This window comes from Conger conger, chromosome 15, assembly GCF_963514075.1.
Source record: "Conger conger chromosome 15, fConCon1.1, whole genome shotgun sequence".
Taxonomy (NCBI): domain Eukaryota; kingdom Metazoa; phylum Chordata; class Actinopteri; order Anguilliformes; family Congridae; genus Conger; species Conger conger.
This window is the reverse complement of record NC_083774.1, coordinates 22,449,667-22,593,845: the sequence shown is the minus strand read 5'-3', so window position 1 is coordinate 22,593,845 and position 144,179 is coordinate 22,449,667. Positions and strand designations below refer to the sequence as shown.

The 144,179-nt window shown below is 42.2% G+C and overlaps 3 protein-coding genes across 4 annotated transcripts in view; 1 reads left to right on the top strand and 2 right to left on the bottom strand.

Annotated features, from left to right (window-relative positions):
- LOC133111077 (tropomyosin) overlaps positions 1-3,692 on the top strand; it is a 6,930-nt gene extending 3,238 nt beyond the window's left edge. Inside the window, exons 5-8 of the mRNA XM_061221236.1 lie at positions 1,364-1,577; positions 2,218-2,316; positions 2,880-2,947; positions 3,433-3,692. Of these exons, the coding sequence (XP_061077220.1) occupies positions 1,364-1,577; positions 2,218-2,316; positions 2,880-2,947; positions 3,433-3,592 (541 nt within the window). The 3' untranslated portion in view covers positions 3,593-3,692. The remainder of the gene's footprint in view (positions 1-1,363; positions 1,578-2,217; positions 2,317-2,879; positions 2,948-3,432) is intronic.
- Positions 3,693-5,107: 1,415 nt separating this feature from the next.
- LOC133111076 (eukaryotic translation initiation factor 4 gamma 2-like) lies at positions 5,108-15,556 on the bottom strand. Its single transcript, XM_061221235.1, has 21 exons — positions 15,528-15,556; positions 12,776-12,880; positions 12,454-12,519; positions 12,044-12,169; positions 11,689-11,791; positions 11,091-11,222; positions 10,511-10,577; positions 9,822-9,973; positions 9,587-9,697; positions 9,302-9,484; positions 9,058-9,193; positions 8,801-8,967; positions 8,509-8,616; positions 8,274-8,402; positions 7,949-8,053; positions 7,630-7,845; positions 7,217-7,475; positions 6,862-7,066; positions 6,527-6,735; positions 6,288-6,409; positions 5,108-6,118 (listed from the first exon to the last, which is right to left on the bottom strand). The coding sequence occupies exons 1-21, from the start codon at positions 15,554-15,556 to the stop codon at positions 6,053-6,055; spliced, it is 2,796 nt and encodes a 931-aa protein (XP_061077219.1). The 3' UTR covers positions 5,108-6,052.
- Positions 15,557-42,983: 27,427 nt separating this feature from the next.
- Positions 42,984-119,577, bottom strand: LOC133111459 (polypeptide N-acetylgalactosaminyltransferase 18-like). Of its 2 annotated transcripts, XM_061221835.1 has the most exons (11): positions 119,062-119,577; positions 82,839-83,034; positions 79,945-80,111; positions 70,998-71,181; positions 69,468-69,665; positions 67,132-67,246; positions 63,873-64,058; positions 62,498-62,635; positions 60,402-60,497; positions 50,177-50,341; positions 42,984-44,204 (listed from the first exon to the last, which is right to left on the bottom strand). In XM_061221835.1, the coding sequence occupies exons 1-11, from the start codon at positions 119,297-119,299 to the stop codon at positions 44,058-44,060; spliced, it is 1,830 nt and encodes a 609-aa protein (XP_061077819.1). In that variant the 5' UTR covers positions 119,300-119,577; the 3' UTR covers positions 42,984-44,057. The 2 variants fall into 2 exon arrangements, with proteins under 2 accessions (XP_061077819.1, XP_061077820.1); XM_061221836.1 differs by lacking the exons at positions 42,984-44,204; positions 50,177-50,341 and adding an exon at positions 59,514-59,647.
- Between the last annotated feature and the right edge of the window lie 24,602 nt (positions 119,578-144,179).

Below are 144,179 nucleotides of genomic sequence, written 5' to 3'. Positions count from 1 at the left end.
TTTACCTTGTGTTATTGTGTATTACTGTACAACTCCACTACAACTCACAGTCTGCTCTGCACTAATACAAGCACCCATTTGCAGCAATGTACCTGTACAATCACCCATATGCAGTACAACAGCAATAAAAAGCCCCCAGAAGCTGCAATGCAGCAGCATCATTCATATGTCACCTCTGTTGGGTCTGTTAATAGATCTGTACATTATTACATGCTACATTATATATTTTTCCATCTTCATCCACCCATGTCTGCTTGTTGTAATAATGTAAGGGCTTCAGCAAAAACATACTGGCAGTTTCTCAGGCTCACCGTAGTCACTAGCAGTTGCATATTAATCACAGTACAATGAGACATTAGTGTGAAAATATAAGAACATAACTCGAAAAACAGATGTTTGGCGACAGCTCCACTTCATCTCGCTGTTATTAGAGGCTTAAAATACGCTGGGTAAATTGTTTTGTTGATTGCATTGGCAAGATTAATTGAACATACTTAATTTCATCCTGGCCTGTAAAGTCATTCAGTGCTTCGCTGTAATTAATGAATCCATCCCTACAGAGTCTGAAGTCGGATGAAGCTTATACTCACATCACTAGTGATTCTCTGTGGTCTACAATGCTTCACTCAATCACTCTGAAAAGAATGAGCATTCCTGGTGCTGAAGCTTAGAATATGTTATTGGGGTGTGTCTTAAAACCAAAATACCCAAGCAAGAAATGTAGGCCAACATTTGTGTTTTCTTGGCCAGTGATATTTGGAAGATATACAGGAGATGAGATTTGTGGAAAAAGTTTACATTAAACCTAAATTGTAGTGGAGTCTAAGTTACATAGGTACTGGATATGAATATGTACAAAAATAAGTAGTAAGCAAACATGGCTTCGTATGGACAACAACTGTGCATACTCACTTCAACCTCAGGCCAAATTGTATGATTGGCCTGCTGTACTGTATGTGCATGGGCAGGAAAGACTGACGTCAGGGTGCTCACCTGACATAAAGGGTATGAGGAAATGACGGTTGGCAGGGGAAAACGCCTCTTAGTTCAACACAAAGAGCTGTGTAAAAAAGTGCTACAGGCATGGAAAACAAGGCACCATGTTAAAAAGATCAATGACAAAATTCTGCTTCAGCTCTAAAAACATGGTCAATAAAAGGGTAAAGACATACTGTCTGAACAGAATGATCGGTGAGATTTTTGGCTATAGGCACCTGCGGAAAGTCAATTTACTGTATGCAAACAATGGTATCTTCCATCCAAAACCCAGGGTAAAAACATGGGTAGAAGTAGGGTAAATTGAGCTCGAAATCAGGGCCATTGTGGGGTAAAGGCGGGTCCCCGGTCTGGGCGCGGCCCACAGGGAGGCGAGTGCCCGGCACAGGGCGGTGGAAGCGGAGCAGCAGGCTGAGCAGGCCGGCGATGCGCAGCGCGAGGCGGAGCGTGACGGCAGGCTGGCTGAGGCGGAGAGACAGGACAGCGCCACAGAGTGCCAGAGCTGGAAACAGAAGCATCAGGCCCTGGCCGACATCTTCAGAGCCCAGGAGGACCTGAAGGCCCAGAGACAGAATAAAGCAGTGAGTGCTCCCCATCGCCTCCCATAGAGCATCACGGGCCAGGTGAGTCCCACACATGCTCTCCAAGAGCGTCATGGGCCAGGTGAGTGCAACACACTCTCTCCTAGAGCATCACGGGCCAGGTGAGTCCCACACATGCTCCCCTAGAGCATCATGGGCCAGGTAAGTGCAACACACTCTCTCCTAGAGCGTGATGGGCCAGGTGAGTCCCACACATGCTCTCCTAGAGCGTCATGGGACAGGTAAGTGCAACACACTCTCTCCTAGAGCGTCATGGGCCAGGTGAGTCCCACACACTCTCTCCTAGAGCCTCATGGGACAGGTAAGTGCAACACACTCTCTCCTAGAGCGTCATGGGACAGGTAAGTGCCACACTGTTCAAAGTTACTATGGTAGTACCGGTACCACTGGTTCTCACTGATGAAGCCAGCAGAAGGTATTTAGGTATTCAAGTCAATAAACCTTAATATCCCAATAAATAGACATATGGAGTTTGATTTAGCATATATGATGTGTAGATGTAAGGGGTAAAGCCGGAATGACTATGTGCAGATGGTCTTTCATTTCCTCTACACATGCTCATACACTACCACACATGGCCTGCAGTAAAACCAAATTGGCCTGTGCGATCCTCTCTTAGAGTCAAGCCAACATCAAGAGCTACTTCCTGTGCATGACCGAAAGCGACCAGAGGGTGAAGATCTTGAAGAACCAGGACGGAAGCCCCCGGAACTTTACGGTACCATTTCTGGAAAAAAATGTTTCTTGATTTTTCCCATTTTCCCCCTGAATTTGGTGGCCAATTGTACCCGTTTATTTCAATCCCCCATGCACTGCTGAGGATTCCCCACTACAGCCCTGCCCCCCAGCAGCCGGAAGGAGAGCGACACGCCTTTTCCAAACCGTGCCATCTCGAGCTCCGGACCGTGATTCCGGAGCATTCAGGGTGTGTGTATATGGGGATCCTCCCCGCAGAGTAACGCCCCCCTAGCCTCGGAGTGGCGGTCCAATTTGCTGCTCCCTCAGGTGCAGGCCATACTCGGATCTGGCAGGACCCGGGAGAGAACCAGGGTGCCCGGTGTGATGCCACATTGAACAAAAGTCTGATGCTGTGCCACAGGTTTATACATCACCAGGATGGGCAGCGAACTTGTTTGGAAACACTAAACAACAGAACAGAAGTTTTCCACCACTTCTCCATAAAATGCAATGTTAAGTGGTGGGTCAGTAAGGAACAGAATGTTAAAGAGGTTACTATGGTGATCAGTCGATGATATAGAGGACTGACCGGTCTCTCCGCAGGAAGGTGACCCCGTGTACATTTCCTCGCCGGACTCTGGGAGCGAGGAGGTGGGAAGGAGCCCAGAGAGGTAAGGATGGTGCGGATGATTTGTGCCGAGTATGAAAGCTGCTAGAGTGTGTGGGCAGTTAAGCTGCTGTCCCTGAGATACTCATCGAATGGCCATGATGACTCATACTAATAGTGCTGTTGCTACTGAGGCACTGTGCAAAGGTGACCTCTTGGATGTACCCGTCAAATTCCAAATATAGATTATGAAGTTGAAAATACTTTTAAAACCTCGAAAGGTGACAGGCTGAAACTTTGTTTCAAGTTGTCCTATACAGATTAAAATAATTAGGCAGAAATTACATTATACAATTACAATTATACAGTGGCAGATAAGTGACTTATTTTCTTAAAGAAAAAAAAAAAAAAAAGAATTGAAAAAAAAAAAAAATTAAGCATTAAAGCTCTCTCATGGTGCGAGGACATACTGAGCAAAATCTGTTACCAGTCTGCCCAGCTTGTTTATCAAAAGCTGCCTGTTCAGTGTGACGTGTTCTTCTGGTCCAGGACCATGTACAGGGTGGTGGCCCCCGGCACAGGGAAAGGATCAGGCCCTGCCCACTTCAGCGAGCTGTCCCCCATTGCAGCAGAGTCACCAGACATCACCCTGCCAAGGAGGAGCAAGAAGGTGGTGGAGTACTTCTGGCTCCCTACAGATGACGAATGAGGTCACAGCTCTATGGTTACTCAAGGTCTGTGGAAAGGTTCCAGTCTACCGGTTAAATATCCAACCTTGTTTGTAGTGCAGCTTATTGTACATGTTTGTTTTTGTCCCTGTTGTGAAACATTAAAATGTGTTTTTGACGTCAGCCTTCTGGCTATTGGTTTCATTAATCCATCTTAAACAGGACAAATTAATTGGGCCAGTTCTAAAACAACCAAAGTCTGGGATCACACCCATACAGGGTTGCCAAGTGAGGCTTTGATGAGCTGAAATAGGAGTTGGGTGGTTGCAGGATAACAATTTTTATTTTTATTTTACATCCGTGTATCAGTGCATGTTGATCAAATGTGTGTTCCTTTTCCGTTCCCCCCTCAAATCAATATCCTTTTCACGCAGCTGCACACTCATTCGACATTGGTCAAATTGACTATCACCTCAGTTTCAGCTTATCTTTCAGTTTATGGATTTCACATCTGCACCCAATTGGTCAGTTACCAATCATGACAATTAATTCAACCCAGTGGTTCCCATACTTGGTCCTGGGGCCACACTATGCATGCTGGTTTTTATTCAAGCCACAATTGCAATACCAGAACTTTAACAAGCGGTTAACTTCTCTTATGTGCCATTGAGGTTCCAAAGGATTATTTGCCCTCTTAAACCACACTAAAAACAAAGCAAATAAAGAGCCAAACGTGTTGATTAATTTTTCAGATTTTCCTTGAACGCATGGGTCCAGCAACTTAACGAGTCATTTGAGTAACCTCAGTTGAACATTTGGTCCGAAAGACATTTTTTTGCGATTGTTTGCAATATAGCACAATAAAAACATGGGAGTTCTAGCCTTCTTGCATGCATAGTCTGACAGAATGTGGCTTAAGAGGTTAACAGTCAGCCTGAAAATAGAACTCAAATAAGACATTTCCAGCTGATTATGTGGTGGGAATGAAAACCAGCATTCACAGGGGCAGCCCCAGGCTGGAATGGAGGAAATTTAACACGTGCAACAGCTCGATGTTTAAATACAAGCTATTTCACGTTTCTAAAAATTGTAATTACATTTGTTTTGGAAATTTGATATACATGAATGGAAACGATCACTGTTAAATTCAGTGAAGTCATAACATGTGAATAAGACTAATACGGAATGGGAGCAACAGCAAAACGGCCAATACTGAAATTAAAGAACAGACCAAACCTTAACCTTCTAGTACTCGGTTTACTTAATATCACAGCGACAAACTCCAAACAGGGCATCATTGATCTTAAGCGCATAACTTCACTGGCACATGGAAAGAATCTCCAGGTCTACAACCTAAAGGCCCTTATAGGAAGAATTCAATTTCTCAGGTGATAAACTGAAGACCCCAAAGTGTTTGTGATGAAGGCACAGCCAATTATATTACCAGCAGATTCACCGAGGTAGAACCCAAATGCAGCACAGCCGAAGACGGCACACCCCAGGCAGGGATTTCATTTCACACGAAAGACCTCAACAATACAAGGCAAAAACACCAGTTCAGTTTCATGTGTTAACTTTTATTACCCAATTAAAACAGGTTAAAAATTCACTTGTCTTACATGTTCTTGTTCAATCAAAAGAGGTTTCATCCAAACAGGCCAAGTTTAGTCCCTGAACATGGTGGAAGGGAAAATAAATTCAAGTATCACAAAATGGGTGAAAGAGGGGGGGAGAGGGAGGGGGGAGAGGGCACATGACAGGAGGCCATAAATTAAAAGGCTTAATTTCCATTTTCTTACGATCCACACATCCACAAGAAGCACTTATAAAGGTCTTAATCTGAAATCTCACAATCAGGTCATTTTGTGCAAGTAAACCAGGTATTTTTTTATTCATTTTTTTATTAATGACTTGTGCACTTGCCCAGGCTAATATAGGGCTTTCATTTAACGGGACTCCCAAGTCCATGACAAGTCCCAGCACTAGGAGGTAGAAACACAGGCAAGAACTATTCAAAAGTTACGGCAGCGAACCAATGATTACAGTTTAGGATTCTTTGTAACAATCAAAGGATGAATGAATATTGCAACGACTCGAGTGTGGCGCCAGGCAAAGTGCATTCTTACAGTGTTGCGATTGGTTAACTCAAAAGCGTACACAATGCAGCGTTTCGGGACGGGTTCTCTGTCCATCACCAATTGGCAAACTGGGGCGACCTCATGCTGGCAATCTCATCTACACGTGGTACACCAGGATGCCTTTAAGACCGTATGTTTAAAAAAAAGAGAAAAAAAAGAAAAAAAAAAAGGAATGAAAAAAAGGAAAAAAAAAAAGCTGGAAAACATGCCTCTGCTTCACATTGCCAAAACTACAGTGGAATGAATTTTCGCAGTGGTTGAATATAAATGCGTAACAAAGGAGAAAGGGAGGAGGAGGAGGAGTGGAACAGGAGGAAGAAAAACGAACAGATCCATGGTTTCTCCGCATCGTAAGGCTTTGGCTCAGTCGGCTTCTTCCTCAGACTCCTCTTCCTCAGCGGTTTCCAGCCAGGTAAGCCATTGGTTCACCTGGGAGACAGATAGCCAATCACAGCACTGATGTATAATGGACTAAGCCAACACTAAATGTATGCAAAAGCACAAACTGAAGGAAGATCTACTAGCTCGGTATTGCCGGGCAAGGACACAAATCAAACTCAGTGAATGCAGAAATCACTCGTATGGACTCTCAACTTACCTGGAATAACGCTTTTCCCTTTCCAGGAAACTCTTGGGTAATGTCCTCTTTCCATGCAAGGAAGGCTTCTTCTTCGATAATTTCCATGTCATAGAAGCTGACAAAGTAACGCAGTAACATGCCTGGGGAAACCAACATGTACAGATCTGCATTAGCTACACACCTTAAACCACAGCCACACTTACCAGAAACATAAAAAACCGAGCCTCAACCGAACATTCTCTCTGCGCAGTCCTCACCTTTGGGGAAGCCGTTGGTGTTGCAGTGGACCTGCAGGGCGTACAGAGCGCCGACCTGCAGCTCCACGTGCTCGTGCAGAAACTTCTGCATCACCGGCTTGAAGGACAGCAGCAGCTGCTTCTCCTGGTCCAGCAGCTCTTTGGAGGGAGCGGAGAGCTGCTCGTCCCCCTCGGTCATGCACAGCTCATGGGAAATGTACTGCAGGAAGCTGGGGAAAGGACAGTCAACACGTCAGGATGGAGGCGGCAGGATCATTCCCACAAAGCTATGCTTCTCAGGGCAGCAGGCCCACAGGAGGGGTCACCTCCAGCGGAGAACCGCAGTCTCAGATTACCTGGTCATCAAGATGTTGACGAAACCCTTGTCGGTGTGCAGCTTGGGCGAGATGTTGTCCTTGATCCACTTGTAGATGGCCTGCGGGGACGGGTCCACCTTGATCTGCTTCAGCAGCTCCTTCTCCAGCTTCAGCAGGGGGAAGAGGAAGCTCAGCCCCTTGCCCTCCAGCAGCTCCAGCATGCGGTCCTTATTCTGGTCCATCTCTGGAGGGAGAGGGAGAGATTAAGACCAAAAACAAAACCTAAACAGGGCTGTCCAAGTGTCTGAGCCTGAGGGGAGGGTAGCAGCAGAGACTGAGGCAATGGGCCATGCTCAATGAGCCGGGTCACAGGGTCAGAACTGAGCGTGCTCACCAGGCAGCATCTTGAGCATGTTGACTTTGCTCTGCTGGAAGAGGTCGGTCAGCCAGTCGCGGTCACGCAGCTTGGCGGTCTGCTGCAGGCAGAGCAGGAACAGGGGGAAGTGGGCGCCGTTCTCCAGCGGGTGGGCCAGCTCGGCAACGCTCACCAGCTCGGCCATGATGGCCCGAGCCGCAAACTGCGCCAGGTAGGACTTCACCAGGGGAACGTCCACCTCGATCTTAGCACACTGGTCCAGCACCTTCTGGAAGGCCTGTTCAAGGAAACCAAGCAGCCGGTCTAATTACAGTGTTCATAGGAGCACATCAGTGGCGTGGCATTCAAAAGAACAGCAAGAGCTGAGAGAGGGCAGGGGGGGTACAGAAGAGGGGGAGGGAGGAAGCTTGAAGGTGCTAAATTTTGAGTACCTGCATGAAGTTCTCGCCAGTGACCAGGGCCTCAGTACGCAGGGTGTGGATCAGCGTGCTGGCCTGCTCCCGGTCTTGGTCCGAGCGGTCCAAGGAGCACACCACCATCTTGCTCAGCATCTCAGGCAAGAAGTGTTTGGGAGCCTTCATCTCTCGCACGGCATTCACCGCCACCCCCAGGTCCCCGTTGTTCAGGTACTCCGTCACTAAGGTCTCCTAGGATACAGCAGCAGTGCAAGGGTTAGCACCACATAAGTTCCAATATGGCACAGTTTAGTTGTACAGCCAGAGGCAGAGAATAGTGCATAAAAGCACGTACAGTCATCTTGAGAAGCTCCTCCTTGGAAGGTGGTGGTTTCTTTGTGGTCTTTGGTGGCTTCTCTTGGATTGGGGGAGGATTGGTTTTGAGGCCAAGCTGAGGAGGCTGGTGGGAAAAACAAACAAGTTACCACCCAATTCAGTCAATCAGGATCAACCCACCAGACCTGGCTCACCAAATCAGGGCAGCTTCACCAGGGGAAATCACCCCCATATAAAAAAACCTTCAAATCCCTCACTCTACAGCCCAACCAGTGTAAAAGGCTACAGTGGAACCGCTGCCCCAGGGCTGGAGTGGGTACAAAGGCAGAGGGGATCATGCTTACCTGTCCCAGGGGTGGAGTCTGTGTCCGAGGAGGCTGGGCGCTGGGAGGGATCATGGTGGGGATCTGAGGCTGCAGTTTTGGCACTTGGTTTTTACTGAGCAGAAAAGACTGCGCCGGCCTCAGACTGATCTATGGAACAGGAAGGAGCCATTAATGCACACCCCTCACTCAAATGAAGACCATCTTAAAGTGGACAGCAGCAGGCTGTTGGGATGTGCTACTGAACAGCAGTTACCTCATCCATGTTGAGCTGGCTTTTCTTAATGAAGCGTGGGGGCGTGTCCTTAGCCTGCTGTTGTTGCTGGGACGAATGGTTCTGGTTCTGGAAATGCAGGTTCTGTCCCTGTGAGGGAGAAGCAGAATTCTCAGGGAAGAGCCCAACATAAGTCATACCAGGAATGCGTGCCTTTCCCCAACGACAAAAAAGTACAACGGATGCCTGCCCTAAAGGCTAGATGGAATCTAGCCCGTGCTAGGTTAGCTGGGTTGACAAATCCAACAGAACAGAGAGCAGGAAAGGGTCTTGCCTGGTTGGACTTCATAAAAGGCTTGCTCCCCATGTCGAACTGGGTTGGCGGTACAGGGGCGATGTTGTGCCCACTGTGGCCATTGAAGAGCGGGCTGGAGCGGTGCCGTCCCATGGTGGGTGAATATCGGTCCTGAATGACCCCCGGCCCTGTGCCAATCCCGCTGCCTGGGAGGGGGCAGAGCAGCACAAACGGTTATAAAACAGGCGACTCAGACACATTGATCCCCAAACACAGACACGCCAAACACAACATACCTGGCATCTGCCCAAACATATCGGCCAACCCCCCTAGAGTTTCCCTGTCCATTTTAATCCTGGCCGGCATGAAGGGTCCTTCCAGAAAGAAGTCTGTCCTTCCCTGGTTCATTCCTGGAATAAAAACACCCAAATCCTGGAAGAAAAGGAAGGAAATTATAACTGGCTTCCTAGTGAATGCACAGTGGCAACTTCAACCAATTTCTATTTCACTCCAAACAGCTAAACTCATCTGCACACTCACTTTCACTGCATCCTGGCGGATCTGGTGAATGGTCTTTGGTCCGTTGTCGAGGAAAGCTTTGCGAGGAACCCAGTTGTTCTCTCGCAGCTCCACAGTGTCCTGCAGCAGGAAACGGATTCTGGCAGGCAGCTCCTTGTTGTTCATTAAGGATCGCATTCGGCCAAAGTACTGATCCATCAAAGACTGGGAAAGAGAAGACAGAAATTACATTTAGACAAAAGGACATTTCTTTTTTAGGGGGGAGTTGGGAAAGAAGACATCCTTCAAAAGCTGGTCAAAACTTACCCTGGCCTTTTCATGATCCAGTCTAGGCCCCACTGTTCTCATTATCTGACAGAGGCACTCCAAATCCTCCCCCACATCCTTAAGTTTGACCCTCTTCTTCTTTTCCAAAAGCTAAGACAAAACAATGGAATGGCATTAGCATTCCCAAAGAAACAGCCACAATCATGAGCATATTCCAGGCAACAAGAACTTTTTTTCTAAATTGATGAATAAGCAACCCAAAAAGTGGACCTACTGTTTTGATGCACTTATGAAGGATAGATTCATGGATGAGGTCCAGTTTGCCAAGTTCACCAATGAATTTGATGTTGCCCAGCATCTTGATCTTGGCAATGGCACGCTGCTCCTCCTCCTCAGAAGTAAGAGGGTTGTCATGCTTGTCATAGACTAGGAGGAAGAAATTAGACATAGGATTAGAAACATGATGCAGAGCCACTGAACTACAGAGTACCAATTAGGTATATTTCCACCCGAGGAACATTTTCTGGAACTCAGAAGCTATTGGCCTTTCTGACTCCAGGCCAATTTTGGATCCTGGGCCACTTTTGGGTCACTGCTCATGAGGTAACACTTTTCCAAGGTCCAGTAATTGTTGGGGAGGCATGTGCAGGACTGAACAATGCCAAATGGTGAAACGTGATATTAGGAAGGATTGCTACAAGCAAAACAAGCATCCAATACTGCAAACAAAACATTCAACAGGAACTTCAGGGCAGACGAGCCTTTAAACAATGAACAAAACCAGTCAAAATCCCATTATAAAAATTATTTGCATAATCTTCACAGTCCTCTAGGTGACATGGGAAAGCAAACATGAACACACTCCAGGAACTGTGTAGCCCCTGTTGTGGATAGTTCCTCTTCGTTCCCAAAACCCAGTGGAAAACTGACATCACATCCTTTCAAAAAAGGAACCAGACTAACCTTCAACATTTCTGGTACGGTTTTCAAATTCATCTTGAAGCTTTGATATCAGAAGTCTTCTGAAAGTCTGGAAAACCAAATAATGAAATAAAAACTTCCAAAGTAAACACAGGGCTTTGGGCAAAAATATGAATTGAACATTTAATTTCACATTTTGCACTAGAATAATCAAAATTACACTAGAAGAATTGTGGTAAATCCATAATTTCCCCACAATTCTCAGCAGTCTGATGACAATGGATGCATTCAAATTATGTAAAAGGTTTCCTCATTTCCCTCCCTTGCTGCCTGTACTTGAGTTCCTCTCTAAGTAACAGGCAGATAAAAGGAAGAACGAAGAAATTTCACAATTCAGAAAATTCTTCGTTTTTCACTATTTTCTGGAGACCATGTTCATAAGTAATAGCTTACGCAAATGATAACTACTTCCCTTGAGTTGTTTAACAATTTGAACGTTTCCCATCATACGAGGCAGTTAGCCCCTTCTGGTTCACAAGGAATCAAATTAAATTAAAGCACTGAAATGCAAAACCAAAGGAGTTCTGATCCTGGGCTGATCTACTGCCAAACCCATGCCTACCGTGCTCTGCTTGTGCTTGGGTTGGATCTCAGGGGAGGGGCCATCAAAGTTTGGTGCATCTTCTGCCAAGCGCAGACACAGCTGAGCATATAGCGAACTATACTTGGGCTCTTCCAGGGCTTTGTCTACAATCTTGTTAGAAAAGAAAATGTGTCAACAGACCAGGTCACAAAACAACAGTTCAGTGGATTTCATTTCTGTAGTATTGTTAAGTACAGATCCAGTTTTGTCCAATTCAAAACAGCTGCGAGCCGTTTAAGACTGAAAACGGCACATCACGAGGGATGAGCCGTTTGATTTCTCATGACCTACAGCAAATTCACAAGGATGTGTCTAGCGGTCAAACACTGCAGCTCATGTGAAGTTAAATAAACAGTGTTACACTGGCGAGCACTGCACCGCTGCCTGTGCATAGTGGGTTAAGTTTAAGTAAAGTCAACTTCTATTATGCCAATGTGTACAGCACTTTGACAGCCAACCACATTATAACCCCAGGAGGAGAGAGGAGAGAAGAAAAAGAAAAGAAAGTGCTTAATTGCCAGCCAGCAATGTACAATCGACAGATTCAGCAGAAGTAAATATCAGAATGCACGCTTACCAGCAGGATGATTCCCTTTAGGATGAGTTTTGACTCTACACCCACATTCAGGAGCTCAAGGCATAGCTTGTCAAACTTTTCAGGGGTGAGTTTATTAAGTATGCTGGAGAAGGAAGCAGGGGGTGGGGGGGGGAAGCATTATCACACTATCACCACCAGACAGAGTAATGTTGTTTACAGTATATATTTTTATGGTCCTCAGTGAGGAAATCTTATATAAACAGCTCTAGGTTATAGAGAGCAGCTGATAAGGTAACAAAATGGCAGCATTTCCCAGCAAATCCAAGAGCCATTATGCACACAGGCTGCAATAAAATATTGCTCATCTAAAGAGGAATAAAACAGCAATACATACCCTCTTACTTTCCTAAAGATTGCATCGTGTCGCTCTTTTTCATTGGAGGAGTTGACATCTCGTCTAGTGCTTCGTGAAGGAACCCATTTCTGAACGCTAGGACCTGGGGCTTTCCCCAGGCACTCGCTAAAACACAGGAGAATGAATGAGTGAACAAGTATCTACAAGGTGCAGACTCTTGCTAAAAATACAGGTGAAGTAATATGGGCAAGTCTGGTGATTGAACAGATGCCTCTAAAAAGACAGATACATTAAAATGGGCACCTGTACAAGACAAAAGCAGCTGCATACATAACTAATTTACACAAGGGATTACTGGAGATAATAGTTGATGCGCTGCCTTTCTAAAAATTACTCGGTACAGACAAAAGACCAAGTTTCTCCACACTAAGAGTAAGGCTTTTGTGTACCTGTTGCCGACAGTCTTGGGACAGTGCTGAGGTGCAGCCCGACCTCCTCCTCCACCCGAAGAAGCACTGAAAAAGCCCCAAATCTGTTAACACAGCTATGTCCACAGCACAAACAAGACCACATGTGCATTTTAGTGGATTAGTGTCTTTAAACGGCCATTTCTTTTCAAAACAAATTACAATTTGGCCTAAATAAAACTAGTGTGTAGTGAAACGTTTGGCAAGTAATTTTTACAACAATACAGCTGCCAAAGGCAATCAAGCTTGGTTGGAGTAGACGGTCACTTTAGCATGAAAACATCTGGGCTACATTGCCACACACCTGAAACGAGAAGCGCCCCCTTCTGCAATCACACTCTCCACTTTGGCGGCTTGACAACGAATCTTCAAAAGAATAATTTTCAAAGGGTGGGGTGGGGAGAACGTACTGAAATAAAGGAAAATGACAATTAGAACATTCGAAGGACGTAAAAATATCCGTTTATGTAACATTAGCAACCTGGCTAACGTTAAAAACGATAGTTCAGAAAAGTGTGTTATGTGCCGGCTTGGTTAACTGGTAAAACCCCATTTTAATCGACATCTCGTTCACGATTAAAACTTGATCGTTAGCTAACACTGGGCTAACGTTAACTAACTGGCTATGTCACGTGTAAGGCGGTCTGTAGCGTAGTGGTTAAGGTACGTGACTGGAACACGCAATGTCGGTGGTTCGAGCCCCGGTGTGGCCACAATAAGATCCGCACAGCCGTTGGGCCCTTGAGCAAGGCCCTTAATCCTGCATTGCTCCAGGGGAGGCTCCTGCTTAGTCTAATCAACTGTACGTCGCTCTGGATAAGAGCGTCTGCCAAATGCCGTTAATGTAATAATGTAATGTGTATGAAACTTAAGTGAATGTTCTTGGGTCAGTTTAACAAACCAACTTTCGCTGATCGCCATGCAACTGGCCTAGTTCGCTAGCTACACATTAGCGAAGTAACAGGCTTTAGCGTGCCAGTGTTAGCAAGCCAATGCTCGTCGGCATCAAATTCCTCGCAACGCTAGCTAACAGTTAGCCAAGTAAAACGAGTTGCAACCGACATAATTATAAAACCAGTCTAACGTTAGCTAGCGTTACGTATGATCAAATATACATTTCCATTCCCATAACGTCAGTCAATATATCAGTACACATATAACATAGCTAGCTAATAGCTAACCAACAATACATGCTGGCCTAGTGAACAATTAGCTAGCTACCAAGCCTAGCCAACTTAACGTTCTCAAATTATGTTATAGCAAGCCAGTAGTCACATTTTAAAGAATGAAGAGGGCCAACTACGCAAAGGGAATGTGTGCTTGGAAACGAGATAATTAGCCACTTAAATCCAAACACAAATCGGACAAAAACGAACACAATGATGTTGCGATCGAATAAAAACACGACTATCGTCGATATCGGCATCGTCGACGGCTAGCAAGCTATACAGATAGCTAACGTCAACTAAACAAGCTAATGCTAACGTTACAACGGTACATTAAATTAAACTTAGCATAAAATTTAGTAACTTATTTCACATAGTGCATTCCACAACAGATGTAAATTAGCCACGTTGACTCATATTGGCAAAGTTAACAATCTAACTAGCTAGAGCCAACAACGTCGAATAAAGGCTGCTGATAAATATATCGAAATGCTAGTCAAGTTACCGAGAAGCTAACTAATTAGCCACATACGATATATGGCTACTTCGTTTTAAACGCCCGTGTCGATTTTCTACGACGCCATTTTATACGATGGCCGTAACTGGGTTGGAGAGCAAGCTAGCCAAATAGCCAGACAACCGATTGTTACGCTCCCATGGTAAATACAACAGCCATTTTGGAGAGATCAAGAGCCGGGTGAGTCGGTTCTTACCTTAGCTACCGTAACAACTTCAGCTTTTCAGGATTTAGCTCCTTTCAAAAAAGAAAATGAAAAGAATGAAAAGGGCAGAGATTGGACGTGTTTGAAGTCAAACGCCAAAAACAGTCAACGAGCCAAGCTTCTCTAGCTAGCTACCACAGGTCCAGAAGCGAGATTATACCTGGAGTCGGGCTACGTCGTTCGCGAACCCAAATTTTATTAGTTGGAACAGTTTGCGTAAAGCCTACTGGATGTCTTCTGGCGTATTGGAAGACCGATATGTTGCTAAGGCGTTATCTTAAAATCCCACGGCCCAATCATAAGTGAAAATTACAGGGTAAGTCAAACCCCTTTCTGTAGGAGTGGTTGACGCGTAGCACAGTCGCAGTGCAGGAGAATTGCGAAAGTCACATCCGGTCGTACATTGCGGTAAATGAAGCAAGCAAATAGCAAAACGGTATCAAGAATGGGTAGGAGTGGTCACAACATTATTGTAGGTAGTTAGCTATGATGAGTAATACGTAGGTGTGAGAGAATGACGTGCGGAAACGTTTGAATATGTTATGATTCACCATCTCACTTTTCCATTCCTTCATCAGAGCCGGCTGACTTTACAACTAGCAACTTATCAATGTAGCATACGGAAAAACCTGGCTACACGTTAGGTTCAATGCACATTTTGAGGTGGCACTAGTTTAGACTAATTTACATGTCAATACATTAGAAACAGTTGCGCCTGAGTGATCGATGTAGGCTAATCCAGCAGCTTCACAGACTAAAATTATTCAGGTAGCTGTGGTCCTATAGTACGTACATGATACGGGATCGAGTGACTTTAACGTGGCTTGCTCGATTAAAGAGCTATGCGTGCTGAACATAGAGGGCAGATAAACTTGTTTGGACATGAGTGGCAAAATTTCCAGTCCTTACATTAAAAGTGTCAACTCCTAAATGCTTTTAGGTCGTTTGCACTGATGGCACCCAAGGGGCAGACTTTGCAGCATTGCCTCCCTGAAATGAATTTAGTAAAATAGGAGCTATTGGGTTATTGTAGATATACTTTGTACATAATGCAAACACTTTCACAATATTTTTTGGTATGGTATAATATTATAAGCATCATACTGTGACTTTTCTGATAATATTCATGTTTTACAAACTTCTCACAAACTTAAAATGTGCACATTGCCTTCTGTTGGGGCTGTCTGTGATGTCCATGTTTGGTGGTCTGCCTTTCTTTATAAAGAAGATTGACAAAATGTATCCATGAACAAAGTGTATAAAACAAATAAAAACATTCTGTAAAAAGTTAAAAGAATCTGTATTATGTGGATGGAACATTTTTATGAGATGTAAAAATGCTTCAAGAACTCTGATATCAAAACTGAGGTCAAAGCGGTACTGTCAGACAAATATTCATCTGTAGTATCGGGTGTCTGGCAGATGGCTGCCCATCTGCTGTAAGTTTCTAATAATTTAGCCATTTAAATGGTGTAACATTTAAGGAAGTGGATCATTCCTCAATGGTCTGAGGGGGGTAATGGCATTAACAGAGAAAGGGTAGGACTGACGGTGGCCCATGCAAGGCACACAAAGACAATGACACCATCTGCCCTTAAGTTTAGAAATCATTTAAGGAGCCCCTACCCCCAGCAGAAATGTGTGTGTGTGTGTATGTTTGTGTGTGTGTGTGTGTGTGTGTGTGTGAATGTGTGCGTGGGTAGGTAACAGCAGACAGCAGAAGCTAAATTGTTGAACAAAGGCCATAGAAGAGAAGATGGCTATCTATTCCATCATCAAAATTGACTCTATTTTTAATAGACTTTCATTTTCCACTTATATTTCTTGTATGTAAAAGACCTGTGCCTGTTCTGGTTGGATTTGCAGCCAGAAACTGGGGTTTCAGCCAAAGCAAAGATGTTCATTTGAAGTAAGTCAAAACAATAGCTGCTATCAGAAGCTTGAGTCTCTTGGCAGGTTTTATGCTGATGAGCGATGTCAAAACTACAAACTCCATCATACCAAGATCATTTTGTTTGTTCTTGAATTGAAAATAGAATTTTTGAAACGGTGACTTGGATCATTACCCCTGCTTCTTTCTCCTTCAAATTTATAGTCAGGGGATAATGCTGTGCAATGGTGTGCAAGCAAATGTGTAGCATTGGTATAATGGATACAGTTTTAATTTTATGTTTGAATAATATGTATGAAGAATACCTGCTGTGTAGGGGAGATCAGGGAGATTTCTTTATCCTTTGTGTGAAAACAAAGACTGTCATTCAAAGTTAAACAAAGAGATCTGCAACTGAAAGCATTAATTGGTAATAAGAAAAGGGAGGAACGAGACATGTCTCTTTGTAGTGAGAATGGGGAAAAAATGTTTTGCATTTCAATGATGACACTGAAATTCACAGTGTCCACCACACCACCTGGAGCAAGCAAGTGTGTTGGTACTCACGATTAATGATGGAATGATTAAAAATATCTCAAACCAGCATCCTTGGTTGTTATGGTCATGATTATTAGTAACATTAGTTGTGTTTGTTTCAATGGTGGTAAAACTGTACCAGTGATTGAATTTCCTGGGAGGAGAATAGCAAAGTTCTTGAATCTTGTAAATACGATTTCCCTCCACAAGAGGGCGCTATCAATCAAATATGGACAGCTACATAGCAAGATGATCAGCACATTTGAATTCAGAGACTGTTGGTGAAAAGAATTGGTACAGGAATATTGGACAGAAACCATTTAATGAAATGTAAATGTATTTATGTAAGCAAAGCAAAGTAAAAGTGTCAAAAATATTTTTCAGACACAAAGAGGGGCCTGCTGTTAATCCACCTCATTGTATACCTAAAACCAGCAATATTCATCTTTAATGGTCATACAATTACCCATTTGCCATTTAATAGATTGTAATATTTTTTGATTAAAAACATATCTGGAGCTGGAAAATATCACCAGCTCAAATTAATTTGGCTGTGATTCTAATTCTTTACAGCAGATTAAAGAGCCACAAGTCATACTGATAGATTTTTCTTTTTTTAATTTATGTAATTATGAGATTGATTTTGCATTTAAAATAAAGCACTTGCCTATGCACATTCTGGTTCATTGTTTTGATAAGGATGACCACTGCTACCAAATTTAATTTTGTGGTCCAGCTGTGTGAACAATGGATAACGCTCTTCTCTTTGAAATTTGGCACAGCAATCGAATTGAACCCTCCTTCTTACACACCAGTGCCTTCTAACATTATTAAAATGGAACATAATGCAATGAGGACACCCTGTAAACTGCCTCTGCTTTGTGTCATTGGCTCCCTCTTTTGGGTGAATACAGGGCTATATATTAAGTTCAATGATCCTAGAGTATTTTATCATGCTAATTTCTGCATATTCAAGCCAGCAGGAAGACGGGAGTTTTCTTGCAGAGGTGCTTGCTGTGTCTTTAGGAAGACATCCAATGTAATTTACATAAGAACAGAAGAAGCGGGGTGAGTGAGAGCTTTAGTAAATGCTAGGATATGAGATGGATGGAAAATCAATATATGGGCTTAAAATATAGACAGCCTTTAAACAGCCTTTCCCCCTCATCTTAATTATGTGGGATAATTGGGGCTATGCCAATGATTCTGAACACAATGTCCCGCTCTCTCTCTTCCTCTTTCTCTCCCTGTATATACTATATACCCCTCTTCCTGATGGCTTGATGAATCACCGTCCAATCTATCTATAAATAGACAGGCAGTCAGATAGTGAGTTAGGCCAGGACCAATTTGCCCTAGATCATGGTCAACTACTGTTGCTCTGGTGCTATGCAGTGTTTTCCATACTAAGTAAGAGTATGGAAGAAGAATCTTCAGGCTCATCATATGCTACTGAATTGAATTATTGGTGATTATACATCTTCCCTTGAAAACCATCCTTAGCACAATAACTCCACACTGTTCCCACAACAGATGGCATCAACCACGCAGATCTGCCTTATTTTCATACTGCAGGGTTTTGTGTCAGATTTATTTCCATAAAAATTAAATGGCCTTTCTTTATTCTGTGTATTAAAAAAGCAACACGCACCTGTAGTAGTATTAGTAGAAAGGGAAAACAGTTTGGTCATTAAGGCCTGCCATCCTGCCACTGCAGCTGTGCAGCAAACTGTTAAACATATTAAATATTCATGTCTACATTCCCTATGACGCTCTCAGCCATGTTTACAACTACTAATGGTTCTCTTTATCCTCATATTTTTCCCCATGAGGTCCCAAAAGGTTACATTAATGGTCTGATCTTGAAAATACAGCATATCTCCAACCGTTATGGGTGGGGAGGGACTCTGCTACCACAAAAAGTCACAGGCAATTCTCACTGTAGATGTAAAGCCATTTGGCAGGCCGGGAAAGCAGGACTGCGCACAGGTGTGGGAGAGTTTGCCCTAGTTTCTGTGTTTTACTGATTTCTCTGGCCCACTGACACTTTACGGTGCTTTAAAAATGTATGTTTTTTTTACTGCAGGGCCACGCCATTCTGCCTCAGAGCAAGCACCATTGAGGTACTGTAAATAAAACACATCACTATATCTCAGGGAGCAGCAGGCTGCCAAACCACTGCTGTTACTGGATATCACAGAGCTTCCCTGGGACAAATAAACACCAACTGTGTAAAACAGGGTCAGCTTTCCATTTGCTGTGAGGATCCAGGCTTTCTGCTAGGCCTGGAAATGGAAGGAGTCCTACATATATACCTGTCCCTCAACTTTTGCTGTGTTAGGACATTATCTCACAACTGGAATAGGAATCTATTATACAAACCACATTATCATTAAAATAACGTTCACTTTCAGGTGGCAGTTTAATAGAACAATTAAAGATCATTCAATGGGTGTTATGATATACTAAAGAAAACAATATTGAGTCTACAAAGGGAATGTGTAAAATATGAAGATATAACACTCACGTTACAAATTAGTGTAATCAGAAATTAATTTAACTGGATCACTCATTCAGCTAAGGAATCACACTGTGGTGCAAGGGTGAGTTCCTTTGTTTCGGATCAAATCCAACCAGTGCCGACTCTGGCCTGTAGACCAATAGGGCACTGCACAATGCTGATTGTGTTGCCCAGGGTATGGGAGGTATCAATTTGTTAAGGGTCTGTGTTTCAGCACTCATTAGCGACCCCTGCTGGTCAATTGGGCATGAGTGGACTGCATGTCAAAGCAGCAAATTAATATGAAAGGGTGGGAACTGGCAACAAATGTATTTTTCAAAAAATGCATTTAATTATGTTACTCAAACTCAGCAACATATTCTTTTGGAAGCTTTTGGAGGATGTTCCAAAAGTTTGTAGCAGAGAATATCCCAAACAAGTAGTTATCCATTGAACCACTAGCAGCAGGACCATTCACCAACAATTTTATATTCTTTAAACAGCTGATCCTCATCTCACTGGCTTACCACTGTAGAGCCAATTTGGAAAATGCTAGCAGGCTGACAGCTGTGCCACTGGTGGGCCACTAGTAGGCAGCTTGTTGACACTGTAAATCTGCTGGCAGGGAAATCACCATAACTTGTTCTAAACTGGTAACCATGGAAACCTAAAACACAGGATCGACACAAAACAGCACAATGCTTCTGGGTTAACTGCAGGCTAAACACATATTGAAGCACATATTGGCAATAAAAAGAGGTGTGCCCTATGTGGCATTAATTTTATAGTTATTTGGTTTTGAATCACTCACTACAAAAGGATTGTGCTGTTTTTAGATTAGGCAAGCCATTTCAAGTACCAGAAAAAATAAATTTACAATCCATAAAGCCCTGCAGTGGGTGGTACACACAACTGTCCTACCAGGGAAATTGTGACACACTGCACAGTGTGCGTCATGCACATATAAATTATGTTGTCTATGTAAGTTGCATCTCCAAATAGTCATTTTACACAAGTGGGGCATGTCCGGGTCACATAGATGAGTGGAAATGATCAGTTGTAATAGGCATGGACTTTTATAGATCATCTAAAACCTGGCAGTGGTAAGGCACAATCTATTTAACAGCCGTACAATGTGTAAACTTGTTACTGATCATAGCAGCTGTCATAGTTGCAAGAGGACGTCACCATTATCGGTTATAACTTAAGCAGATGGCATCAGATAGGACTGTTTTGACTCAAATAATCATGTTATTTTAATAAAAAACTTTCAGTTCAAATAATTGTCAAGTTTTGTGAATTGAGAGAGAAAGTTATTCCCAGAAATATTAAAGAGGGACATTTTCTATTCATTCAACCATGCTGGTCTGTGGCTTGATGGTTACATTTTCTTTCATTATTTCTGCACTATTACTGCCGTATTATATGTGTGCCAAATTAAAATTAATCCCTTGTAAAATGACAAACAATTTCCAATTAATGTTATAAAAATAACTTAACTAATTAACTAAAATAGGTGTGACTACTCTGTTTCTGGATTTAGAGGTTTTGACAACTGAATAGCTGGATATCCGACATCTTTGATTCAATCTCAAAACCTCTGCTGCAACTGATTATTACATAGTACTATAGTATTCATGATGACTGTTCATTTTTCTTTATTGATGTTATTATCTTTCATCATGAAGTGTTAGTATACAGTAAAGTGCTACCGCAGTCCCGGGTCAGAGCTGGCCAGCACGGGCATGTCAAAACCTGTTGAGCAGAGCTGGAGTAGCTGTGTCCGTTACAGGGGTACAGAGTGTTAACACAACACCGCATTCCCCAAAAACAATCCATTACCAGTCCAGAATTTAAGGGCTTTCATTCCCAGCATTCATAAGTGGTGAGAGGGCACATGATTTATCCCGTTTATCTGCTGTAATGGAATTACCCTCTGTGCTAATGCTGTTTAAAAGCGTGATTTGTTCCAGGTAATTACAAGGGCTAATAAAAGAGCGTTCTGAAACAGCTGTAGAATATAGCTGTATGATAAGACCTGATGCCCTCATCTGAGGCACTATAAAATGCAAATCTACTCAATCTGAGATATGTAGATTACTGTCTCTCTACACACTGCAGGCCCAGCGTACAGTCAGCGTCCTCCTTAGAAGCTCTTATTTCCCATAAGAATAACAATCACACAGTCTAGTGGTGCTACTGTCTCCAGGAGGATGTCGAGAGCCAAGGCTATAAGTGTTTCATAGATGACTGACAGGTAAGATTTCAGAGAAAGTTACTATGAGGTCATCACTTCAACCACATGTAACTGCTTTGGCTCAGTGGCATGGGTATATAATATGCACACTGTCACCTCTCTGATCAGTGGCTAGTATGGTACTCGGATCACATTTTTTTCCATTCCGTCTACTGCCTTTTCAGTGGCTTTGTAGACAGAACAAAAATCTGTGGCATTCTGCAGATGTAGTATATCCAAGAGAACTTCCCACACAGCAAAACCTCAAAGTATTTATTGCAGAGGAAAAAGCTAAAGCTATTACAATGACCCTGTATTGAATATTGCTTATTTGTGTGTGTGTGTGTGTGTGTGTGTGTGTGTGTGTCTGTGTGTGTTAGTGTGAGAGGGTATCTGGTGTTTGAATGATTGTGCCACACACCTCCTCTGCAGGGAATCTGAGATGAGAGTAGAGTTTAGCCAGCATGAGGCCAGTTTATGTGATGAGTTTAGAGAGATCCTGTTTCCTTTAATGAAGAACAGAGAGGAATAGAGCCTCAGCTCTGCCACAAAACGGGCCGTGTGTGATGGGGAATACAGAACACACAGATGAGGTCTAAGTAACGGTGGTCTCTCAGCTTACCTGGATACTATTACACAGTAATAATAAAGTGGCAGGTCTAAGTCTTATGAGATGATAATAATCTGCTGAGTTATTAAAGGTGCCGATGTGCTGTATTAATGTACCAAAATTGCATTTGTGTGCAGGTGTGTACGGGTGTATGTAGAAGTGCTGGAGTCTGTTGCCAAGCCCCCTCTGGGTCCCATTCATCACTGCTGTTTAGGGCAGCTGCGCTTTACTAGCTCTTTGTTCTCAGATATATAATTCTCTTCTCAGAATGATGTTGTTTTTGTCGTGCACCATCCCTTCTCACCATTTTGGAATGGCCAACATTCCTTAAAGCCCCGGTTTCAGGAGTGTAAACCTAATTTTATGCTGCCCTGTGAAAGGCGTGGTGCTGGCTGCTGTTTGGTATCACCCTGCAGTGTGTCAGGCTCGTACAGACAGGAGGAGGAGGAGGAGAGAACTTTGTGTACAGCTCCCATACTCCGGAGATGCTGGAGGCAGCTATAAGCTTCTCTGCTGCCCTGCTGAGCATAAATACTTCATGCATCCTTTTAAAGCATGAAACCCTTTTTCATGCTAATCACACAAAAGGGGATTTTAAAGTGGCAGTTTTATCCGCATTTTTCATTGCCAATTGTCATTTTAATTGGTAGTTGTAACCTTAATTGACTGTTATATCTCTATGGATTTTAATGTGTGAAAGTGGGGATTAGGGGATTCTGTGGGAAGGGTGCCATTGATCTGCCTTAACCTAGACTGTATCCGTCAGGAATTCAGTGTGAAACCAGTGTGTACCTGTATGCTCCAACTATCAGGGACTAAGCAAGAAAAACAGGTGAGTATCAGAGTCAAGACCTAGTTCTACGTCAATGTCAGTATACGTCGCAATAGAATGACCACACAGAACCTTCCACTTGTGTTTTATAAGTCTTTTTTACCACTGTCTGAGGAGGCATGTGGAAAAACAGTGAGAGGACTGTGTGGGTTGAATTTAAATGCTTATTTTTGATGGGTTTGGACCTGCATATCCATAAGAGTACCTTAAATTCTACTGCAGATATTTATTTTTGCTATGTTGGGAATACTACAGCAAGCATAATTTCATACACAATTAGTCTTATTCACCGGCACTGGAAAGATATTTTGCAACTAACTTGTAACTACTGTAAGAGCCAAGCATGTGACTAAGGCTGTATTCATGGCCAGCAAGTGGCGTTGTTGTCTCTTTTGAGAAATGAGAGCCATGAACCAGTACCTCAGTGCACAAACTTGTATGCTCAATTACATTTACATGAGTGATGTTAATGCAAATTAGGACGCTGCAAGACAAGCTGGGTATCATTTATAATCTTAAATATTTTACAAGCACATAAATGGTTGTCTCCTGAAGCATTTGTGTTCACATGAGCAGTCATAACAAATGGCTCTTAGCAGTGTCCCGTGGGATTCTTTGTTAAAATGAAAAAGAGAGATTAGTTATATTCCCTAGGTGTCTCTGTGCTTCAAGATGTGAAAATAAACGGAAGAAGGGAATTAAAAAATGCATTTTGTTAAATATGTTATATGCCAAACCTATACTGCCATTTTCTATCTTGTTTCTGGTGGTCTCCTGGTAGATTTCTATGACGATGCAATGATAGGACACCGGGTTTGTACTCTGCTGTTTAGCCTTGATGAAAAGTGCTTTGAACTGATTCCTAAACATAGCTGGCAGGGCTCAGTGGGAGGGGGGTCAGGGCTCAGTGAGCAAGGTGCGGTTCAAGGCTCGGTGAGGGAGGCCGGCTGGAGTGGAGGTGAGGTATAAATTATATGGGGATGCTGGGACAATCCTATTAGGGTCCGAGGGGTGGGGGGGTCTTTCTATATCATTCTACACAGAGTGAAGAGTGTGGAACCTGTCCTAGAACACATTACATTGAAGCATTTCCAACATCTGAGAAGAATAATGCACTTTAATGATCCTCAACAAATAATTAAGTTTACACTTGTAAAAAGGTAACTGAAGAAACATCTGAAATATTTTCCTTCATGAAGCCCCCAAATATGCTTAGTACTTGCGCCTGCATATGCGCCAGCCACAAGAGCATGCAGCACGCAGGAAAGCCAAAGGCAATTTTACACCCCACAGATTACACAGTGCAACTGGAGAGCCAGAGGCTATTGTATACCCTACAGTCCACACAGCATGCAGGCAGTAGTACAGAAGTCTGAGCCACAGTACTAGAAAAGCGGTGTATCTCTCAGACTCTCACTGATCTGAACTCTCATTGTTATCTTGTGCATGCTGGCAGCAAGGCTCGGCAAGTCATTCGGGTAAGTTTTGGGGCCTCTCTTTACAAAAAAAGTTTACGATTTGAAAAACAGGAAATGTGTTGATGCGTCCTGGGGCTGCTTGCGCTTTGAAGCAGTGATGGAGAGCTTGGCAAGTACAGGTCAGAAAGCTGACACAAGTTTGTTTCATCACTGCCTTCAGTCGATGAGTCCGCGCACATCTCTCCTTCCTGCCTGCGCAAGGTTATCCGCGGGACTTGGCTGCTTTAATCATGCGCCCCCCATTAGCCCGCAGACGCGTTTTTGTTCTTTCGGAGGCTGTGTGTGTCGCTGCTATAACCAAAGGCATGTCTCCTCCGGAGCTTGGCCATGTTATTTCTAAATAGAAGAAAGCAAAAATAGAGAGACTCTGCAGACCTGCACAGCGTGATGAGACCATGGAGGACACTTCAGAGCCTACACAGATAGAGCAGAGTTAATCACACAGTCCAGTGCACACACACTGTAAATGCAGCACATAAAGCCACAGAACCTTGAAACCAATGATCTCACATTGTTCTTCTGTAATCAAAAGAATTTGTCGCCACTGTTTGCTTTCACCGTGGCTCGCGAAGACACAAGCGTTTACAGGAAACTATCTAATACCCTCTCTTTTGCCCAGAGAAGCTTGTTGTATGGAGAACAGGTCTTATTAGTTTGTCAATTTAGCATGTTTCACACCAGCACACTGTACTTTTGTGGTTTCTTGTGCGGTATGTATTGTACCAGATAACCCTTGTTTTACACATTCTTATTTAGAGATAAATATGTTGTTCACACTTTACAATAAGGCTCACGAATTGGCATTAACTATTGTAGTTGTTAACATTACTTAATGGTGTACAAATACATGAATTAAGCATGAAATTTATTTTCATTAGTTTCATTAGTTGTTGTTAACGTATTTGTACATGAATATTTATACATTAGCAAACCATAGGATGAAGTTATAATTAATTAACCATTAACAAATACACTAACAGACTTTTTCATTCCAAAATAAATTGGAGGGCACTGGCCCTGGAAAGTTGTTAGCTCGGTCTAGCACTATAGTATAATTAGTATAAATATAGTATAATTATAACATTATAAGTTTCTCTGGATAAGCACTTGTAGAGCAATCTTATACATAGAGTAATCATTGGAGCAGCTTCATCTGTAGGAGACCAGATTGAAATCAAATGCTTCTGCATGATGGCAGTAGCCTCCCTATGAGGTAAGAAGCAGCCCTGTGGTGTCTCTCTGGTGTCAAATGAAGTTAACATGGCTAAAAAAAAACTATTTCAGGCATGGAATGTGAACTATTTTCCCTTTTCTGTACAAGACTGCTTTTATTGCAAGAGAAAATAACTTGTCAGTTCTCCTGGCCTTCACCGTGGACTCACTGTGCACATTAGTGTGATTCAGAAACAATGTTGATGGGCTCTCAATGAAAACCATGAGTGAGAGAGAGTTTGCCATGACTTGCCGATTCTGCGAGCAGATCAAGGTATGGGGCTGTATTGTTAGTTCAGAATGATGGATGGTGATTTTGTTTTTCATTTTTTGTTTGGAAGATTTTCATGTTTCAGACCAGTGAGAAATATGAGTGATTAACACCTGTATTTATCCTGAGTCCTGGCATAACAACAAACCACACATTGAGACTTTTATCAACCCCCCTGCACTACTGCGGCATGAATGGAGTTTCACAGGGACCTGTCAGGTCTACTCCTGAAAGCTGCACTGAGACACACTTGCTCTGTTCCAATAGTAATTGCAGTCTGATTCCCTTTTATAGACAAAATCTCGATACTTATCTAAACAAATTGATTGGTCAAAACTAAACAAATGGACAGTGTTACAGTTAACTGACAAATAGCCAAGCTCTGTTGAAGCTGAGAATGTGACCTACTTTCAGAGGGAAGGCTGGAAGCTCCAGTGAGACAGAGAGAAAGTGTCTTGATAAATATCTATTGTGTGACTGAAAGCTGGAAGTTATTGCTGCTTACATGTTTTTTAGGCCTCATAAGTGGAAATGGATTTCAGATGGAGAGTAGGGTACCCTGTCTGGAAAAGGTGAGTCAGTGTGGAAGTAGATTGTTATAGTTGTCACTGCAATGCTGCTGCAAATACTGACATTAATCTCATACCTTGTGAAGCTTGGATTACTAATGCATTTAGATGGAAATCTTTGGGAGAAAGACACTTCATGTGCAGCCCAACAGGCAGATTTGCGGGTACCTGATCATCCAGTGGGGGATGCTAGTGAGTGATCAGATGTCTTAAGCCTTGGGCAATGCTAGAGCCATTTGTGTGTTGCCCTGTATGGCTTCTGTTGGCACTGGCGTGGTCCATTTTCCACACCAGATCTTGAAGATGTAATGTGCATTTTAATATATATGTAATATAGCACGGTATGCTGCATATTCAACAATACAGCATATCCCAATGTTTTTTTACTTCTGCAATCACCTCAGGTGTTGTAAATTAGCATTTTGCTACAAACACTAAATACACTGTATCTGGTGATTGTGCATAATTGTACATTACATTTCGAACGTTACCGTGATGTCCATATCAAATAAATACAATCTGATCTAATCTGAATTATTCAGAGCAGAATTTCTTTAATGAGATGACTTTGCTGATGCTGTATGTCCCAGTGTAAATGGTACATCAGCTGACCAAGGAAGACAAGGTAGAGTGATGTTTATTTTTAAGTCACTGGAGTCAGTTTTCCTGCTCCACATTTAAGTCCAACACAGGCATCAGACTGTGCGAGTGTGTGAGATGAAAAAAAAGGGCCTAAAATGTCCATTCCCATTACAACAAATCACACAACACCTCTCATGATTAAACTTTCACTAAGCCTTTCAGATATTTTCACATACCTGAAAATGAACTCAATTCAATGCATTAAAAAAAGGGAGAGATGATTTGAACACACCAAAAGACACAGGACTACATGATAGAATTACAAATGCCTGGGTCATTAGTTTAAATTCCCTCCAGGATGTTATTGTATCAACTGATGCCCTTGAAGTGCCTAGCTGAATAGTACTTTCTGATGAATGTGTTTTTCTGGGCTACAGGTTTATGGCACTTTAACTCAAATCCAAACAGCATTATCCCTTTGTATACCTCTCCAGCTCCAATGAATCTTCTGCCGTGAAGAGCAAACCATAAATGGATCTGTGCCAGAATCAGTTTTCTCAAAGAAATCTTTGAGGTGCTCTGCAATTGCAAAAGCTGTTTGTGTATTCAGTGAATGCCTTTCTGAAACTGAAAAATGTTTAATTACAAATTAGTTCATGCCATGGCAATTAGTGCCCATGCGTCAGAATCACAATGACACATCAGGTGATATAATGAAAAATTGCCTGGAATTTTATTGAAGTTTAACCTTTGTAGCTGACCTGGAGGAAAGCAAGTTGCCCTCCAACTTGCTTTCCTCCAGGTCTGTGGGTTTAAAAGTTTCTGTGTGAAATGCCTGTCCTGGCAGCTATCTAAAATCAGAACTCTAACAAGAATTGCATGAGTATAAATGCAGCCCACACCATTACAGCTCATGACAATGAGCGTGTACAATCTAATGCAATGAATTAGAAATTTCCTTGGGACTGCTTCCCGCACATATCCGTGGCCGGTCTGCTGAAGGAGAGAGAGGATTAAGGCCTGATGATTTGAAGTGGAAAGCTGAAATTGTCCCTGACCTTAGTGTCAAGGCAATGCCGTGGAAATCAGAGGATGCTGCATGAACAAACAGGCTGAATTAGCTCTATCGCAGGACACGCCGGGCTGTTAATTCCCGTCATCTGTCAGATCGCATGCCAGTGACCTCAGTGTATATTCTCTAAACATTTCTTAATGATTCATTTGGACTTCGGAGACAGGAAGCAAAAACAAGAAGAAAAAGGCCCATCTCATTATACATAAAGGCCTACATTACATACGTCAAGCTGTGAATCCTGCAGTAATTCCTAAAACTGTGATATTTTGTCCTTTTAAAGTTGAGTGGCTATTTAACAAACTACATTTTAAAACCATTCAGAAATGTAACTGACCATATACTCAATATTGACACATTCAGAACTGACACACTCAGCATTTAAACACCCAGAACTAATACAACCGGAACAGACAACATAGTACTGACACACTTAAAAATATAGCCATTACTGAAACACTGTGAAATTCACAGCATTGACACATACAGTTAAGTGATTTTAAAGAGGGCTTCATGCTGACAGAAATAATAAAGCAATGTCTAATTGCTTTACATACATATTTCACAAAGCCTCTCCATCACAGACTTACACAACTGCAAGAAGCTTCAAGCTTTACAATATTCAAGTTCCTTATCACTGTCACATAGCCAACATGGCTCAGTCTACCTGAATCAACCATTGAGGTGAAAGGGACCGGGCGCAGGTTGGGATTGGATGCGCCAAATGCGGTGAAAGATTTTGGGCAGGTAGGGATCAGTGACCCAATAAGGTAAAGGAGAGTGGTCAGGTTGATATGGATACACTGATAAAGTGTTGAGATGGATGAGCCAATGAGGTGAAAGAGACTTTAGGCAGGTTGGAATGGATGGGTCAATAAAAACTGGGGGCTGTGTAGAATTTCACTCTATAGGAGCTGGACAATATATCGTCTTATGCTGGGGCTGAAGATTTATGCTTTTTATACTGTGACTGCTTCTCCAGGGAATTTTTCTGGGGTTCACTCTTCTCAAAATCATATATGCAGGTCTACCTTCTCACTTGTTAAGTTTCCTCTTTGTTTGTCTTCCCTTTGAGAATACAGATACACTAATGTGTTTTCATAAAGAAAAGATCTGAATCAGTATCAATGTATTTGCTAGGCATGTCAGGGGCTTTTGAAATCACGTAATAAATGCCACAGATAAACTATTTTATCCACAATGTCAAGAAGTAATAATCTGTGCTCATTATTTGAATACAGTCACTGTTTGCTCCCTCACAATGACACAACTCTATCTTTTTCTGTTCTAAATTTCAGGCTGAGGTGGAACAATGTGTCCGTGGGAACTCCTGTGTGGCCGTGGCTGATGAATGTGTGAAAAAGCAGCGTAGTGCATAAAGCAGCTCTCCAGGGTCCTTTCACTGAATTATCCACCCCTGTGCAATGCCTTACACAGCCGATTACCATCTCAAGGACAAAGAGCTCAATACACAATATCACTTTTGCAGGGATGTTATATTTCAACTCCCATCTTACCTGGGTTCTTTTCCAATTCAGAGTGTTAGAAAGTCTCAGTTTCACTCTAAAATGCTGCAACTGACCCATTCATTCCTATGAACTGGAGGCAGCTTTCAAATGTTCCATAAGATCATTCATATATGGATCTTGGTCTGATAGAGCTGGGAACTTTTATAACTTTTATAAGGAAAATCTACTTTTTATTTTTGAAAGAAACTTTTCAAAGTTGAACTGGTTACCAAAACATAATGTAAAATGGAAAGAGTTTTTTGACTAGGAGGTTGTTTATAGCCATTTGATGATAATCTGCAGTCAAAGGTGTCTGATGAGGGGATTCCAACAGACTGTGAGCCCCAGGGTGGTACAGCTGTTGTAACCCATTTGACAAACTGTCTCTCTTCATCTGCCACACGCATTATCTCCCCTTTCCTCCTCAGGTGTACGGAGCTAAATACCCGCAGGCTGCCTCTGGTACCCGAGACGGGCTGTAACAGACAGAAGTGCAGTCATCCTGTGTAGCTATCAAGCGTCTATTACAGCACAGCTGCGCACAGCCTTTGTTTCTCAGTGGGACATGCCTCAGCTGCCTCCAGTCATTTGTCACTCATTAGCTGCTTGAGGAATCGAGGCCTGACGCAGGTACGGCGGTGTTTGATCAAAGGGTTGAAATACTGTCAGTCAAGCCTGCTTCGCACATTCAGCGCTTGTTTACCGCCCCCTGGGGCTGAAGGAGGCTCCTCTAATGTTGCCTGCATTGGATCAACTGCGGGAGAAACAGAATCTAGGAGAGACGTGGGTTGGGAATGTTTGAGATCCCTGCTCAATATCGCCCGGAACTTTGAAACTGAGACACATTTGCCCTCTGCATCTCACAACTCCTTCCCACAGCTGGGAGCCAGGAGGGAGAGGGAAGGAGGGAGTATTTTTATTTTGTATGAAATAAAAATAACTTTTCTCATAATTTTGTGCAATGCATCACCACTGAAAAGCCAAGTAAAGAGAGGAAACTGCAGAAGGTGTTATATTATGTCATATTTTTCATCCCTCATAATTCACCATGAATAACAAATTAGCAATTAACCTTGGCTATCTGATTTCCCCTGATATTTTTGTGTTTCTCATCAAAAGGAACCGTTTCTTGTTAAAAAAACATATCTGCAAAATATGTAGGCTATATGTTCACAATACCTGACAAAATAAACTTAGCCAAATACTCCAGGTGCTCATCATACTAGTATAGTCCATTAGTAGTTTTTTAAAGCAGCAAAGTTGTTTTCATTTTTAATGAATAGATACATTTACAACTTTAGAAAAAAAGGACTTTTACAAAACGTGTGAAAAGCAAACTCGTTTGTGGGATGCAACATGGCTTTATCTTTGATATGCATATAGTTTGGTTCTTATGGTTTTATAAAGACAGCTGCAGCACACAGGGCTCAAACCTGAAGAAATATATTGGGGTTCAAGCCAAGATTATATCTCTGTTTTATTCCATTTTCAATGGTTGCCTAGGTGGAAAAAAAGGGGCTACTATGACCAAGCATATGTCAGCTCCTAAGGAAATCTAAGGAAATATTCCTCATAAATGTAGGCAATAAATGGGCATAGCTGGCCTTTTAAGGAAATGGGAACAGCATTTACTGGAAATGGCTTTGAGTTTTATTACAGAACAGTACTGATGAAATGGTAGAATTAGCGCTGACTTGAACCCATAGTTTCTTCAGTTTATTTTAAAAGGGCAACAGATTGAGAGGCTGCAGGGAGGCTTTCCTGGGTTTTCTCCATCTATTGAGAATCCCCAGGAGACTTGCAGCCTGGCCCGTGCTTAGACACAGCACTGGCGCTTCAGTCTGGAGCAGACCGTTATAGGCTACGGCTGAGCCCTCTTCGGTCTGGCTGCTCAGACACAAGACTTCATTCAGAAACACTTGTTATAATGTCTACTCTAACTCTGTATTTAATATTAATTATGTATGACATTTACTGCCATACAACTATTATTTGGGAACACATTTATCATAATTGATTGAATAATCAGTTAATCATGGGCAGTCCTCTGGCAGGCAGACTCAGAGTACCCAGCAATTGCAAAAACGATTTTCATGTAATAAAGAAAGGATCTTCACCACAAATGCCCTTAATCCTAATTTAATTTGGATTACGGTGGCTCAGGTGATCATGAGCTCTGTGAAATGTCTTCAGTTATCTGTAATAAGGATGCGCACGGCTCACTGATTGGTTCTTCACCACCACAGCCTTAGTATCTGTGCCATCTCCATCACCCTAGAAAAACAGCCACAAAAAAACACTGTCAGAACCACTGATCATGATGATCTACCAACGGGAACCCAGTGCCAGAGGAGGAAGATACAGCAGAGATACGTAGTCGGTGCTGGTGAAGGGATTCAGCTCTATAGCATTAAAAAATGTCACAGCAAATTACAGAAAATTAAAGTACTATTTGATGGATCTGACTCTAAAAAGTCTCAAGTGAATGTCAAATATGAATTCTTTGTAACATGGATACCCATTTAATGTTAATGTGCAAATAATAGGGCTAATGATCCCTTATAAGCCATTAAAAGTGTTTTAAAAAACTATGGATTGTTTCAGTTATGGTCGGAGTAAAGCTGGTGTATCCCCGCAAGAAATGGTATGTGAATGAATAGACATAACTGACACATTAATTAATTAATTAATTAATTCATTCATTCATTATCCCAACCCGCTCATCCTGAACAGGGTCGCGGGGGGGCTGGAGCCTATCCCAGCATACATTGGGCGAAAGGCAGGAATACACCCTGGACAGGTCGCCAGTCCATCGCAGGGCACACACACCATTCACTCACACATTCGATTCGATTCACGGATTCGAACCCAGGACCTCCTGTGAGGTGGCAGTGCTACCCACTGCACCATCCGTGCCGCCCAAAACAGACACAAACTACAGTTAATCCGTGCTTTGCACTGGGCATGAGGCACCACTGCACACTGAGTGGAGTGAGCAGTGATTCACAGCTGACTCGCTGCAGCTGAAAAATGAGTGAAGAGGTGCAGAGCTGTGGGTCAAAAGGTCAAACCCGCGCACGTTTTCAGGCGTGTGAGGGAAGTCGTGAGAGTGACCTAACGTATAACGTATAAACCTGCAACTACAAGACATTCTCCAATCAAAGCTGTACTGTGGCTTATTAGCGCGGAGTCTCTGCCCGTTTCGCTGCAGGAGGGGGTGGGGCACAGGCCTCTTTAATAATGCAGAAGAGAAGCTCTATAACATCAGCAAAAAAATGAGGACAAGGTTAGTGGTGTATTAAAGCATTACCCGGGTAAGGGCTCATTAGTGGAGTGATGGTTACTCTGAGAGACGGGGCTCTACCCAGAAATGTGCCATTAACAAGTGCACTATGGGAAAGCGCCACTGGCTATTGAGGTAAACGCCAGGCCAGCCTTCAGTTGTCTGAAGCGGTGAAGGTGAAATATACTTGCTGCACTCTGGAACCAAAAAAGAAGAAGAAAAAAAGGCAGAGTTGGGGAAAACTCAGGGAGACTGAACGTGTTGGGGAGGGCCCGACATGGATGTTCAAATGAAATTGAATTTTGTTTGGAAGTTTCTAGACTCCCCAGAATTAATACCTTTACTGTTCCGCTTGCCTCCAGTGTGCGCCATGATTGCACAATTATTTTTCCTCAGCCTGTTTGCCTTTAGAAAACAATTCTAGAAAGAACTCTCAGTAGATTATTTTTAATAATCTTTTGAAAAATGCCACTGCTTACACTAGTTTAACGGGATATTAACAAAAACAAATCCCAAAAGACAACATAGCTGTCAGAATTGGAATGATCTAAGCTTTACCATGACATTTGGCTTTTAGCAAAATGGCAGAACTGTGCCCTTATCTGAAATGTGTGAGCCTCTGCCCTGCCCTGCCCTGAGCCAAAGGCACAATCCCTTTCACACATAAGATTTACTCTCCTCAATGCGGGTGAGACATGACCGTAAAAATGTCAAATTATGTCAAAAGGTTTCCTGCACTGAATGCAGGAAAAGGTGTGGTGTAAGCCTGTAATATAGACACATTCATAGCAACCACAACAGCTTATAAATGCAAGCAAATGTCTGTATTCACCATTGAATGACTAAAATGGTAAATGGTTGGCATTTATATAGCACCTTTATTCAAAGCGCTGTAGAAGTGATGCTTCTCATTCACCCATTCACACATGCACTCACACTCCAATGGCGATTGGCTGCCATGCAAGGCACCAATCAGTTCGTCAGGAGCATTTGGGGTTAGGTATTTTGCTCAGGGACACTTTTACACAGCCGGGGCAGGATCAAACCGGCAACCCTACAACTGCCAGATGACTGCTCTTACCTAAGACTAAACTAAAAGTCTTATACATTTACTATATATCACATTGCGTTGGCATATTGCTTTGACAACCAGCCATTTTAAGTAATTTAAGCCATTTTACCATTCTGGTAATTTTCAATCAGGATTATTCTTCATAATGTCCTGGCAGTCTTAAACAGCAGGTATTTCAGATCCTTAAGAAGTCAGCATTCGTATGCAAAGGAGAAACTGCCTATTAGACCATGCAGGGACCAGACCAGAGTACATCTGTTAATGTGATAACGACATGAATGCAGAATGGGACAGGAAGAGTTACTTGGCAAAAATCGAGTTATTTTCTTTATTTGCAGAGAATGCAGAGAGCAGAGCATGAGAGCTGCAGGGATCCAGGGGGTGCCAGAATGTAAACAGCTGGTGGGGTACAGTGACCGCAGGTGTAGTATGTGTGGTTTCCTTTTAAACCAGAGCAAGGCCAGCAGATGCTTTAGCCAAGCAACAGCTTGATGAGTCACTGGTGCTGAACAACAGCAGGCGCTGTGGTGCTGGATTCTGACATCCATTCTCAACATGCACTCCTCCATTTTGTGATCATATCTCATGCTCTAGCCCCTGGGCATGCTGGCTTTTGTTTAAATGTTAATTGGAATTTCTGAACAATCAAGAGCTGCTAATTGATTTTAATATGACTTAATGTCCAATAAGGGATAAATTACCCTCCTAATCACATATATCAGAAACAGATATAACGCAGAATGAATGATTTCTTTTTTTTTTAACTGTTTTTCTGTAATGTGCTGTGGCAAATTACTACTTTGACTGAGATTACATTTTGTTTTGATGACTTCATGCTGAAACCAGTCCCAAATGGTAAAGGGACATTGAAAGTAATAATGAAATGAATATGGGTAAATTGCAAATGCAGCCTCATTGTCATGGTGTGATTCGTGAAACACAAATTTGATTAGTACAGAGGACAAACAACCAATCCCACTGTCCAAATACATTTGTATTTAACAGTATAAGTATGAGACTATTATTGGATAAAAATGGAACACAGAACATTGTCTTTGATGATTGACATTAATGGTTCCAATGAGCAGTAGCCTGGAACTGTCACAGCAGGCTCTGCTTATGCATTAGTACAAGTACATTACATTTTATGAATTTAAAATGGCACCTGATCACATCAAGAATCTTGTCAAAATGCTTTTTATTTTATGAAATGAAAGGTGTCCTCAGAGGGTTCTCTTGTCAAACACAAGACATTATTTTAATTCTTTGGGTGTCTGACAACCTGTTACCTGAAATGAGACTTCATTTTCTTTCCCAGGGCCAGTAACATAGAAGGTTTTCATTTGATAGCTGCCAATCCCTGCTGACAGGCCCTGAAATGCACTACAGAAAAAAAAAGAAAGAAAAAAAGATGTGAACCTGGAGCTCAGGACACAGGACATTTCTACAGGCTCCACCGAGTGGCTTTGTGATCATCACAGTAATGGACAGACCAGGCTACCCTTTCCCCCCAACATAAGTCATATATTGTCAAGTGAAATAGTATAAGATAGAATTTCAGACAGCCTGGATCTGGGAACAGGACCAATGCCAAGCACCATGGCTTATGGGTAGCTAATAGAGGAAGCGCATTGCTTATTCTACCTGCAGATGAAAGAATCAGTGAGTTAATGGATGCTTAAGGAGCAAAGGAACCCGCACAGTCTGTAGCATACTGGGAAATAGGACTGCAGTAAAGCAGGGTTTAACATCACACTCACAGCCTTTTCTTCTCTCTCATACGAGTCGCTGCAAGTTTCACAATACTTTTAATCTCCCACAGAGTATCAGACTAAATCTCATTTTTAAATATCAGCTTCTTATTAGTGAATCAGTGCATCCGGTATGTTATTAGTACAAAAAACAAATGAAATATTGCAAATAGTACATAAAATGAACACTGCAACTTACATAAAATACAAAGACATGCCCAATGACGACCACAACCAAAACCAAAACTGAAGCCATTGTCCAAAGCTGTCGCAAGACAGAAAGAGCAGCATGTGAGAAGGGATGGGCTATATCCCCTGGAATGCAATTACACAGGTGCATTTCAATCATTCATTAGCCTTCTCCAGCTCCACCTACAGGCAGACAAGCAGACAAGCAGACAGACAGGCACACAGGCACACAAGCAGACAGGCAGACAGACACACAAGCAGACAGGCAGACCGACAGACAGACAGGCACACAAGCAGGCAGGCAGACATACAGACATACAGACAGACAGGCAGACAGGCACACAAGCAGACAGGTAGACAGGCACACAGACACACAAGCAGACAGGCAGACAGACAGGCAGACAGGCAGACAGACACACAAGCAGACAGGCAGACAGGCACACAAGCAGACAGGCAGGCAGACAGAGAGACAGATAGGCAGACAGACACACAAGCAGACAGGCAGACAGGCACACAAGCAGACAGGCAGGCAGACAGAGAGACAGATAGGCAGACAGACACACAAGCAGACAGGCAGACAGGCACACAAGCAGACACAGCATTCAAAAGAATCAAAGTACTTGGGGAGCTACGAGAGAGGAGAGTGACAGTGCCATCTGCTCAACTCTCAGGTCCCCAGAGCAAATCACCTTAAAATGGCAACACACCCAGTCCATAAACGGTTCATCAGCAATGACTGGATATTAAACATTTCTCAGAGGATCTGATGAATCAATATTCCACTGATGGAGATCAAAGCAGGCCTGCTGCAGCTGCTCCTTCAGTGCGCGGGGACACAGCCAGAGTCCAGAGTTCAGCCCAGGTCAGCGTTTGTCAGGTCTCACTGTGGTGACATCACTCATCACCGTTAAAGGCCTGGTGTTAGATGCAATTTAGAAAATTACTGTCAGTATGGGGAGGCGATGAATATTAAGTGTTGGATGCCCATCTGAAGAGTGTTAGTGAGTCATTGTCCTCGTTGCTATCTGCCAGCCTTGCAAAGTCGGCATCTCTGCCAATAACAGCAATTTGCCAAAAAGGGACCATTTTATGAGCAGTAATATCTGAGACCAGAATGATGCCACCAGGGAGAAATTCACCTAGTGTCTGGAGTCTGGTGCTAAAATGTGATGGCCTTGTGTCCTTGAGGTAAAAGAATGGCTATTATTCTCCAGGCCCGAGACACATAAACAGCCATCATACCATGGAACATGAAACATGATTGATAATTAAATTTGAAGCTGTTGAAAGCCAGTTTGAATTAAATCACATGAAAACTTTCTTAATAGCTTTTTATAGAGGAGAATCCACAGCAACCTCAGCACACACACCTACACACTCACTCTCTCCCTCTCACATACATACTCAACACATGCACACACACACGCATACACTCTCTCTGTATCTCACATCCTCTGTCACATATGTTAGACTGTCACACTGTCTGAGACACACACACACACACACACACATACATACGCACACACACTTACGCGTGTGCGCACACTCACTCACACACACACACACACACACACACACACACTCAGAACTATGAATACTATGAGACAAGAACAGAATGTACCAGACATGCAAGAAGCAGTTACTGTACTGTTGTTTGCCAGCTTTGACAAATTGACCCAATATCTTTTGAAAATCAGAAAAAGAATATTGAAAAATGGAGGTGTCTTTTGTCTCCACTGGGTCCTTTATGCTGAGACATTGAGGGATTATGGAATATCTCTGAAGAACAGAACTGCTGTCTCATTCTTCCTGTGTGATGGAATTATGGATGGAGTTGCACAGAATCAAACTTGCTGAGATCAGTAGTATCTCATGGGGGGCATGGTGGTAAATTCACACACCATCAATGCTGCAACACTGATACTCTCCACATTATACACTGCTAATAATCATTTTCCATCATTCAGTAAAACTGCTATTATCATGAGAAAGGCTTCCATTACTTTCATAGTTCACAATGAGCCAACTGTACAATCATGTTTGAGGTACCGTTTTTTTCTCTAACAAATCTACCGTGCAATCTGTTATGACTGTGACATATTCCTCATATTCATTGTTTCATTTCAAATCCAATGTGCTGGAGTGCAGAGGCAAAACAACAAAAATCTGTCAAAATACTTCAGACTGCACTGTGTGTCCCCAGAGACTGAACGAATAACTGAATGAAGGCTTTACTGTGTTGTCCTCAGGTAAATAATCCATTTGTGCACACTGTTGAATAATGGTAGAACTGAGAAACAATTTGCTTGCTTCTGCAACAATGTGTCTTTTTAACAGGACCAATGGGGCAAAAAGCAAATCTAGGTACATGCAGAGTGTCAAAGAAGTGCAGTATATGCTTTATAATCTACCCCATCTCCCAAATGATCATTAATATGCCAGATACCTGTTGTTTTTGTCAGTAGGTAGATGTTCTGCTTTTTTGCTAAAGGCTTTTTGGACGATAATGAAGCCTGATTACACTGGAGACCTCAAACTAAGTTTAACCTGAGGCAAATATTCCAACTGATGGCTGACCATGTTACATGCTTTCATGAATGCAAAAATATGATATCATGAAGAAGGCACAGAGGCCCATTAAAAATCAATACGCGCAATATTAACCAAACAAACAACACTTTTTCTACTAGACAGATAACCTATCTCTACACAGATAAAACTAGAATATTACTCAAAGGGAATTCTGTCATTATTCAGTCATGTCCGGAAGAAATACAATTGTAATTAAACAAGAATAAATTCTTATTTGCCAATTAAAGAGGATCAAGTATTGTTAGTACAGTGTTGGCTTAATGCATTGTAATTCTCTTTAGTTGTAAGGACAGATATGAGATGTAGTGTATGTGGAGTTTATAAAGTAGCACTATAATTTGCAATAAGAGTTGAATATTTAATCAAAGCCGGCCTGGCTGGTCAACCTGGCACTTTGAACACGAACAGAAACGAGTGCAGAGCAAAGCGCAGTCAGAGGGTGAGGTGGGCGGGACTGCAGGGCTTGCGAGTGAGAGCCGCAGATCTGTGCTGCGCAGAATCGTAATGAGAAACTAATACTGCCACTGATGACTGACCATATCCTGAAGAAAAAACTAAGCAAAACAGGACAGAATATAATGTACAATGTGAAGCATGAATCGTCTACTGCTATTGGCTCCACGAGTAAAAATATGTCATATTGATTCAAGAGAATTATGTCTTGTGGAATGACATACCACGTATGTTATTTCTACTCTATATGTGCTTGTTTACTGTATATTTATGTATTGCACATATGAATGTATGGCTCACACTGTATTTGTACTGCCATCAGTCACAGTGTGAGGGTTCCAGCACATGGCTCTAAACTCCAGACCCATACCATTCCAGTAGGGAATATAACCTGGGACATGAGGGTCATGATTTATCTCAGTTCTGTGTGTCTGTCAGTGCTGATACAGGAATATGACAACTACAGAAAGTTATAATATTCCATCTTTTTGCTCCTTCTATGTGTGATAAACTGCCAGTGACTGCTTCTATAACCTGCGGTATCAATCTGGGCCTGACACAATCCCCCAGCACCCTGACATCACCATGCTAAGTGTATGCTGGGTTTGTGTGTTGAGTGTGAGCTGAGTGTGTTACACATGTGCTGAGTGTGTGCTGAGTGTGTGTTGAGTGTGTTGGATGTGTGCTGAGTGCGTGTGTGGCATGTGTGCTGTGTGTTGAGTGTGTGCTGTTTGGTATCTCTCCTTATGTGCTCAGGAGAAGATGAGAAAAAAACTGCAATGAAAGCATTAGACTTCTGGAGAGATTTAGTAAGTGATAGATTTAGGAGCCATTTTCATGTTGACTGAACTCACTGACAAAATAACCTGAAAAAATAAATTACCCCTCAAAATATCTATGGTTAGATGCAGTGTTTTGCAATGGGAGCAGGTAGCTTTGACTGCCCACACATTGCAAACTGAATAAAACATGTGCATGCACGATAACACAGAACCTCATTTAACCCTGACACAAGGCTAAACTACGTCTTACCTTGTGCAAATGTGCAACTTAGTCCTAGATCTGGGATAATTACGTGGTCAAATACCACTCAGGGTGCTGCCACAACAGTATCAAAGTCCAAACATAAGGTGGGTGTTCTTTTGTCTGTACCTCTGTAGTGCTGGGAATCCTCCCGTGTGAGTGTGTGCTCCCAGGAGAAACAGCAGGACCCCCTGAAGGCTTGAGCACAGTAATGAGGAGGCAAGGCTTAAGAGCTAAAGCAAGCAGCACACAGAGCGATCCTGTGCACACCATCAAGAATGACTGAGAGGACCAGACACCAAACAGGCTCTGAAAAATAACAACAGCATCTACACATTAACTACACACGATCGATCCATCTACTGAATGAAGATCCTTTAACCACTCAGCAAATCAGTGATGACCCTTCAACAACTGAGCCAATCAACATAACTGCTGAGCCAATCAGTGATGACCCTTCAGCTTTGGATCCTGGAGCATTTATAGTGCAGTTTAGTTTAGGTAGCAGTGCACACTTAGGGTGTATTCAAACTTGAATACTGTACATGGAAATGCACAGATGGATTGTAGGCTACTTAGATCTTTTCTCCCCAACTCATGATCTTTGAAACCAATGATATTTGCACTTGAAATGTAGCTCAGCAGGTTAGTAGACTTGCCTTTTTTGTATAGTACTGAGAGGATGAGGATTGTACTTATGTGCTTCCCCTTGCAGGCCATCAACAAATCAATCCCTGCACCTTTTAGCAGAATTCGGTTGTCTTTTTAAAACAAATTGGAAAGTGATGACAGCAGAGAAATGAAATATCTGGCCATCTGGAGCATTTCTCAGTCTGTAGGAGTTATATGTGTGAAGTTTCTACTGGTCTGAGTGTGATATAAAAACAAGTTGGTGTGAAAAATGAAATGCGCCCTCGAGTGTGATGGAGAATTACAGCAAAGGTGTTAGATGGCATGCCTGCAGTGCTGTGTCTTTGGGCCTAAACATGGCATCGGATGTGTGTTATCACCTTCACTAGCTTTCCCTGCTATTCCTGGTGGACCTTGCCAATACTGCAATTACAAATCATCGATTGTACAGAAAACTGTAGATTACAAAGTCATTCTCTGTTGCCAATATCAGGCAGGGGTCTTTTCTGTTTGTTTATCTACAAGCAATTTGTGGGCTTTGTCTGTAAGCTCATGTTCACATTGACACATGGTGCTGTAATCACTGATGGCTTTTCTCTGGAATTGTATCAATGATAAATAAGACATTCAGACCAATGTGACACGCCAAAGCCTGATAATCCTGCTCTCACACGACCACACCGAATACAAACGGAGTCTGGGACGCCAAACGTGTTTATCCGGGGGATCATTCCCCTGTGCCATTGATCTTGTCTTGCAAACAAAGGAGAGGAATATGTAAATTACTAATTAAATTGGACTACCACTGTTTAAGAACCAGGAATGACTTACATAAACATAAACATTAATTAAAGTAATCTTTAGTTGCTTGCCATCTATTAGGAGAAGAAAGAATTGACCACTCCATCGTGTAGCGTCTCGACATAATGCGTTCTCTGTCACTTCTGTAATTATTACTACAGTGACCGACTGGTTTTCGTGCCTCTCACACTGAGTATTTTATTGTGTGTTGTTATGGCAATGGTAAACTTGTAGCAGGGTGTCTCACAGTGTTTTAGCAGGAGACCGGACAGGAGGTGGGACGCGTGTCAGTGCTGGTCAGACCATCTGTGTCTGAATGCTACTTTGGAGAGCGCTGACATGGATCTGCAAGACCTGCTAAAACACCCCTGACGGCTCTAGCACTGCGTTACCAGTGTCTGTGAAGAACAGCTAAAGAAAGTAGTGTATTCAGATTGCTCTGTCCGTGTAATGCAGTCAATTTCTAGGCAATATAAATATACATCGCTGGTGCACGTTACACAATCAATGTCCAGCAATTCACATGCTGTAGCTTTGGAATTAAACTGTCAGATAAAATACATATCAGATAATTGAATAAGCATCTTTACTGTGCATAGATCTGTTGGGTCACATGAAAGCACTTTTTTTTCAAGAACTCGGGGGACAGAAAAAAATAAATGAAATAATGAATTAAAGGCAGATGAGACTGCTCTATTAAAATCTTTTTAAATCAGCTCTTGACTTTGGCAGTTAAGGGATTTTCAGTATTCAGTATTCAGGCTTTTCAGGTTATATCCTCAAGCTTTAGAGAGGGGGTATTATTGGTTTCATGACATTCACACCTCTCTAATGAAGTCTGAGCTAAAACAGCAATTCCACTGCTCTAAGTGTGCAGAGATTTATAGCGAGATAAGATTTCCACTTCTGTGCAGCAGTTTTTTTATGTGAAATAAATAAAACCATATTTGCATTTGGACTGTGTGTATGTGTGTGTGTGCGCACAGGCAGGGCAAAGTCACTTCATATTGAAAACCCCCACAGTGCTGATAACTCCGAGCTCAGCAGACAGCTCTGATTCACACAGCCCCATGGCGCTGCTGTCCATGCTGTGTGGCTGTTTGCCCACGGTCGTCATGGTGACTGCAGTATGTCCTGTCTCATGCTGAAATGGCTCTCCTCCTGTTCCACAGTGGTTGATGGCTTCAGGTCCCCTGATCCCCCTGAGGTGGAAGGACAAAGGCTCCATAGTATCAGGCATTATGGGACATGGTGATGACTGCGAACTGGTCATGTTAATAGGCCAGGGTAGCAGAAAAGATATGTGATGAGCAGATATTAGTGGCTGGTATACACGAAGTGTGAGCACCACATGATGAAATATAGATGGGAAATAGAACCAGCAATAACAGCGCTATGCTCAGGTGTGCTCTCTTTGCACAGGTGGTCCCTTTACACAGTGGTGTAACACGGATTCATTGAGATTTCAGTGCGAAAGTGTTATACTACCAACAGTTTTAAAAGCTTCTGTATGCAGGTAATTAAAAAAAAAAAAAACAAAACAACCAAAAAAAAAACAGGAAACCCAATGGATTTTTAATGAAGAAAACAAAATGCATTAAAAAAAACAGAAAACAGAACGTGTTCTCCATGCTTGGTCACTCACTTATTAACTGCACTTAAAAGACCCTGGCTTCACATGAATTTTGAGTCCCTTATTGCAGTGAAAGAGGTAAAATAATCACTTCTGTGCTGAAGCTCAGCTGAAGCTACGAAGTTAATCAACAAATAACAAATGGAGTGCCAACCCCCCTTGAATACTCATTTATACACTTCTGTTTCACATCTCTCCTCTTTAAAAAATAAATTAGAGCTCGAGAGAGAAATGGAACATTCTCTAATAAAAAACACCACCACACTGAGCTATTATCCCTCTCATCAAGTGCCTTGTTTCACCTCATTAAATTAAGCAAGGTCCTTTCTTAAAAGCCATTTCTGCAATTTGTTCACTGGCTTCAGAGGACAAAAAAAACAAAAAAACAAGCAAAAACATCAATTTTGCCAACAGCACTTTTTACTGTCTGATATTATAAATATTTTGATTATTTACATTTAGAAAATAGCTTAAAATCTTCAGTATGAGACATGTCAACATAAGAGCTTTTCCTCAAAACTGTACAGCTTGATTTCTTAATAAACATAACCAACAAACCTGAGACACTAGAAGGGACCAAATACAGCAGGGAACTTAGTAAACTCTTGCTACACAGTAGCAAAGCTATAATCATATGTATCAGAGATTAATGATTGTACTGGATCCAGTCAACACAGAACCAAGGAACTTGCAAAATGTGTACTCTGATGTTTCAGCCTCCAGACTGCAGAGCGGAGAAATCAACGAATCGTGGCCGACTTGTGAGGACATAAATATGGTAAAAATGTCCGACATTTATCTTAATACTTCTTCAGGTGAAACAGAGAGATGTCAAAGAGCTCAAAGTATCACCATACAGTAGATGTGACTTTGGCTCCATTTCCTTGATAAAGAGCAAAAGGAGTTTGAAAGGCCAAAGCATTGCGGTCTCTGATAGTCCTCTCAGGATCAGTGTGGGATGTGGACGGGTCACGACAGGCTGGTCTTAACACGGTCATAGTGAGCCTCCCACCAGCAGGTGCGTGACGGTCCAGCTCTGTCCACTGCACTTCTGCAGGGCCAGCTGGTACCCAAACTCATTATTGCCACTCTCCACCAGCTCCAGGCACCGCCTCGACTTCCTGTTCTGGATGGAGCCTCCCTGGAAAGGCAGAAATGAACACCAGCGTCAGGTTACACCCCAGCCTGGGAAAATGGCCAACAGTGGAGACGGTCCCACACATTTACCTTATGCAGCTGCTCTTTTTTCCTCCAAACCACACCCGTAAATGGTGAAAATGACATGCACGTGTGTTTTAATTATCAATATAAATTACAATTACAATTGCCTAAAAGGGCAGGGAACTGGGTTGTGAGTACACTTTTCAGGTTAGGCACTGCTGTTGTACCCTTGAGCAAAGTACTTAACCTGAATTACTTCAGTAAAAATACCCAGCTGCAATACTGGATCGCACGCAGGTTTTGTAAGTCTCTCTGGATAAGAACATACTGGAACATGTAAGTACAGGCTTACAAACACGGAAGTAATGAAGCTGAAGTGAAGGCTGATGGGAGAGAGCTGTCCCCTCTCAGAAAGAAAGGGACAGTGGATGTTTTTGTTCAGCAAGGTTACAAATATCCCAAATGTACCCTGAAAGTCAGTAATGTTCTCCTTGGGTAAAAATGAGTATGTTTTCCAAGCACAAAAGGTAGAAATGACTCATGTATTTCCGGCTGGGGTGGGGTGGGGGGGTATAATTTTATGTACCTACTGCGATGGGTACTGTCCCTGCGACAAGAATATGTTCCTTTTTAGGCACTTTATTTCTGAGAGTGTACTGATGTTACTGCACAACAGGACAGCTAGGAATTAGGTTCCATTATCTCTCACCCCAGTGCTCCTCTCCAATGCTAACGGCTTAAGAAGGTCCTTTTATCTCCAGCAGGTTTCTGCCCAGGTACCTCAGCATGCTGAGAGCAACCTTAAAGCTTTATTAGCATCAACACACCATTAAGCTTAATGAAGTCACAGTAGAAAAGCAGGAGTCCACAATAAAGATGAAACTTGTCCTCTGGTAACCACGGGGAGAGAAACAGATCGTGGTCTTCTAAACATACCGTGGATGTCTACAAGCTACAAGCTACTGCATTAGGAAGGCTAAAAGGACAGCCCTATTAAGCTGTGTTTCTTATATAGACTGATCAATGTGCTGTGTGTCTCTCTGTACTGATCCATCATGAAAAGAAGTCTGTCATTTTAATTTCTTGACCCACGATGTTATCGAATTTAAAGATATAATAATAATAATAATAATAATAATAATAATAATAATAATCATAATAATATACTGATCCATTCAGTGCAGTCTCTCTGCACCTCCTGTGGCTGCAGTCTGACTCATGGTGAGGGGGCAGGGCTGCAGTGGTCAGATTCTGCACTGTACCCATCGCCCCATTAGGTCCAATACAGGGCCAGCTGTGATGGATGTGACAGATTACTTGTTTTTATCCTCCTGCTTCTTCCTCTGATGTGGTTCTGCGGCTTGGCCATGTAAACCCGCCTTCATTAGGCTGACAGGGAGACTATCAGGGAAGGACAGTGAGTGTCTGGCACAGAGATCGCAATCAATAAGGCACCCAGGCCATCGATCATTCAGCCACACTTTCATCAAGAGAAGCTCAAATTTAATTTCGTTTTATTTTAGGGTTCCATTTGGTCAGCAGACAGTCCCCTTTCATCTACTGTAGTATCAGTCTGAGAGATGCCTTTGAGTGTCTCAAGCTTTAGTTTGCATTAGATAAGAACCGAAAAAGGATTTCCCAGCTAACTTTAATATTGTAGCAATGTTAAAAGTATATAGTTTTGAGAGCATTATGAGGTACATTTCCTGTATATGTGCACACACACAGCCAGAGAAATTGTGAGCTTGGTCTAATCTGTGTAAGGAGGACGAGCGGATTGGGAATCATACCATCAGAGGTTAAAGGGAACATATTTCTCCAGCCAAATTCGCTCCTCGTCCCTCCCTCCTGGTTCTCTTTCATGTCCCAAATGGCAGTTGAGAGCCTGTGCTTTTGCTTTTAATGAGCTAGAAATGAAGGAAGCTTCAAAGTTCAAACTCTCATCAAAGATTCCAATTAGAAACCAAAGTAGCATCCATTTTGCTGTTTATTACATACAGTAAGAGCTAGGCATGGAACTTCTCCGTTCACGAACCAGCCGAGCTCAATTATAGATAAACATGTCAGAGATAAAATCGAAGGCCAGATGTTTGGTTGATGATTTTCGACAGAGTGGCTTTCATAACAGATTCATTTAACTTCTGTCAGAAGCAAGAAGTTGTTTAGTTGTTTTTTAATAATTAAAAATGGTTTTAGCTTGAGTACAATTTAGCTGGTTGGTTTACTGACTGATCGGGTATGTTTAAGCAGTGGTGCATAATGTGATCAGATCAGTAATGTTTAGTTTTCTTAATGAAAGACTCCATTGTAGTCTGTCTTGCTGTCCTTTGCATATGTGTCCAGTAATGCCGTTCAGATAATGTTCTGAAGAATCCAGTACAAAGTACATTATCAACCACAAGCCATCCCTCATGCACAAATGCTAGCAGAGACAGAGAAATTGAAGGTTCCCTTCAGTAAATACATGTGTAAAAGCAACCTTGTACCAGGATAATTACCCCGACCGTGCTCCACTAAACTGGCTCATTTATTCAAACAGGCCAGGTCCAATCAATATGAGTTTATCCCATTCTTAAACAAAATCAATTTTCCATCACTTAAATGGTGAGCAATTCATTCTGCTCAGGAGAAGCCGGTTCTCAACAGCGTATCAGAAACTGTGCTGTACAAAAGAATCAGACAGTTTCCAGGTCCCTGGGTTTGCCTCTTTCTGTAAGTTAATACCACACAGTGGCAGAGGCACTGGGCATGCCAGGAGCTCTCACATCATTTGTGACACAGAGTAATTTCAAACCAAGAAGTATGCGAGTAATAGACATGTAGGCCAAATGTATGTGTATCCAGTACACTATGACATTTATCTGAGATCTTTTTACTTTGCACACTCCTCTACGAGCAAGTGTTCCTGTGTGACGGAGACACTCGACTACGCTGTTCTCAGTACAGTGTGCTGGCCTCTTGTCTGAGATGCATTCCAATAAGGACAGCAAACCAATCTTCTTTGATTTTCAAGTGTGACACCGACCCAGACCTAGGAGTGTGCCAGGGCATTCAGATTTCCTATTGAGCTGGAGTCTCCAGGGGCTGCGATATAAACTCACCAAGGATCAGAGTCGTGAACTTAAGTCCTAACACTGGAGCATAATGTACGAAGAAAAGCAGATAAAGATAAAGACATTTAAAAAATGAATCAGTTAGTGACTGATGTGGACATGCATTAGAGCCAGAGAAGAACATGATGAGTTATTATTAATGAAATCGCCTCAGTCGCATGTCACGCAATGACAGCGAGCGGGATGTGCGTGCAGGCATTATAAATTGCAGAGTGCTGCTCTGTAGGCTCTGAACGATGAGTACAGGGTGCATGCGGTGGATCTGGTGTATCCTGGCACAAAACCAAGCCGGTGGATCTGGTGTGGCGCTCAGAATGAAATTATGTAGGACAGAAAACATGGCAGTAGCTGCCGGAAGGAGACGGGGCCATCATAGCGGGTAAAATAATTAGGGTAAGTGTCTGTTATGGGAGAAGTCATGAGGCTGCGGTGCAGTGGTGAGGGGGACAAACTGTACACGGAGGATTTACACCAAACTTATCCCCCACAGTCCTCTGAACACACGGTAAAAAAAGGTGGCCATATTAAAGGAAAACACCCCTCCTGTGTGTCACTGCATTAAGAGCTGGGAAGTGGCTGCTGTGATGCACTGTGAGCGGTTGCCATGTCCGCACCTCCCTGGGATGTGATAGATGGTGGCAGCGGAGGTTTACATGATGTGCTGGCCCCAGTCCCCTGTCGGGGCTCTCGTGTTAGCGACTGTGCCCCCCACCTTCTGACTCCACTTACAGGGGGAGAAAATATGTATTCAAGGCACGACCGCACTTTGCACGACTCTCCCGGGCTGACTCGAAGGCGTGTGAACATTAATTTCATCGCCGAATGAATTAATTACATTCTCTGCTCTTCACTTGAAATCATCCCAACCATAGAGAACCTGCAGTAATGTACATACACAAATAAAAGTGAAGAGGATGCAGCCACGGTCGCTAACGCTGAAGTATGCTAAAGTGTGTAAGGAAACGAACCTCCTGCCGAGGAAGATTAATTTAATTATGCCCCCAATTTCACAGGCCTGTGCTCTCCGCTATAGCTCAGAGTTATCAGGGTATTTTCCCACTGCTCCGCCAACCAGTAATAAGTTTGATATGATCCTTCGTACCTGAGCATAATGTTGAAGAGCTGAAGTTAAAGTGGAACTGAGGATACGTGGTATTACTCGTTGTTGCAACATACTTTTCCAAATGAAGACATGGTGCAGCTTTATGTAAAGAGTTTTTTTTTTGTCTCATGATTTACTGTTTTATTCACCAAAACTTATAGCTCCTTGAATGCCTGGAACAGGTCAAGGATCTGGTCGCCCTACCCAGTCAGTGCCAAAAAACCACAAAAGAATATATGAATTCTTTAGTAATATACTGCTGTAGCACCCTTATGGATTATAAAGCACTGTACTGAGAGAAGCCTTGAGCTCAGTGCTCACCCAGCGCTTTCCACCCAACCTTCAGTCAGAAAGAAAGACTATTTTTTAGTTGGATCTATTACACAAAACAATGCAATTATTGATTATGTTACAGAGAATATATACAATTTTTTAACAAGGCTATGCCTGCCTACATGTTGCTCTTGATAAAGGTGCCTGTTGGCTCCAACATATTATTAAATCTGCAGCAATACCCTAAAGACTAACTAAGCCACTGACAAAATCGGCCTTAACAATCATATCGTGCAAAATCAGATGAAACACATGCTAAATAAGACAAGTACTAACTTTGGGCTACAAATTCTTTGAGTTCTTTGAGTATAGTACCAAATTCTTTAAATACATCTTATATCTTGTGGGTATATATATTGTTTGGCTATATTGAATATTTTCCATATTCTACAGACTATGCCCTGTTCCTTGTGGGCCTGTACATTGATTATTCTTTCTTGTAGACCTGAAGCTATTTTAGGGAGAAAGAAGGATACATCTGCAGAGTGTTATTTCTAGGATCTTCTGACTGTCCAGGTTCTAAAATGGACCCATAAACCCCCACAATGACCTTTCAGTTATTTAAATAATGGCATCTGTTATGGAGACTCCTCTGCTCTTATTGACACAGAGCATGCATGGAGACCGGTGGTAGAGCTATGGGGGAAGCAAAGTGGGATACATGTGGTTGGTTGGGTCAGACCCCAAACCCCCAACTCCCCATAAATTCCCTTTAATGTATTAAATGCTTGGGTTTAAGAATTCTACGAAAACTTCACTCTTTCTCACTGCTGCCTGTTACTTCAGCACACAGAGAGAGAAGTTTTTCAAGGCTGAACAGATTTAAGGGAAACTTTGCGATCAAAGCATAAGGGAGTTGACAGTTGAGGGGGTACTGGACGTCTTCTGTGCAAATACAAGATGGCTAGTTAACTACGCTAGTTCTGTAGCAAAATAGCTTTTTAATGATTTTAATTGACCTCAATATTAAGATTGATGGAGAGCGCTGACATGTTATGTTGTGTGTATGTGTGGGAGGGGGAATTGTGCTCAGAAAACTGGGAAAGCAGCACATTTCTGCATTGCCCAAAACTGGGGGTTTGGGGAATGCTTAAGCAGAGTCCAGCGGACTGTGCTGTTTCTCATACACGGGTGACATCCCAGGAGGAGCTCTGTAATGAGAATGGAGCTGGTGGTGCAGAGCGCTGAACCATACGGCTTCCTGCACCGGACTCCTCCCTCTCAGTCACAGGCGGGTGGGCCTTCAGTCCGTGTCAGAAGACGGATAGGAGTTTCTGCTGTCCTGAGCACAGTGGGGGAGATCATTCAACCAGAATAGGGGCCAGAACAGACAGGTGTTTGGGAAGTCCAGGCACGCCCGAGGTGTTTTTTTTTCCGGCAGAAGTGTGAGATGGAGAGGTTTACCTGAGTAAAGAGCCAGTACAGCTTCATTCGCTTGGCTTTGGCATAGCTGCACTCAATGAGGCGGGGCCTGCTGTTCACATCCACCAGGCACTTGTTGTCATCGTCGTCGATGGTGGGGCTCAAGACCCCTATGTGTAACTGCTGAGTGCTGGTGTAGTACACATTCTGGAAAGACACAACATACGACCGTTTACTGCTCCATTGTGGAACATTCTAGAAAATCTCAGCAGGAAATGAAACCCTATTTACACTATAGATGAATTAATAAGTAATTATACTATACATTTTATCTTTAGCTGTAAACATGTGTATGCTGACTTTATAGTGAAGCATTTTAATCCATGACATTATTTAAACATTTATGAAATTTTGGTATAAAAAAATTGGTAAGAAACTAGCCCTGCCCCAATCATGATGTCAGTGTGCCCTTTCCTGGGTACCTCTACATCATACTGATATCAATCAAGATAGAGTTGGACAATTGTTAACACCATAAATTTTTGTTTACGTTTAGCAGGTATTTTCACAGTTGGAAAGCCAGCTGTTACAGATGCAAATGAGATAAACACACCTGCACAATTGCGTAGAAGGCAGAGATGTTATTATTTCTGAAAAATAATAGATATCTACAAAAACATTGCTAAAAATAAATAAATAAATAAAACACTGTCTGACAACTCATGGTGAATATGTAATTTTGAAATGTGCTGGAGTTTGAAACAAATAATCTTTTTGCCATTGTGGGAGCTGGAATTTGTAAGAATGTTGTGCCTTTGGGGATACGGCTTTAAGCACTCAACGGTCGAAGCAGTCAAGGTGTTACTACACACAGGAACACATTACCCAGGCAGACACTGGAGAATAGCCCTTTATGTGCAGAGTGGCATGATGCATTTACTGAAAAAAAAAACACAATTGCCCTTGTATAATAGCTTTTTCTAATCACCACAAGAAGGTAACTTTTAAGGGCATTCAAGGACAAGTATGAATCTGTACGAATCCATTTAAACAGCAGACTCATGTAAACAGCACCCTCTTGCATGTTTCTAGTGTCATATAGTACCAGTGTTTACCAAAAGTGTATAACAAACTGTCAACGTTAAGCCCAGTACACCTGCACCAGTGTATACTGAATGGTAAAGATTAACTGCAACGTATCAGCGTATAATGAATGGTCAACATTAAGCACAGTTTTAGCGTCCTCCTCTTTACCTTTTAAAGAGCCATGTTTAAAAGGGGTGTTTTTGTTTTGGGTGATCCCTCATCAATCACTATTTTCTTGTTCTATACTCTGTAATATGGGCAATTATGTATTTATATAAAAGATTCACATCCAAAGGACATTGGACCTTTTTCAGAAGGTAAAAGGGCATAGTAACCCGGGCCTCTGGTAGGTTTTTCACATTTCCAGGCTGTAAACTCACATCCCCCACAAGTCTCTGCACTCACACACTTTTGATTCTGTCTTTTGTATCTGTGGGTATTTTTTCCCAAATGCACTAGGGCTTCAGACCCAGTGCTGATACCATGGTGCTTGCTTATGAGCATTCATGTAATCCAATAAAGATATCACAGATGGCTAAGATGGCAAATACAAATGGACAGTGATGTTACACAATTCTTTACATTGTTGGATGAGCATGAAGTAAGCCTGATTGACACTAGGAAGGTCGGAACTTTTTATTACCCATAACCGCCAACCCTGACACCCAGCTGCATAAGGCTGGTCCAGCATTACAGCATTGCGTTTTTTAGCCCACCTGCTTCAAGGTTCGACACACTGTGCCTTCAGGGGTGCCCTTCTGCACATAACTTATAAACAGCGGTTAGCTGTTGAGCATTCGTGGTTTTGGTTAGCTTGAAAGAGTCTGTCCATTATCCTCTGACCTCTCTCAATCAGATTACTGACTGCAATGCGAGAATGGAGCACTTAAAATCATAGAAGAAGAGCCATTGTTAATTTGAATGAGAACTGATGTTCCAGATCCCAGACGTCTATATAATGGAATACTCAGTCAAGGCTGCTCACAGCACCATTAAAAACCCTTACTGAATAACGGAATGCTGTTAAAATGCTGTTAAAAAGCTGCAAAAACTGTCAGCATATTATGTTAAAATTCTACGAGGAAATTTTTTGCCCAGTTTGTCTACTTTTATGATTTGCGGAAATAACATTTTCAGTTACCCTGCCTAATGAAAATAAATACGAATATGAATGTTTCTAGTCTGAAATGATATCAGGGTTCATGCTGTATCTTGTTCGCTTAATCACCTTGTTAATACATATTTGCATATTTTCACATTTTCATTATAATTACTGGATGTTTTATTTAATAGATACATATATTACAGTCTATCTACAATTTTCTTCATATGAACCAAGGACAATGACCAGCAGAGAATTCCTTGTTTATACCGTAAGTCCCTGCTTGGAAATGAAATGGTTTAATATCTAATTTTCTATAAATTAATGAATTTATATGAAGGCTTTAAAGCAGAAACAAGGATTTTCAAAGTGCCCACAGTATCTGTCCAATTTCAAAACTGGTCCAAACCTAACATCCCGAGATCCAAATATATTTCGTTTACCAAAGCTGCGTCTTGTTTATTGCTATCTCCAAGTGCAGACCGCATCCCTGGGCTATGTTTTTGCATTTCCAATAAAAAAAACAAAGTTGTTCAATCACAGGGCAGAATCCCTTCGGCCCTCGTTTTTAAAGGCAGTTGACTTATTTAGAGACACAGCGGAAACGTCGGGGGCTGGAGGGGCACTTGTCTCAGCTGTGCGTGCAGTCCTGCTGAGACAGAACCGCTGTGTGGCAACGGGACCACGTCAAGGAGCGGCAGGAGACATTACCCCGCTCCTACTCTTCGTCCCAGAGCCTCTGTCTGTAAGGGGACGGGCAAGCAGGGAGTGTCTGCGGCGACTCTGCTCCCAGTGCAATTGGGGTCACGGCGCGCTGGTTTCATTCAAGAAAAAAATCATTCCAGTACCAACATTAAAGCACATCGTTTGATGGTGTGTGCAATATCTCTGTCCTTTGAAGTCCCTAAGTATATTAAAAAAACATTGTTTCAAACCATAATTTTGTCTGCAGTGATTGTATTTGAGTGACGCAGTTGAAGTTTCTCTTTTAGGGCAGAACACTTTCTATAAAGTGATAAAAACCACTTGAGAGATGCTGTGCCATTTCTTTGTACCATTGAGAGAGCATTCTTCAGTTAGCCTTGTTGGACAGATGGAATTTCCTTTCAATTTATATATTATCAGTTTAAGTATGGAGGGCACACTGGGACACCAAATGTTTGGTCAACTTCTCCCGGTGAATGACCAAAGGGGAAAATCAGATCCCACGGCAGTGTTCACAGCTATGCAGGGCTTCAGCAATGCACTTTTAGCAGGGTAAAAGCTGATGGTACAGGCAACATCAGGTACCTGTACGTCACAACCCACCCCCCTGCTTCACTGCCCTCCTTTGGCTACACATAACCACGAGCATCAAATTTAGCCTACTGGACTGCTAAGGGAACTGTCCCTTCATACCTTCAGAAGGTCATCTGACCATACACCCCAGCCAGACCTCTCTGTTCGGAACGTCTGCCCCTCTCTGACCCCACACTTCCCGGTCCTGTCTGTTTGTTCAGGCCCTTCGGTGGGGGAATGAGCTTCCCACAGTGATCAGATCAGAGATGTTAGCCATCTTCTGAGAGACTGAGCATCCATCTTTTCAGACTGGGCCTCGACTCCTCCATCCCAAATCTGTCCCCAACTCTACTTAGGCCTGATTAGGTGTAATATTATTTTAATATAATTTTTTTGTTTTCAGAGAGATATATATATATATATATATATATATATATATATATATATATATATATATATATTTTTTTTTTTTTGTCTTATTCAAACATAATGTAGTTTAATGCTCTTTCAGCTAGTTTTGCTCCTATTTTGTATAACTTAGTTTAATGTTCCATATGGTAACTGACAAGGTTATTTGCTTCCTGTCAGCTTTGATCAGTCTGGCCCCTCTCCTCTGACCTCACTCATTAATAAGGCTGAACTGCTGCTCAATGGATGTTTTTTGTTTTTCACACCATTCTCTGCAAACTCTAGAGACTGTTGTGCATGAAAATCCCAGGAGATCAGCAGTTTCTGAGATACTCAAACCACCCTGTCTGCCACCAAAGATCATTCAAGTCACTTAGATCAATTTTTTCCCCCATTCTGATGGTTGATGTGAACATTAACTAAAGCTCCTGACCCGTATCTGCATGCTTTTATGCATTGCACTGCTGCCACAAATTGGCTGATTAGATAATTGCATTAATAAGTAGGTGTACATAGGTGTTCCTAATAAAGTGTGCAGAGTGAGAGTATATATGCAATATTGTTGAACATGAAATAGAACTCTCCTTACAGTCTGTGGAGTTTATAATGCTATAGCAGAAAAACTTCAGTGAAATGTACTTTACGGTCACTGTTAAGATTGTATTTTATGTTCTGAAGAGCCCATCACCTTTACCAATATACAGAAATGCTGCTTTCAGACAGGCTCCAGTTATCGACTGGAGGGATCACTGCTGTTGCACTTATGAAAACACCAATGGCCTGCTGGAGCTCAGTTAATTAAAGTTTCTCAGAAAAGAATAATTCCCAAAAGCAGACATTTTGTCCAGTCTTTCATTAAATTAATCAATACATTCCAGGCTCACTGGAAATCGCCCAGACCTAAATCAATGTTTTATTTTCTGTAGAGGTGTGCCAGCAAATTAAAAGCTTCAGCTCATGCTTGTGTGATTCAGCGTGTGCCTGTGCAATTCTCTTCATGGAAGCACCGGAGTGTGAATTCTGCACTCTGCAAATGGAGCACTTCAATCAAAGGTACACAAAGCTGATCTTCCATTCCGGCAGAACCCACCAATCGAGGAAATTCTGATTCACTTTTCCTGCCTTTATACAGCTCTCCCCACCGCAAGGTTTCTTCTGACTGCAATGGAGCTATTTTCAGGGATTAAAGGAAAGAATTTCAAGCATGTCCAAATGAAAATGTATTTCCCGAAAATTGATCGCAATGTCAAACTGACTATTTTTGGAGGACATTGAATTGACTGTGGATTTGGTTGCTGGTCTGCAATTTTTTTTGCTGTCCACAGTGATGAAAGAAGGATAGCAAAGACTTTTATGAGATCGTTACTGTGGTTGTAATGTCAGAGAACCGAGAGAGAATATTAATGACATAGGCATGAGGTGCAGAGCCAAAACAACTATTGTGGGTCAACAACATCTTTTGATCTGACAGTTCTGTAGCTCTTCCCATTGTGATGGATGACAAGGGGACCAAGTTTTTCAATCCTAGTGAAACAGGAGGTGTGGGAAGACCACAATACAGTTCCTTAAGACTGAGATGAACTTATGTAATAAGCAGAATTTAACCACATGTTTAAGGGATAATCATATTCGAATAAAAGTATGTATTTTTCCAGTATGCTTGACCAAATAACAGCTTACTATCGGTGTTATTTATACAGTTCTTTCAGGGCACTTTGATCCACTTTAGAGGCTCAGCTAATGCAAGCTTTGATCTGAATCTCTCCACTCAGGTAACAAAAAGATAACTTTACTACAGATTGATTTTTGGAATGTGTGGAAGTGTGCGAGAAGCACTGTTCCATGTTCTGAGGCAGAAGGTTCATGCTGAGCAGTTTAGGTTAACAGAAAGCCCCAATGTTCCTCACAAAATGCAATCCAGTCAGACAACAGAGTTGACCGCTCTCATCTTGTACCCTCCAATCAGACAGCAATCTTCATCCATATCCACACTGAGCATCACCAATTACAGAGCATCATTCTTCACCATCAATCAGTTATTACACAATCCTAGTCTCAGCCTGTGGCGGGATCTTAAAAGCAACTGAATCTTAAACAGAATGTAAATCCAGATGTCAAAGCTACTATTTTAGACAAAGCACGCATCCACAAGTTGGTGCAATTTGTAAGTGTTTTACTCTGCCTCTGGGATACTTTCACTCAATAAAAAATAATTAAGCTCAACTTTTCTGAAGAACCAGGTAAGAACAAAAAGTTTCCAAAGTGCTAAAGCTATAAAAGGACTATACTCTCCAATCATGCAACTGAAACTCAAAAAATGTCTTGAAGTGGAATAACGGGGAGATGATTATACACCATAGAAACCTTACAGTGGAATAACGGGGAGATGATTCTACACCATAGAAACCTTACAGTGGAATAATGGGGAGATGATTCTACACCACAGAAACCTTACAGTGGAATAATTTGGAGATGATTCTGCACCAAAGAAACCTTACAGTGGAATAATGGGGGGATGATTTGAGTGCAGCATTAAGAACAATAAGGTCCCCAGTCACTATGGAGAAATATAATTGGGTTCTCCATTTTTGTGGAGGATAACATTTACTGCACAAGAGCTCCACATTTGTATTATCCGAACATAATGCATCATTGAGCAAATGACTGCACAGGGTACATCCATTGAAAGCCATGGTTGATGAATTGCACACTGCTCCCAATCACAGAATAATCCCAGTGCAATTAAGGCAGTAAGTACAGTGTACTGTATAGCTAATAGTCTCTCTCTTTCTCTCTCTCTCTCATATACACACACAAACACACACACACACACACAAACTCAAACTACAGTGCAGTAATATGCATGTGCCTCAGATGCTGAGAGCAGTGAACACAACGACAGGACTGGGAGATTGCTGATGCATCAGGAGCGCAATCCCTCACCTTCTGGTCTAACAAGGTACCTCAGCACCTTCCTCCCTAACAATGGGCTAATCTAACGAGGCAATTTATCGCCCATCTCCCTAACAATCGGCTAATCTAACAAACTCATCGCATCCACTTCCCCCATCTGGCACTGAGAGTTTCAGCCTGTCCACTCTGATCACTCTCCACAATGGCTGAGGATAAATCAGGAAGAGTAGCCCATAAGCAGAACAGGCCCATCCGCACTGGCAGCAGAACCGCAGTACTTAACCCTGAAGTCACACAACGCCTTTGAGCCAATTACTCAGTGATGCACAGTAATGGCCATTCTGCAGGATGTGCAGATAAAACTGTTCTGTGTCTCAGCCTCTGCCCTTTTCCCCATGTGTTTATGAAGATAGCAAATTTCATCTGAAATCTATATCCCCAGTCCTGTGAAAGTGCGCTGGCAGGGACAGCAGAAGAGCAATTTTGAATGGCTGCCTTTCCCACTGCATTTGCCACAGATAGAGCCCAGAGTTCACCAGGTTAAACAGCCTGCAATTCAGCCCTCCAGTGGCAAGATGGCAATAGAGCCCCCAGGTGACGCTGTCTTCCAGGGGATTCGTTAACAATCATCCGAGTGTGGTTCCTGTTTAAACTCAACAGGGAGCCACTACAGTTCACTATTGATCCATGGAGCAGTGCTCACAATTATTGCCAATAATTTAAAACATTTTGCTCAGTAGTATTCATGATGGAAGCAATTATATAATAATGTTAAGCAATAGCAAAATATGAGTTGCTGACTGGTAATTTCAGGATTTGACTCCATCTCAAGAGGAGTATGGAAATGTTCAATGTGAAATATTAAACCATTCCGATGATTGTCAAAATAATGACAAAAGTAATGCAAAAAGTATTTAAATGTGTGCCTAATTACAATGACCATGCTTTCCTGTCATTTATAATGCTTCATTATGGTTCCCAATAAACAATTTTTATACAGTACTCAGGGATTAACATTGTGTTGAGAAAGCTTTCAGTTTAAGCAGATAAATGACCCATCTTACACAGTGAGCCAAAAGCCTATTAACTGTCATTTTCTTTTCCACTGTCAGAGTGTTTACATCCATTCTCTTAATGTGATGGGTTGTTACACTGTAGCACACTCATTAAGATTGTCTTCTTATCTGATCAATGACTGCTTCATCAGCACTAATTACATTGTTGTGTGTCCAACTGGAGCAGCCATGGACATGACAGAACTGCATTACTGGCTGCAAATCCAGAGCAGTTATATAAACCAGTCAAAGAAAATTGACAAGAAAATTGAAATGCCTGAAATTCTGCACTTTTGGAGCAATGTTCTGTTTCATGACAATTACTGTGCTTGAAATAATCCACATTGAGGAAGAAGATGTGGAGATTTACTGTGATACTGAAATACACCAAACAGAGCACATCCGTTTTCCCTGAGATATGGGCTGCATCTGTCTGGCCCTTTGACCCAAATAGAACAGCTGCGTACCGAACGGTCCCAGGTTACATTAAATTATAATGTCTCCTCGCACCCGGGGCCAGAGTGCAGAGCTGCTCCTCTCATGGTATTAACTGCTAACATCTGTCAGTAAGACACAGTGGCCACTGTGCAGTCATACGTACATTTTTAAACCTAGTAAAGTCAGCTTACCAGAATAAGTCACATTGACACTTTTTTAATGAGCCAGTAAATGAAGCAATCAGTAGATTTTCTATGGTAATTGATATTTTTTAATATACGACTACAGAAAGATTCTTAAAAAATGACTAAATATTTAAATGCATAGATTGATAATATTCATAAAATATATACATGGCATATGAAAAGCACAAACTGACCTGCCCTACACCTGTCAGGTATTGTTCCTGCTTATTCCTCATTCTCTCAATGCTCTGGGGTTTCCCAAAACATGTCGTAGCAGTAAGAATGTCTTGAAGTACCTCTTCAAGACATTTGCTAATTTCACAAGTGTTTCCCAAAACACTGCTCAAGTAGTATATGAAATTGTTATTTTTAGTATAGCATGTGCCATGTTAAATACCTTTCAGCCTTCGTACTGATAGAGGACAAATACATTGCCTATACATTTTTGTTGATTAAAAAGGCTATTCAAACCACCTCAGTAAATTGGGTAGCCAATTGTCAAATTTAAATTATTGTAACTCTATTTTACTCTATTTTACTCCTGAAAAATTGTCATGTTTTGGGAAAACGCACGTTAAGACTTTAAAAACTTTCTGTCTTTTCTGTCTTTAAATTGTGTAGATATTATCTTGTGCATTTTCAAGACACGACGCTATCGGGAAAGTCACTCCTGACTGAGAAAGCAGCTCTGACTTCTGCATATACTATAGTCCCTGCAACACTATTGTATGTAAACTATAATCCTTGTATCTCTGTCTAATGACTGCTTGTCAAAGAACTTTAAAATGCTTTTTCCTGCTTTATGGACTTGATTAAAGGAAGTATCTTTTGTTGTTAGTCTCAATGCATATGAAGATGAGATTCCGTCAGACCACTCTAAATCTGGTTAGCAATGCCTCTAAACTTTCTGAAAAGCTAAGCCGGCAGTAAGAACATCATATTGTCATGGATTTATTAACAACTTCCTGATGCAGCAGCGAGTCCCAGGACATCTCTTAATCCTATATAACCCTGCTCAGGATACTCTGCTACGACGGGCAAACAGGACCTATAAACAAATAAAAGCAATTTAAAAGCCTCTATTTGTGAAAGAATATGACACTAAATGTATCTGAAACCCAAAATCAATCTTTCTTTAGCCTTCCTTTATTACTTTTGTCGGTACTGATATTGTATGTGGATGGAGCTGTCGGTTGGTATTTGATACTAGGCAAATTAAGTGCCTAGCAGGGCTGAATTCTTTTCATAATGTTGTAACCTGGAGTGATCTAGGCTTATCCTTATTAACTAGATTAGTAGATTATAAGATTATATTAGTATCCTTATGAAGTAGATTAGACTATAATAACACATCTTTAATAAATTAATAAATTGCACATTTAATAAATTATAACATTTAAATATTATGCTGATATACCTGATACAAAATATGACTGATGAGCTCTGGGTAGATTTGACCTAATTTAGACATTTCCATAAGAAATTACACATAATTGCCTTTTAAGCATCAGGCCACCAAGAGTAGAATCACTCAAAATCACTAAAGGTGTTTGGAAAAAGATTAGCAATTTGACCCTTCAGTTCATGAGGCAACACAGCAGGTTGTGAGTTCACATGTATACTCCAGGTAGCTGGATGAAGTCAGCCTTCATACACCGGGTTCAACCCTGTGGACATCTGGCTGAGTAACAGTGGGCCCTGTGGCACAGACTGAGGCCCTGTGTTGGGGGGGTTGTGGAGATGGTAATGTGGGGGTTCAGCAGTGTGGGGATTAGGGGATTAAGGGGTACTGAGGTACTGACCTGAGGGGTCATCCCGTGACAGATGTAGAGGATGGGGACGTTGTCAGTGTCAGGCCCCTGGTCCAAACACAAGTCACTCTTCAGCGAGTTCTTCAGCTGCATGAGACAGTCACGGGAGAAGAGCAGCAGTATGAGACATAAAGGAACACGCCTACGGAAAACCATCTACTGCTTACACGTCTCCTGGTGTGACCCTTACACATGTCTCCTGGTGTGACCATTATACACCTCTCCTGGTGACTATCTGACCCTTCCACAGTTCTCCTGGTGACTGTGTGACCCTTCTACACACCTCCTGGTGAGTGTGTGACCAAAATAAAGGTACATTCCAATGAGAAGCGATAGGTCCAAGAAAATAAATGCTCTGTGTAGTTACTGTGCATCTTGACTGTGTCTAAGAAAAAGAATTAAAAGCTCACTCACAGCAGCTGGCCATGGGAGAGGAAAACAATTGTTCAGCAAACATAACTTCACTTTGATTTAGGAAAGACGGGCATAGCATGGACTGTAAATTCAGATATTCAGAGCGCATATTTCCGCCACACCAGATGCCTGCATTTGCATGAAGCAGGAAAACATCCTGTGACAGTGAATGCAGGGATAATGATTTCCTGTGAAATACTGGTGGCCCGTAGCTCAGAGCAGTCTGCTGGAATGCCACAAATGCTGCTCATCAAACAAACACGGGTGTCAGTGAGCAGGGGACGCACGTTTACAATCTTACTACAACAGACCGACACAACTTTGATTTTGACAAATAGAGCTGCGTTGCAACATAGTTGAGTTACATTCTGCATGCAGAATTTGTGAGCTGTATTTAAGGGAATTACGAGAAGGTTTTATTTATTTGGCTGGGTGATTGATCATAAAGAGCAGTGGTCCTTGTACAGCGGTGACTGAATGTAAAGAGTAGTGGTGATCGATTGCATTACATTTGATGGACAGAACTTGATTTTGCGAAATAAAACTGCATCATGACATTGTTACAGTAAGTTGCAAGGTTTTAGGTGTGGTTGCGTTGCTGAGGCTGGCCGATAGATTAGAGAAGAGCAGTGGTGATTGTAAATAGCACCAGTGACTGTGCGGAGAAGTGGTGTTTGAGTATAACGAGCAGTGGAGAAACTCCCACCTCAACTCCTGCCATTGGACAGGTCACATTCCGAGGGCTCTCTCCTTGATTTTTGCCCATCAAGGGAAATGCAGGTTTTGGTTGGCAACTGCAATTTTGAAACTGTGCAGATCTTGACGATGTCATCACCCGTCTGGGATTGGCTGCTCGTCAAATGCATGGCAAGCGCGGTTATTTTTGGACCCCACGTTGGCAGCTAGGTTTTTAATAAGGCTGACCCATTTCTATCTTTTAATTGCATCAGTGGAAGTACACAATATGAAATCAAACAGGGAACCAAGACTGCTGCGGCAGCAGAGATTATTCAAAAGCGCAACTGCAACAAGCGGACATGTTAGCATTTTACATGAAAATGAAATATGAATAGAGCTGGTGGGCTAACAGCTGAATGCAGCACTATCCTGTTTTCTGTACAGGCAGAGCCTGATTCACACATTCCACCTACAAGACGGCGTACGTACTGCAAACACACCTTTCTGTATCATTTGGAAAGCTATCTATACTATTAATGGTCTGTATACGTCAGGCACATCTGTGTGTAAGATAACAGTGTTAAGATCATAGTTTTCTCCCAGCGCAGGAAATCTCCAAGAACTTTTGACTTCAAACTTCTATTGTGGTGCTTGCTAAGCCTTCACATTTTGTGGAAGAGGACAGAGACAAAAATCTGATTATAATGGGCCCTCAATAATGGAAACCATTTGCTATTAAGAAGAGCACTGCATAGCAATGTCTCCCACTCCATAGGCGATAACAGTGAAGGTGCAGAAGTATAAATCTCACCACTGCATAGGCGATAACAGCGAAGGTGTAGAAGTATAAATCTCACCACTCCATAGGCGATAACAGCGAAGGTGTAGAAGTATAAATCTCACCACTCCATAGGCAATAACAGTGAAGGTGCAGAAGTATAAATCTCACCACTCCGTAGGCGATAACAGTGAAGGTGTAGAAGTATAAATCTCACCAATCCGTAGGCGATGGTGTCCATGTACATCCTCATCTCAGAGTAGATGTTCACCAGGTACCAGCGGAATGTTTTGCACTTCAGCCTCTTTCTCAGGGCCTTTCTCTCAGAGATATCCCCAATGTCAATGCCCGAGTCCTGAGCACAGAAGCACACACACACACACACAAATATAGAATTATACAATGTACTGTACAGCAACCAGCTCAGCCAGACCACGCCCTCTCTTGTACTGCAGCTGTGCAGCTCAGTCAGGCCAGGCCACGCCCTCTCCTGTACTGCTGTAAAGCTGTAGCGAACAGCCATGTTCAAGGATAGCGCAGACCCCAGCAAAGCCAGGAGAGTCTAATTTTCTGGTGGATGCAATGCATGCTGGGACATTGCAGTGGCAATTAGACATTACAAGGAGCTGTGGCTAAAGTCACGAGTGCATAACCAAAAAGCAGCAACGCGTCTGTTCCTTAATAAGGATTAGTAACACCCATGTTTATTGATGAGGACTGAGGACAGGTATGTTTCTTAATGAAGAGAGATTCAAATTAGCCACACTTATGTTTCTTAATGAGGAGAATGTCAGATGAGGCAAGACAGCATCAGTTCAGCAGGACTTTCATTGATAGTGATTAATGTTTTAGGAGTCATGTAGGTTTCTCTGCTTTGAAACAAATAAATGGGTTTTTCTGACTCATCTCCTTCCAGTGAGGCTGCGTGTTTGTAACAGACAGCTAAATGAAAGCAGATGCCAGTCCAACGCACCTGCTTGGATGTGTCTAACATCATATCTGCCCATTTGATAAGCAACAAGCACTGTCAGGAGGATGGAGTGTGTGACAGCTATTCGCCCATCAGACATTTTGACAGTGAGAGAAAAGCAAGCCAGCTGTCAATGAGGGATCACTGAGATCTCTTCAATATGCAGTGCACCTGCAGCACAAAAGGCTCTGATGCTTCCAATAGTGAGCACTCTGGAGAATTTTGAAACTATGGCCAATACCACTGAAAAAAATATGGCCAACTCTAATAGCCTGACAGGGGAATTTAGATTTAGCATATAAAGGGATTTCATTCCACCATTAAAAACAAAACCCTTTTCAAAAATCCAATATAGATCTCGTAGCAGATTTGCCATATTGGTTGATTGAGATACAGCACATTATTTACTGGGAAATTTGAAATTGTCACATGCATCAGAACATGCAGACATAATTGAAACAGAGACACACTAAGAGAAGAGTGCATAGGGCTACTATACAGATTTGCTCCTTTAATAGTCTACACAGAGCTTCTCCATTGCACACTAGTCTCCAGAAAGCTACTACAGAGACTTTCCCATTGCACAACATGTGTCCCAGTACACTCTTGATGCAGAACTCACTTTTTGAGGAATGTTCCAGGCCATGTAGACGTGACTCTTGAACTCATCCATCCAGACCTCGGCCACCCGCAGAGCATTGCGGCGCATGTGGGCAGTCAGGTCCTCGGTGTAGGGCTTGTGAGCGCGCTCAATGTGGGCGATCCGGGCGCAAGGCAGCACCTCCACACTGCCCCCACACTGCCACACCTGGTATTACACACACTGATAACTACAAATGCACACATAACATCCAAGTACAGGTATTCGCAAGATCCCCCTGGGACAAGCAGAGCCAGAGAAAGTGCCTCCTTTAGAAGGATGGTAGCAATGTACCCTCTGATACAAAGCTATGGCATATTATCATTAGCATACATTATGCAAAGCCTCTCCACGCTTAATGTATGGTGCACCTCAAAACAGTGTGGGATCCTGACAGAGACGGTTGTCAATAAAGCCTCTCAGCCAAAATGTGTCACAGAGGAAGTCAATTTCAAGCAGTCTTAGAGATCTCGTGCACAGAGTGAGGACTCCATCTGGCCACAACAAACCCAGAGCACATCTCTGGATAATTACTGATCTCCCTGGAGGATCCAATGTAATTAACTTTGAGTTCCCCAGCAATACATTCTCCACCCCCTGCCACCACAAGACAAGAGCAATCAGCTAGCACGAGGCTCTCAGGCAAATCTAAAGGATTCTTGAAAACTACAAAGTTTCAAAATGAGCCTTTTCAACTTAATAGAACACAACACAGACCAACTCCTTGCACTCATAATTTAGCAGCACCATTTTCCTCAGAGATCACATTACTTTAAACTATCAAGATTTAGATTTGCTGGAAATTGCTGACTTTTACGAAAAAATGCATGGGACCCGTGGGGATGGCTTGGCTGATGAAAAACATTTTTTCCTTTTACAGAGATATAGCTGATGATTCAAAACTAAAGAAACATGGATTACTTTGTGCAAAGTGCTCAAAATTTTAAAAGTAATCCGAAGTATTTTCCTATGACAGGAGAAAGTTAAAAGAAAATTAAAGAAGAGATTAAATTAAAATATGAAAGGAGTATTGCGTTATAAGACTATGGATATTGCTGATACCCTGATATTTACTTTGTTGAGGGTTTTACAAGAGAAGAGGTTTTCTACAGTTATATGTAACAAACACCATTTTAGAGGATGCTGAGATGAGGGTTGTAGAAGTAGTGGAAAAAAATGACAAAACGCTAAGACAAAGAAGGCCAGAAACCCTCATATCCAAGAGTTTTCAAAGAGCTAGGGGCGACATCTATAAACCACTGACAGGCATTTTCACACACACTCTGAAAACTGGAGAAATACCTGATGACTGGAAGAAATGTAATATAATATCATATAATATAAGGGGGTTTTGCAGGGCAAGGTCATGAAGAGTTCTTTGAGGAAGTTAGACAATATTTGGAGCCAAATCAGGCTTAAGATGGGCTTCCTAAGCATTTTATACAGTAAGTACCACATGAGAAACCCAGGGTCTAAATTAAATCAGGACCAGTGTGTCCCCTAGATTTCTTTTCAGGCCAGGTGGTTGGCCCCTCAAGAATTACAAGATATTTCAGCTTTGATTTTTTTATGAAATGAATGTGGAAAATTCAAATTTAAGACAGTATTTGTGTGAGAGGCAAAATATTAGAAGGTGCTACATTTGAAAAAAGACTTGGGAGTAGTAGTTCTAAATCCTATCAGGAGCTAGGCATTGCGCTGCAGCAGTAAAAAGGCCACCAGGATACTGTATATAGCTAGAGAAAACTAATATAACCCAAAGGAGAGTTACTGATATTTTTTAATGCCTTTGTCAGATGACACTTTGGGTACTGTGTGCAGTTCTTGGCTACACAAGCTTGTGAAAAGCACAAAGAAAGGCTCCTGGTATGATATGATACGTTTATGAGGAATGATTTAAGATACATGGGCAAAGGTGGAAATCAGCTAAAGTTAAATTCTGGACAAATATCAAGGCCTTATTTTTTAATAGGGGTGTTAATGTGCGGAGCAGCTTCCCAGGCCGTGTAGCAGAGGCTGAGACGCTGGGAGTCTTGGCTTGACACAGTGCTGGACGCTCTCTAGTTGGGGCTGGAGGTAGAGTAAATCATGAGCCCGGCTGGACTGAATGGCCTGTTCTCCTCGTGATGTATTCTTATCCTTACCCTGACCGCCCTGCACACATCATTACATATTTTTACATCCTTACATATTGTTAATAAACTTTCGACAAAGTGATATGGTTTGGATAACTTGTGAGCACACGGTCACTTTCCTCCCGGAAATGTAATCATACTTACAGAGCAAAGAGAGGCTGTGGGATCAATTTATCAGCTTCATTTATTTTATTTTAGCTTCACAGGGCTAATATTTTTCATCATGTGCTTTAGCAGCTGGTGCAAGGGTCAGGGAATTTCAGCACTGATGATACAATCACCGAATTTAAACGCATCAAATGGCACACACACAAAATCAATAGCAGCTCTCAACGGCAACTATTGCTTCTGTAGTGCCATTAATTTAATGAGAGCATTTTAAAGGCAACTACTGCGTTGATAGAAAACCCATTCCTAGGTGTGCAGACACTAAAATCGATGTGGCTTGATGGGACATACAAATGACTTTTTCAAGGCCCCCTTTTTAATTTTGGAAGAGCACAGGCTGTAATCTGCAGCCATATAATCACCATTACATGCAGTTTGGATGTGAGTGTGTGGCTCTGAATGTGTGAGGTTAATCTGTAGAAGAGCAGCAGCAATTTGAGCCTCCTTAGGATGTGCTAAAAGATGCTGGGCTGAGTGGGCAGACAGTGTGGCGTTTCGGAACCGGAGGAAAATAAACCGACAAACCGTTTTCTGATTTTAGCGTACATTCCGTGTAATGCATCTCATGTAGTGAGTCTTCCCTGGAGTAAAATCCAGCTATGACCAGCTTGAAATGCCAGCTACCAGCTGTTTCAAAACATGGCTTGAGCTGTTTTTCTTCAGCAGGGTTATTCATTGCACACCTGCATCACTGCTGTTATCACTGATGTGATTAGGGGCCAGGCTGCATTAGCAGGAGGGGTGGGAGGTCTTGGATCAGGTAGGTATTTTATAGAGGATAACACAGGCACACCCTGCCCCATTTCCTCCTGCAATGGCACAGCACACTGTCCAGAGCCATAGACAAGCCACCAAAGAAGGAGCAAAATACTATGTTCTGTGCTTCTGTTAAAACAGGTTAAATTAATTGCTTTAGCTAATGTGCCATCATTACTCACCCTGATACCAAGCTCCACATTTTCGCCCCCATACACCTCCATCCCTTCATCCAGAAGACCAATTTCCTCAAAGTACTGTCTGTCCACCACAAAGCAGCCAATCAGAGCAGGACTCCTGTGTGAAAACAGTTGAGAGGACAAATAAGCAGTGAGAAAGGATGCATTTTCAGTACACAGTTTCCAGGTTTGGTCAAATTGATTCAATTTACCTTCAACCAATGATTCTTCCCCGCTTTAGCGTGGCTTTTTAGACCCCTCCTGTCACGTCGGTGCCCTTTTTTCATTGTGTTTTCTGTGTATTCACTCCTTGCTCCGCTTCCTAACATTTGTCTTATGTCCCTCTTTCCGAAGTCCATTCTGTTCTGCCTGTTCATTCTTTTCACCTGTGTCTCCGCCCTCGACTCCTGATATGTATTTAATTCCTGTCTTGTCATTTGTTTCGCCTGCTACTTGCTCATTAGTTTTGTACTGTCCTTTTCTGTTCTTGTTGCTAGTTCGTCTTCTCCTGCACCAGATTCGTGTATTTTCCCTGTTCCCCCTTCACCTGTGACCTGACACCCTCAGGTGGCACAGTGCAGATGGATGGTCAGGATTCAGGACTAGGGGATAAATTGCTGCACCAATGACGAGTAGTGTTTTAGCACACTATGCAGAAAGACAGACTGAATGCTTAGCTAGCATTTCAGCTGTGATTGTTATACCACCTACACTACTTGTTATTTTTTGGCTTTATGTACAAGGAAACAGTTTTCATTAAAAAAGCAGCCTAAAGTTATGTAGATGTAACAGATTATTTGTATACTGAACAACAATAGTAAATGCATTTGCAGTGCAGCCATGATCAATGGGGAAAGCATTTGTACTGTTTTGCGTACAAGAGCTTCCAGGCCCTGACTATATTGATCACAAAAAACACTTCTACAAGAAACTGATGCAATAGGGCAGTACATCATTTACAGACTACAGCAACCATTGATCCCCAAGACAAGTGCCTAGCTCTCCCCGATCGAGCAGCACATTCAGCTATGCTTTCCGTGTACTGTGGGTGAGCTGTGGGTGTATGCATTCTGAGTCCTATACAGACTATATATCCAGCTCTATGCATAAACTGGCCTGTTTCCACCGGGGTCAGGAACACTCAAAGCTGAACCTTCCCACACAAAACAATGGAAATATAAAGCCAGCGCTACTGAACTGATTCCCAATGGACAGCTCCTTAAGCGTCTTTGGTCAAGCTGAAGTTATGCATGTTATCTAAGAAGGTATTCAGTATGGCTTTGCAACACCTGCTTGTCTGTGATATTCAGAGGCACTGAGACCCGTAATTTGACCACGTAATGAGAGTGCAAATTGGTGATTTAAATAATGACACCACAAGCCATCATAGAGAAGGTGTTTATCTCCCTCCAATTTATGTTTTGTATACAAAAATGGTGAAGGAGGCTTCAAATTAACGTCAGAAGAGCTGCAATCTGGAACCGGGCGGCCACTTTCCAAAATTGAAGCAGGCTGCAACACTCTACGTAAACACAGCAAGTCTATTTAAATGCACCATAAAAACACACATCTACCCACGTCTACATCTTCCCATGGGGCGACATGGCTCAGGCAGTAAGAGCAGTCGCCTGGCAGTGGGAGGGTTGCCGGTTCGATCCCCCGCCCGGGCTGTGTTGAAGTGTCCCTGAGCAAGACACCTAACCCCCAAATGCTCCTGACGAGCTGGTCGGGGCCTTGCATGGCAGTCAATCGCCGTCGGTGTGTGAGTGTGTGTATGAATGGGTGAATGGAGAAGCATCAATTGTACAGTGCTTTGGATAAAGGCGCTATATAAATGCCTGCCATTTACCATTAAAGACAGGATTTCATACTGCCATTTGAAAGTTGATTGGGTAACTGTAGCCACCTAATGGGCACAGTGCTGCAGTAACACTGCACTGACTGAACTGCAGATACCCCATGGGTGAGGTGTTGCAGTAACACTGTTCTGCCCTTCTGTAAAATCCAGCTATGCCAGCTTGACCAGCTTGAAAATTGAGCTGATCGCGCTGGTCAAAATCTGGTCTAACTGCGTATGAGCTGGTCAACCATCATGGCGAAGCCAGTCATAAATTTGGTCTAGCTGGATATGAGCTGGTCAATCAGCCACTGCTGGCAGCTTGTCTGAGCTTCAGCATGTCAAGCTGGGAGATGGTCTGAACTGGTCAACCAGCTAAACCATGTTGAGCTGGGAGGTGGCCTGAACTGGTTAACCAGTTACCAGCCATTTCAAAACCTCAAGCCTCAAAGTTTGAGGTGTTTTTGTCAGCAGGGTGGAGTGCCCTGACAGGTGAATTTACCTGATTGGCGCAGAGTTGTTCTTCTGATTCCACCAGGATTTCGGGGGGTTCAGGTAGCGACACCAGAGCTCCCAGTCGAAGCCCTGCGCAGACAGGGGGTACTCCTCGATCTCGAATGTGTCATACTTGATGTTGTCAAAAGACGGGGATATTATTCGAGTTCTGTCCTCCTTAATTCTCTGCAGAACAGGTTCAGCCCTGGAAGGACAAAAAATGAAAATGAAAAAATCTTTCTCACCAGAACAAGTTTCTTCAGAAAGTTACAGTATCAGCGGAAAAAGAAAAAAAATGTTAAAATGAGCAAATATGACATATCTATGATGATGCTGCACGGAGGATTATGCAATCTTTTCCATCTTACCAGTAATTTCACAAAATTAAATGTATTCATTATGAAATCTCTCCCCTGTGGCTCAGGGTGGTGTGCTCAAGAAAGAATTTCAGATAACAGACCTACAGATCACTCCCGCTTCAGAGCTGGCAACTGACAGGGTGGCTCAGAGCTATCAAGAGTACAGTTGTACAATTAGCAGAGGTCTCTGTAGCTGTAATACTGTATATCCAATACTACTGACAGGGGAATAAGAGCGGCAGAAACACACTTCCCTTCAATTTACACCCTTAAATTCAATTCAGACTGACTCGAGATAATGAATAGGAAGCTTAGTGTACATGCAGAATAAGTCACCAAGACCACACATCCTATTGATCATTGGCCTCCGTGGTCGGCGTGCCTTATTAAACAGATGATTTATATGAGACGATTATGAGGAGGATAATCACCCCTCTCATTTATGGATAGCAGTCAAAAAAATACAATGAATTTTCTTCTGGTATTTTCTTCTTTTTGCTCAGTTCAGTTATTGGATAGTCTGAGCTGCAGAAATCACAGATGGAATGCGATATAGCAACAGCAAATCTCACTTATCTGTAAGTAATCTTGGAAGTAATGCAATTAGCATAGGTGAAGTGTGTATCTATGCCTCTTACAGCAGCAGCAACACAAAGTAAATTTACTCAAATAAATATTTATAATTTAAAATAAGACTCTGGATTTATGCATTCTTCAAAGCGGAGAATTCTCTGTTTGCTAATTTGATATCTGGCTTAAATGCAGTGCTAGAGCAAATTTCTAAATGTTTTGAAAGCTGATCAAAGACTTCAAAAATTTGGGTCAGGCTTTATGGAGAAAGATTAAAAGGCTTGTTAAACTCTCTAAGGGAATTCATTCTCCCATCACGGGGAATGATTGGTAAATCTGACACGATCTGTCGCCACAGACTCCACACCTACCTCAATAACACTGAAGTGTTTCACAGAGATAGGGATCTAGGTGTAAGAAGGACGATTTTTAATTTTCTTTTAAACTTACCCCATTTATTATATCATTATAATATTTAAAACATTTAAAATCCATAATAACTGATAATCAATAACTGATCATTGCAAATACTGCAAATCCTTATTTGATCCAAAGTGACCCGTCTTCCCGCAGGATGTTAGGTGAGGTACTTCCCGTACGCGGCTCACCATCCGATGTTGAACTCCACGTGTGCGTCGAACAGCGCCACCACGGGGGCGCTGGCGGCCCTCCAGCCGCTCACCCGGGATCGGATCAGCCCCTCCTGCTTGGCGTGCCGGACCACCTTGATGAAGCCGGGCCGCTGGCTGTTGGTCTCGTCCACAAAGTCTTGCAGCTTCTCCTTCAGCTCCTCTGCACACAGGGGAGAGCGCAGCACAGCGCTGCTGCTCAGTCCACAGTGAGCTCAGCACTCAGCCAGGCTCTGCTGAGTCACAGCGCAGGCTGTGGCCTCCTGCCTCCTGCTCAGCACGCTTCGGCAAACGTCTTTTCAAACCTTTTAAAATCACATCTCAATGTCTCAATGTTTCTCCCTCTATATACAGTATCAACTAACACCTCTCTCTTTATCTCATAGGTCGAGACAAGCACCTAGACAGTGAAAACTTCAATGATTATAACCATAGCCTTTTCTAGCTCTTATGATGTTTGTTCACCATGTGAAATGTTTTTGTTTTGCATCGGCTAAAAGCATCTGTTAGTGACTAAATACATTGTAAATTGGTGTCTCCGATGGACTGCTTTCATGAGTTATCGGTAAGATTATGGGTTGATACACTGGGCCGTATGGAAGTTGGCGTGTTCCCCATCCCTAATAGAGCCATACTCCCCACAGCACAGCACTGTCAATCTGCCTCTTCACTGTTAATGCTCCTCTCCGTTTAGCCCCACTGCTATTCCCATCTCTTCAGATTGTTAATGTTAATCTGTCGAGACTGCTAATATTCCTCTGTTCAGGCTGTTAATGATAATGTGTTCAGGCTGTTAATGTTCCTTTTCTGTGCTTAATGATGTCCCTGCCAATCTGTTGGCATTCACTGCTGCTTGTTTCTGGTGACGGGGCTGAGGCAGTCTATTTATCTGAGAGCTTTGTTCTTTGTTCTGAGAGTAGATGATGCATATTGTTTTATTCTCTTTCAATAGAAACGGACAGCTCATATTCTGGCACTCAATTAAAACAGGAGGTGCTAAGACGAGGATAAAAGATTCACGTTTCAGCATTCTGGTTCATCAGTGAAACAGTGTTATATGCTGATAGCAGTCTTATATACCCAACAGCTATACCACCTGGGTGCGCGCTAATGAGGGAGGCACTACCACCCTAATGAACTCTCCCTTTGAGAGAATATACCAACGCCATCAGCATGTACCCCAGGCCACTGTTAGCCTTAAATCTCTTTCACTAGAAAAGACTCAAAGGCAGCGTTAAACCCCAAGTACTGCGTCAACAAGCGGTGATAATAGTGGGTCGTCGGCGATCAAAGATGTTTCAGACACTAAAGGGGAAAAAAATGAAAAAAACCTTGGCTTTAAGCTGTTTTTCCACGTTTATACTTGCCTGCATCACACACAGCTGCAATGGGATTGGATGTTCTATGAAAGGTCAGTGTCAAACGACAGTAGGTCAAAGTTTAAACTTTGAGCGGCGTGACTCTCATTAATTTTGAGTTGCTGCCATATCTCAAGCATTTTGACACTGATCATGTGCAAGCAGCTTTACTGTAACTAAAATGCTTTACTGTAACTAGAGTAGATATATTGTGAATGTAGCCACTGAATGCCACTGTCTGTTTTTAACCAAAAGGAGCTGGAATAAGAGCTCAATATACAGGCTCTGATTGGTTGTTCTGATCTAATTAGCTTGTTCACCTGTGATGACGCTATAATTAACACTGCCGTCAGCACATAACGGATTTGCTGCTGAAGCCAATATTCTGAAAGGTTTGAATCTTTTATCATCCTTCGAAACATAGTGTAATATTGTTGGTTGTTAATTTCTCTACTCCAAAGGCTTAAACCACAGTATATTTCCAATTCTGAAATGTCTGTGCCCTCAAAACATCCTCTGGACTTACCATTTGCATAACATTTCACAGACATTCTGGCAGTGTGGACTTTTCCACATAGATGTTACACCCGGGTATGAAATCTAAATGCTAACTGGTATTCTCTTGTGGCACAGAATCACAAAGATTTCTGAGATTGTCATCATAGCCACATAACTATATTTATGCCTGTTGTGCTAAGATAAGATACAGATAGATAGCATCACATCTGCTATTTTAACCATTCTAAATGTTCACATCACTCTCAAATCCAGCAGCAAAAGCGTTTAATGTCCTCAGAAATGCTAAAGATGCTATTCCCCTTCCTGGGCTAAAAAGAGAAGCCATGCCATCCATTAAAAAGAATGAAAATAAACTAAATTCATAAATGATGAGAACCCTATAGATTCTAGAGTAAATCCATCTAGTGTGCTCAATGACCTGGAAATGCAAGTCATTCAGAGTCTGTGGCCGGCTGTAATGAGGATTCAAGGGGAGTGAGCAGAATCATTAGCGTTTAATACGCTTCTATCTGACAGCTGCCTTTTTCCACACGGCTGCTGTTGACTCAGCTTTCAGCACAATATAAAAAAACACAGACTCATGGGTATTCCAATGCTTATTGATGTCTCAACACCTGACATCACTGTTCGGAGACCAGTGATTTTATTGCTTTCCTCAATACCCATCAGATGCCCATTTGTTTCTGTGTGTTGTGCATCATTGCCTCAGTGCATCGATATTCGAGTGTGGCAGGAGCGCTAAAGCTAACAGAGGATCCCCTGGTAAACTGAGGAGGTAATGCTAACAGTGAATCAACTGCCAAACTGAAGTATTATTGCTAACAGAGGATCGCAGCATAAAAACATCTCCCGCAGTGGGCGAAGGTGGGTCCGAATGATCTGTCACTGCCTGTTTCTGCAGACTGAGAGACAGCTTTAGTGCAGAACTGCCAGGCCTTCACCGCAGATACCTTGTCACACAGGATCCATCTACAGCTCCTGTCATACGTGCGCAAGCCCGACCACGCAGTCAGAGCGTCTTCCCACAGAGACTATACTGTATTATAATTACATTTTATGCAGAGCAGAGTTCAGAGTATGAACTTACGCAACATACCGTACATTATTTGACATTAAATCAATTAATACATTCAAACAAATTCTCTTTGGGTACAAATGAGTACGTTTCCAAAGCAAAAAAGGTACAAATATAATGGTGACTAGGGGTACAATTTTATGTGACAAGCATTTTAGGCACATTTCGGACTGTTATTTCTGAGAGTGTGGATATTTTTTTTGAAGCAATTCAGAGTAAGTAACTTTCAAGGACTCAATGGCAGTGCCCTGCCTGGGAATTACACCCACAACCTGCTACTCCAGTTCCTGAATCATTCTTCTACACTGCCACACTAAAGACCCTGTGAGCTGCTTCAGGAGAAAAATGGCCAGGTACAGCATCACCTGGGAACAGCAGCTGTTTCTAACAGATCCTGGCCAGTTCGCCACCACCACCTGTGAGTGGACAGAAGTGATCTCACAGACACAAAGACAGTGTTCCTTTAACACTGCTATGGGTTAAACACTTTGAACACGATACTATCTTTGACCTGGGTTAAATACAGACTGAGAAGTCCTTAAATGCACACCAATGAACTAATACACCACAATTCTAAGTGCATAAGCAGAGCATGAAGGGTATATCACACTGATGGCCTCTATTGTACTTTCCTCTAGGGTCTTCTTGTCCCTGTTTCTGATTTGCACTTTCTTGTATTTTACTTTATGTAATCTTGGGAAGGATTTTGAAGGGGAACCATGAACAGACATGGCTTGGAGACTTGTGATCAGTGGGTCGGGCCCAGTTGACTACCTGACGATAATCTCTAAATAATTCATCTCAAACAGCATGAGTTTCCCTCATCATAATCCCAACTGGCACAAGGAGAAAAAAACACAACAAAGGATATCCTTCCTGTGGAGAAATGGAGGAAAACTCATTTAAAAGAGTGGATAGGCACAAAGGAGAAGCCCAGTGCATTATAGTTGTTTTTTCCTCCCATTGTCTTTCCCTGTGTATGCTTCTTCTGGGGGGGCTGTTTCTAGCATGTTCCAGAGCGAGCTGGTGGTAGAATAAATGCATTTACTTGGAAATATCTTGACTTACATTATACTCTGTATCTCCAGTTGTGTTTTTCCCTTTGTGCCATCCTGTAACAGGCGGTGTGTTTTACTCAGGCACTGCAGGCCTGTTGGGTTCCTCAGCAATGCCACCAAGGGCTAGATGTATTTCAGTTCACAAGCCTGCTTCAGCTGCTTTGATCGGGTTTAGTACAAACAGCCTGTGGTGTAGAAAGAGCTTCTGAAGTGTTGTCTATTGTTGAAATCCGGAGGAAGTAAGAGGCCTTATCCCTCTGCAATCCGCTCACAGGCAGTCAATGCAGGCTTGTGATGCAGGAGCCCAATTAGTGTGCCAACAGGAGACCCAAGAACTATGAGCTGTATTTCAGTAGTGTGCTATTAACACTGCAGTGTCATATTGTTGTGAAAATGCATGTACTGTATTACTGGAGAACATCATATGCACCATCAGTTGCTACCATGTGACCTTTGCTTGAATGCTCTAATCGAAATGTTGATCAGTTAAAGTATGAGATTATTTAAAAGAGCTGTTATAGTCAGCTTTTCCTTTTCTGCTGTATTAGATCTGTTTAATCTGATTGGAGGATTCCCCCTGGCACCAGCTTAGCCAGAGTGAGGCTGTGACAGAGGAGGGGTTGGAAGGTTATAGCTTGGTTAGGATTTATAGGTCCATGTCGGCACTGTATCAATGATTTAACAGAGCCCCGTCTTTAACACCAACTTAAACTGTACCTATATTGGCATTGCTCTGGCCCACATTGGCACTGATCTTGCCCACACTGGCCCTGCTCTGGCTGGCTATCTGACCATGTAAGTAAGTGTGCCAGCTCCTGTGGGGCCATGCTGCTGGACAACATGACTCATATGCTATACTAATTAGCCCACCATAACTGACTCATCAATCACAGAAAATGGTCTGAAGGCAGAAGAGGGCAGAACAAGCTTTAAAATAAATTAAAATAAATACTGTATCCTGTTCTGTATCAGAACTTTTGAGGGAATTCAGGATTGTTCAGTTACATTTGCTATGTGATATTATAGAAAGAAGAGAATATATTGTATACTTTATTCTTTTATTTTTTACAATGGCTTGAACCTCAAAATGAATCCATTTGCAGAAATGAATCTGGCTGCTCCTGAATGCATACAAATGACTTTCAAAGGACCGTAAGTTGTATATATAATTAGGTGATTTAAAAGAGGTCGAATTGATTGAGAATAAGAATGATGATCAGCGTTGCTTTGCAATTAATCACAATGAGCCTCCATAACAGGAGTAACATGTTCATTACCTAAAGTCAGACTCAGAGCTGAGAAGATCAATTTTTCATAAACATGGACACACAGTGACCAGGAAAGAAAAAAACCGGAAAAAAACGAAAAGAAAAGGTAAAACCAACAGAAAGGCACAGCAGTGATGCTGCCACAAGGCCTGCTGTGTATATTAAACGCATCTAACTGACTAAGCCTGTCAAAGGCAATTGCTATCCTAGTATTATTTATTCATACTAATGCATCCCATGATTTACAGTACATTTAAAAAAATGTGCGGCTTGCTCACTGGAAAGCTGCACATATATACCACTGTATATAAAAATTAAATGTAGGCGCCTTTCCAGAAATATATATTTTTCATGATAGCATTGCAATTACAAAATAACAGGTTCAAACAGACAAGGGAAATTGAAGCATATTCTGAACAAAACTTATCCCGCACATTGAGTGCATTAAAATCCACAATTGTCTCATAAGAATGAATATTTGAAGTCAGCAGTCTGCACAAAATGCTTAAATCGCTTGCTTTCTGACATCACAGCGTTCCACCGCTCCACAACAAACAATATCAGTGGAAACACCTGTCCCTGGTCATTGTGCTCCTGGGTAAATTCACACCCCCGGAATTCAGAGAAGAAAAGCTAGTGAGATTCCTTTGGGGACAACGGAAACGTTCGGCCTGGGGCAATTTGCTGCTTCAGACAAACAGTGGGCACACAAAGACACATTTACACAGCTACAGGGTTGCTGTGGGACTCTACATACATAGCAACCCTGCTATAGAGGCAGCACAGCAAGGAGTCACAGATATGCACAGGTCCACTCTGTCATGCTGTGACATGTTTGCTACTCTCTGGGAGATCCATGGTTAGGGAATCACTGTTCATCACATGCCTACTGCCAACAGTAAGCCTGAAGCAAACCGTTGAATTTGTCGGCAAAATATTTTTTTCATTACTGGTGAAATAACAAAACAAAAAAGTTTGGTTCAATAAAATAATGCTTAATGAAAAGATATATACTTTACTTAGTGTTGGTAAATGCCATTAAATTAATTAAATTAATCAATAGATTAATCACTTTAAACCAGTTACATATTAATACAAATAATGTTTAGAAGTATATTATACTATATATTATATATAGTCTATATACTATATATATAATAATGTAGACTATATATTAACACAGTATATTACTACAAATAATATGTAAATAACAATTTTGACAGCACTTAAGATGATTTAAGATTTAATGAACAATTAAGATTATTTCTTTTTCCGTTTTTTTGTTATCAGCATTTTTCTTCACTCTATTTAGACTTTCTTTTTTTGCCACATTTTTGAGCATTACAAAGGTTCTTGTTTACTTTGAACTTTGAAAGTACATTACTAATTAGCCAGCAAACCCACCAACATATCTACACAGCTATTACCTGCCACAAACAAGCTCAAAACAAGCCTCAACAAACAGGACTAGACAATCCTATTGGAAAATGCATTGAAAACATCACTGGTGTCTAAGTGACCATGTAGAATAAATAACAGAAACTAGGCCACTCTAATTACAATGCACATACACAGGATAGTGTAATACTCTTGTATGCAGTTTAGTGGATATTCTATAGCTTTTACATAGCAAGCAAAAGCTGTAATTTCTAAGATATGCTCGAGTATATGCGTGTTTGTTTCTGTTAATGTTACAGCCCCACTTCATGACCAATGCAGCAGATTAAAGTGTTGCGTCTAAACAAACCGCATAAATCACAGTGCTGCACATATTTCACTGGGCCCTCTAATATGCAACCACCCTGCACTTTCTTAATGGCTGCAGATCCACACTGCCCATTTGCAGCTCATATTTAACAACAGCAGATTGGTCTTCTCTGCTAATTAGCTTCATTAAATTGCCCTGTCAAAGTCACAGCACAGGAGCTGACAGCGGTGGAACTGAATGGAGCAATAGCAAACTCCCCCATTTTGTGTGGGAATTTCCCTGATTGGGAAAGTAAAAAATGTAACCTTTGTAAAGACTTCTTCTTTTAGAATAGTTTTATCTTTACTAACAATTTAAGATTATTTGAATATTTACTTCTTTAAGCTTGGATCAGTGTTTTATATTGGCGCCTTAGGGAGGATCTTAGGGAGAGTGATCTGTAGCTTTTCTAAATATCTTTGTACGATGTTTAGAAAAGCAAGGACTAAATCTTGTACTACCCCTTTCCCTTGCTCCTGAAAATAACTTTAAAAGAAAATAACTTTAAAAGTTGTCTCAACCCTCACCCGTACCACGTTCCTAACCCTAATTCTAACCATAACCATAATTATAGACCTGGTAGTTGTCAAACACAGGACTTTTCTATGAAAATGGAGGAGAAAGCGCTGATTTGAGAAGGCAATGTCCTCTCTAGTTCTTATACAGTTCTGTGGGGTAGAGTCACAGAACTGTTCTGTGGGTCGACTAGCCCTAGATAGTCTAATGGAGGTCACAGAGCGGTGCTGAAATAACCACAGGAAGCGGACCATAGGGATGGAGCCCAGTTGAGCTAAACGGCCTGTTCTGGTCAGTATGCACACTCATGTTCCAACATGACGTGCAGGCTTTGTTCTGCGATGCTTTGCATTATTCATGGCTATCATCGTTCGGCTCATTCAGGGGCGGGTCTGAGAGAGGGGACCGCACCGTGAGATGTCGGGACGCCTGATCGCCCAGGTAAGGTTGACAGAGGGTGTTAGTGAGCTGTCATCCTTTCCTTTCCTCAGAACGTATGAACATGCTAATGGAGCATTGCTTAACCAGAGCCATATGACACACGCTAATGCTCCGTACACTAAACCGTTAGCGGCTGTGAGCATGACAGCTCTATACAAATCAAATTGAACTGAATTGAATTGAATGTCAATAACAATAAGGATGCATGTATCAATTAGGGTGAATAAGAGTGAGACTTTCATCTATCCGTTTTGACACCAGATGGTGAAACAGGAGACAACATTTATCAGCCATCATAACAGCAGCCCCGGCAATAGGGAGAAAAAAGAAAACTATCAGTGTAGATCTGATAGAACGCTCCTGCAAACAAGTTGGCAAGTGATTATCAGAATGTCAAACAGGACGTGAGTGGGTTTCCTGAGCGGAGACCCCTAAGAGCTGTTTCAGAAGACAGAAATGCTACAGGCAATCTCCACCATCTGATTTTCACCTTTCTTTTCTGTTAGAAAACTGGAAGCTTTGGCAGAGAGTAGCTCAGTTCACCCCACATGCAGTGGAAATTGGGGTGTTCCGGGTGAGTGGGATAAACTGAGCAGCACTAAGATAAGTGGGTGGGGCAGTGGGTGCCTTAGAATTGTAAGAACTTGCCTCAGCTGCAGATATCTCGCTACATTCACAACCTAGGCACAATAGTTGCTGAGATTGCTATGTACGCATCTAATTTTACAGTCATAATTTATTCAGTTAGCAGATACTCTTGTCCAGAGGGAGCTATAGAAAGTGCATTCAGGTAAGGTGGATGAGAAAACAGAGTATTACAAACACGGAGTCATTGCAAGAAAAGCCGTTTGCCAGAAAGTTCTTGTCCCACTTTATAGCAATCCCGCAGCACTGATGTGAAAGATAGAGGGATGAAAGAGGAGGTCAAAAGCAACGGCACTCACCGCTGCTGCTGTTGTCATCCACCAGTACGATCTCTTTGAGGAGGTGGGAGGGCGTTCTTTGGATGGCAGAGTGGACCGAACGCAGGATGACCGACAGTGCCTCGTTTACGAAAATAAAAACGATGCTGACCTGCGGGAGGTCTGCGGGATATGAGCTGTTCTTGCACCTGCAGGGAGACAGACAAGAGGAAATAATTGGTATGCCTTCACTGGATTTGGCATAGAGCGAGCACATTACTTCAGGACCCACTGGGGCCAACTATTTGTAAAAGAAAGTTTGGTTTGCTTCATGTGGACCTGGCTGCATGGAAAGAAAGCATCAGTGTTTTAATGGACTTTTTAATGGATTAAATTATCATCAAAACCACCCATTTAATTAGTGTATATTTTCATATTCAACTGATTCAATTCAATTAAATTAAACAGCCTTCAGGAAAAGTTCTAGTCAACCAATCAATCAACCAATCAATCAATCAATCAAAATCCCTCAGCTCACATACAAGAATAATTTAATCTGACAAGAATAAATAGATCCCAAATTTCAGAATCTGAAGTTAGGCCCGGACTCCGTGTTCAGGAGGATAGTACATTTTCTGGGGTTTTTGAAAGCATTTCAGCTTAAGTATAATGTTCTCAATTAGCCCAGCCCATTTGTACGGTAAAGAATATTTTAGGTAATTACAAAAATTTCTTAATATTGGGTCATTTGGGGGTTTCTGAAATACACTTTAAATAACTCAAAAGCAGCTTGCACGGTGACGAGAGGCTGTACATATAAACATATATATTTTATAGGGTTTATTCAGAATTCTAAACATTCATATCCAGGGCAGATTAGTAAGAAAAACAGAGAGCAGTTTGTGTTGCTCATTGCACCACAGCTGCAAATCCCGTCGGTACTAACCCATTCACTGCAGTATTCATGCAAGTAAAGTTATAAAACTACACCAGTTAGCAGTTAGTCAGCAAGTGCCATATTTGCAGCCCATCAGATAACTTGTCATAAGAGTTTCATCATCTCTATTGTTGTAGTTCCATCGCAGTCATCTGAGCACAATTATTTTCTTCTTTATATTTCAAAAGGGGTATGGCGTCACAGTATCTCCAAACAAATTAAATAAAAGGCTTTGCTTTTGAGGTTTTACTCACATATTTTTGACGTTCTGCAAGCATGTATTCAATAGCAATAATTGGACATTAGCCCGTCATTTTACAAGGGATTAAATTAAATTTGGAAATTTGGCACACAGATAATTGTGCAGCAATAATAATGGAAAGGAACCACTGAGCAGACTAGTTCGACTGAAAAGACCAGCAAATGGACCTTTTCAATATTCTTTGGAACAACTATCTCAGCTATTAGGACCAGTTTGAATGGATGACTTTCAAATTAGCATGGCTATTGTAACTGTCAAAATATTTCTCTCTGTATAGTGAAACAGCCTAATTAAATTAGAGCAGAAAATAAATTACAGGAGGCAGATACGTTTTTATTCTGTATTGTCAAGCAACTCTAGTATTGCAATATTATGTTATATGTTATATGTTAAACTAGATATGCATAATTGTGCTGTTAAACTAATTATGCAAATTAAAGGGAAAAAATCCCCCTCCATTAAACAGAACTGAGTATTAACCAAGCCATGCTATAAATTATAATGTGATAATCATAATACTATAGATTTGGGCAGGTATATAGGCACAGCCTCTATGTATAGACGTGATCTGAAATTATCATATATTGGAAATGATTCTATAAACAGCCATTTACTGTAACAGTACTTAGGAGGAATTACTCAGACACAGCAAGCTGGGAAAATCTTCAATAGCGAACTGGGAGACAGGGAAGATTAAAATGTCTGTGTGTGTGTGTGTGTGTGTGTGTGTGTGTGTGTGTGCCAGTGTGTTTAGTCACAGTGGATCTGTCTGACAGCTGAATTCATTTTGGAGACATCCAGCCCAGTTCAGCACGCTGCAAAGGGCAGGGAACATCTGTCCCTTCATTCAGGTTTTTGCCTCGATTACAGAAAGCTATACTGAGGCTTCAGTGAGCAAATCTTTGGCACAGCTGTCACCAAAAAGAGGTTGCCATGGAAGCCAGGACAAATACACAGACTACCAAGGTTCTGTTTTATTGTATGCTTCTCGCACCTCTGCAGTAGTGTTCTTTCAAAACTATGAGAGACAGATTATAGAAAGTTATGTCTTTCAAATCAAAGCAGATTATACATGTACAATTATGGAAAAAGCCATTCAGGAGTGAAAGGGCAGTACAAGTACTGTACATTCCTTATATCCAATTTAGAACAATATTATTGCAGTATATACAAGCACATGTGTTGGGAGTCAAGCAAGTCCCCACTTGTCTTCACACACTACGGTGTGATTTTTTAAATATATGAATCAATTTCCATAGTTCAAAATTGACATAACTCAAATTTAGGTAGGTACTTTCTGTACCTCTTACCACATCTGCATTAATTTAGTTGCAGCCATATGATTGGCTGATTAAATATTTGCATTAACATGCTGGTGTACAGGTCTACCAAATAAAGTGGTCACATGTGTATGTACTGTGTAACTGAGAAGGAATTAGGGAAGTTATACTGTATATAATGTAGGACCCCTATAGGTCCCCAAATTTAAACCATATCAGTTAACCTGTTGTACTACAGCCCTGAATTCAAAGTTTGTCTTTATCTCTAATTTGCTACTTTGGCTTCATCGATCACAAATATTTACTGGGTAACTGTGTTTGGAAATAAAAAAATCTGTAATACTGAACACATTATCTCCTCCAGGCCACTTGGGTAATCCCCAATCCAACTGGCTCTTTATGTAGATCTGAATACATATTCCCAGCATGCCGTTGTGGCCTGTATGTGGCAGATTACCCATCAGGCCTCAGGTCAGGGATGTGCCGATCCAGGGCAAGCCGGTCGCTGAGGTAGCTGTTGTAGCCGTAGTACTGGAACTTCTTCAGCGCAACACGCCGCGTCTCCGGGCTCAGGTCCTGGCCCCAGCGGGAGAACAGCGATGAGTCCGAGAAAGACTCCGCCGCCATGTTCTCGTCCGCCTTTGGAGGCGTCTCTGTGGGGGAGGGGGGGGGAACGTTACTCCAATGCCAGTCCAATGTTAGCATAATGTTAGCATGACACCCCTGTTAACTTCACTTCACTCAATAGTGTTCTCCATTCCAGAATTACACAAACCCTGCTTCTGAATACTGGTTTTATATACCAGGAACACACAATCTCTGGCGCGGAATAGTGCTTTACATATCAGGAAAACACAATCCCTGGCTCTGGATAGTGCTTTACATACGAGGAAAACACAATCCCTGGCTCTGGATAGTGCTTTACATACCAGGAAAACAAAATCCTTGGCTCTGGATAGTGATTTACATACCCAAATAACACAGGATAAACCTGTGTAAGTACAGTGACAAGCTCTCAGGAGGACGATAAACTGGACTGGGGTACATACAGCTCTCAAACAGCCTGTCTGTATTTGTGACTGCTTTGTCTACCACAGGAATCAAATTGAATTTAAATAGTCGCACTACATTACCTTCCTTAGCAATTCGTCACTAATTTGTTGTGTACCAAAAGGCCAGGATTTAATAGGCCTCCTTTCTTTAAAGACATGGTTTTCAATGATAACACCCCAAACAGCTGTTATACAGCAGGGCACTGAATTCACTCACAACATCAATACTGCACAGGAATACAGCCGGGAATGCTACTGTATTTATGAACATCGATTTTACAAAACAATGTCCTCATAAAACATATGGAATATGAAACTCAGAGGGTAATTACAGAAAGCTAATGAATAGCAAGGCTATTTTAATATGGCCACTCCAGTGCATTTCCTCATACACAGTAATTCATCCCTGCTGTTGTGGGGCACTGTTACCCCATGGTAGTCACTGCTCTTCTCTTACAGCCACGCATAGAGCAGATACCAGTCCCTGGACTGCCAAATTCCCCACATTCTCCGGATTCTCCACATCAGTAATATCTTGTAAATAATACTACATTTGGATAACGGTCCAAAATATCACACATTTCCATAATATCCTTTCCTAAGCTTCCTTTCCCTCGGTTTCAATTATTAATGTGACCTTTTCTATCAGAGACGCATCAGGACATCATGAAGAGGAAATAACAACAGTCGAGTGCGCAGAGCTTTTCTGATCACTCTTTCTCCTTGTTGTGAGCACTGTGGATGCTGTGGTTGGTTTTCCGTAACATCTAACAATGTTACCACACAGTCCCTGGAGTTCATCTGCATCGCAGATACTACAGAAACCAGAAACGCCACACCAGAGAAAGAGCGGCTTTGATATCTGAGTTCTAGATACACAGTTCAGCAATTCAGCTCAGTGAGAAGTGTGCTGTACTGAGATCAGCCATGAACACTACTGTAATTCAGCTCAGTGAGAAGTGTGCTGTACTAAGATCAGCCATTAACACGACTGTAATTCAGCTCAGCGAGAAGAGTGCTGTACTGAGATCAGCCATTAACACGACTGTAATTCAGCTCAGCAAGAAGAGTGCTCTACTGAGATCAGCCATGAACACTAGGCTAGGGCCAAGAGTGGGAGCAGGCTGAGTCAAAGACAGGGCTGTTAGCAACTGGCACTGAGTAAGTGTACATCAATTCTTCTAGATTCAATGGCAGGAAATTCTGTTTTAGTACAATGAGGAAACAAAGTCAAATAAAGACTGTTCTTCTTTGTCGAAAATGTATGTGGAATTCTATTCAAAGAGGGAAAAAAAAGTACCTCAGACTAGGCATGTGCCGATATTAAAATTTCACTGTACAATTATCTTGGCCAAAATTTTCACAATATACAATATTATCTTGACAATTATTGAAATAGGATGAAAGTCTCAAAACAGTATTTAAAAACTGCAATGACTTTTGGAATTCTGAAATCTGCAGCTTATTGAAGTAGCATTTATTGAAGTAAAGCCTATTTTTAAACCAAGCAATAACTGCACAGTTTATTCAGAAATAATTTTAAACATTTTGGCCGCTTTTAGACAGAAACATTTAAAGAGCTCCATGGATTCTGGTAACATTATCGCGCGCAGCAGCTACAGATGACCTTCCAATAGTGCACTGGGTGAGCTCAGTACTGAGGAGCGTTACGCTATATTCCTGCTGGGGCCAAATCATAGTCATTATTAAGCATCAGGTTTTGAGTTACAAAATAATATGAAGATCCTCTTGAAAGTGTATAATTTTGGCCTATGCCCTCTTTAGAGAAATATTATTTTTTTGTTAGACTTGCCACTGAAAGTTAACCCCAACCAGCAGAAGAGGATGCAAAAAGCAACGAGCAATTAACGGAGCCCCAGCGATTGTGGAAGTGAGACGGATTTTCAACCAAACATGACTTGACTTGAATTGAACTTAATAGAGTTGAACTGAGTCGAACTTTGAAGTGTAAACTAATTGCTTTTTTGCTGCATATTTTAACACTTTAGTCAACACACACAGCCACTGAAAGTCCAGAGCCTGGGGCTTCTATTATAGCCAGCAAGAAGTGAAAAGTTGCATTGGTTATTCACTCCTGCTAGGGTGGTGGATAATTGTTTGACTTTTACGTTTTTGATAGTCACTACAATCACTACAGAGTCACTACAGTAAACTAACTCAGTGCCAAACTGGACAAGGTTATATTCCAGGTGGTCCACCATGTTCACAAGTTCACAGAATGCCTGAGGTTCCCCACTCTCAGTGCTCCATTTTATTGTAATTCTCAGCATCAGCCCTTGCCTGAGCTATCTGCATTGATTCATTTCTCAAATAAAAAACACTCGGCAAACCGATTTTAATTTGTCTGTTTAATTTGTCCATTCGATTTCCAGGAAAGGAGTTGCTACTGCTACAGGGCTGGGAGACAAATATCAATATTGGAATTGACCTCCATGTGGAAGATAATGCCCGTGAAAAATAAAACAAAGACAAGAAATAAGAAACATACAGTACGCTGAATATTCCATACTTACTGTAAGAGTTTTCTGTGAGTTATACGGCTCCAGGCTATTTTGAATAATTTTCAATAATGCATCTAGATAGTTTTAACTCCAACTCCATTGTATTGTTCATGTCCAGATAGTCTTTAATAGCCTGTTACTGTACTTGTAGCAGAAAGTACATTTCAAGCATGGCGGTGAATAATGTTTCATGCAGTGTTCACAGTGAATGACTTAACAAGGCTTCTTTCCACTCACTGGCCGAAATTCATTTGTATCTCGATGTTCGATGGGAGCTTTGAGTTTGTAGAGCTTCCTTGGCCTGAGTAGGGTTTTGTCTCTTGTGGCTGTTTGATATGATGATAGAGATACCAAATGGGGACATAACAGAAGTAGTTTATTTACTCATGTTTAACAGAAGTAGTTCATTTACTTGCGTTGTGTAATGTGGATTCAGAATGTTTTCATTTACAGATATGCCGCTTGAGCATGCCTAATTCTGGTGGAAAAACCGACATACTCGCCAAATGCAAAATCCACGTGTTATTCCACAATTTTACAAAACAAACAGAGCTGAACTCTTTTTTCTAAAAATGGAAAAAAACATGGCTGAAGTCACTGTTCCTTCACAACTGGAGCCAGGCTGATGCTGTGTGGCTGTGACATTTTCAGCAGCCTACATTTATGTTTCCCATTACCTCATGACCATTACTCTACCTTTGGGCAATTTATCCCATTTTTCCTGGCAGATCCTCTCAAGCTCCGTCAGATTGGGTGGTAAGCATCTGTGAACTGCCATCTTCAGGTCTCTCCACAGATGTTCTATGGTTTAAGCCTGGACATTGGCTGGGCCACTCAAGGAGAGTCAGAGACTTGTCCCAAGTTGGCTGTATGCTTTGCATCGTCGTGCTGAAAGGTGAACCGTCGCCCCAGTCTGAGGTTGTGTGCACTCTGGAGCAGGTTTTCTTCTGTATTTGGCTGCTTTCATTCTTCCTTCAATTCTCACCAGTTTCCCTGTCCCTGCCGCTGAGAAGCACCCCCATAGCATGATACTGCTGCCACCACCATGCTTCACCATAGGGATGGAATTAGCCAGGTGATGAGCAGTGTCTGGTGTTCACCAGACAGTGCTTGAGGTTCTGCCCAAATAGTTCAATTTTTGTTTCATCAGACCAGAGTATCTTTTTCCTCATGCTCTCAGAGTCGTTTCAATGCCATTTGGCGAACTCAAAGCAGGCTGACATATGCCATTTGCCATATGCCACTCTACCATAAAGGCCTGATTGATGGAGTGCTACTGAGATGGTCGTCCTTCCGGCAAGTTCTCCCATCTCTGCAGAGGACACCAGCCAATGTAAATCTCAATAAGTTGAAAGTATTTTCTGGTCAGCTATTACTGTTATATTGCTGTGTATCCACTTGTGTTCTGAGTTCTGAGCCTCATTGTGCAGGATCGAATCCTGACCCTGCCAGCGGTCGTGCAGGGGGCTGCACAGTCAGCCAGTGTGCTGCCAAGGCAGGGAGAGTCGGTTCGCTGAGATTCACCTGCTTTGGGTGATTGGGTACCTGCTGTCTTTCTCTGTGAATTATTATTACAGAGTAGGGCTAAGCGTTACTGCATTGCTGAAAGCGTGACAGACAGTAGCAGTATATACTTTTGCCGTAATGAAAATGGATGAGTGCTTTTCCTTCTGAGAATAGCGTTTGTCAGCATTATCGGCCGCTCGCAGTTAAGATTCACGGGGCTCCATGTGCCAGACACGCTGGCATTGCTTCCGGCTGTGTATCAAAGCCCCAGGCTGTATTTCTTTACATTAATCTACCTGCCCCATCTTACCCACTAACTAACCCAACAGCAACCTGCGCTCCTATCAGACAAAACACCTTACATGTGACTCAAGGGAGGAGTAGGAGTAGAACACATAGGGTGTTCTTTGCCATGGCTGATTTGAGTTCATTGTTAGTTCCTTTGTGAGAAACACACTCCGGGACATGGATTTCACTTCAGGGCTGGCAACTTCAAACTCTGAGCGAGCTCGGTGTTATATTGCGACTTCAAATCTGATCATGGGAAACACAGCACGGCTCTATTTCTTAATTTGACTGCTTCTGTCCTCTCTCTGCCAGGCTGTGTGTGGGCAGAGATCTGTTTCTCCAGCTGAAATCTAGAGCTCAGCGGCTCTCAGAAGTCATGTGACACGAATCCCATTATACAAATGAATGGGGAGTAAAAAGGAGGTTATGGATTAGTCGGTGTACATCGAGGGCACAGGCTTCAGCACAAAACAGGCTTTAAGCACAGGCTTCAGCCCTGAGCGCAGACTTCAACAGACTGCCAGCTTCATGAGAGACAAAGCCAGAGCTCTGGTGTGTGAAACCGGCTTCAGTTGAGAGACACGGAGTTGTTTGGCTTTCTCAAAGGCACTCACACCCTGTTTTCTAATGCCAGTGCTTGGAATGGAGGATATAATTTCTCTCTCATTACAGCAAACAAACCCAGTTATTCTGCTCTCAGGTAGGTAGCGGCAACCTGTACAGTGAATGACATCAAATCAACTGAGATGACATCCTTTATATGAGCCCAAAAACTATTCCTGGAGCATTGGAAAACCAGTCTGTCTGTACTGCTTCACCAAAAAACCTGCAGGTAAAAGGAGGTGGAAAGAGTTATTCTGCCAAACTGACCCCATTCAGAGCACCTGGCGTAACAGCAGAGCCCCTCGGAGAACAGACCGGCTTTAACCCCGATCAGTATCATGAGTCAGTACCACTAAGTTCACACAGAACATTCCACAGAAAAATTAACTGCTGCTCATTCCCCCTTTATTCCCACATGAGAAAAGTTGCTTATTTAAACAAAACCAAAATTAATGCTGGAATAAAGTTTAGTGGTGAACAAATACTTAGATGGGGCTTCCCAAACCCTCCATACAAATTTCAATATTGAGAATTGCGGACCAGAGGGAGTTTTTAGGAGTTACTCTGCACATACCAGCAAGTGTTACTGAATGAACAACAACCAAAGCCTCGCAGGTCACGATATCACACAAGTAGCGCACGAAAAACACAAAGGTCAATCTCCAGAGAGCCATTAAAACAGAAAATCTAGTTCACATGACCAAGCCCAAAATACAGCAACACAAATGAAAACCAACAATATCAGAGTTTTTCCTTCAAGGGAAATTCCCCTGATGGGAATTAAATTGACTTGCCTCTCCTCACAACACAATTTCCGGCAGAAAAAGGGCAGAGTCAAACAGCCGTTTAAGAAGCTCAAATGTTTCTGTCCTACACCCCAGCAAATAAACAAATTTGATCAGCAAGACTGATAAAGAGCAGTAAATGTCCATCTTTTCCACATAACTCTCTTCCCTCAGTCCCACGCTGATAACACATGCCGTCCCTGTTCCACATTGGTGCGGCGGGCTGTGGGGTCTGGGCAGGCTGTCTCTGAGACAGATGGGTATAGGCTGGCATAGGGTGTCCCAGCTGAGACTAACCATTCCCTGCAGTGTGAGCAGGAGCAGAGCATCCAAAGCTCTCAGAGGGAGGGAGGACGATGAGACCGTTTAGCCCATAAATCATACTCGATCTCACACACAGCCTCTCTAACACATACCAATATACTCTCGCACACAAACATTCCTCTCACAAACACTGAATCTTGCTCACTCGCATAGAAATGTAAAACCTGCTAGGCACACATATAAAATGTCTTGCACAGAAACAAACATTTGAGGGATTTTGTGTGAGTAGGTGAGAGAGAATGACTGTGAGAGTGAGAATGATAATCTGTGTGATCTGTGATTTGCATGATAGTGCGTGAGAGACCTTAATGGTTTACCTGAAAGAGTATGACGGTGTGTGGGAGAATATAATGGCGCGTGAGTATGATTTATGGCCTAAATAGAGGGCCACACGCACGTGCGCCCACACACACATGCACACATACAGCACACACATACACAGTTTCCTTCAACAGCCTGCAGCTCACTACAGCTCCAGCCCCACTTTTAAACAAGCTGTAGCCAAATTAATTATCATTCAACCTTTATTTTTCACCAAGGCTGGATGAATAAGGAGAGCTTGGTCTGTGTTTCAGCCCAAATGACCCACGTCCTTGACTTCTAATAATAAAGGTGAGGGACAATCACATTAGGCGCAGACATGCCCAGCAGCCAGTAGGGACCTCAGTCCTGTGTAATGGCTGGAGCTCAGCAGGGTTGGACGTGAAGCACTTAGAAGGGGAGGCCTCCTCAGAAAGGCTAGTCCTGATTCATTATGGTCATTAAAGCCCCCAAACCCCCACAGAACGTATCTGGGTAAGTAATGCGGTGCTCAATGTGTGTCGCCGAGCTATAATGTTACACAACGTATCTAATTAAACCAAGTATCAGCATCATTACTTTTTAAACCTATCTCTATAGCATGATCAGTACAGTTATAAAACATCCTCTCCACTGAACCACAGGCCTCTGACAAGAAACACATAAAGCATTCTTGCACAATGCGTCTGTACATGCTAGCCGCCAGCCTTCTCAAACAGTGAGTTCTTAGAGAGCATTTCTGATTCCCAGCTTTGTGATGCTTTCATTGTGCAAAATGCGATTTATTTTGAATATCATTTTAACTGCCAATATTGAACAACCTGAAGAACAACTTGTGATAGAAATACCCATTCACAGAAGCTTTCAGAGCAGTTTATACTTATGGTAAGAGAGTGACCAAAAATTGGCAAGAAAAGCAAGGCAGTCCCATATGAGAATGCTTAAAAAAAAAAAAAAAAATGTATACATATAATTTTGTTGAAAGCAAAAAAAAATTTCTGCTTACATTTGGTGGTGTCAGGAACATGCAGACAAATATTAGACGGCAATGCACACAGCATTACTCGGTTCACATGGCTATGAGCTCAAAAACAGTCCATTTCAGCTCCCATTCTGGATAAATTAATATGGTTTTAAAAATAAAAGCCATGCATAGTGATCCTGAACATGGACTGAAAAGAAAACATAAATATGATAACACTCCAATAAATCCAGTGTCATTAGCATCCTCATGTTTTTAACCACCAGCTAACAATTTCAAATGATTAGCATCACTTTCTGTGAATAGTTTACCATGCCCATGACATGACTGATCTCACAAAGCCCTCAAAAACTGTATGTCAGCTCCAAAATAGCATAATACTGTACATCATATGAAATGTCAATGTAAGAGAAGCAAACCCGGACTAAGCGCTGTAGATTTACTAAAATTCATGAAAACACAAACAGATAAATATAAAAAAGTGCTGTGATTTTCACGCCTGTCTCTCCGTGCGAAGGGAAATGTGATTAAGTGTACTTTGAGACAGGCAAGCGTTCACAGCGGCAGCCACAAAGAAGGATTTATGCTTCATCTCTGGAGTCAGTGGTTAAGGACTACTTAATCTTTCATTCCAAATATTACTTTTCCTTATTGGGAGTATAATCATGTTTAAGAGATAATCTTGCATCTTCCACTTTGAGAGAATGTAAGAGGGAAAGTGGTGGTAATGTTGTAAGAGGGAAAGTGATGGTAATGTTTTAGGATGGAACGTGATGGTGGTGCTGTAAGAGGGAAAGGGATGGGCATGTTCTAAGAGGGAAAGGGATGGTCATGTTCTAAGAGGGAAAGGGATGGTCATGTTGTAAGAAGGAAAGTGATGGTAATGTTGTACCAACAAAACTCCAACAAAGTCTTCAAAACATTCTGTTGCTATATAATCAAACCAGGTGTCTAATTTAATGTATAATAACAGCAGACAAAAATGTACTGTAATGACAGCAAGCAATGACAAACCAACTGCAGGTAAAATAATTTAAAAACAAGTGTGAAAATCACACCAGAATATAATCAATATAAATTGTACCATTATAATCGCATTAATCAACTCCACTAATGAAAGTGTTAGTTAGCCCTATAGGGACACTACAGACATCAGTTCTAGTATGCCTATAGGGACCCTAAAGGAATCAGTGTGTCTTCATAGGGAAACTAAGGGGCAACCTGTATTGTAGTGGTTAAGGTACATGACTGGGACCTGCAAGGTTGGTGGTTTAATCTTGGTGATTCAAACCCCGGTGTAGCCACAATAAGATCCGCACAGCTGTTGGGCCCTTGAGCAAGGCCCTTCACCCCACATTGCTCCAAATGGCTGGCATTTTATATAACGCCTTTATCCAAAGTGCTGTCCAATTGATGCTTCTCATTCAGACACACTCTCATACAACAATGTAATGCTATATAACATGAAATATAAGACTTTACTAATACATTTGCACTTGCCATTTAAAAGATGTGGACTAGAGGCGGACTAGACCGGAACCAATGGGTTTTGTACACTAACTGGATATTTAAAATGTTATAATGTTTATAAATAAGTCATAAAACTATTTGTTTGGGCTCAATAGGGACGCTTACCCTAATCCCAGAATGAGACACTGCAGCCACACTCTCCGGCTCTTTGGGGTATGACTGGGGCAGTGGTTTGGGGTATGACTGGGGCAGTGGTTTGGGGTATGACTGGAGCAGTGGTTTGGGGTATGACTGGGGCAGTGGTTTGGGGTATGACTGGGGCATTGGTTTGAGGTATGACTGGAGCAGTGGTTTGGGGTATGACTGGGGCAGTGGTTTGGGGTATGACTGGGGCAGTGGTTTGGGGTATGACTGGAGCAGTGGTTTGGGGTATGACTGGGGCATTGGTTTGAGGTATGACTGGGGCAGTGGTTTGGGGTACGACTGGGGCAGTGGTTTGGGGTATGACTGGGGCAGTGGTTTGGGGTATGACTGGGGCAGTGGTTTGGGGTATGACTGGAGCAGTGGTTTGGGGTATGACTGGGGCAGTGGTTTGGGGTGTGACTGGAGCAGTGGTTTGGGGTATGACTGGGGCAGTGGTTTGGGGCATGACTGGGGCAGTGGTTTGGGGTATGACTGGAGCAGTGGTTTGGGGTATGACTGGGGCAGTGGTTTGGGGTATGACTGGAGCAGTGGTTTGGGGTATGACTGGGGCAGTGGTTTGGGGTATGACTGGGGCAGTGGTTTGGGGTATGACTGAAGCAGTGGTTTGGGGTATGACTGGGGCAGTGGTTTGGGGTATGACTGGGGCAGTGGTTTGGGGTATGACTGGGGCATTGGTTTGAGGTATGACTGGGGCAGTGGTTTGGGGTACGACTGGGGCAGTGGTTTGGGGTATGACTGGGGCAGTGGTTTGGGGTATGACTGGGGCAGTGGTTTGGGGTATGACTGGGGCAGTGGTTTGGGGTATGACTGGGGCAGTGGTTTGGGGTGTGACTGGAGCAGTGGTTTGGGGTATGACTGGGGCAGTGGTTTGGGGCATGACTGGGGCAGTGGTTTGGGGTATGACTGGAGCAGTGGTTTGGGGTATGACTGGGGCAGTGGTTTGGGGTATGACTGGAGCAGTGGTTTGGGGTATGACTGGGGCAGTGGTTTGGGGTATGACTGGGGCAGTGGTTTGGGGTATGACTGAAGCAGTGGTTTGGGGTATGACTGGGGCAGTGGTTTGGGGTATGACTGGGGCAGTGGTTTGGGGTATGACTGGAGCAGTGGTTTGGGGTATGACTGGGGCAGTGATTTGGGGTAGGACTGGAGCAGTGGTTTGGGGTATGACTGGGGCAGCGATTTGGGGTATGACTGGAGCAGTGGTTAAAGACAGGGAAGGACTCAGTCCTGAGATTCCCACCAAGCCTGAAACCAAACTCATCCTTGAAGCAAAATTACATCTGTGTTTATCTCAGTTTCCTCAGAATGGCAAAAAGTCAAACTACGTGATTAATCTTACTGAATGTTGCTAAAACTCAACTCCTTTCACACTTTATCCAGGTCAGCATTCAATCTTATCCACAGAGATCACACTAATCTAGAGTTGATGTAGCGAATCTTATTAACATGGAGATTTCTAGGGAAGGACTGGCTGTGTGAATGGCTCTGATAAGTCAGAGAAAAGATAAGAGACCGGTCCGACATTGTGGAAGACTGATTTATTCATAGGGGATCTTTCACCATTTCACCATATAAAAGAGTTCCCCCTCCTTATCAGGCTCTGCTCCTGTCCCATTTAAGCCTGCCTTACACATTGGGTGTGAAATAAAGCGTTTAGCTGCTTGTACTCGCCGGTGGTGTAATTGTTCTCCGGAGTGGAGCGGGATGCTTTCCGCACATCCAGGCGCAGTGCTGCCGAGACAATGACAGGCGTGCCCCAGGGCCGACGCGAATACTCTATGCTGTTTTCTACAAGACCAATTACCTCACAGCTGGTGGGCACATCACAAAGACAGACACGCATCCCATCCCGTTCAAACCGCACAGGACCTCGCATTCAAACGTGTGCGAAGCAGCACCCAGAAGAGACACAACAATGCCTTCCACGTCTCTAAATGGATTACGTTCTCAGTGAAAATAAATGTTGTTAATCACTTCCATTCAGACCTGAGCCTAAGCCAGGGAAAATGAAGCCTGTGGAAGGGGAGCGGAAGTGGCTCTGGATTTATGAGCCGCTCGGATTTGATGCGTTCTGTGATGTTCTGCAAAGAGGCAGTTAAAATAGAGGCATCAGGGGAAGAGGAGTTTTATCAATCGGTGTGGGCCGACAGAGCGAAAAAAAAAAAGAAAAAAACGATTACCTTTAAATGCCTTTAAATGTCTTCCTCTGCAGTCTAGGGTTTAGGGATTACAGTTTAAATGGGATTTTATTTTTACACAATGCATTATTATATGTATGTGTGTCTACATGTGGGTGCCTGTCTGTGTGTATGTTTGTGCAAGATTGATTGCATCTACACTCAGTGAGCAATTTATTAGGTTGACCCGTACACCAGCTTGTTAATGCAAATATTGAATTAGCCAATCATGTGGCAGCAACTAAATTCATGAAAGCATGTGGACGTAGTCAAGCGGTTCAGCTGTTGTTCAGAAATGTCAAGAAATGTGATCTAAGTGACTTTGACTGTGGAATGATTGTTGGTGCCAGACAGGGTGGTTTGAGTATCTTGGAAAAGGCTGATTTTCACGCACAGCAGTCTCTAGGGTTTGCAGAGAATGGAAAAAAAACTAAAAAACTGTCAGTGAGCAGCAGTTCTGTGAGCAAAAACACTTCGTTAATGAGAGAGGTCAGAGGAGAAGTGCCAGACTGGTCAAAGCTGACAGGAAGGTGACAGTAACGCAAATAACCACACATTACAACAGTGGTATGCAGAAGAGCATCTCCGAACAGGTCAAACCTCTAAGTGGATAGGCTACAGCAGCAGAAGACCAATAAGTCTAAAAAATAAGTCTAATAAATACCTAATAAAGAGCTCACTGAGTGTATAACAGGGGTGTACCATATTCAGAAATGCACAGATAATACAGATATTATTTCTTCCTGAAGTTGACTAATGATACACAAAAGATTTAGTTTTATCATTCATTGCCAAGTTATACATTGTCCTACGTAACTAACATGAAAATTGTCACAACAAGTCACATTATCTAATGATACAAAATTAAATGCATTATTTGCCCTATAATTGTGTGCGGGGATAAACTAAATTCACTCTAAAAGGAGCAGTATTATGAAAAGGAAACAGTGGTTGTTGTACACAATAAAACATGCATTATAATGCATTTCTCAAGCCTCTGACAAATGCAAAGAGCCTCTAAATTAACATTGCTAGAAGCATTTTAAGTTCAGATGTCCAAAGTTACCCATAAATCAGCAGACCACTGCTTACCTTTCTGTCATGAATGTCTTTTATGATAGATGAATGTAGGACACCTTGTCCGAACATTACACAACAGGAGAAAAGGGGCAACACTGCCCGCAATGCCACGAACAGAAAAATAAGTTGACCACACTCCCAAACAGGAACACACACACAAAAACACACACAAATGCACCATTTCACACACACACACACACACACACACCATCTCACTCTAACACACACACACACACACACCTGATGTTCCCCTTTGTTCGTTCTCCTCCTAGTTTGTACTGCAGAACAGCAGATAGTCAATCATTATTATTCCCTCCATTTCTCCCATCTGCTTCCTGTCTGCCTGAGAACCCACTGAGCTGCCGATCTTACTGCTTCAGTCTCTAAGGAGAACAGCAGCATTCTTACTGCTGCGGGTTTGGTGGGATTTCAGGGTGTTTTGAGGGGGTGCATTATTTAATGCCTCAACAGGAGAGGGCGTGTGGCGGCTCTATGCAGGTCAGCTGGGACTGTGCTCCATTTGCAAACAGAAATAAGAAGTTTCACTGTATACGGCCTGGGCTCATTTTACTGCTTACGACAGCAGTTAATGCACAGCAGAGTCTGCTAGCTTTGATGAAAATACCTTCTTAGTGCATTTGCTGTTGACATGCTCCTGAAATTGACTTCTATTCAAAGGCAGTCAAAGCTAGTGCTAGTAATACTGATTTACAGGAGTCAGTTATGATGCTGAATATAGCATTTGGATTAAATGACTGCACATTGACCTTTCCTTCATTAACATGCACTACAATGCAACACAACTGCTGAATAAATCTCAAGAATCTAAAACGACATTGTTGAAACTCCACTAACAGCTTATTGACTCAAACTCTGACCTTGACAAACTGCACAACCTCCGAAAACAACAAAAAAGAACCGACTTAATATCATAACTGCGAGCCGTCTTCAAAGCACATCAAGGTTATGAATTGTTGATGGAAAATCTCGCCGAGGGATTCTGAGTGTTTTGGGTTTTACGAGAAGCTGAGAGCTGTGGTAATGATCCCAGCATGCCTGCTGGTGCCAGCCCCTCACTTTATGTGGCCTTTATAAACAGTCCCGCACTTTTCCGTTTGTGACTGTCATGGCAAATATTCTCATAAACGGCACCTCCTGAAATCTGTCCTGCATTAAACAGCTGTGTGAGCCATCGCCGCTCACTGGTTAACTGGGCTGAACTCCACGTGAGCGGGCGAGTGTGACAGTCCTTCAGCAGAGAGCTCAGTCACAGAGGCGTTTGAATGCCGACATGGTCGACGGGGATTACAGGGAGCTTTGACGACAGAAGTTGGTGATAGGATGCTATGTAAACCTGGTGTTACAAGACTCCGTAATGTTGAAATGTGGAAAAGAGTGCTGAAGAGTGTAAGGGTACCGCACTGCGCAGCCCTGCAGAGTGTCAGTACCTCCACACAGCCCTGCAGAATGTCAGCACCTCCACACAGCCCTGCAGAATGTCAGCACCTCCACACTGCCCTGCAGAATGTCAGCACCTCCACACAGCCCTGCAGAATGTCAGTACCTCCACACAGCCCTGCATAATGTCAGTACCTCCACACAGCCCTGCCCTGCAGACTGTCAGTACCTCCACACACTGCCTCATCAACTGAGGGTCCCTTCCAAGCTTCTGAGGGCAACCCAGGAACACAGCAAACTCAGACAGCCGAAGAGCGAAGACATTCTAACTGACACACATGGAGATAATGCGTACTCCAAAGAGCTGCACATTACCAAACATTAACTAATTTAAGAGCTGTTCCGGCAGTGCAGTTCTTAGACCACCTGCTGTTTGAGTATATTGGGTGGCAGAGCATGCGTCTGTGTGGATACAGATATAGGCTAATTCCCCATTTACAAATAGTGAATTTTTATGCAATAGAGACAACGAACAATACAGCAGAACTAGAGTTGAATGGTGCAAATTAATTGAAAGTTTTATCCATTATCTTGCTTCCTTACGGCAATTAAAGTAACTGAAAACAAATCTTCACAGCACATAAAAGTGAAGAACATCTCTGAAGAAGTTATTTTGGTATATTCTGCTTAAAAATAAGGAAAAATATGCAATACAGTTGTCTGAGGGAGCTCTCGGCTCTAAAGATTCAGTTACACATTCCATTTTCTTTACTGTGTACCTGTGTAATAATCATGCTTTCACTGTACACTTTCTGTTGCACAGTCCCGAATATAACCACTATCTCCATACTGTACACCAAAGAATGCTCTCTGTAGCACTGCAAACGCCATAATGTGCGCTAAAGGAGGCTCTTTTTATGTCACTGCAAACTAAACTCTGCACACAAAAAGGACACGCTCTCTGGTGCTACACACAAAAGGACACACTCTCTGGTGCTACACACAAAAGGACACACTCTCTGGTGCTACACACAAAAGGACACACTCTCTGGTGCTACACACAAAAGGACACACTCTCTGGTGCTACACACAAAAGGACACACTCTCTGGCACCGCACACTAAAGGAGGCACTCTCTGCACACTGAAGAACTTTCACAGCCTCCTTCCCAGTATAATACAGAGGCCTGCTGAATTATGTCCAGTCTGTCTGAGATTTAATTGGATGAAGGAGTCTAGTCCTTATCAAGCCTACGCAGATGCCCCTGTAACTCTCCGGGGGCTGAGTTTTTGTCTGTTGGCTGATTATGTCGAGCCAGAGAAGGCTGGCACAGCCACCCACAGCACCCAGCTGATATCACTCTGAGAGAAGGCTGCTCATCACTGCTTTCTGCCCCTCACCTTTCCTGAAGACAAAACGGTGTCTTTCTTTGAGCTGCTGCCGCAAAAACAAGTTTTTCAAAATAATTCACAATACATAAGATCTCCAGTCACAGCTGGAATGAGACAGTTATCCAAATAGCCTCCTGTGCACAGGAAGACAGGAAGATCATATTGAGGGTATGAGGGAAGAGGGAATATGTTAAGAGCAGTCGTCTGGCAGTCGGAGGGTTGCTAGTTCGATCCCACCCTGGGTATTTCAGTGTCCTTGAGCAAGACACCTAACCCTAATTGTACCTGACAAGCTGGTTGGTGCCTTGCATGGCAGCAAATCGCTGTTGGTGTGTGTGTGTGTGTGTGTGTGTGTGAGAGAGAGAGAATCGGTGAATGAGATGCATTAATTGTACAGCACTTTGGTAATTGTCTTTATAGTGGAAGACGGGTGTTTGGGATTTGCACACATTGCGAATGCGATGGTTATTTGAACTTGACCCAAATACTTGAACTTGATTTTTAGGCTACCTATTGATGTAGCCTGCCCTCCAGCCAAAATAATAACAACACGTTGTTGTTGTTTATCGGACTCTTTGATATTGAGCACGGCCAAATTATATTATATTAGCAAGGAACATATGCTAGAAGATAACTAATGCACTCAATGCAGCTTGCATGTACAGCACTGGCACAAATGTGCACTGTGCATTTTAGCTCTCTTAACAGCAAGAGTTCTCAATGATGTTGGTAGAAACCAGTGGGCTACTGTACATAATGGTGGGTATAATGGTCATTGCCTTTTTAAAACAAACAGTAATTATGTATTTACACGTACATTGATATTACATTTATTACATAGGCCTATTACTTTATCATGCCAAGGGAGAAATTGTAGTCTATGAATAATTTTTGTCAGTAGGCCTACTGTAGCTATCTTTTTAACTGTTGTCATGTAATTAACCATAACATTGTTCAAGATTGTTGTATTATACCATTCTTCTAATTACAGGCGGGTCTAAGAAAATAACAAAATACCGCAAGGATCGCAGTCTAACAAAATACATACCCCAGGGATCGTAGTCTACAATGAGAATACCGAATTAACACTGACCATGACCAGAAATGGGAACTACAAGAACAATATAGAAGAACAATTACACATAAATAACAATCACTGTTAAATATGGTGTTGTTGTTGCATTAGGAACATTATTTTTCTCATTATACCAGTTTTAGAAATAGCTTTAATAATGGAATGGGTGACAGAGTTTTACCAAAAAAAAAAAAAAGAAAACTCATTAAATAGTTTTCCCTTCTATATATTTTTATGCACATAGAGAGGTCATTTTGAAAAAAAACATCCATGTTCAATTATAAATGTAAATGCCTATGCACTTTCATTTCACGTCTTATTGGGAACTACCTACATGGGAACTACTGTATCTACATATTAATGTAGATACATAATTAACTAAACCATTTCCATACATCAGTTATAAGGACTTCTCTTCTGAAGATCAGCAGAGGCACTGAAAATTGGATATTTAAAAGTTTCTTTTGGGGTAATGATCTAGTTCCTTCCCCAATCACCATGTTAAATTGATTTGGTTCTATTTTTACTCTGTCGGTTAGCATTTAAAAGGCAGCTGAGAATATGCGATGGTGTGTCCTGGGCAGTAGAGAAGGGTGGGAGGTGGGGGGTGCAGCTCTACTCTGACAGCAGCACGTCTTATAACTGAAGTGGCTGCATTTTTCTCTATGCCACATACCGGGCTGTATTTATTAGCTACGGTACAGAGCTTGCAGTAAGTAGTGGGTAATTTCTTAGGATTATACATTCTGCTAGTAGGCTAGAGTTGGTTCGTAAATGTCAGACAGTAAAATATAATTGGCCAGCTTTAGCTACAAGCTAATAAGCCAACAAAGCCTCCGGAATTGCGCCAGCGGTTACTGTGGAAAATCTCATTTGCCGAAATGCCAGTTCGGAATTCGGAAGTATACTGAGAGTTCCACAATTTTTTATGCAACGGGGACTGCTTTTCACAATATTTATAGGCTACTTTAAAAATTATGAATCGTATGGTTTAGAGAAATACAGGAGAATAGGTATGTGGAAGTATATGATAGAGAACTTTTATATGTCCATCGTAAAAACTGTGAGAGGAGATATATCTGGAATAATGTCTGCAATAATAATGGTCAATTTGCAGTGATTATTGAAATAATAAAATCTTTTTCCTTATAAAATCTGTTTTTTACACAATGGTGGAATGGGGGTGGGGGGGATGCACGAAAATCCACAGTGGAACTCCAGCAGACCTAGATATATCACCGCGTGACGAAAGGTGAATAATTGCCTGTATTGATTAAAGCCAAGTCCTTGTTGCTGCATAATTCCACCAGTGCAGAAAATGCTGTCCTGTGCGTATGATGTCTCTCATCCTGCAGAGGAGTCTGTGATACAGAAGAGCCCAGAGCATACCTGCTCCAAGCTCGGGGGGTAATAACAAGCTTAAGACACATAATTCCCTCAACTGGGGGATAATGCAGCAGCCACCAAACCATAATCCACGGTCAAAAGTCCAACTGTCAAACAGGCTGGCCATGAAATGTGTCTGTGTCTTATGTAAGGTCACGGGTCTACAGCTCCTCAAACAAGCAGGCTTCTACTGCAGCTATATGACAGATCTCTCACCTGAACTTGCTCTCTTTACAAGAGATGTCCAAAGGCCTGCTGAGGGTTCTGACCGAAGTAAGACAGAGGGCCAGCTGGAAAAAAAGACTTCAGTTGTATCTATCGATCACTTGTGCAGACACAAATATGGTGGAATGTAGAGACAGGCTGTGAACTATGTCCGCATCTTATCTGCAGCACACTTCAGCTCATAAACCACACAGGGTAGAGCACTTTCTTGGCTGTTTTCTTAGTTTCACAGCCGGTCACAGTCCATGCTGTGGTCACACAAGTTTCAGTCAAAGTCACGGCTAACAGGGAACTGATTAATGAGAAAGTCACGGGTACACTGACGTAATCAAACCGCAAGGCCTGCTATCTTCTCCTCACACATGAGGCCAGTCTGATTAGCTTCAATCGCAATAAGAGTAAGACAGAGACACTGCATCCAAAGAGTTCCTGCTGTGGAAAGACCCTCCCCTCTCCAACCCTTTTCACACATGCGGTCTCACACCAGAATTTTTCAGAGCTACTGACCACAAGCGTCGTCAAGAAAAGTTGGCAACGGTCGGCAACAAATGGCCATGTTCTGACTTCCATGTGTGACAGTAGCTTCAGACTGACACAGACGGGAGGAATCTGACACACAGACTCCAGAGCACTGATGACCCCATTCCTTCCTGTTGACCCTGCCCAGCTGCTTGCACCCAGTCTGCCCAGGAAGAGACTCCTTATTGTGGGTCGTGAGAGGTGGCGTGGGGCTACAGGAGCAGACTAATTCCTGTAACAGAACATGTAGTGTTGAGAGTGGCAGAGCTGGTCCTGGGTGGGGGTGCCTCAATGAGTACTGGAACCGTAAAATACATTGAGAAATTCAACCCACTCTACCTCTGATATGAACATAATATATTCTGTTTAACAATGCTTTTATGCTTTTTATTCAGGTCAATAGATGGGTGAGTCTGAGCTTCGGAGGAACAGCAGTCTGGTGACTGCTCAAATGACGCTGACGCAAAGGAGCTTCGGCTGCCTCTTCAATGCAGGAATTAGACATTTATCTTTGGCTCATTACCAGGAACCACTGCTGTCCTCCAGTCAGTTAATTCCTTGATGCTCTACTTCAATCGGCTAGCGTGAAAGTAGGTATATATTACAGACATAGCGAATACAGCTTAAATCTCATTTTCTTTCCCCATTGACATATATGACACAGATTTTAAAATTTAATCTTGACTTTGTATACCTAACATTTGATTAATGATTAATGTAAAGGGTCAATGTTTTGGTAATATGCAGACTGTTGGCTTAAAAGAAAGGTTCTCAGCGAGAAAAAGAGATAGAGACAAGGGCACACATGGGACTGACATCAGTGTCTAGTTCAGCTCTCTATTCCCAGGCAATAAGGCAGGATGTAATGCACCAAATATCTGTTGTACAGGAACATCTATGAAGGGATAACTACTAGAGTATTCTGAACCTCCTTTATCTCGGCATGGCCCGAATGCACAATGACATCGACTGAGCAGCCAGCCAGCCAGCACAGGAACCTCTTCCCCACTGTACTGCTGAGGCCTGCCCCCAGGTACCATACAGCCCCTTTCATTCCGGCCTTTTCTTTATGTTTAATGCAATCACAAACAGGAATGTAAGCCGTCCTGGCGGCTTTGAAATGGAAATCAGAGGCTACAAAAGGCAAGAGAGCCCTGCTCAGATGAGCTGCACTGAACACATAAAGTCTGACTATAACTACTGTCTCAGGTTGAAGATACAGATGTGAATATAACTACAATCTCAGGTTCAAGACACAGCATACATTAAAGGACTTTACATTGGTGTTTCTTACTTAGCCCAGTAGATTTCAAATAAACTAATAACAGAGTAACAATCACACAATATAAAGATGTTACCTTTTGTAAACAAAGAAAAATGAACCATTCTTCCAAAAAAAACTAAAGCTTAACATGTCTGAAGTTACTTCAAAGCACATTTACTGTAGACTTGCTGATATTTCACTATCCTGTGACAGAAACCAACTATAAACAGGATGCCATCATTTTTACATGCATCTCTGAGCTCTTCTAAATCATCGAGGAGAGAGGAGCTCAGGACCCATTCTCTCCTAAAAAAAGAGAATAATATTACTTGATGCTTGAGTTTCTCTGCACAGTTAAAGACAGTGGAGCCCCTGAGGAATTGGTTCTCACTGGTGGCTTTCACACTGTTATTCATAGAACATGGCATGTCTGTGCTGTATCCCTCAGATACTGGCTTGTGAGCAAGAGAAACAAACAAAAGGCATGTCTGCTGTACACTGCACTGAACACTGCACACACTATTCACCGAGCACTGTAAACCATTCACTGAGCACTGTACACCATTCACTGAGCACTGTACACCATTCACTGAGCACTGCACACCATTCACTGAGCACTGTACACCATTCACTGAGCACTGCACACCATTCAATGAGCACTGTACACCATTCATTGAGCACTGCACTGAGCACTGCACACCATTCACTGAGCACTGCACTGAGCACGGCACACCACCAACTGAGCACTGCACACCATTCACTGAGCACTGCACTGAGCACGGCACACCACCAACTGAGCACTGCACACCATTCACTGAGCACGGCACACCATTCACTGAGCACTGTACACCATTCAGTGAGCACTGCACACCATTCAATGAGCACTGCACACCATTCAATGAGCACTGCACACCATTCAGTGAGCACTGCACACCATTCACTGAGCACTGTACACCATTCACTGAGCACTGCACACCATTCACTGAGCACTGCACACCATTCAGTGAGCACTGGACACCATTCACTGAGCACTGGACACCATTCAGTGAGCACTGCACACCATTCACTGAGCACTGTACACCATTCAATGAGCACTGGACACCATTCAGTGAGCACTGCACACCATTCACTGAGCACTGCACAACATTCAGTGGGCACTGGACACCATTCAGTGAGCACTGCACACCATTCACTGAGCACTGCACAACATTCAGTGAGCACTGTACACCATTCAATGAGCACTGTACACTGCACGTTCACTCTATGCTGCTTATTAATAACATGTAATGAACAGAACATTGATGGTTCTGATTATGATATGACCTTGGGGATTCCCCCGTACTTTCAGGTACCTCAATTTGCTACAGTTATTCTATTTGCAATGGGAGAATTTTAATTCCTCAACTTCACCGTCCACGTCTGGTGCAGATTCCTGATGTGCAGGAGATCAGGGAGTATCAGGGAGGTATCACAGTGAGGGAGAGGTGGGATGCCTGTATATCGATTCATGAAAAACTTCAGTATCCAGTACTTCACACAACACAGCAGATACAGTTCTCATCTGACAACTGCATGACATCAAAATAATTTCCTAACTGATTAATAACTTAATGAATTAATCAATCCGTTTTTAATTGAGCAACAATCCTTGTTTGATGGCTTATTAAGCATGCATTACATCAATTAAATTACAATGTATTGTACTGTATGATGTATTGTATGATGTGGAATTATTTAATAGCTATATTATGGGTTTCCAGCTGTAATAAAAAGAGAATCCATAACAACAATGAATAAATACAAATAAATAAATATTAGAAAATAACAAAGTAGTAGCAGATAACAATTTCAGAAGAGAAAGTAAAAGGGGGCCAGTTTAGTTGTGTGCAGTTTTGTACGTTATGTTTTTCTTTTTTATGATGCAATATCATTTTCTATTTTATGAGTGCGATTTGTTTTCAATGGTTCAATCTTCGCACTTTCTATTGTGCAATTTATTCTGACATATACAAAACACTACTTTCAATGGACCAGTGTAATCACATCTTTCCATTTGTCACTGTAGTAGTTTTAATTACTGTATTCAACTAAATAAAGCAAGCAATTAATAGTATATGAAATACAATAATTTATTTTCTGAAGATGTCACACTCATATGTCTCCTATTTGCTATGGAATATATTAGCAATATATTAGAATTATAGCTATTTTTCTTAAATCACTTTCATGCTTTTGAGGGATTAAATGGAATAAGCTTGACTAACTGCACTGGAGTGTGTACCGATGGAATCGGGCACACAGGTTATAATATCTCCTGTGAGGGGGTGGGGGGGCAAATAGGTTGGGAACCAGAAAAGTAATAATGCGCTGCCATGTCAAAATGTTGTGCCACTAAATGTTGTGGTTGTGGCACCAGCACCACCAGTTGAAAATGTTAGCGGCACCAGCGGCAGCACTTGGAAAAAGTTAGTCTGGAGCCTTGGCTTAACAGTTAGCTTACATTCACCGTCACAAGCTGCTTTTACATTATTTAATAACACCAAAGGCATTTTACTTCTTTATGCGATAAAGTCATTAGATGAGGAAAGGACTATTACATATCGAAGGAATCCAAAGGCCCTGCTTCGTAGCTGCAGATAATAGCCAGAGAAATCAATGATGGCACGCACATGACTCTGGGTGAAAATGCAGTCTGATGGAGCTTATCAGTATGTGTCAAAGGAAATAATGTGATTTTTCTCCCACTGTGGAACCTCTTGGTGGAGGTGGACAGGAATCCATGGGTTGCCATGGTAATTTTATGCATTGCCAGGCTGTAGCAGGCCTTCAGCTGACACTGTTACCCAAGGCAACATACTTTTTTTTTTCCAATATCCATTTATGGGTATTTTACTGAAGTAGTTTAAGCAGACTAAGCTCAGAGCTTATAGATGCAGTGAAAAACCTCTAAAGTAAAGCTGACACTTGGGTTATAAGCCACTTACAGAAAACAGTGGTCTGGGCTTTGTCAACATTTGTCTTCAAAATTAAATACAAGTGTTAAAATTCACTCCATAAAACAGTTCTGTTATCACATAATACCACACACTATCAAAGTCTGTGTCTACAATATTACGCTCCACTCTAATGAAGTGACATTTTTATCGGTTCACACTAAGGAAAGTAACCCTCTGGTCAAACACTCTTATTACAGCAAACCGGGATACAGTAACAACTGAAAATGCCCTTAAGGCAACACTGCCTGCTCTTATCAATAAAATATACAAAGCACTAAGACGTGTATGGAGGTATCTGCATATACTGCATGCGGTCTGTTATACCAGCACACCCAAATCTACAGTACAGTCAGCCTTGTATGAGTGCTGCCTATTATTATAAATTAACCCATTAAACACAAATGTACAGTAATGATGGGACTGGAACAATGTTGACTATTAATATATCAGACTAATTATGCACTTGAATGAACTATCATAAAACATTACATAAAAAGACAATATTAGATTATTAGATTATTCGAACATTACCCAAATATGCCCACATCTACAGTACGGGTGGAACTGGTCCTCTGTTACTTTAACACAATGTAAAACCCTTCATGGTGGGCTCTCGCAAGAAACATTTGAAGAAATTATAGGGACATTAAAAACGTTGCATCAAATAAATCATGTTGATAATGGCTTCTGTATCAACCCCCTTCCCCCGTCCCTCAGACGTTGATATGGGACGTGTGCTGTGTGGAATCAGACTGCTTCATTAGAGATCTCCCCTGTGCAGAGGCTCTGGTTTCTGCAGAGCTCCATTACAGAGTGATGTGTGCGCAGGTCCAGCACAACTGTGCCTTCTTTACCCAGGAGAGATTCAGCCTCAATATGCCGGACATCACTCCCAGTCTACCTACCTGAGCGTGTTTTTCTCCCATAAAAACAATGTAGTGGACACAATGGGGGCAGACACAGTGTGTTCATCACGCTTGTTATTTCAGGGGATCTCCTCCGCTGACATTGTTCTCCAGGACAGACCCCAGTAATGTTAATATATGGCCTCCATAAACCGTAGATTAATATGATCAATTCTTTCAACAGAGATGTGCAGAACTGTGATTGATGAGTTCAATTTGTTTTTATTGTTCCTTTTAGCATTTCTCTTTAAAGCCTAGGTCCTTACCTGTTGAGAGATTTATTGTGTTTTTGTCGGGAAAGCTCAGGGGGTTGGGGGGGAGGGTGATGCCTTTATAAGTCAGAAGGTTAATATCGATGCAGTCTATGCGGCCAAAACCAAGAGTATTAGGTCAAATGCCAAGTAATCTGTGTACACTGCTGAGAAAATATTTGTAGAATAATACTTGTTAAGATGTGGATTCTTTCATTTTTTTGGTTCATTAAAAAAATTTAAATAAAGGAAGACGCAAAGATTTACAGCACAGGTCAGAATAAAAACCTTGAGAGCACAGCACAACCCTGACAGCGTCATATGCTCCTCTAAACCGGCTCCATCTTGAATTTTATAGGCTAATTTCAGATTTCCGTTGCAGAAGCACTTACAGTGTAGTAATAGTACTGAAATAACAATGTTAACTGCACTAATTTGCTTCAGTAATGATAAGCAGACTTGTATAATAGAAGATGCTAGAACTGTTGCTAACATTAATTTCTAGGAGTGACAGGGCTGGTTTGTACTCTGTCACTCGAATGAAACTGCAGAATGTGCAGTACAAACCCAATGTCACTGTGACCAGTGATGTCGCTGGTAGCAGCTACCATCGCCTGACTGAGTATAAACCAGCCTTTACAGCAAATGCCTGACCTGTCTCTGTCACTGTCATTCTGCATCACTGAACCCCGCCCACTATCCTTGTACATCACAGAGTCCCGCCCACTATCCTTCTGCATCTCAGAGTCCCGCCCACTATCCTTCTGCATCACAGAGTCCCGCCCACTATCCTTCTGCATCACAGAGCCCCGCCCACTATCCTTCTGCATCACAGAGTCCCGCCCACTATCCTTCTGCATCACAGAGTCCCGCCCACTATCCTTCTGCATCACAGAGTCCCGCCCACTATCCTTCTGCATCACAGAGTCCCGCCCACTATCCTTCTGCATCACAGAGTCCCGCCCACTATCCTTCTGCATCACAGAGTCCCGCCCACTATCCTTCTGCATCACAGAGTCCCGCCCACTATCCTTCTGCATCACAGAGCCCCGCCCACTATCCTTCTGCATCACAGAGTCCCGCCCACTATCCTTCTGCATCACAGAGTCCCGCCCACTATCCTTCTGCATCACAGAGTACCGCCCACTATCCTTCTGCATCACAGAGTCCCGCCCACTATCCTTCTGCATTACAGAATTCCGCCCACTATCCTTCTGCATCACAGAGTCCCGCCCACTATCCTTCTGCATCACAGAGCCCTGCCCACTATCCTTCTACATCAGAGCCCTGCCCACTGTTCCCGTGCTTCAGCAGGTGGGATGAAATCTGCCCGGCAGGACGCCAGCCTCAGGAGGTGGGGTGCTGCGGGCTGGCTGAGACCACAGATTTCAGTAAATTTCATCGGCCATGAGCAGATCACACGGAGACACGATCAGCATGACGGTCAGCATTCCTGGGGAAGCATGTGAAATATGTAACAGCTGCAAAGAAAGCGAGACAGGACTGAAAGAGCGGAGAATGCAGGCACTGACGTAAGAGTAATGTATGTATAATGTGGGCATTGACGTAAGAGTAATGTATGTATAATGTGGACATTTATGCCTGAGTAAATGAGGAGAATGTACACATTAGTGACAGCAAGAGTGGAGAATGAGGGCATTAGTAAAGTAAAGTTTTGTGAAAAAGCTTTGTGGCACTCACACCAGGCCAGACTGGTGAGGGATCACTGAAAAACAGTGAGAGGGGCAGTTAATTTAATTGTTCAATCTGAATTAAATGGTGCAGGTCAACCTACCGAGGGAGAATAAAAGTGACCGTGCAGGTAGCCGTTTGACTGAACATGCGGAGTCAGGGGGACATAAAACAAAAGGGTTGGACAGGTTTACAAAGCATCCAGTGCTGTTGCCCTCCATTATATTAGTATAAAGAGAGGATCTCACAACTTCTCCCATGCAACCACATAACTGAACCCATTAATAAGCTCTAAGCTCTAAAATAAAAATCAAAGACAAAATAATTAATAAATGAAAGAAAATGGAAGCAGCTTTGGTGATGGTTAGCAAATTGCCCATATAAAAGTTAATGTGGAGTAGAAATCCAGGCGGGACACTTCACAGGGTCACCTGCTGTAAACTGAGCTCACAGCCACCTAGCTCACAGCTCCATGTGCCAGTATACAAGCCTAAAGCATGTTAGAACTGGCTGGGCATTTTTATGAGCCTAACTGACATAGCACTAATGGTTTGTGTTTGTGTGTTTGTGTTTGTGTAAGGCACAACTTTAAATGTGTGGGGGCACATGAGTCATCCAAATGAAAAATGAGCTCCCAGCTCCTGTTTTTGTTTTTCCAAAAGACATTAAAGTGGGAAAAATATCTACAGACTACAGGGCAGACAGAGAGAATGGAAAATGTCTTTCATATGAGCTGCAACAACCTAACTGAATGGGTTTGTGTCATCTATTTCAGAGACAAGAAATGCTAACACACATTCATCTATTACAGCAAAACTAACACCCCCGATGTACATCTCTGATACAACACTAACAGTACATCTATTACAGCAAAACCAACACTCCCTGCATCAATTACAGCAATACTAACACCCTCCACAGTACTATCACTCCCTATAATAGACAATTATTTTCTCTCTGTTATGGTTTTGCATTTATACAGTTACATTATTATTTGTGCACTGTGCATGCTGATGCTTCTGAAATATTCAAAATTGTCTGGCCATTTTGCCAAAATCAAAACTATGATTAATAAAATAATTACAAAAGATAATATTCACATATTTGTATGTTCTATAAGTCATGCTGGTTTCCTAGGTTCATCCAATGGTCTTTCCTAGTTGATCCACTGGTGTAAAGTAATGTCTCCCAGGGATCCGCAGACAGAAGTCTTATTAAAATGCTCTTTCAAGCAGAGCTTCAGTGCGAACAGGCTGGGAGCGTGCGCACCTTTAAACCCCCCAGCTGCGTCCCTGAGTGACAGTCAAGATGTGCTTCAATAGAACAGGCCACTGCCTCACACAATCAGAAAAAAAGATCCACACTGTAAATCAATACCCGCTCTCACTCCTTTCAGCTTCATAGGACCTCGCATTTCTGACTCATAATAAACCTGTATCTTTTATTATTTATTATTATTTACATAATTTATTATGTATATTTAATGCAAACAATACATGAAATAAAACCTTTATTCTATTTTCAATTCAATGTATTCACCAACACGTTCCCAGCACACCACAGCAGGAAGGCCACATTAACTGTTCTTTGAACGGACAAGTAGCTTTGCCAGACAAGGAGGACATTCATAGGCATGTATCAGAATGAATTTCTATAAAGCCACACTGAATGAATGCATTCAGTGTGGCTCATAGTTCAGTATGATGGAAAAAGTACCTTCAGTTACATCTGAAGACACCAACTGGCACTCAGAATCCATTGAAAGTGTCTGTTAATTGTTTTGAATTAGACACTTTCAATGTACATTTATCCTCTTAAAACCATATTATGACAGAAATAGCTACGCCACGACAAGGAATAAATGTTCCATATTCACGTCCCCGGACTTTTAATCAGCCAGATCCACTACTGCTTTCATTCTCTGTAATATGCTTTGAGATAAATAATTCCTTCAGACAGATTATTATTTATTATATTATGTATTATTAAATTATTCCTTTGAAAAAGTTCAGCGATAAATTGAGTATGCTTGAATACGAGAAAGGGTTTGGAAGACTATTCGGCAGAACAACGGCAAAAATATGCCAATTTGGGTTACTTAAAACTTAAATATGATATTATAAATGCCAAATCAATTGAGACAAACATGTAAATGTGAGCATGATAACACAGAGCACAGGGAAAAGCAGGAAGAGCAATGGGCTAGCTATCACAATGCACTCACAGGCTTAGGTGCTTAGGGGCCATCCGGCGGACATGGGTCTGAAAAACTATCCCTTGAACGTTAGATAAGCTTAGCTGACTAAAAGTACATGGATCATAAGAGTTATGAAAAGAAACCGTTGATGCCAACTATTATCTTACGGATCCCAGTAGTCACCAAGCAAAAATCTCCAAATGCAAATGGCTCACAGAGACGAACGATGCACAGCTGTTAACTAGTAATTGATTTTAGAAAAATGTCGCTCGGGCTCAACTCCATACAATTTAGCCCAGGGCGCAACATAGACTTGCCACTGCAAGGATAGAAGTTGCCTGCCTGTTTTGTCAGAAAAAACTGACCTCTGCTGATTTTGGGAAATCTCCAAGCCCAAGGATTCTAGCAAATTTAATAAACATGTTTCTGGAGAAGGCTGAAGATCGCCCAGTGGGAGTGTCACTACTTAATAATAGCACAGATTCCCATCTGTCGTTTACTGTCAATAATGCAGAAATTGATACACCCGGACATTATTGGAGACTATTTCATATTTATGTTATTCGAACCAAGCAACTGATCCTAATGTACATCTAATGATGCCAAAGAATTGATAGAACATAATTGAAATCTCTTTTACAGTATAGTCCTAAGCAGAATTCAATTTAGAGCCATATTCTGTAAATTGATTTAAATATTGTATAATAGCCCAAAGCCTCAGTATAAAGCAATTACCAAATTTCTATCCCCTTTAATTTAACAAGGGGAACGTGGCAAGGTTGCCCTTTATTGGCTTTTTTTATTTGCTTTGGTCATTGAACCGTTGCCGCAGCTATTCGCCCCTCCTGAGATATAACAGGAATTTAAATTGCCGGAGAATCACGTTATCTCTTTGTATGCAGATGACATTCGCCTTTATTTATTCTCCTGCTCAGATGCCTGCAGGAGTTCCTGGAGGGACGCAGAGGCCTGGGGACATGAGGGGGAGGGAGGGGGGTGGTGCAGTAGTGAAACAGGGCCATGTTCTTCACACTCAGGGCTAGTGGCCTAGAGGTGCCTGTGCCACCAGACACATGCAAGCGCCTTGTGCTTACAGATGGAGTGCCATTGCTCTGTGGGGCTGAGAACAGGGGGCAAGCATCATGGGTTTTCATCACAGTAGTGAAGTTGCAACAACACTATCCCCACAGTAGTGGTGGAGGCAGTGGAGGTGCTGAAGGCTGGGCTTGAAAGACTGAAGACCGCCAGAACAAAATGAGAGGTGAGCTGGGCTTTCAGGTGAAGGAGAGGAAGAGGTCCAAGCCCAGGGTTCTGCTCAGCAGAATGGTGCTGTCGTAGCAAATTATGCCCAGGAGTGAGGCAAACCTGACCTTCAAACGTGAGCTGAGGTATGGGATGAATAGTGCTGAGGTTGAACCAGAGGGGACAGTAACCATCAGTGGACAGGTAGAAGTGTACAAAGTGATGTTATGAATACTGGGTCTAACTGGCAAGGGAGTAGGTTGCATGGTGCAGGGACTGGCAGGAGCAGAACAACACTGCCTACGAAAGGTTTTGCACATGCGTTGCCATGCGGGTCTTGAGCTGCGGCAGTGAGCAATAGCAACCCACAGTTTCCACAGGGTGAACAAAGCCAGCACATTAGTGCCATCACCACCTCTGTGCTGGTGTTAGCTGGGGCAGCTGGAGGTGGCTGGAGACTGTGTGTGATATGCTAGCTTGGTGCTGCATTCAGGGGCTTTGAGAACTCACAAGGCTATTTGTATGGCAGGTTCCAACGATAAATCAACTGCTGATTCTAGTAACAGTCTCTGTCGCACTTTATCATTCTTGGTGTGTTCAACTCATTGGTCACAAATCATTTCATCTCCGAGGGCACCGAATTTCCATTAGCTAACCAAGCGCCCAAGGTTAGCTTTGTATGTACTACAGTACATACGTACGTACTGTCAGCTGCCTGTTATGAATCAGCAGGCAGCCAACTGTGTTACTAACATCACCCAAGGTAAGGAATGTTAAAAACTATTGAACCACCATGGCTGGGACACTTGCCTGACCCACTCCTGCTGCCAGTGATCCTGTGACTGACCTACTCTTGCTGTCAGGTGTACTGACTGACCTACTCCTGCTGTCAGGTGTACTGACTGACCTACTCCGGCTGTCAGGGGTACTGACTGATGTACTCCAGCTGTCAGGGGTACTGACTGACCTACTCGTGCTGCTAGTGGTATTGACTGACCTACTCCTGCTGTCAGGGGTACTGACTGACCTAGACCTGCTGTGAGGGGTACTAAGTGACCTACTCCGGCTGTCAGGGGTTCTGACTGACACTGACAGCTGCAACCCTCAGCGCTCACAACAGCAGCTCATAAGAGACCGCACCGCACTCAATACCCGCTTTCTGGCACTGTCACAAAATGTTTACTCAAGGAAATAGACGGAGACAGAACCAATGGGGAGGAGAGCGGGCGAGACGGGGCAGTGTGCAGTAGTTCTGTCATACATTATGCAGCTCCGCTGTGTCCTGTCTGTTTCTGCACGTTAAGAAGCAGACGCACATTAGAAGCCAGACGTGCACCTGATGAAGCAGATGCACAGCCTTTTCCCCAAAACCCCAGGCTCCATATTCCTCCTATCTGCCTTTGCTTACATGGAGTCATCAGGGCCGGCGTGATGCTCCTCTTTCGTTGGGTTAATGCTTCCGGATAATTGTAACACTTCCTAAAATGTTCTCCTTATTAGCATGATGGAAATGAATTGTTTTCATTACCAACCATTCTCTTGTGGTATTTCTCCCACAATAATTAAGTGTTGATTTAATCACTGGGTCACGGAGTGAACACTCTGAAGGGGCCGTGCCCTGCAATGTTCCAGCTCTGTGGAGGGGAAGCTCCCGGGGGACCCACATTACTGTAACACAGCACTTTGTGGCCCACTGCTCCAGCAGCACAGTCGGCCCGTCTCATTAAGCTCGTGCAGGAACTCACACATAGCGTTCCAGACAGCGCTAAATTCAGCATTAAGTTACTGTATTGTTAACTCACTTTTCGCAGCGAATCCAGTTAACGCTCTTTTGATGCGCGCGTCTGAAGCAGCGGCCGAGCTCTTTAAAAACAAGCACCGCGGGTGGCGCGCCCGCACTAATGGGCCCTGGATCGCGTGGGACTTCAGCAGCCTGTCACCGCACAGCGTAGTCCTGCGTGCCGGTCATAAATCATCCAGGAAGGGGGCTCTTCAGTCAGGGTGGGGCCAGGCCCAATCTGACAGCTGACTGGTTCCCCCATCTGTCATCCGGAGCAATGATCAAGGGGATTCAAAGCAGGAGACGCGTCCTGTGCATGTGCGCTATCACTGCAAGGGCGATGTCACAGTAATTCTGAGTGTTCCCAGGGCGCCCTGCACCTGCAGAGCTAATTACTGGTGATCACATGGGCGCTGGAAGGAGGACGAGGTGAGGAATGTGAAATCGCAGCTTCCCGTTGGGAAAGGAGCACTGCTGTGTGGGAGTGCGGGCCTGTCAGCCTCCTCTGGTCACCATCGAATCAGTCACTTCCATCTACCCAGAAAGCAACACTCTCTGCTTTTAATTTAATGCATGCTCGGAAACATGCCCCTCAGAAACTCTCATCCTCATGACTTCTTACGCTGAACTAGGAGCCAGTACAATGTGCTCAGTACTGAGGGATTTGACTTTACATTCCATGGTAAGCAGTCTTTGATAGGTTTACCATTTCTGGTGAGCAGGCTTTGATAGACTAATGCCATAAATACTGTAAATTGGCCAAATTAGAAAACCATATTTGTTCAAAATGAATAAAAGCAATCTCTCCACATTCTAATTGAAATAAAAAATTATCCAAATAGCATTAGTTAAACTGCTCCAAGAAATAGTTTTGGTGTTGTGATGTGTTTTTCCCACAGTAGTAAAATAGAAAGCCAGTAGAATATCAATAAACTTGCCACATTAAATATCCATACCTTTGTCAGATAATCTTAAAGCATGCCAATCTAAATGAATAAAATATTAAGCACTTTCAGCCAGCACATTTCTTATGTAGTTCACCGAATGCATGCTGAGCTTAACTGATGGTAATTTATACCTTTCTCTAAAATAAATTACGTTTTGGAAGACACATCATTTCAAAAATAAATACGTTTGCCAATTTGCAATAATTTCAATATAAAGTAAAACTGTGGGAGGAAATCATATGAAGATTTCTGACATCAATCTGAATAAAGAAAAGATTTCTGCCAGATCCCTGGAGCACCAGCCAGATCCATTATGGATGTGACATTTTGCTTTTCTTCTTCCTCAAATGTGATGGTGAGATCAATCCATCTACAGTGAGAATGTATAAATGCCTCAGTATCTGCTCCAGTGCTCCTCTTTCTGACAGCTCTTAAATGCAAATTGTATTTTCAACATACACTCAATGCGCACTATATTAGGTGTACTTTATTACCTGTACACCAACCTTTTAATGCAAATATTTAATCAGCCAAATCATGTGGAAGCAACTAAATGCATACAAGTATGCAGACATGGTCAAGAGGTTCAGCTGCTTTCCGACCAAATATTAGAATGGGGAAGAAATGTGATACAAGTTACTTTGACCGTGGAAGGATTGTTGGAGCCAGACAGGGTGGTTTGAATATCCCAGAAACTGCTGATCTCCTGGGATTTTCATGCACACTAGTCTTTAGAGTTTGCAAAGAATGGTGCAAAAAAACAAAAAACACACAGTGAGCAGCAGCTCTGCTGGCAAAATGCCTTGTTAATGAGAGAGGTCAGTGAAGAAGGGCCAGACTGGTCGAAGCTGACAGGAAGCTGACAGTAACACAAATAACCACACATTACTACAGTGGCATGCAGAAGAGCATCTCTGAACACACAATGCGTCAAACCTCTTAAGTGGATAGGCTACAGCAGCAGAAGACCAATAAATAAGTCTAATAAATACCAAATACAGTGCTCACAGACTGTATAAATCCTATTCACATTTTGATTGATAACAGACTTTTTAATTTTTTAATTTTTAATTGCAGTCACTGCCTAGTGAACAGGTGAGTTCACAGGAGTGCAAGGATTTTAGTTGCAGCAAACCGGAGTGGGCGCAGCAGTACTGCAGGAGTTATTTTCCATGTGCCCCACCCAAGTCTACTGGCTAGCTGGCTAGTTAGCATTAGAGAATGGCGTTATGCCATGAAAATGTGCCAAAGTCTCAAAGCCTCCTATGAAATGCAGTTTCAGTTCATTATAACACTTTCATACCATCACCCCCAAGGTGAAGCATCTTTATCAAATGCGACAAGACCAATAAATTATGAGTAAAAACCTGAAACAGAGTGAGCATGTCTGAGCAATTTTGGAGTTTTTACTGACAGACAAAAAATATCTTCCTTCAACACCTAGAGTCACTCACTAATAACATGCAATTGCCCTTACATACTGCATATTGTAGACAGAGTAAGTTTATGTGTGTGTGTGTGTGCGGACATGCAAGCCAGTCCTTATTGAACGCAATAGAGATTAACTAGAGACAGTAGGACCTGTGTTGATGTGAACAACCAATATTAAATTACAGGAAGGGTTTGGTTGCAATTATTTCTGCAAAAGATGGTGCATCCAATTATTATGTTTAGTAATTACATTTTCAGAGGGGATATGTGGGTATTTGCTCCCTTTTTTCACGAAATAAATGAAATAATAAAATAAGCTAATAATAACTCATGTTTTTACTCAAATACCCTTTATCTAATATTACATTTTGTCTAAAGATCTGAAACCATTCAGTGCAACAAATAGAGTATGCATAAATAGAAGAAATCAAGAAGGGGGCAAATACTTGGCATTACACAAGTGTTACAGCAGGCAGCAGAGAGCTATTCAATTATGATACAGTAGTGTGCTGAGAACACAGTATACAGAAATGTTGTGTTAAAAACCACATCGAAAAAAAGGGGTGTCACCTTGATCTAATTGAAACATTTCTAATATTGCAATGTTTCAATATTGTCCAACAGAAATCATTCTCATAACAGAAGTTGAAAAGGGGGTAAAGGACAAGAAAAGCTTTTCAAAGCAAAAAACAGGTAGCCTACTCATTTCGCAGACATGATAAAATTTTCAGCAATCATATTACGGTGTCACATGGTGTGATGGGGTTTAAGCCCCACCTGCCTCACCTGGTCGAGAATAAACCACAGAGTCAGACAGAGAGCGAAAGTATTAATCAATCCAAAACACATTCAGTAATCAATACAAAACGCATTCAGTAATCAATACAAAACACATTCAGTAATCAATACAAAACACAGTCAAAGATTTAGCCTACAAGATCAGGCACGTCTGGCACAAGACTGCCATTCTCAGTTGTGAGTCTCGGACTTGTGTGTATTAAGCATGGCCATGTTTTTTTTTGTTTTTATAATGTCCAATGGCAATGTTTTATGGAGTCCGCATATGGCTGGGCAGGTGCAGAGAGATCAGGACAGAGACAGATCTGGCACAGTGGAACATAGGAAGCTGAGGGTAATAAGCCCCAGGGTCCAGTCCAATGTTTACTCAAGAGCTAAAATTACACTCTTCAGTCAAGCCCCGTTTGCCTCGCTGTATTCAACTTGTGTCCATAACCTCAGAGCAGACGACACTACTGTCCGTCTGCCCCTTTCATCAAAAGAGTACAGTGCTGTACTGAAAGTTTCTTATTAAACTGGTTTCACTGAAAAAGTATCCAGGTAGGGGGGTGATACAAGGGTAACAATGTGACAAATAGTAAGTCAGTCACACACTTGTCTGACACATAAAATGTGCCCATGATAAAGGAGGAATTTAAACGTAATTACTTGTCTAAATGCCTGGCTGTATGGGTGCAGTGTTGAATGAATCCCAGCATGAAGATTGTATCTGCTTTAGCAAATAAAAATCCTCAAACAAAGCAAATAAATGTACAGGAATGCACACTGTGTATTGTGCCACTTCCAATCTATGAGCACGGTCTGTTAAAAAGGACAAGACGATTTCCATTGTGGAAGCGTCTTTGTCCACGTAAACGCAGCACTTAGTGAGACTCAAGTTATTCAATTTTCCGCGAAGCCTGGCTCCTCTGAAATGTTCTCTTTTGAATGGATGCTTGAACCGCAAGAACTGCAATGTCCCGGTTGCCTTCAGGTCTTATAGTAACAGCATCTAACAGCAGCTAACAGTCAGTGCATTTTGGCACATAATTGTGGGTGATTGGATTATTATTATTATCATCATTATTATGATTATTGTTCAGATTTTTTTAAACTACGTTGTGTTTCCATAGCTATCATTTCTGTCACATAATATGCTGCCTACGGTTTCCGTTCAAGTTCTTCATCCTATGCAATTTAAGATTAATGTGCCATTTAATACAAAGGAACTGCGTTCCTTCTCAACTTTCAACTTGGAGAATTGATTCGATAAACAGTTTCAGCTTTAGCTTACTGAAAATACAGTGCCATGAGAACACCAAAACATGTCGCGAAATTAAATTACTGCAGAATCGTAGTTGAGACGATTTGTTTCCGCGTGCACGCATGTACTCATTTCTGCGTGAAGACGCATTTCAAACTATATATTTATACATGGCATATAGGAAGAAAAATAAAAGAAATTGCAGCATGAATTTTGTTTTATTTTTTTCTATAAGTAATTTCTGGGATAAGTAAGTATACACGTTTGTAGTGAATGGCATGGTGATGTTGGCATGAATTCTGCATTCAGTCGTTTACTCGTTGAAGCAACCCTCCTCCAACGCGTAAATATACGGTGCGTTCCATTTAATCCATATTTTCATAAATCCATTCAAAAGCACCACCAGCTGCAATCCGACGCACCAGAGGAGCCACGCACATAAAACCAAATATAACAGCACAAAATACGAGAAATCTAAACTAACAAAAGTGACTTGAAAACATGTGCCCGCAGATTAGGCTACATCCACGAATTATAACGTATTAATGTTTCCGCGGACTAATCACCTATCTAATGCTTAACATGTTCAGTGGACAGACCAGCAGTGTCGTTAAATATATTGTGTGATGGTATATAAAAAGATCATACCTTGTATGTGCTGGTTGACAACATTCTCGAGTCGATCAAGTCGTTGTATAATCCTCAAAGTTTCCCCTTTGCTGTCCTCTTCCAACTTTTTCTCCGGAACAGGTTCGGGAACTTTGATGTACACATTCGCGAGGTAATTGGTGACCCAACCGACATACAGAAGACATGCAATATTGGTCATTCCGCTCAAGATAACACATGTTGACACCAAAGTCTTGGTTCTCCTCGTGCAAGCCATCCCGACATCCTCTCCATATAGCCTCGAGAATCCCGGTTGCCACAGGAAAAGCGCGGTAGCCCCCTGGTCAATTATTGCCGTCTGTCATAGAAATGTTACTTCGCAGTCCGGTTATATCCCCGCACTGACAGAACCATTTCTTCAGGAGAACGTATTACCACAACTGTCTTCGCCGCTCCTGACCACTATCAGATCTTCCCTGCAGTTAGTTCCACACTTGATCCGTGCAAACGGTGTTGTGCTGAGATACTATAGGTTAGCTAACTTTTCTTCCCTCATCAGTGATCCAGCGACCGTTTTATTTCAGTGCTCCACGTAATGGAATGTGGGAGAAGAGCCACATAAGCTATTGGCCAATGAGATTCGGCGCTGGGGCTTTCATTTTCATATTCGATTGACCGGCAATCCGATTAGAATGCAGTGGGTGTGTGTTCGTGAAATCTCCATCCAGACACTGAAATAACAGTTTATTAAAAGCATAGCAGACCGTCTCACAAGGATGTGCGCATATCAGGCCTGTTTAGGAATGGACGGCATGCAGTGTAAATGTCCTACGAATCAGTTGTGATGTCGGGGAGGTAAAATTAGAAATTTTGTAGCTCTCCATTTTGTAGCTAGTCAAAGTAAGCCACTAATTCACAAACTTCATGAAAAACTGCGAAAAGTAGCAGTTAGGCTACGTTTTGTGCCAGCTGGGCGAAATGCGCCCAGGAAAGAAACGTACCACTGTACGAAGCTAAAATAAAAGCAGTTAATTTAGTTACATTCGTGAACCAATGCAAAAGGATGTGTGAAATGAAAAGTGCAGAAATTATACTGAATTCAAACCTGCCATGTAAGCTACTGGTAAGAGCTCATGAAACTTGCCCCCCATCCATTTGATTAACTGTCCATTTCTGGTAATTTGGTCATGCCATTGGTCAAGCCTGCGGTCAGGAACACTGCCTTTTGGGTCAAGGTTAAAAATAAAGCATTCCCATCAATCAATTGGGCTGGCATTACAGACTTTTGCAGGGCTGTACCAAATTCAGAAAGGTTGATGTTGCCCATTAGTCAGTTTAAGATACAAACATGTAGTCCTATTATATATCTCTTTTTTGACAAAAATATAAACAATGGTGTTCAATGGGGGGCGACATGGCTCAGGCAGTAAGAGCAGTTTTCTGGCAGTCGGAGGGTTGCCGGTTCAATCCCCCGCCCGGGCTGTGTCGAATTGTCCCTGAGCAAGACACCCAACCCCCAAATGCGCCTGACAAGCTGGTCGGCGCCTTGCATGGCAGCCAATCGCCGTCGGTGTGTGAGTGTTTGTATGAATGGGTGAATGAGAAGCATCAATTGTACAGTGCTTTGGATAAAGGCGCTACATAAATGCCAACCATTTTACCATTTACCAATGTGTAACAAACAGGTGTTCAATGTATAGATGCAAGTGACGTTCCAGCTTGGACCACAAGAGGGAGACACTGAAACTTTACTCACAGCTCAAACTCTAAACTTCTACATTTGTTTAACCAAATCGACAAACATTTTATATAATGTTACACAATACTATTAAATGCATATATATTGGGAAAAATACAGACATAAAAACCAAACTTACCTTACTTTAACATAAACTATACAGCATATGTGTTTCATGTAAATGTATGTATAAATGTGTAAATAATCCATCCATCCATCCATTATCTGAACCCGCTTATCCTGAACAGGGTCGCAGGGGGCTGGAGCCTATCCCAGCATACATTGGGCGAAAGGCAGGAATACACCCTGGACAGGTCGCCAGTCCATCGCAGGGCACACACACCATTCACTCACACACTCATACCTACGGGCAATTTAGACTCTCCAATCAGCCTAACCTGCATGTCTTTGGACTGTGGGAGGAAACCGGAGTACCCGGAGGAAACCCACGCAGACACGGGGAGAACATGCAAACTCCGCACAGAGAGGCCCCGGCCGACGGGGATTCGAACCCAGGACCTCCTTGCTGTGAGGCGGCAGTGCTACCCACTGCACCATCCGTGCCGCCTGTGTAAATAATTGTATATATTATTTATTTTCTATAGATTTCCCAATCTCTCAACACAGCATAGCTTCCTGGGTGCTATATTGCACTTGCTCGAGCCATATGAAGCAGTGATAGGGAAGCCTGGTCTCTAGAGCCAGTGCTGCAGGGCTCTGCTCTATGTCTATAGAGTGAGCGTGCCGGCCGAGTGCAGCCACGCTGTCCCTGCCATCAACCTCATGTCACATCAGGCTCATCCTTCATTCTGAACTCCTTCTGTCAGTTCCCACGGTTACGGGGAAACGGCTTTCTGACATTTTCTCCCACGGATGACCTCAAGCAAATCTCCCTCAAGCAAAATTTCCTAAGACATTTTCTCCCACGGATGACCTCAAGCAAATCTCCCTCAAGCTAAATTTCCTAAGACAGTCAAAAAGAAAATAAAAGAAAAAAGAAAGCAACTTTTATTTAACTTCTGCTAAAGTGTTCAATTAGAAATAAAGAAAAAAAGTACTTTGACCCAAAGCCTTAATCTCAGGATTCAGGCAACATATTTCCTCTCTGGTGCTAGCTTATCAAGTATGAAGAAGACCAGAATTCAAAGCTCTTATCTGCTGAAGCTTGATTATGAAAGCAATTTGAGTCATCCATCATGCAAATATGCAAAGACATCATTTATTTTCTGTCCAGTGATTGTGCGACACCAGACCCGGCTGGCTTAATCAATAAATCTCACCTCAGCTTCCTGCTCAAATTTCAAATCAGCGCACATTACTCCAGAGGAGTTGAATGTCAAATTACAGGATGTCCGTACCTCTGTGTTCCTCCCCACCGCATGCAATTCAAGCAGAAGATTGAGATTATTTATCAAACACCCAAGGGAAATACAAATCAGCTGAATCTCTAACTACACTTGCCCATGAAAGTAACTGGAGTTGCCTTTGAAAGCTTTGTGGTTTGAAATATTAGCCCATTTTAGGGCAGAAGTGGGTTTTATATTGTCTGTTTTCATATGGTTTATATTTTAATTGTCTCAAAATTAGCGTTGGGTATTATAAAAATCATAGTCATATTAAATAATGCAAACAAAAAGTGGCTACTTTATTGGTAATTAGTGGACACATGAACAATCCCAGCAGGTATTACCAGTTATAATAACTATAAGAATAACTGATAGAATTTTGAATAAAATCTTTTCACATTTAATCATTCAAGAAATTGGTTCCAGGTATATGGGGAAGCTGGGTAGTTTTGGGATGGTGACAGTACCCATGGTCTGGAACCAGTGGTTCTCACTCCTGGTCCCGGAGAGCTGCATGGTGTACTGCTGGTTTTGTTTCCCCCTTAATATCGGCAACCAATCCAGACTCAAGAAACCAAGTGAGGTGAGTTTACTGTGTAATTAACTGCTTTAATTGAACAATGAAAGCTAGCACACCCTGCGGCTCTCCAGGACCAGGCACGAGGACCACTGGACTGGTCGTTTCATTCTATATGCTGGCTGTGGCAGCAGCTCTATGGGACCTTTCATGATAGTCCACACCAGGACTGAGGGAGGGGGTTCAGTCAGTGGGACTGCCCCTTGTGGTCATATAAGAGCACTGCACATGAAACGTCCTCTTCAGGTGCAGGGACAGCGCAGCTCAGCAGACAGACTGCAGACTGAACAGGAGTGGCAGCTGGTGCAATCTTCATGAGTATAACGGAGTACGCTGCAGCAATGAGCCTATATCCATTAGATCACAGAGTTTCAATGAAGCATGAACTTCCTTCGTTCTCCCACGGTGTGAAATCTGTAATGTGGCATAGCTGTGAAGGTTAGCGCCTCTGTAACCTTGCCTGTGGCACGGATCCTGAGGCACTGTGGGGCCTGGCGGTGCAGGATGAGGCTGTAAGTGGCTGCAGAAAGGTCCTGCCTGCCGGAGATGAGACGGCTCACTGGAGCACGGCCCGGCTGGATCAGCCACCAGGCCCTCCTCTCACCTCCGGGGCTGAGGCTGCTGACACACAGGCGCCTGACAGCCAGCGGAAAGCGTGCGACTCTCAAGGAAACCTTCCCAGGCACGGAGGCTTCATACGGAGTGAGCAGGAGTCCGTATCATCTTCAGTGCTGCAGTATCTCCTCTGCTGCCAGTCATAGAAAGGCCCTGCTTATCTGGCCTCAGCAGCTTACAGTAAGTACGCTTAAATTTGCAAACTCTGGAAAATTACTAAAGCTGCTAATGTTGGGCCCGACCTCCTCATCACCTGTCAGGCAGCAGCGTTCTAGTGGTGGCTGTGCTTTTATGTGGCAATGGGGAACCACAATGGGGTGTCCTGTGAGAAGTCATCATAGTGATGCTGCCTCCATAGTACCTCTCTCCATTACATCACACGTTTTTAAAAATCTAAATATGCCAAAGTTCCCAAGCTTCCCTACCAGCCCAGGGGTCAGTCTGGATGTTTTACACTGCAGGTATTGATTCTGCTTCAACTGAAAGGTGGAAATCCACAAATCATCTCACTGTCACACAGCACTCTTGCTTGCACATATACAGTATATTTGCAAGAGCAACACAGTTTGATAACATCATACCAGCCTGATGTCAAATTGAAAGTACTGTACATGCAAACATCCACTTTCTCTTAGTCTCTCCTATGCACACAAACACACACCACACACACAAGCATACAAGCAACACACACACACACTCAGCTGGTGCATGTGTGACCTGGGCCTTGGGCTCAGTTCCTCTGTAGTTAGAATGTGATCCATGACCCTGCTGTGTAAAATATTGATGGGGTGTGAAATATTAAAGCAGAGGGGCATTTTCACCTCTGGCCTCTGGGGCTGTAATCAGAACTGAACCGTCTCACCAGCCCAGCCCAGTGTGGCAGGTAAGACTGGCACTACGTCACTAGGTCTAATGTGCCACTAAATTATTAATTATTAGTGCAAGGGCCGAGCAATAGTTAAACAAAAACCTTTAAAAAATAAATACTAAATAATATTTTCATAATCTACTGTATATGCGTTTTCAGAGGGAAACAGGAAAATTGTTTTGTAAGTAACAATCAATTTTGCATGCCCTTTGAAGGCTGGGCATACAGAAAAAACACAGTGCCAATTAGCTGACTTCCTGAAACAGGGTCTGTGCTTTCTGTGCAGTTCTGCAGCATGCCAGACACCACTCTCACGTCTCCATGGTTACAGTAGATGTCACAGAGAAGTGATGGGACAGACAGTAATCACCAGGGGTATTTTAACGAGGAGGACAGGATCTGGGTAGTTGCTACTGTAGTCGACCTTAACAGTGACCTGCATGTAGCATGGCTTGTTAATGACATTAATTAGCATTGACAGTGGCTTCATCTTTGTTAATGGATTTAAAATGAAATTGGATTTTACATTGATAATGGAACACATATTAAACCACAGCAAAAGACCTGGGTAAAAAATTGCAGCAAAACAATGGTTAATTCTCCTGTCTGCTGAGAATATGTTTGGAAAAGTAAGTGGTGTGCTTGGTAAAGTAACATCCCCTCCTTAGAGTCCTGTCAAAGATAAAAATGGGTCACACGCCAGGGTTCCCAATATCCACCATCTATGACAGCAAGTTACTGGCTTTCATGTTTGTGGTTCCACTTACTGCACTTGAGTTTGGAAATTCAGCACAACATCAGAGTTGTATCTCTGTAATCATCTGTGTGTGTCTCTGTGTGTATGTGCGTGTGTGTGTGTGTGTGTGTGTGTGTGTGTGTGTTATTTGTGCGTGTGTACCGCAGTGTAGTTTTCACACTGGGCACTGAAGACTGATCAGAGGCTAAAGTGACTCATGCTGTAATCCATCCTTTAAGGCTGAATCCCTCCTAAATCTTTCATACCTCCCGGAATGTTGTAAATGACTGGTGCCCTCATACATATAAAGTAGGCAGAGGTTTTGAATTTGCAATTAGTCTGCAAGTGCCATTTTTGTTGTTGGAACACAAAAATACAGAGACAATGAACATATTTTACAAGTACAAAACAAATGCTGATCTCTCAATAATTGTGAGGCAATTGAATGTCCATGAATGTCCGGCATAAAAAATAAAAAAAAAGTTGGAAAGGAACACATCAAAGAGCTTCAAGGCAGGTATGAATGTGGCCAGCACTAATAAAGCCTGGGTTCTCTTTTGATCTCAGCCTCTCATACACTGTCCAGCACAGATACTCCCCCTCCCTCTGTAGCTGTTCTGGTGCTAAAGTCGCTCGACCAAAGCCTGTGAAACAGAGGAGGGTTGATGAGCGGGCCACAGCAAGCACAGTCTCCCCCCCTCCCCCTCCGCTAGCAGCACACCAAACACACCTTCAACCCTGACCTCCATTACCTGCTTCACCATACGCATTGAGATCAGACGCCACCTCCAGCCCCGGCTCGGTTCCCTGCATGGGCAGGCTCGCATTAGCACCCAGCACCAGGCCCTGCGGCAGCCTGATTACATCCCACAGCCCCACAGGCAGCGCGTGTGCCGCCTCACTGCCCGAAATGCAACAAAAACACCACTCTGTCTCACTTTGGAGAGAACAGACCGATGTAATAAGACTGCAATAAGTATTAGAGGGTGCGTTATGTATACGGCCCTGTGCTGAGGGCAGAGCCCTTGGAGGGCACACAGAGCAAAGCTGGTTTCCTCTCTGCCTGAGAAGCTGCTGACAAACTGACAGACAGCCGACACACACTGCTATCACAGAGTGTTTCGAAAGTGAAAGGAGTTACCAGCTAACACGAGACATTATATTCCAGAAAAATAAGACAAATTAATGTATTTATCGCAAGCTGAAATCCAATCACTCAATTTAGATTTTGAGCTGAGTGAGAGAGACACGCATTCTGATGCATGCATAATGGAAGCAGGTATGTAATTGAAAATGGGAGGTCCATCAAGGACAACTGAAAAACATTATTTCCCAAAGTCAAATCGCACCCCATGCTCCATTATAGTAATGAAACTGCATTTATTTTTCACATCTCTTACAAAGTATAAGAGACAGCCTAAATGCAAGCTTAGACATATTTGCGTGGAAAATTCCCATTCTGTGATGTTATTATGTTAAATGTGATCGCTTTACAGCAGAAAAGCAAATCATCATTAATTATAGATGCTTTAAGATGAAACTGAATATATAGGTATATGCATTAATAAAACCAATGTATTTTGTAAAGTGAGCATATATTTGCACTTTATTAGGTATTTATTAGACCTATTTTTTAGACTGATTATGTCTTCTGCTGCTGTTGCCTATCCACTTAGAGGTTTGACACATTGTGTGCTCAGAGATGCTCTTCTGCATATCACTGTTGTAATGTGTGGTTATTTGCATTACTGTCACCTTCCTATCAGATTCAACCAATCTTGCCCTTTTCCACTGACCTCTCTCATTAACAACTCATTTCTGCCCGCAGAAGTGCTGCTCACTGGATGTTTTTTGTTTTTCGCACTTTTCTCTGCAAATCCTGTGATAATCCCAGGAGATAAGCAGTCTCTGAGATACTCAAACAACCCTGCCTGGCACCAACAATCATTCAACAGTCACAGTCACTTAGAACACATTTCTTCCCCATTCTGATAATTGGTTTGGTTGAAAGTTTTTAGGCATTTAGTTGCTGCCACATGATTGGCTGATTAAATATTTGCATTAACAAGCTGGTGTACAGGTCAACCTAGTAAAGTGGACACTGAGTGTAGGCCAGGCGTGGAATAGAAGCATCTAGGCTGCTCTTTTTAAAAAACTGGCATCGCCAGTTGTTGCAGTTTTTTACATGATATAAATATGAATGCAACAATAATTTGAGACATTGACGACTTAACCACAGGGGGGCAAAGGGTTAAGCAGATATTGCATTGATCATCACATGATCCCTTTCAAACGCAGTGAACACAGCGTAGATTAGATAGTTTTTGGGAGGTTGGCAACGTTGTTGGTAGGGAAGGGGTACTCCACTGATGTTGAAATATTGACAGGTCTGTTCAGCTCTGTTAAAGGACAGCAACATATTTTATTTACAGTATTATGTATTTACAAGGTGCAATTGGCAACACTATATCTGGTATTACATGGTATTGGACTGAAAGTACAAGTGGCAGTATTTCCCATCCTCATCCTGTAGTGGACACCAGTATTAGTCACCTGTAATCAGATGGCCGACAGGAGCTTATCTGCAGGCTGTCCACAGCGTGATCTCTGCCCTCTGGATACCTGGTCTCTCTGCAGCCCTTACTTATTGCAGGAGCAGAGATATTTCATTTCCTCCGGAGGTGAAAGGGGAGATGAGGAGCTGGGCTGATGACACAGCGGGGAATTTAGGATTGTGAGGCTTGATCATCCACTGACTGTGAGGGGCTGACTAAGTGTAAATACGGTATAGATAGCTCAAAACCTGTAATCTCTAGGATTATAAATGACATTACTTTAGGCCTATCTGACTGTTTTTTTTGCGTTTTTACGGTTACGGTTCAAAATGTCAATTTTCGCCGTAAATCGCAGCATTATATGGTAGAGGATTTTAAAACAGACAAAATGGCTGTCCGAAAATGGCTGGTCTCCTGCAACACTGAAGCCAGCCATGAAGATCCATTTCATTCGCAAACAGAAAGCGCAACACTTCCCATCTATGAATAATTCAGTCCAAATGATAGAACTCCACAACAACGGTAAACATAGCCTAACAAATCTTCCTAGCCAATTCCTCTGTTATATTCATTCACTTTGCCACAAATTAGTTTGAATAGCACCTGAATTAAAACAAATATGACCACTGTTTTTCCGGAGCCGCCTACTGCATGCTGCAGAAATGTGACAGAATGGCTAAGCATTTGGTAATACTGGAACAATTCCGCTGCATGTTGCACCAGCAAGGTTCAGTCTGTGAGGCCAAAACCTGGTCCTCTTCTAAACCTGACCTGGTCCTCCTCTAAACCTGACCTGGGTCTTCTTCTAAACCTGACCTGATCTTCTTCTAAATCTGACCTGGTCTTCTTCTAAATCTGACCTGGTCTTCTTCTAAATCTGACCTGGTCTTCTCCTTAACCTGACCTGGTCCAAAAGGAATGCTTGCCACATCACTGCAATGTGCAGAACACTGTTATTCCTAAAATGGCTCATTGCGAAACTGGAGCTTTGTTATTGTATTTGTAAGCATCTCGGATGAAAAGCGACTTGGTAAAGACTTGCAGGCTGAGAGTCTGTATCTCAGCTTAATGTGGGAAAGTCAGCAATTCCTTGAAAGGCTTGTGATTCAGAAGAGGACATAGCACTTTCATAAGTTTATATCGGGAAGCTTGAAGTGGAACCATATTTTCTAAGGGTAAAGTGAAAGCTCATTATCGAAGATGGCTTAGCTGGTTTGATAATGCTGCATTCAGGATCTGCTATTCTACAGGCTCTTTATTCGAGACTGCACTTGCATACTATTATTTGCATACAAAAACAATCAGTATGTACAGCAGGGAGAGGAGGAGACCCAGAAATCAACCCTGTGGGAAACATAACTAATGTCCTCTGCCTCAGGGACTGTCCCATCAACATCCACCCCCGGACTGTCCAATTCAAATTCAGGCCTGGCCTCACACAGTTAGGTTGGCTCTAACCCAATAAATGGATTTACTGTTCAATGGATGCACTGCTTATCACAATCCCGCAGATATTTCCCCGTACTGTGCCTGATCGTACCCTTTGTGCCCAGCTGCATCCTCAGGTCTATTAGCCCTGACCTGCGACTGTCACTCATTCCAAGTGCCAGGTTTCTTTTTTTCTAATGTGGCGCCCCAGTACTGGAATTGAAAAATAACAAATCAGCATTAGACAGCTACCATAGCAATATGGGTACAATTTGGGCAAATCGTATGGGTAGGGGTTGTTGGGGTATTATGTTTAGTTTATGATGCAGTCTGTAAAAGTGCAGGGGACATGTCTCCTTAGTAATAGTATGTCACTGTAAAATGGTTTGCTCCAAAACGATTCCTAAACAAGTTCATTTTTCCATAGTTAAGGATGATTTTTCACCTTCTTCATATATATGAAGTAAAGATGTGCACAGATACTAAAAGGGACGGTTAATCACCTGGGGGAGAGGAGACTGAGGAGGTGCACAGATATGTATTTTGTAGTTTTATCTTTCTTAATACTTTAATAGCATCTGAAACACAAAGTCACTATTCATCATCTCAAAAGCACTGTCTGGAACACACTGGCTGGAATTAAATCAACATTTGTCTTTAACTATGACTAACAAGAGCACAAATGTACTGGTAAATAAAAGTTAAGAGCAAATGTTGAGTGAACGAAGGCAAATATTCATGACAACAAACAACAAACAAACTCACTCTGTTGTTTAACAGGAATTCTGATTTGGATATAAATTTTAAAAATTGCAAAATGGAAGATTTGCATGCCCAATCATTGCTCTGCTCAAGAATAAACAGCACCAAAATTGATTATTTTCCAGTTGTTCACATCAATCTGTGAGGCAGAAATGCAAATCTGTATAGCTGGAATCGGTGCGTTCTGATTAGGAGCTTTCAGATGACACCAGTCATTGTGATTTGTATGGGGTGAGCACCCTCTCTCTACTTTTAGCACTCAGACACTGACACTCACTCTCTCACTCCCTGCTCGTATTCACTGCTTTATCACTATGAAGAAATATGAGGGCTTACTTATTAGACTATGGCACCCGGAGAGACCTTTGAGGGACAGGTGCTCAAAGTGAGAAAAGCGCACACCAACTTAAAAAAACTGTTGTGTGATATCCAGTCATTGTACTGAATATGCAGTATTTTACCTAAATTAATTAATCACAGCAACAATAATAATATAATACAAATATAATATTTTCATATTTGTATTCCCCCCATGATGGATCACTGAGCAGAGCTGATTGAATTGATGTATGCTTAAGAATCGGAATTCAAAAGTAAACATATAATCATTCATAAATATTCAGAGCTCAGTCATATGGGAAACATTCAGAGGTGATGGATAGATATTTTTATGAACTCTGAAACACAGAATCATCAAAATGGAAAAAATTGCAAATGAGCATCGCTGTCCCACAAGAGAGAGCTGCGGATATTTGATGATTACAATGGCAAGGCACGCTGCTGTTTTAAAGCCTAAATCCTTTTTTTATGATTTAACTATTTTTTGGAAATAATTAGGCTTAGAGTGTTTTCTTCCAGTTAAAATCTATCCACACTCAAGACCAATCTTAATATACTAATTTTTGTCATATACTGAAGCACCAGAGAAAAAAATATTTTAAATGAGCCCAGTGATAATACAACAATGAGACAGCATCCTTCTAACATTTAATCTAGCATTTTCAAGTCAACTCTACAACAATTACTGGTGGATTGTTTTGCGTGGTAAATTACACAGGAAATCCACTCCCAAAAACAAACAAAAAACAAGTTGAAGGGGTGGTCACATGTCCACACATACTGTAGACCAAGCCTGAGAAACATGTCACATATGAGTCAGTGAATCCTGGGGGTTTACATGCTCATTATCATGTGCATGCAATGTCATGCCTCTACTACTGTAGGCTATTAATGGGAGTTGAATTCAGACCCATTACTGACTCAGTGGAATTAGGCAGATCCCTCAATACTGAGCACATTGTACTGGCTCCTAGTTCAGCATAAGAAGTCGTGAGGATGAGAGTTTCTCAAGGGCGTGTTTCCCAGCATGCATTAAATTAAAAGCAGAGAGTGTTGCTTTCTGGGTAGATGGAAGTGACTGATTCCATGGTGACCAGAGGAGGCTGACAGGCCCGCACTCCCACACAGCAGTGCTCCTTTCCCAACGGGAAGCTGCGATTTCACATTCCTCACCTCGTCCTCCTTCCAGCGCCCATGTGATCACAGGTAATTAACTCTGCAGGTGCAGGGCACCCTGGAAATGTCATTACCATGGTAACCACTGTGACACTGTCCTTCCAGTGACGGTTTCCCAGCAGGACACAGTTCCTGATTTGACATCCCCGATCGCTGCGCTGGATGACTGATGGGGGAGCCAATCAGCTGTCAGACTGTATATGCGGTGAACAGTGTCTGTGTGGAAGAGACTGCTGCTCTCCTGTACACGATTCAGAGCCCGTTAATGCAGGCATATCCACCATCACAAGGTGCTTGTTTTTAGAACTTGGCCATTACCTTAGACACTCGCATGGAAACAACAATTACTGGATGTGCAGATAAAGAAAAGAACGCTGGATTGATCAAGGCTGTAAGGCCCCCTGTTAGCACAAATAGTGAACAATTTACACCAAGCTTTGATCGATTGGCATGTACGAACATCAATTTCTTTTCACTGATTACCATGATCAAGAGCTTTGAAGCCGCCCATTTTTGAAGCACCCCCATCCTATTATATTTCCTATTACACTTGATATGCGTACATCACACTGAGCAAAAACAAAAGCTTCCAAACTCCACATGGCTGGGGACTGATCACACAGACAGCGTTATTCACACAGTGAAATCGTTTCCAAATGTGGTGTCAGTTTGTTACATGTGTGCAGTAGATATTCTGTACATATTACAGAAACTGTGACTTGATCCACCAGCAGAAACATTTCCTAAACAGTCGCTGTTAATCCATTAAGTCATAAATTGGTTGTTTGCACAATGTATTTCTTCAATATTATATATTTCTCCGATACTTTTGGTTGAAATCTACTCCAGTTTTGCACATAAAAATTTATATACTGTACTTCAGCTCTTTGAATTACTATTTTGTGTAAAAACAAAAGTGTCCTGCTGTTTTGGGGCTTATAACAAACCTGGCTCTTTCCTCTTTTCTCTATTTGTGCTGGACCTCAGAGAATTTTGCAATGAATCTCATTTTATCAGTAGGTTTTTTTTTACTCTGACATGGATTTTTTTTTTGACTCATTTTGCTAGTCCTCTTGCAAAGTGAACACTGAAACATAGCCAGTGGTCCATGGCATGATCTGATACTACTATGAAAGCTTGAACAGAACACCATGCAGCACTACTGCAACACAGTAGAGTTAGCATGAAACTTAGCCTTGGGCTTATGTCGAACTGCCATCTTCAAAATCAGCAAACATTTAGGGTTCTTGTCACTCTGCTAGCTTAAGCCCATGGAACTATCTATAGTTTACCCTCTCTTTTTTATCTCCTCAGGGGTAAACTCCTGTACCTCTGCAATGGATCATGGTACAAAATCCATTTAATGGGCTAGGGAAGGATGTTAAAGTGGCATTTGGTAGAATTTTGCCAGGTTTTTCATTGTTGTGTTGAGGAAATAATGTTGATTTTGTCCCCCATAAATTAAATAAACATGAAGGCACAAATGTTATGACAGGAAGATATATTGTATTTTAGGTGTTCTGTCCTAATAATACAGTAAAATTATAGTAATGCAGTAATGCGAAATCATCTATACTCAGTGAGCACTCTATTAGGTATTTATTAGACTTATTTTTAGACTTATTGGTCTTCTGCTGCTGTAGCCTATCAACTTACAGGTTTGACGTGTTGTGTGTTCAGTGATTCTCTGCTGTATACCACTGTTGTAATGTATGATTATTTGCATTAGTGTCACCTTCCTGTCAGCTTCGACCAGTCTGGCCCTTCTCCTCTGACCCCTCTCATTAACAACACATTTCTGCCCGGAGAACTGTTTCTGAGATACTCAAACCACCCTGTCTGGCACCAACAATCATTCCATGTCACCTAGATCACATTTCTTCCCCATTCTGTCATTTGGTCTGAAAAACTGCTGAACCTCTTGACCACGTCTGAATGCTTTTCTGTATATAGTTGCTGCCACATGATTGGTTGATTAAATATTTGCATTAACAAATTGGTGTACAGCCCTATCTAATAAAGTGCTCACTGAGTGTAGACTAACGATTCATAATGTCACCAGTCTGCATTGAATATTGATAGGCCTTTTTGTAGGAGTCTCCAAAGTGACTACTACACTAATTGGGCCTCCAGCAAACTCTGGCTCCTTTTTTCAGCTTTCAGAATCCAGAGAAGGCTGCACCGTATATTATTCTGAGTTCTTAGTACTTAGGATACCACTACTTTTCCAAGTATTGCTGTCCATGAGCAAGGAAATAACGCAGAGACAGCCATTTCCCATGCAGACTGCATTCTGCAGAACACCCAGAGAAACCTCATAAAGATGAGCCAGGACTCCATATTAATGATCCCAGAGGTGCCTGCTGTGTGGTGCAGGGAGGAAACAACAAGAGGCGGGAGGGAGCCACCATTTCATCTTTATGGACATATTGGCCAGCTTTACTGTAACTTATTCATTTTCAACCTACCCTCTCACTCCAAGGGAAGACACCAGTGGGGTGTTTGAATATGGAAAACAGTTTTACAAGATTTCTGCTAGACATTTTAAGTTGATTTATACAATACCAGGGCAGTGCAGGGATTATCATGGCAGTCATGTCTCTTTATTGTGCATCTTTGCTGTCATCGTCAGGCTGCTCATAATAACTCGTTTTGGCTGTTCAGGTCCATCTTTGTCAATTATTCAGATTCAAGATTTAGTCATTCACTTTCTCTATGTTTAAAGGGAAGGCTGACTTGATGATACCAGAAGGCCTGTTAAATAATTTCTGGATGTGTTTTAGCCACAGGTTTAGCATTTCTGCAGATACGGTTCCAACCGGCAGCAAACCATGGGATTCCTCCAGCCTCCCAAATCCAGTATGGCTCGTCAAATTGAAGCCGTGAATCAAGCCCTATATACCAGGAGTAGAAGGAAAGCTGCATAATGCATGACTGAACCACCGCACACTGCTCAGTCTCACTCGCTCTCCTCTTCATTGGCTCTGTGTCCATTTCAATTTCCTGGAGGAAACATTTTGGGACAGTGCCAAGAAGCCAGGACTGTGCGTGTTGCAGTCTCTTATGAGCATTGCGTACCAGCCCTCGTCACCGCATCAGACGGTGTTTGGCCTGTGGCAGTGAGCGTTAGCTGCTATTGTGAACCCCGTTGCATCTGAGGGGGGCTCAGTGTTTTTGCATGGCACATTATAATATTAATAAAAAGAGTTTCAAAGACAACGTAAGTAGGACGGGAATGTGCAATGTGCAATTAGCAGATTGAACAGATCATTTGTAATGAGCCATGAATCTAAAACATTATATATTTTTAAGTGCAGCCCAAGAACCACACTTCTTCTGGTGAACCGTTTTTAACAACTAATTTAAAAAATGTCATGAATATCATACTCTAACAATGTAGAAACTGTTAAACAGAGCTATACTCCTGGAGCCTATTATGCTCAGCTTGGTTTTTGAAAAAAAATATGTTTTTTATTCGTATTTGCTAGTCTGTTTGTAATACATGGCCTAAAACCTGTTATCTTCAACTGAGATTAATCCTACATATCCCTCTGTGCCATACAGCTGATTTTTTGACATTAATCTATTTTTCTATTTGAAAATTTGAATTTTATACATGGATTTTTTATTTTATTTGGGTGACTCATATGGAAGGATTGAGAAAAGCAATGTGACTAACACAATGTCATTTCAATTTAAAATCTTCTGGCGGGCGTTTTTACTCGAAGCAAAATTTCAATGTCATTATCTCCTTGCAATGCATGCTTGCTTTTGAGGATAAACATATTTTTCTCCTTTTTTCTTCCCTGGGTTGAATTGCCAATTGTGCCTGGAGTGACCAGCATTCATGCAGGAGCACAGGAACAGAAGGGTGAGCACTGCTCCAAACGTACAGGCTGAACAGCACAACAGGAGACAGTGCCATCCCTCCACTCATTATGGCTAGCAGTGCGTGGGCAGCTGATTCAATTGTGCCATTTTTAAATGATTGCCTTGCTGATACCATGGATATACTTTGAATTATAATTTTATTTTTGAAGTTTATGGTAAACTACAGGTAACTGATGAACATAATCACTAAATTAAATGAGCTTGAGTAATTACCTTCCTGTCACATGACTTGATTACCATTATTACTGTGGTTGGTGGAGATGGGAGAGAATGGACTACATCCATCTTCAGGGTGTTACTGACACTGTGTACTTGTGTAAAAGATAAAACAGTGAAAGGTTTAAAAAAGAAAAAAACATTACTCGCTTGTTTACAGGTGAACAACATTTCCCCTATTATTGCTGCGTGAATTCCTACTGCGGTCCAGGCTAACTGGGGAGTCACATATGTGCTTTGACATGTGTAGAGCCTACTGGGGACTGGAGCATCACAGAATATCACGATTGAGGGGTAAGTGGACAGGGTTTTGTGTTCATCAGGGACTTCCTGAGGACCAGGTCCAGAGGTCACAGTGCTGTGATTCATAATGAAGTCCCAGAAAAAAGCACTTCAGCTGCTATTTACTCCAAGCACAAGTACAGTTACCCACCACTATTTATTTTGTAGAATCAGCATTGTTAATCCTCTGAATCTTTAATTCGACAAGCGGTCTTCTTTAGTGGTTCTGCTAAGAAAAAAGTATATTGTTGTAAAATAAAACTGTATTAAAGGTCCATATGTCATATTCATATATATTTTATTTCATGAAAAAATGATGAAGCTTGGTTCATAAAACACAGATTGTAATTTCTTGTCATGAGGACATTATGATTATATGCAAAGATAAACATGTTGTCAAGTGAAATTGTAATTAACAATTCATGTGCTTTTCTGTGCTTAGCAATCAAAAAAGCGTATTTTTCAGAAATGAAGGTCTGCACACTGCCAAGCTATTTTACATAAACAAGATTGCACCTTCTGTCATTGGCTTACTTTGGTGCTGTTAACATTTTGAAAGATTCATGCGCTTGCCTAAAATACATATTTAAAAAATGGAAACAGTCCTTCACTGGCATTGAGGGCTGTGCTCTTCCAGGACATTTTATGTAGATGAGGTTGAAGATGTTTCACCGCAAACCATTCAAAGCTTTTTGTTAGACACAATTTAAAGTGCAGCAGGTCTTCCTGGCAGTACTGTAAGTAGCATCAGCAGTTAAGACAGAGCAGTGATGGAACATTCTGAGACTGTCCCTGAATCATAACGTCATGTCTCCTCATGCTGTTCTTCTGTCTCTCCTGCAACCCACATCATTCAGAAATGATTCTATTCATCTTCTATTTGTAGTGTGCACGTGAGTGCCTGTGTTCATGTACCGCTTGTAAAGTGTGCACGTGGGTGCGTGTTCATGTTCCTTTTGTAAAGTATGCATTTCAGTGGCTGTGTCCAGACACAGGAAAGGAGAATAATTACACAAAGAGTACAATGACTTCACACTGAGGTAATGCTGTAATGAAGTGCTTAGATAATTAGTATTTTATAGGCTTTTCTCAGTACTAAACAAGTAGCAGAACTTTTTTTTTTGAGGAGGTACATATGTCATGAGACCATCTGTTTAATCAGTACTGATGATATTCAAATATCATTGTTCTTGCATTGGCAAAATACTTTTTTTGCGTCCCAATCTACATAAAACCTTTCAAAAGGTGAGATTCAAAGAGAATAATGTTTTGCATTGATATTGCCAGTCACAAAGTACTTTAAAGTGGAGGAGGACGTTTTTACCTGGCTGATGCATGGCAGCCATTTTCCCCAGAACACAGGAGAGGGAGAGTAAATGGTGTTGCAGCAATATAAAACGGCAGTTTGGATGTCTGTAGTCCAAGTTGTAGATGAAAGTGTGATACATTTAAAATGGTTAATGCACGTCCTGTAATGCTTGAAAGATGACTGCCCCCTACTGGCCCCCAACAGTACTTCAGCAGTCTCCTGCTCTTACCAAGTCTGATCAAGCTCAGGCCAGTTAAGCTTCAGCCAAGAGAAGGGTCCAAAGAGGTAAGGCTGCTGATCATAATAATAATAATGAAATAAAACCTTGTACTATTTTGTTTTTATGGGAAATATACACACCCAGGTGGGCAGACTGGGAGTGATGTCCGACATATTGAGGCTGAATCTCTCCTGGGTAAAGAAGGCACAGTTGTGCTGGACCTGCGCACACATCACTCTGTAATGGAGCTCTGCAGAAACCAGAGCCTCTGCACAGGGGAGATCTCTAATGAAGCAGTCTGATTCCACACAGCACACGTCCCATATCAACGTCTGAGGCACGGGGGCGTATGACAAAAGCCATTACCCAAATGATCTGCCTGATGCCACGTTTTTTAACCTCACCATAATGTCCTTTTCCTGTCCCTGCCAGAATCAGCCCTGCATTTAGATTAATGGCACTGCTTGAATAAGTCCAAGAAAGCTGAAAAATATTTTTTTTTAAACTGACGGAGAAACTAGTGCTACATAACTCACCTCACTCAGCATTACTTTAATTATTTAACCACATTAAACTGTACCAGTTTCAAATGCTCACAAATTTGTACTGTAACCTCTTTAGGATTAACCATATACTGTATTCCAATTGAAGTGCTCAATAACCTTGTCTCTCAGGATAAACCATCTGCAACAGTGGAGTTCTTCCGTGCCCTTTTCACCTCAATGAATCAACAGTTCAGACCCAGAAAACCAGATGAGGTGAATGAACTGAGCACTAAAATATTGATCCCACTGATACTTGATCCCACTGAGCGATGTCAGTTACTGGACCGATAGAAGGCATCTTAAAGCCAGTATCCAGTGCACATAGGGCATGTGCCTGTAATACATGTTATAACTACACATGAATACACCCGCATTAGTGTTGACGTAAAACGTAGGACGGGAAAGGAGAGTTTTTAATTATTTTAGGTCAGTTGATTATTTGCCACACGGTCGGGATGTAGTTGATTAGTTTTGATTGAATGAGAAGAACTCAAGGTGATGCAAAAAATAAAGCCATCAATGGACTCCAGTGGTCATCGGTAGACTCCAGTCGGTCATTCACCGCCCCATCGTCTGAAATCAGATCTAATCTACTGGCTTCCTGCCACACTGCCATTGCAGCACCAGGGCAGTACAGAAGCTGAGCCACTGTCTCTAGTTACCATCGTACATCAGGCCACCTGGTGCTGAGCTCATGCTGGCTCAAGGGCACGGGCACAGGGAGGACCTTTTCGTTCCGTTTGCCAGGTAAAGACAGAGCCAGAGCAGGTCCCCAAACAGCAGCTCCACGTGGCCCACACAGTGACCCTGTGTGCATGTACTAATAAAAATAGCATTAGCCTGATGTGCCCTAGCACTGGCCTGATTGATGGATTCACCTCTGTGTTTTTAGTTGGTTCTGCAGCAGTCTGAACACCCAACAAAATCACCTGGCTTCAGCTCCGTCTCCAAATAGGCAGGACATATTGAGCCAGATAACCAGCAGAAGAGAAGGGCTCAGTACAAGCACTGGATAATGCTGTATGGGAAGCATTAGCATACAGTCTAATGAATACAGTGAAGTAATGCCATATGGGTAGCATTAGCATACAGTCTAATTAATACAGTGAAGTAATGCTGTTTTGGTAGCATTAGCGTGCAGTCTAATTAATACAGTGGAGTGATGGCGTATAGATAGCATTAGCATACAGTTTAATGAATATAGTAAAGTAATGCTGTTTGGGTAGCATTAGCGTGCAGTCTAATTAATACAGTGGAGTGATGGTGTATGGGTAGCATTAGCATACAGTCTAATGAATACAGTGAAGTAATGCTGTTTGGGTAGCATTAGCATACAGTCTAACGGAGTCATGCTGTCCTGATTCCCATTTGTTCACCCTTGTCAAAGGCTGACATGGCCCAAGAAAGCTCATGAAAACCTAAGAAGCAGTAGATGAAAATAGATAAGCAATAAATGAAATACTGATTATGTTCTGTTAATTAGAATTTCAAGAATTTTGATATAATTCCCAAATAATTGGATCAAATTGAGCACATCTGTGAGGGGTAATAAAGTAGCCCAGCGCTGACAGAAACCTGACAGAAAGAGAATCTGAGCATAGCTGAAACTCTGGCTCCTGAATGAGGAGAGGAAACCCACCAGACACACACAGGCAAGCTCATTAACACCACGGCAAATTATATCATCGTCCCGAAACAACCTATTTGTTTTGTCTTGCTGTCTAATTAAATTATGTTCCGCTCCTTTCAACGCATGTACGCCCATATCTCTCAGACAGACCTATTTTCCATCGGTGGTTCTCAAACTCAAGTCATGGGTTTCACTGTGTATACTGGTTTTCATTGCAACCAAAATTGCAAAGCACTGTTTCTTAAACACACTCCTGGGGTACCACTGCTTATGCAATCCCAAAATTTGAACAAGCTCTTCATTTGTGTTAATTAGGTGCTTTTCATGTTTATATATTATTTATTTTCATGTGCTTATTGTGCTATTTTGGGAAATCTTAGCTCATCAAATGAAAGTTGAAGCAACAGGCTAATAATAATTTTACTGAAAATGTATTTAAGATCTTTCAGGTTTGCTTGTTGTCATTTGCTTTGCCTTTGAATTCTTTATTATCTGCCGCAGTACCAGTTCTACTGCCCATGAGTCTACACTTTCATCCATTAGAAGCCTATTGATTCCACCACAGTCTTTAATTTGATCAATAAAATCATTTTTTACACAATTTTTAAGTAATCGCTTGCAATATACCACAACGTGAATATATGACTTTTATTCTTCATGGCATGCATAGATAGTATTTCTGACATAATGTGGCTTAAGAGGGTAAATAATCCAACTGAACATTAACAGCTTATTCTGCTATTGGAATGATAACCAGCATACACAGTGGTGCCTGACGACTAAGTTGGAGATCATGCTTCAAATGAGTATGGTAACATGTGAGTACATAACGCAATGGTCAGTGTGACAGCAGGGTCTCTGCATGGGTACAGCAAGGGCTTAGTCAGTCTCTATACGTACACATATGCTAATGAAGCTTCAAATAGTTCCACAAGGATGATAGGTAAATATTGATATTCATTGTGTTTTTGGGAGTGGTTAATGCACAAAGGACATCTCCTTGGTAATCAGTAGAGAAATTAAATAACTATAGCATAAATAAAACATGACTGATCATGCCCTTGGTGGAGAGTTTTACACCTCCCTGTTGCGGACGTGTTATGCAGACAGTATGGTCAGAGAGAGATCTTTGAGCAGGGAGTGTAAGTGGTATGCAGACAGTATGGTCAGAGAGAGATCTTTGAGCAGGGAGCGGACGTGTTATGCAGACAGTATGGTCAGAGAGACATTTCTGAGCAGGGAGAGTGAAACCAAGGTTTCCTTTTCTTTTTTTCTTTAACGTGCAAATTGACTGAAAGGCGCACGCTCCAGACGCAGACAGCAGCTTTGCACCAGACTTCCCTGTGCTCCGAAGCTGTGGGGTGTGGATGATATGATGTGCTCAGGCTGAACTTGTTTACTGTTGTTTTAGATCATTAGACAGTCGAGTGCTTTAGCTGTAAAAGAGGCTGAAAAGTGAGGGGTGGCACCTGTGCTTTGGAGTTTAACGCTGAAAGGCAAATTAAACTCACAGTAATGAGCAGCCCTAGTCAGTGGAGCATGCAGGAGAAGGAGTTTAGACACATTTGTCTGGGATCTGAAGTTTGAGATAATTTCACCCGACACAAACAAGATAAGAGAGAACAGATGGTGGGGAAGGCTCCATACTTAGAGAGAGAGAGCTCCCCCTGATGGCTAGGCACTCGGTCACCATGGTTTCTGTTCAAGTAGCAGAGGCCCTGCTACAGGTCTATCAATATTGTACATATGGGTATATTTTGGTAATATATAATAGGCAGCACTGCTACAGTTCCATCCATACTGTAGATATGGGTATATTTTGGTCATATATAATAATAGGCAGCACTGCTACAGGTCCCTCCATACTGTGCGAGTATTCGGTTGACTTGGCAGTCACTCTTTTCTTTACACTATTCGAGCAGAGTGGTCCTCGTGTTGCGCACTTCCCCTCCTCTCTGCCCGCAGAGCTTTGAGAAGTCTTTCAGCTGTTATCTTCTGCCCAACGGTCTGAAGAAGAGGTTCTTATTCCCTTCATTTTTCTCTCTGTATGAAGATCAGAAACCGAACGGCAGCTCCGCGGCGGTTAGCGCGCAGTTCCTCTGGCCTGAGATACCGCAGAGACTGATAGCGCTCCAAACAGCAACGCTCTCTGGGCCTGACAGGGCCCGCGTCCTCCACCCCGGCAGGATTGCGTTTTCATACTTCAGTGGGATCTGATTTGCACTTCAAAGCTGGCGGAGATGCGTACCGTCATGCCACTGATTCAATTAAATGACATTCAATTTAAAAAATAAAGGAAGAGGAGAAGAAATACCGTGGCACGGCGACTCGCTCCCGCAGAAGTAGCTGCTTGGGCCGTGCACCATTTGGCTTGTGATCAATTGATGTCAAAGAGGATTCCAAACAAGCTTTGATGACGGAGAGGTCTGCTGCCAATGTCTTTCAGAGTGCATGTAACATCTGTCTTTTTCCTGAGGTATGCTCCTAATGCTGTTATTTTCGATTTCCTTACAGTATATGGCTATGGTTGTGCATCTTGGTTAATGCAATGTTTCATTCAGTAGATATCAGTCCTGCTCAGGCACTTTTCCTTTTAACTGTAACAGTCGAAGCTAGTATAATTCAAACAATGTACGGATAAAGGAACTTCTTTGATTTGTGGATCAAAATGACTCTAAACACAGGAACAGCGGTGCATCCTCATGCTTGATTCACAGTCCTCTTATCAAAAATGCAGAAGCAATTACAACATCAGGCAGAATGCCATTGCCTACTACTTCCATTTCATTTTCAGGTTCAATATTTTTCATTAAGTTATAATATAATCACAATGCTTTTGTAGAATTCTGTGACCGTTGTAAAAAAAAAACTTTGGACAAGCAGCACAGAAATGGAAGAATATGAACTTTGAAAATGAAAATTTTAAGTGAATTTTGCTATAAAATGTCCTCTTCAAAGGGCCTGGAGGCTTGGATAATCAAGGGAGGCGTTAGCCGGTCGGTGAAAATGAGTAGAAATGAAAGATGCTTATTAATGATTCACTCTGTTCCTCTTTCCCCTGCACGACTCTCTGCATGACAAAAAGAAAATGTAGTTTCAAGATTACACGTTCAATGGAAAGTATGACGACACCACAGGCCACGTGTCCCTACTGAAATCCTACCTAGCTCTTACTGCATCTCAGAGACTGAGCACCTCAGGCCAACACTAAATACAACACCTGATCGGAAGACTGCAACCAGCCAAGGGGCATGAACGTGTAAACACAGGTCCCAAGATGCCACACTGAAATAGAAAGCAATCATCCAACTAAGGCGCTCGCTGTACAAGACAACAGAGGACGACATGAGAGACCTTGCACTACATACTGTATTTGTATTTAAGTTTTTTTTGAGAGTCAGCGGGGGGCAATGAGTCAGAGAGGATTGTCACTACAGGAGGGAGAGATCCAGGTGCGATCAGGCTGATCCCAGAACAGCTCTGAGTGTCTGTAATTAGCACAGCGGAAGCTGCAGCAGTGAAAAAGCAGCCTGAACTCAAGCCCTCAGTTCCTGCCTATGGTTTCAGCACTGAGAGTGTATGGCCATGCTGAAGAGTTATACTGATGGGGACATGTATAACAGAGAAGGCAAAGTATTGATAAAAACCAGAAGTACATTTGAACAATATTTCTACAGTAATTTAGAGATGCATTGAACAATTTAACCAAACGTCAGTGTTATATTTCTAATTCAGAAGTTAAACAATATTATTCAGTTTCTAAAGTGATCAATATATTTTTCACAATACACTAATAAGTTGTTCTACCTTTTGATGTAAAATAATGTTATGCATACCAGCCAGCAGGGTTCTGAAGCAACAGTGTCAGATTCCTCAAGCGTGTGTGAACCTGAAAAGAGAGGGTCTGCCCACAGCGGGAGCTCTTTGGATTCGGTATCTCTGTTCATTTATTGTGATTGCAACTAATCAGACTGGCTTTATGTGTGTGGAGTAGATATCAGGACTCCTTTCAACTTCACAGACATTGCGGTTTGATTACATCAGTGACTTGGGGACTCATTAATCACATCCAAGTAAGAAGAAAAAAGGTGTGACTTGGAGACTGTATTGTTCAGATATTATATGCATCTTCACAACCTATAGAATTACGAGGCCTGTGTGTTCTGTTGTGCACTCAACACCCCAATATTGTCATACTCAATAAAAATACTGCATAATATAGTACTCCAGTACTATAATTAATCCAGTATCATCATTACCCCAAAACCATGATTTCCCAAATGCTATAATTAACTCAATACCATCATTGATACCGTATCACACTGTTCACCCCAGCAATACCCAAATACCCATAAAACCTTACCTAAATCATGCTTTCCCCCAATGCCGTAATTGCTGCAGTACTCTGACACCGTAATTACCCCAATCCCATAATAACACCAATGCTGCAATTGCCCCAATACACTGAAACCATACAGTAATATTGTCATTATACTATTGCCCAAATACCCTGATACCGTAATTACCCCCAATTCACTGATTACGCAAATATCGCAATATAACAATGACTCTGATGCCCCAGTATTCCAGCACTTAATTCTAATGTCCTCAATAGTGGCACTCCCCACAATGCTCTGCTGCTATGATTGGCGCAGCAGAGATGCATGTGATGCAATCTTTCATGAAGAAAAATGGGTGTTGTATACAAAGGGATTTCTTTTTCCTAGTTGATACTACTCTGAGAATAAACAAACCACATTCCAGTAAGGTATAAATCATTGTGATGGATATATTATTTAGTCCTTCCACAAATCCTGACTCTTCCCATTGGGCAAATGCAAGAACTTGAGTTCAGAGCACTCAGCATTTTTGATGTGTAAACTGTTTGCATGGCTGTCTGCCTCTTCTGGCTAATCAGCTTTCC

Excerpts from the sequence above, each read along its gene's own strand:
- LOC133111076 (XM_061221235.1), bottom strand. The coding sequence starts at position 15,556 with ATGGACATCACAGACAGCCCCAACAGAAG. Across the intron at positions 11,223-11,688 it reads TAAAGGGAATCATCCTGCTG|ATTGTAGACAAAGCCCTGGA; the intron begins GTAAGCGTGCAT and ends TTTTCTAACAAG. Across the intron at positions 8,968-9,057 it reads TATGTTTGGGCAGATGCCAG|GCAGCGGGATTGGCACAGGG; the intron begins GTATGTTGTGTT and ends GCCCCCTCCCAG.
- LOC133111459 (XM_061221835.1), bottom strand. The coding sequence starts at position 119,299 with ATGGCTTGCACGAGGAGAACCAAGACTTTGGTGTCAACATGTGTTATC. Across the intron at positions 71,182-79,944 it reads GGATGACAACAGCAGCAGCG|AGGAGCTGAAGGAGAAGCTG; the intron begins GTGAGTGCCGTT and ends CCCTGTGTGCAG. Across the intron at positions 44,205-50,176 it reads TGTACTGGCTCTTTACTCAG|GGAGGCTCCATCCAGAACAG; the intron begins GTAAACCTCTCC and ends CTGCCTTTCCAG.